Genomic DNA, 144,179 nt, shown 5'->3' with positions numbered 1-144,179 from the left:
ATCTTTTCCACATTATCACCATCATCTGAGACTAGATAGATAAGTCACTACTTTCAGTTGAACTTCACTACAAAGCCATTGTAAAAGACCAGCCCTGAAGTATTGTTTTCACCATACAGGAATGCCATAATCTGTAAATCCTCCAGCAGAGTAAGAATGCAACTCAAAATTTCCTACTTATTCTTATCATGGTAGTCAGTGTTCAAGCCAAATAATTAAGAGATTTAAAATGCCTTACCTTCTGTACTGACCACTGGTATTAATATATTTTCCCTGTAAGTGAAAAGAATACTAACAATTAAATTAGTTTACTTTCTCTCATCTATCTGTTCAAAATGTAAACTGTCAACACTGGACGTTGCCCAATGCAAAGGACCCAGGGAAAAATATACCAGTAGTCTTGGTATATATCCTTGCTTTATTCAGAATGCTCCTATTTATCCCCCACCCAGTTTTTGTAAAGATGTATGGAGAACATTGACATACAGGAACTGCAAGCGATTAACAAGGTAATGCAAGACTGAAGCAATAAGTAAGTTTCATATTGTCAAAAGTTCTGACCTGACAAAACCCCAAAACTTCCATTACTTTTGCCAACCAAATTCACATGGAATCTAAAGCCAGTCTCTCATTCCTATCTTGTCAGCCCAGTCTTTTGTCCTATATTGGTTTAGTATGATCACTACTGAAGTAAATGGTTACAGACTACACTCTCTAAAATTATTCCAGTATGTCTACTATTTTATAATGTGTACATGCTCTAGAAGGCAACATTTCATTGCCCATCAAAGGGGCAATATCATTACATTTTCTTTTTTCTTTTTCAAAACCCTGTCTCTGCAATAAATATCTGAAGTCTTCTAGAGAGGGCATTTGATGGGAGCATAACTAAAAGCTAATGAAAGATCCACAGAAACCTTTGATTGCAGTTAACTTCTTGGGTCTAATGAAGTTTCTTTTTTCTTCATGAAGACAGCTTCTAAACTTCCAGCCTAAATAGATTCATGGTAAATTTAAAATAATTTGATCATATGCCAACACTGTCCCGTAAGTTTAATACTTCTTTTTTTTCTCTAGCTTTTATTCTTTTGATATATTTATAAATAACAAAAATATTCTTTCACAAGTAGCCTTTTGCTCTTGCAGTATCTGCTGGTAATACTGACCCTTATTCTCCACTCTTTCTAGTCATTTACATATTCATGCATCTTGGCTGTCTTGATCATCAAAGGTGACAACTTAGTGCTTAAGACAATACATCACCAGTGTCTTTAATACTATCTACCTCTACAGAAAACATCAATGATTTCTCCTATTAGGTTTTTTCCCCAAAAAAAATATCATCCTGTTGACTTGATGACTGATTAACATATAACAGAAGTTGCATTATATGACTCCAGCTGCATCATCTGGTATTTGCAGAGCTAAATTCCACATGACTGTCAGATACAAATGTCCTGAGAAGGGGTGTAGAGAGGAGGCCTCTGGCTGGCCAATCCCACCTTCCCAACTGGGACGCATAACATTTCTGGACAGTTCATCTCTCAATGGGGATGCTTTCTGATGATAACTGTATTATTAAGTAAGCATGATTTCCAAAACCTTTGGTGAAAAGTAAATCAAAATTCCTAATTCCAAAATTCAATTTGGACCAAAACCACAGTCAGAGAATGCTGCAAACTGTGCTCACACAACCTGACCATTACAACAACTTTCATACTCTGGACAATTAACGATGCTTTTTCCTGTTTAACAGAAATCCCTCTATATAGGAGTAGCCCCAAGTATTCTGCAACATGATATAGTGCTTTTAAATGCATTTCAAAAGCTTGCAAATTTAGCTGTTTTTCCCCCCATATTTTTTTTAAGCAAAATAATTAACTGTGAATTGGAAACTGACAAGTTATAAACTTTGACAAGATTTCCCCCCAGTTTATATTGCTGGAAAATGCAGGAGACATTATTGTTAAGCTAAGTTCTACCACCCAAGATCAAAGAACATAAGCAGTTCACTTATCCAGTTGGAAGTACTGGGTTCAAAAGATAAGAAAAAGTTGGTCATCTCCTACAGTTCCTATGATTCCCCAAATTTCAGGCCTGTAGTCTTGATTTCTGATTTGCTCCCTTGCCTCAAGTAAGGCTATTGATCATAAATGTTGGTTCATGAACGACTTATAGCCATACCTTGAGGGAATTTGTCAATCAAAAAACCCCCAAAATTTGAAAATGTCACATAAAACCATTTCTCTATGTACTGTCTTATCCTGATAATCTTGATGGCCTACTAAGGGATCATTGCATAACTCAAATGTTTCCCTGTTGTGCCATTTCTCTAGATACAATCTATAAACATGCCTGTTTTTCTACACATACTGTATCTAATGAAGTCCCTGTAGTCTTCAGTACTGTCAACAGGAGACCCACACTTCACCTCACAGCCAGCCTTGAAATTCTCAGCTGAAACACAGAGAAATGTGTGGCTGAATCTTGTTACAAGGTCTGGAATCTAAATAAGATGATATATCAAAATATGTTACACTATGGTATCTACATGGAAAGGTTTTGTAGAGCCTTTCTGAGCCCTAAGATCTTTCACATGTTTTAAAAGGATATTGCAATAATCCAATTGGGAAACTCAGTGTTAAACTGTATTACTTTTGCCTGAGGACAGAAATTAGAAAACAAAAAAAAGAAAGAGGTGATTCATTCTGTGTCAAACCCTTTATTTAATTCTTAATTTCAAATTATTATCAGAGAAAATGCATAAAACACAAGACGGCATAGAATACTTTGCTACTTGATAGATGCCTCAGTCTTCAGTTAAGAGAAAGAATATGAAGAAAAATTAATAGAAATTATTTCAAGAGCAAAATTCCCAATGTGTCTGTCTTCCATATCTCTTATGCAGCTCAGCCGAGGTTGCTTTTATTGCAAAAAGAATTTTGGTGGACTCTGATATGTATTGGCTGTGTCTGCTGTCTTGGTTATTTTCCTACTGGTCCCTTAGGAAACTCATAATGGAAACACACACTGATATTGCTTTATCATCTGTTGCCTGTGCAGAAATCCTCATTAGCATTAGAATTTCCCTTTTTATTTCTAAGGTATTTCTGTGAGAAAAAAAAGAAAACAAAAAAAAAGCAAACCCACAAAACAATGTCTCTTACTTCATATTCTAAAACATGCCTCTCTGGAGCTACTTTTTTCTCTGTACTTAAACTATTAGTTCAGTATATGGAATCCTGTCAAAAAATGCAGCTTTACCAGCAGTAAACTGATACTGTTACAACACCTTTCACTCACCACAGAAAGAGGTTGCAAAGAATGTATGAACTTATATTTCTCAAAACCTCCTAGTTCTGATGATGCTCTGTCATATTCCCACTTTCTGTCAGGAATTTCCATTTCAGTAAAGAGTTTGACATTAATGCTATCTTGCAGTATTATTTCCTAGAGGGGGAAAATATAGCTCTATCATGTCCTACCTGTAGCTCCAAAAAGCAAATCAAAATCTCACTGACTCCTGCTTCCCTATAGTATTCCATTACTTATCACTTCACTTTGAATCTTTTGCTGCTCAGAGAACTTCTCAGCTTTACTTAGATTCAAATTCCAATCCAGGAATAAAGATCTCAGCCTTCCCTGCTGAACAACAAACAGCTCACCACAACCTACCAACAGTGCAAAGAAGTTTCTAAAACCACATTCCAAGCAACCGGTTAAAAGATCTTCCACCCTTAGTACCAGTGAAGCTAAAGATGAACAAAACTCCATGTTACTTTAGTAGTTATCTTGGCTGGAAGAGGAAATTAAAGCTTTATCACCTGAGAAAATGTTCTTAAAAGAGATTATTGTCCCTCACAGGTTTATAGTGCTGAGGTAATGAGGACATTTAGCAACAGTCATAGTGAAATTGCTCTAAAGGAAATATACAATTGTAAACATTTTCAGGACAGTTGGAAGTGCTAAAATGTGTTAAGCCTTGTAGTTTTCTTCTGTATCATGTACACTTCATTATTCTTAATCTAAATATAAATCTAGTAGTTCCAAAAGAACAGGACAGCCTCAGCCATCTCCAGTCAGGCACAACTACATCATGTAGGTAACTAACACAAATATTTTTTTTTTACAGAAAAGCATTTTTGAATGTATCTCATCTAGGATTCTTTAGGATATGTTTGATTTGGAGGACTGGCTATCTCACTTGGGAGTGACAATTATGATTCTTTACATTGTGCTGAGAACGGGATCTGGTTCAAAATATTAATTAAGGTAAGGTACATAGGGAATTAGGATGGCAACTGTTAAATCTTTGTAGATTTGCAGATTCCTTGTATAGGTAAGAGTATTTAGCCAGGGACCAATTCCTTAAAGGCAGGCAGAAAGACAGGGTGGGAAACAAGCTGATAAAACAGTTCAACAAGTAGAATAGCTGCATTATGTTAAAGTTATTGCGTTATAGACCTAGTTACAGAAATGAACGCTGAGAAAAATCTGAACCGAATCACATAAATTCCAGAAATCCTGGAAGTCCAGAGATTTTGAGATTTCTGCATAACTTGTGTTTGTTATTACTGTTCATTCACCAGATGCATTTCTTCCATGTCTACAGTGCATACTGCATTTATGTTAATGAGTTTAAAACTAGTTAGAGAAACTTAAAACAAGATAGTAAAATTTTGTGTTCCATTCTAAAAGTCCACTGAATAATGACAAAATATGGAGTGATGTTCCCCACATATTATTTGCTGGAAGTGTTTTGCTTTGAAATTCCAATTCCACCAGTAGCGATAAACAGCAGCGATAAATACTCTGCATATTACACTTGTATGCAATCTAGTAGTCACACAGTCATCTTCCACAGAAGCAATGGCACCAAACATATTTTTAATCAGTTACTAGGGGCATCTTTGCATACAATGATTCAAGAAATTTTGAGTGATTCTTCCTTAGTTGGATATTTCTTTTTGTATGTAAGATGAACTGTCTTTTCTACAAATTGTCCTACTTTCATACACACTATTTCTCATCAGACATGAAGCTTGAAAAATTCACATGGCAATAGAGAAGATAATACCAAGGAATTTTCATGCATTAAATTAGCAGCTTGGATATTAAAACTGTAGTTATAACCCAAAATATTGTTAATTTATCCATCCAGCAAAAGAAGATGGAAAATGTTCATAATTAGCTTTAATTTCCTATAGAAAGCACTTAAAGAAGAGACATGAGATATTTAGCAATCACAACAAAAAGGGCCTGATCCAGATACAATTTGGTGTGTACTTTTATTTCACAGGCATTCAGACTTCAGAGAGGATCTTTATTGCCTAAACAGCACTTCTTTTATTAATGACTTTTTCTGAAATCTTTACATAGGGATATGTTTAGTCAAATTATATTTTTTTCTACTTGAACTTACTTAGTATAGTTTGACTTCTTTTAGGCAACCATCATGTTCTACTGACTTGTTTCTCTGATTTACAGGAGGTAGGTTACATGCCATGGCTCCTGGCTTGGCCACAATTCCAGATTTCCTTTTATGTTAACTAGGTCACGAGTGGGAAGGAGATAATGCACTCCCGTTATTTTGGACACAAACATGCATCTGTGTCCAAAGACCCAGACTGGGTGTTCCTGGATTATATATTTTAGGCATAGTTGCAGGCAGCCATTAATCACTTTCTGAAACTAAACCTTTATTTCATTTCATGTACTAGAACAAACTAAGAAACTACAATCATAAGATTAATTTCAGTAAATAGGTCTTCCAACTATCACATAATATCTCAATGGAAAAGTTATTTATGTTTTCCTTGTAAAATATTTATTCAACTGTGTAAACATATAATGTTCATCTTGTCAAATGCAATGTTTTTTCTGTGGAAGAAAGAAAGAAAAAAATGCACCAAACCTTTTTAAAGCAATGCTTATATTTCTCTGTAACAACATATAGACACAAAAGAACAGTTGCTTTCAAATCTTGCAAATTACATGTAATTTCTATGAGAGTATGGCATTCAACACCTAGAATTGGAAAACAGAAGAATGTACTTTCATGATAGCAGAAGATTATATATTCTATGAGGCACAGTTTATCCTCCGACATTATACCTGCAAGATTGAACTGGTTGACTGCCTTCTTGTTTTAGAGGAATTCTGTTCATCTGCAGCAACTATTCTAAAATAACATTAAATTGTCTAATCATTGCAGCTCTATTTTCTGATTCATTCAAGCATATGCTCCCTAGAGTATCATATGTGGAAAGAATATAAGGATTTCCTTTCTTTTTAACTTCTATAGCTCTCCTTTGATGTGTTTCTGAGCTCTACACATACTGATTCTAGGGTTACCTAAAAACATACTGCATTCATTCCTTTGACAGCATTTTCACAGAAAAGTGAGATTCTGAAAGACTGAAGAAGTATATGAAGACACATTGCGAAGGAGATTTTGACACTCCAACATCATATTTGAAATTTTAATGGTTTTGCTGTCATGAAATTTTATTATAATCATCATAGTTTGTATATTGAGGGTTTTTTTTGATGCAAAAAGAATTGCTTGCTCTGTTTGCAGTAGTTATATGATTTCATAATTCCAATTGGCAGATTCAAAAATATATAAATATATATCAACATATATATAAATATACGTATGCCTGTTTATGCACAAATGTATGTGAGTAACAAAAAAAGATTGTAACATAAAACCTAGGTAATGCTTGTAGATCACATTCTGGCTGAATATTTCTAGTGAAAAATGAAAAAGCATTACTTGGAATGGAAATAGATCTCTTTATAATATGAACTATTTATTCATAGAAATGGCATAATAGCCATAACAGTAATACCAGCATGCTAAGAGCAAATTATATTTAGAAGCAAGGCTGACCTTATTTGTCACAGACTTATTTTTCATTTTCAATTTTGTTGATAATAGTTTTTCAGAAAATCAGATGAAAATTTGTTGAATTGATACTGTAGCTTGTCAAAAGCTAGGCAACTGAATAACTGTAAGACCATTATTATATCCTATTGAGTCTACCTTTGTCTCCAATACGCATACAAAAAAAGATGACAGGCAGAGCTCTGGACCGCATGTCCCTCTGCATAAATGGCTGGTTTCCTCAAGACTACAGCTCTAAACCCCATTCTGAAAAGAGGCATTACAAATTATCCTTCTCCCTTGTCCTTTCCTTTGGAAGGGGAACAGAACATCTATGAACTAGCTTTTATCCACAGCCACACTTGTGAATCACGTGTATTTCATTAAGTTTTTGAGATGGAGCAATCTGTCGAGGGAAAGAAATTATTAGAATTAAATTTGTAAGGCTAATTGTCTGTTTAAGATAGGACTTGGGAGAAAACTGTTTTGTTTTGGTTTGGTTTGGCTTGTTTTTTTTGTTTTGCTTTGTTTTGTTTTGTTTTGTTTTGTTTTGTTTTGGTTTGTTTTGTTTTGTTTTGTTTTGTTTTGTTTTGTTTTGTTTTGTTTTGTTTTGTTTTGTTTTGTTTTGTTTTGTTTTGTTTTGTTTTGTTTTGTTTTGTTTTGTTTTGTTTTGTTTTGTTTTGTTTTGTTTTGTTTTGTTTTGTTTTGTTTTGTTTTGTTTTGTTTTGTTTTGTTTAAATGGGGATATTAGGCCAATTTGCATGATAGAAAGTTGATGAACGGAGACCATGCATAGGTCACATGACTATGAAAGGAAATGCTTGGAAAATAAGTGGGAATGTCAGGTGTTCAGAGAAAACTCCTCTTTTATATTTATATATATTTATATAAAAGTTTAGAAAATAAAGCTGTAAAGATTCCAGATAAAGTTTAAGCACCCTGAACATATAACATGAGGAAACACAGCACAAGCTATGCCACCCTTCATTTTGTGTCTCAGCAGGATCTTTTGTTTGATCTTGTTCGGCCAGTCTCATGAAATCTTTAAGAAATTTTCTTAATGACTTATGTCAACTCTCAGTTGATTTGCACTTCTAAACAAAAGTAAACAACTACCTCCTCCTCAAACAGAACTAAACTACTACCTAATCCTCAACCATTTCCCACATTTTTCAGTATCTAAAAACATATTGTACGTTGCCATATAGGTTACTTTTCCATGTTTTCAGCATGACTTTGCCTATATACAGCTATGTTATGGACTCTTAACAAAGTATTGAACTTTGGGAGATCATAAACAGTCTGAAAAAGATCAGCTAGATTTGAGAATGAATCCAATATTTATTTAAAATTTGGAGATTTTCCTGAACTCATCTGCCCTTTATACATGTCAGGTGATTGTCTTAAACATTAATATCTCTATGGAGTTACTTCTCTTTATATAAATGACAAAATATTCTTGGTTGAGAAAGGGAAACTAAGAAACTGTTCTGAAACTAGAATTCACTCTTGTGAAGGACCACAGTAAGGTTGAAATCTCTTCTTCAGTTAATATCTATATATGTGGAAAATGACATGCAACAGGAGATGTAGAGACAGACCTTTTCTGGTTGTATAGCTGTCTCATGTTTTGGGTATTAATTTGAGAGAAGAGGCAGTGAGGTTCAAAATATATTCATTAATGGAGGATGGACAGGTCTCACTTAGGAAAGGAAAAGTATTTTAATGAAAAAGAATCTAGAATGTATGTTGTTGTGAATTATTTTTTATTGATTTGAACTTTTCAATAAACTGTTCCCTCAGAAGGATCCTCTCCTGTTCCACTTACTGCCCAAAAGTTTAGTTCTGAATTCATGAGAGTTTACCAACTCCTTGGAACAAAAAGCATTTTTGCTTTTTTTTGCTTTCTCTAACTTCAGTGTTGATGTCCCATGTATATACTGACACCATACTAATAATACCACAAAAAGCTACAAAAATACCAAAAGCAGTCTGTAATAATCTGAAAAAAGAGAAGTCCAGAAAAGAACTATGTTAAATAGGGTAGACTTCTACTGAAAAAAATTTACAATGAAATTTGCTGTGGAAGGCACTTTTTCTCATTAGCAAGTAAAAGACCAAGGCATTTGTTAAGATGAAAGATAATCTTTATTACTTAATAAAAAACAAATGTAATAGTTGCCATAACAAAAGGGACACTCCAAGAATAAAAATACCACATATTTCATATTTCTGATTTTAGCACAAACATAACTTCTTTATACTACAAATCACTGCACATTTTCCCTGGTTCTTAATGGATATAGAGAATAGTAATGGCTTGGAATAAAATAACTTTTATATTCAGTGCTTAAGAATAAAAAGGATAATGTTCATTAATTCTACTCAATACTCTTCCATAGCTAAATCTGCACTCACTCCTTATGATACTTTTATTTTCCTCCTTGAACATAGGACTATGCTCTCACTGGACCTGGTCAAACTCCCGTATTTTTAAGTTGGACTTTTCCTACTGAACGTAAAAAGTTCAAGTTTGCAACCGTACTGTGTTGTGCATAAATATACAATAAACGGCATATTTATGTACCTCATTTCACATCAGCTTTATAAATTCAGTTTAAGATACATGGCAATGCTAAGCTAAGAAAGACAAGAAGCAAAAATGTGTGGTAAGGGAGTACGGGGAACAAAATGTCTTTCTGTCCAAATGTTGCAAGGTGATAGCTATGAGTGGCAAACAGCTGACAGAGAAATGCCTCACAGTTCTTCCATTAAGAATATGCAAATGGTTAATACAAAAAAATGTTCCAGACCATTAAGCGTGCTAAAGTCAACAATAATTTTATTAAATCCTTCCAAAATCTGACAGGAAAGCTATGCAATGTCTGAAGGACAAATTGTACGTACTTACAGTGGGGTGGTAACATCACGAACAAACTATGTTAGAAATTAATTTCTCAGGTAACAATAAAAATGGAAATCCTACAGCCTTAAAGAGATAAAACCATGCAGGAAAATCATACTCACATATACAATGTGGTATTTTGGCTGTAGTTGAGTCTTACTACAACTAACTTTGAACTTTAATTATAATCTTTGCAACCAGGTCTTTGGACTTGGATTTTACACTGACTTTTTGAAGAATAGGAAAAAGCACCATGGTTTGCAAGGAAACTGAAAAACTATTTCATTAACCCATGACCTGTTAGCCATTATTACTATTTCATATCTTCACATTCTATTCTTATGATCACACTGCTCTGAAAACATGTTTTCTTCAAAATAAGCAGACATTGTCCAGAGATGAGCAGTAGATACAATATACAGACTCTCCTCTCTCTGTTGCTATTGCAAACGAGTGCCAGAAATAGTTTTGCATCCCCAATTGATACTGGTTTTTTTCAGTTGTTTTTGTTGTTGTTGTAGTATAAACTGCTGTCTAGTTGATTTCTTCTGTGTTAGAGATTTGTGGAATAAGATAATGGCCAACAGCTGATGACAAACTAGCCATCAAGAAGTAAAGTGACATCTGATCAATGTTCCATCTTTATAAAGGATTTCTTCCAGACAATGTTGGAGACCAAAGACCTACCATCTCTATGCATGCACCAAAACAGTCCTTGAGCTGTTATATGTATATTTTATATAGATGTTATGTCTAAGTTATAAAGATATGGATGCTGTATATACAGCAAATAAACAGGGACACACACACACACATATATATGGCAGAAACACCGGTAGCACATTACTGTAGCTGAGGCAGTCACTGTAAGCCATCTTTACAATTAATGGATGGAAATAGACATCTCAAGGGCAACTAATAGGAGCAATTTTGGATTAATATGTTAAGGTGAGGTGAAACTCTCTTGTAGTGTCTATTTCCCCCTATTGATTAGACAACATATCTATGGTGAACAGCTAAGACTCAGGTGTCTAATTTTCAAACACTTAATTTAGAGCAGATAAATGTAATCCTAAAGAGTATAATGGAATATGCTGAATTATTTGTCCTTTTGAGAAACAAACATGTCTAGCATGTACTATGGAAATTATATGTCTGAAGAGAAAACAATTAGAATTTGGAAACCTCAAGGTCTTTATTTAATTTTTCACTTGTCCTAAGCAATTTATTACTCTTACCATGACACACAGCCTTCTCCATGATTTTTAGAGATATGGAGATTTTTATGTGTTTCCATTTCCAGAAATTCATGAAATATTTACAATTTGCAAATACCACTTTTACGCATTGGTGTAATTACATTTCCTGTTTTGCTCTATATTCCTTTGCTAATAAATCTTATCACTGTGATTGGTTTCTGACCCTTACTGAGCATCAAGCTTAGATTGCCTGAGAGCTAACCAAAAAACTCCCAAGATTTCTTTCCAAGTGGAAAGAGTTACACTGATGCATGTCAATGTATCTATAGCTAGGATTACTTTTCTTCCCGTGTGCATTTCTGTGCAATTATTGGTGTTGAATTTCATCTGCAGTCTTTAACAGTCACCTAGATCATTCTTCAGCTGCTCAGAATCACCTTCAGAAACATTTTGGTACAATGCTTGTAAGTCCATCTGCATATTTTTCCTTTTCTTTATATAATGTGGGGAAGTAATTCACAAACAGAAAGAAAAAATGGCTATGGAATTGTTTGTTCAGGTTCATTATTATGTAAGCCATTATTTAATAGATCTTTCTATCAAAGTACCTGCCCCTTAGTTTTTTCTAATTGCTTTAATTACCCATCTGGCATAATGCAATTTTTACTGTTACCAGGATTCATTAACATATTAGACAATCTACCAATAAAAAGCTGTGTCATAAGATACACGGATGTTTAACATGAAGCTTTGCATTCACAGCTTAAACAATATATCAAGATTGTTTTAATAATGCTTATAGTGATAGCAATTAAATCCTTAGGAATTGCTAGCTTGTTAATTAGAAATATCAGACCTTTCTTGGGTATAAAGGTACTGTTTCTGTAGTTTTCACAACTTATTAAATAAATGTGGATTCAACTGTTACTGATCCTCTACATTTTTTCCTTAGTGATGAAATTCAATTCACATTACAAAATAAGAACGTTCTAGAAAATAATGGTAGATTTATTATCCATGAAAAGAAAGGTCAAAACTATTTGTAGAATGTGGTTATCTTACACAGGAAGCAAACAAAAGCTTCACTTTACATTTCTGAAGTTGAGGGCCACTGATTTGTTTACTGAGAAACATCCATTGAAATGCTTTTCTTGGGTACAGCCATAACGTGTAAAAAAACTGGTGACGTGCAATACTTCAGCTGATCTATTAGCTAGCGAAAGAATGCTGTGACTATACAGCCACATAATCAGGAAAAATGCCAGTAAGTTTGCCACAAATACTTTCAAATACAGTATGAAACTGTTGTGTCGTCAAGGAAGATATCTGCAGTCAAATATTAATTCCCAGTTACTTGGAAATGCAGCAGTTATTCAAATAAAATACAGGGCCAAATTCAGCTACAGCATAACTAGGCTTATTTACATAATTACAAAAAATAATAATTTCTCCTCATTGGAGTTTCTCAGAATGGGAATTCTGCTCTTAAAGGCAAAATGAAAGCGACATTTTAATTTCTGTTCTGAATTGCATGGAGCAGGAGGTTGAATGTGGCATCATCTCTCTGATGTTGAGCTGTCCCTTTCCTTTTTATTAATCTGTGTTTTCTCTCTCCTCCCAAAAATGATTCACACTTGTCCTGACAAGGCATTCAGAGCCTCCCAAACACCTTGAGTCAAGACATCTGTTGTGTGAATTGTATTCTTTGCTTTGTGAAGGCAATTAATACAAAGAACATTTCATCACCAAGTCTCACAACAACCCCTTCCAGTCCTTGTCAGTGCATTTTGGCCTTCTTGCTTCACCCACAGTGATATTTGTACATGTCATCTGACCATGTTCTCTTGCCTTTTAAGATGCAAGGACATAGAAATGTTTTCCAAATGTCGCTGTCAAATAACACCACCTGTGGAGAGTGCCTGATAACAGTACAAACCAGTCTGTCTTGCTATCTGAAAATATCACATAAGCCCAGCAAAAAAAGAGCTTTGGCAGCAAGTTGTTTAGTTCCAACATGGATTTACTTTTCTATAAGAATGAAAAAGATGCTTTTATAGCCATGTAGGGCCAATATTTGCCTCTGTTGGTTCGAGGTGGAGAACTGCATATAGGTGAGGAAATTAATTTAAATTATATTTCCTTGTGATTTAGGGTTGCCAAGGCAGCAACTCACAAAACGGTAGCAAGCAGAATCTGGATGCAAGCCATACTCTTAATAAATTACTTGACTGGGTGGCTAAGGCTGATCGTCATCATCTCATCTATGCAGATCAGAGATCTTTTATGCAAGGCAGTTTAAAAGCCTTTTAATACAGTATACACACACTTCACTTAAGCTGAGTTTATTGAGTTTTGTGCTAGTAACCTGCCATCAAAAGCAGCAGTACAGCACCATTTATTCTACTCACAAAGGAAACCCAAATTTCTCAGGTTCATCAGTACGTGATTATAGTCCTTTGGGCTACATTCTGAAAGAGAGGTCCTTATGGTACAAAGCCCTCATGCTAAATCTGTTCTCAGATCTTCATCTTTAGATGTTAATGCAAAACATAGAGCTGCTATTCAAGCTTTCCCCACTGTCATTTTTGCTAGTAAATGATGTCCTTGATTCAGTACCTTCGCAGCTTTATATGTCTGTCAAGGCACTAAATAATGACAGGCTAGTGCTCCTGCCACAAGTAGATAGACATACAGTGCAGGGATAGTCAAAAGAATTAAACGTGTTAAAGTTATATCTCATCCTTCCTTCCCTGACTTGTTTTCTTGATTTCTCAGCAAATATTCTCAGATTTGCTCATCCCCTTGAAAAATTAAAAAGAATATTTTTCAGAGTCACACTATAAAACCATGTCCATGGGATTCTAAAAACAGTGGGCTGATGATTTACTTTGCAATGACAAAAGGCTTGGTCACCACTTCTTCAGACCATTATTCTGTGAAGTACCTCTCATAGTCTCTTAAAAATCATAATGGAAGTAAAAGGTAAAAGCACTGCATGGAGAATGAGCTGCCAATGCAGTCCTTTACAGATCTACATTTCTACTGGAGCCAGTGCACCTGGCTGAGGGTGTAATCTTGGCACTAAATTTGTCTTATTGAAATAAATAGTATAAACATGTAATTGATAATCAACTATAATGTTTTAAAAACTGATTTAACATTCATTTCAATAAATACAGCACAAAACCAACAACATGGAGTGTTGTGAGGTAAACAACACAAAAAGATTTTTTCAAGGAGCAACAACGGTGTTCTGCATTTTTAAAAAACTATTACAACTGAATTATAATATAATTGCAATTATTTTGCTCTTCTTCAGGTATCACATCATTGTACAATACGTATTGTTGCTTTGTTTTGTAAACCTGCCACCTGTGAAGACTGTTGTAATTTCTGTTGCCATTAGTAAATTGTCTACAATCATCTTCAACCAAAGATACACAAACAATAATAGTAAGAACAAGAATGTAGTATAAGAATATTTTGGCAATCTACAAAATTATCACTTAGAATAAAATGATAATGTGAAAATCCATAAACTCAGTAAGCAATTAAACTACTGTATTTCCTTGTTTATACTTTGAATGCATCTGGATAGTTATTATTTTATTGTACTTTATGGCCACATTGCCTCCAGAACTTTCAAAGAAACAGGATGACATGTATTTTCATAATTTTAAAGTCAAATAGATTTGGAGTCCAGAGCTGGCCAAAGATGTATCAGTTCATTTTTAAAAATCAAGTCATTTTTCTGGTTTTTTGACATATATCTAGACTCATTTATTACTTTGATCTTCCATTTGAAACAAACACCTGAATAGTAAGTATCACAATATTACAGCCAACAGTCCTTCTAAAGTTCTATTGTGGAACTAGGGTGAAGGTGTCATTGCAGTCTTTGTTGTAGATATGAAAGCCCTACTCAGGACTCCTCTTCACCCATTTCTGTAGTTCTGGGTTTATAACATGTAGTTCCTTCTTTGCACCTCTGTGATCTGTTCTTCTGTTTTATTTATTTTTTTTTTCTGCACTGGTGTCCCTGCAGCATTCCCATTCTAATAAAATCCACAAAACCTGTACATGCAGCACAGGGTAAACTCATAGTTTACTTCAGCTGTGAAGGGGAAAAGCAAGTCTTTTGTGCTACCTTTGTTCAGTACTTGTTATTGAAACCAGCCTGATGTTATCTGCCCCTGTCTCCTTATCTAGTCATGTTTGAACATTATTTTTTTTCTGGATTAGGGGAAAATGAGCTCAGCAGTAAAAACTTATCTCAATTGGCTATGTCTACAGTGCTAAATAAAACAGGACTAGAGAACAAGATCAAACCCTGAACCCAACCACTTATACCACTTAATTATTAACATACTCTCTGGCATGGTTTTCACCTGTACCATCTGGTACTCTCCTAGAAAATGCTTGGGATTGCATGAGCCAGGAGCCACTCCCACACCCAGAGTTTTCTTCACCCTGCTACTCCACCCTGCTATCCCCTACTAACCTGCTACCCATCCCACCCACCTCCAGTACTATTTCAGAAAGTCTTGTATCTTAAATACACCCACAAGCCCTGTCTATGATACCCCAGAACCTGTAACAGATACCCTCAGTAACATGCCCTAAAAATGACATACTGGGATACAATGTTCTCTATATTGTTTCAAGCATATTAACTGAAAAATAAAGAAAATGAGAAGTTGTTATGTGTCCAAGGATACCATCCCAGGCACAGGTTCAAGGTCAAGAATATTGCACAGATGTGGCCATTCTGTACCAGTTGGCCTTAGAGCTGAAGAGTGTTCCCTGGCTGTTCACAAATACAGGTGTCACTACTTGTTGCTGGGGGTGGGGATTCAGGTCAGTGCTACTGGTGATGCAGAAAGTTACTGAACCTTGCAAGTTTTAGCTATTTGTAGGTCATGCATTCTCAGCATGGAAATCTGGAGGAGTCTGGAAGTCTGAAGAGGCAAGAGGAACGTTGACAGATATGTTTGACTGATCATTTTTTAATTTTTATTTTTTTTTTAATCTAAAGAGGCTTCCTAAGCATTTTGGATTCAGGTGCTAAGTCCTTTCCTTAGGCTAAATGCACAAACAGTCAAACAGGGCTCACCTTTTTTTAAAACACGCCTGATACTACCTACCATTGAATGTAGCCCACTTTAGAAATATATTGTAAAGAATTATTTATTTCCCTTCAACTCCAACAAACTTGAATCCACAGCTTTCACATCTCAAGCAAATGCCCTCACAACAAGTCCATAGCTTAGCTTGGGCTGACAGTGATACCCAAAGCATCCAGTTAGAAAATTTAGGTTTGGATCTCTCCATATCAGGTGAATAATTTCTGTTGTTGTTACTATTATTATTTTGTTTTAATCCCAAACTGAATTTCATGTGCATAAATTATCTAGGGAGCAGTGATTAAAACACAGGCATATTGCTTTCCACCTGATTGTTCCAACCTTTAAACAACATGCCAAGTACATGGACAAGAGTAATCACATCTCTCTTCCCAGCCATGGTTTCTGAAGGAAGCAGTTGTGGCTGGGCATAGATTGAATCTGTGTTGCCAGTTAATGAGACTGTCTGATGTGCAGAAGTCACAGAAGAGCAGGTGCTTTCTGAGATTTAGATATTTGATCTGTTTCAGGTATGGAAAGCAATGAACCCAAAATTCAGTCTAAGAGCATCATGGAAAATAATTTTGAAAAGTCTTAGCAACAGACATTGCTCCATCAAATTAATATAAAGGCTACTATCCCAAATAGAATAGCTGCAGCAAATCTGAAACTCAGTGCTGAAGGAGATCAGAATTATGTTCTTGGTTTGCAAAGTAAGATGAAGGGGAAAAAAAAGTGCTGTGAGGGAATCTTCCTGGCCTCTGAAGGCAGCAAAGCATCACCAGCTTTGAAGGGAATAGCTACTTGGTTTTGGCATAATTTTTACTGTGTGCTTCCAAACAAGTTTTGTGCTTGAGTCACCTCAAGAATATAATTAAATCAAAGGTTGACTACTGTTGTGAATAGCCTCAATCAAGAACCAGTATAAACTTGATAAATTAATGAAGGTGATTGTGTCAGTACACTTAATGGTCAGGTTGATCTAACTACATAGAGCAGTGAAGGAAAATATTTCACTCTCAAATTCACATCCCGAGTTCTTTGAATGAATAAGTTTTATCCTTTCATGAGTCAATAAGTAGCTAATGGGCCAATTAATTAGGGAAGCAACTTGCAGCTTGAAAAAAAGAAAAAGAAGACATCTTCAAAAAGGTAAGTCAGAGCTTAATGTAAAAAGAGCTTTGTCAAAATAAGATAAAGATAAATATGTCAATAAGGAGCGAATGAACCGAAACCTTGGATATGGTTGATATTGTATCCCATTTGAGTATAAAGAGATCATGACACTTATCAGAGAGGAGAAGTTCCAAAATGCATCTGTCTGAAGCAAGGGAGTGTGGAAAGAAAACATTGAGGAACTCTGGGAAGAAAAGTTCATGTTAATATAGATGCCTAAGCCTCAAAGTTATTGTAACAACATAGCCAGCAATAGCAGAAGACTTAACCTGATTGCCAAAGATATGCTTTAAAATACTGTTTCTGAGATGTATAAAAAACAAACATCTGATGGTGCTATATATGCACACTTCCTCTCAACAAAAGTTTAGCTTCACAGTCAGAAATTTTCCTGACTTTCCTAGAAACCTTAAAACTGCATAACCAAGAGTTCCTTTACTTAAAAAAAAAAAAATAATACATTATTGTTGTTTCAAAAACAATTTTTTATAACATTATAGGTTAAAATGACCTCTTGTTTCCCTTTACCCATTTTGATTTAATCAAGGCTCTTACTTTATCTACAAAGTTTTAAACCATCAGGTTATGCAAAACCACCTATTCTTAATTTTCTGAGTGCATGCCTGTAAGTGTAGGTGGCACATGGAGAGGAAGAGTTTTGTATTAAGTAGGTGCTAATGTAGCAGGAAATAGCATCTGTTGTAATTCTGAAACACACTGAGAGACATGACAAAGAAAACAAAGTCTGTCAAAAATAAAGTCAGGGAAGTCACTAGACCCCATGAGCAGAGGACTAGAGGGAGTGACTGCCATACTGCTAAATTGCCCTTGTTCTACAGTCATGTTCCAAATTTGCAATACATCAGCATCTTAACATTTTTTCCTGAATCTGCATTTATGCATTTCAATTTTTTAAGTCAAACAGTTTAATTCTGTAACTCCAACGTTTGGTGTACTTGAGAAACTAGAAATAGTTCTTCTCCCGTTTCCTGTAACTGCAGTAGTTTAGTGACATGATGCAAAATGAAACCTATCCCATACCAAACACCCTTATTGTGCTAAGGGTTCCCAATGGTATCCCTTAATTTTGTTCCATCACAACCCATTGAAGGACTGCAGCTATGGCTTTTGTCAGATGAGCAGAGATGAGTAGAGATAATGATGATGTTGATGATGATTTGACAAAGTATAAATTCCTCAAAAAATGCATTTTCAGTCACTTGAAAATGATGTGAGTGCAAGCCAAATGTGCTCATTACCAGAATTTTGAAAATTTCATTACACACAAATGTAGAACTATCATTATGCCTGCTTAATCTAGTGCTCCTGACATTCATGCAAAATTTGGCAGTCCCTGCTTAAATTCCCAGCTTTTTCCTAGATCCTAGGTTAGCATCCTAATTTCAGAGTACAAAGCAGAAATGGGAGGTCAGATTTACCTTTTACTGCAGGGGTCCTCCAACTATGGCCCACGGGCTGGATACGGCCCCCCCAGGGTCCTCAATCTGGCCCCCGGTAAATACTCCTCCTCCGCCGAGGGTTGGGGGGGAACCAAGCAGCCGCAGATGACTGCCTGCCACTGCATCCGCGCACCGGACCCCTGTTTTACTGTGTTGTTTTATATTAGTGTTTTAAATCCTGTGGCTCTTGAAAGGTTTTCTGAACCCAATACTATCAAGCTCTTGCTCTATCTGACTCAATGGTGATGATTTACACAAAACGGAGTACCTCCAACACAGGGATATCCTACCCACAAATTTCCTAGGCATTGCATGCTTCACATACCACCTGTTATGGTGCTTGTCTGAACTCAAATCTGTTCTCTTTCTGATTGAGGGTAGGAATCTGAAACAGTTTATTTCATAGGTTAAATTAATACCTTCTTCCAAGGCTGTAGATATTCTAAGAGTAATGCACAAAAGAGAGAAGATAAGACTTCTGTTATTTCTAGAATTTTTTTTTTCCTTACAAAACCATTCACAGCTTAGCGGTTAGGATTAGAGGAGTTTATTTCCTTAAGATTTAATTCCCCTAAGGTGAACTGAAAACTAAACCTAAACTGCGCAATGCAGGTGGACAGTCTAACACTCCAATAGAAAAAAATGTGTGGTTTTCTCCAGTAGCTTTGCCTGAATCTGGTCCATCTTCACCTTTGCTTTTTCTTACCTGTGTTCCAAAAAACTGGTTTGCATAAGGCCACAGAATACTTTGATATCAGACTAATTGATTTTTTTTTCATTGGTCTGGGATCTAAAGTAAAAAAAAATGCACAAACAAAACAAAAACCAAAACGCTGGCTTCTCAGAATAAAAACTATTTCTATTGCTTAATTTAGAAGCTAAATTAAAAAATCAATTCTTTGCACAGCCTTAAAACATAATCAGTTTCTCATTGACATAAATGTGCTGAAGTACACAAGTAAATTGAAAAGTATATTCCTTTTTTTATTGCTGAGATCTGTCACAAGTAATTTTAGAATCAATTATTGATCTTTCATTATCAAGATTTAGAAAAGCACTCGTTTGCTAATCTGGGCACTTCTGACTTCATTCACAATAAAAACATTACCATAACACCACCGAAGTGAAACACCCAGACAGACAGCAATAAATTACCCCTAATACTATCCCACTATAGAGAGAACTTTTCCCCATCAGAATTTTTGGTAGGGTTCTTTTTTGAGGGGGGATGCCTGCTTGTGGTTTATTAATTTTTTTTCTTATTTTTTAAGCCAGTTTCTCTTCACCTCTTTCATTTAGGGTATTGACAGGAATGTACAACAAAGAAGTAAAGAAACACAGTTCTTTAAGATGCAAAATTAATTGTATAGTCATATATGCATAACAAAACATGAATGTTGGTTTATAAACAACGAATCAGTCTCATTGTTCTTGCTCAAAACAATTATCTATAATTTTTCTATCTTTCCTTTAAAAATTCTCACTGAGGAAATTGAATTCATCATATGTAAATCCAATTTGGCCTCCTTTGAAAATCATGCTTTATTTTGTTTGATAATTCTAAATAATCAGTATCACTACAAGAAGACTGGTAGTTTTTTTTTTAATGAATATTACTTCTTTTACTTATTTTTATAACTATGGTTAGCTAAATATTTGATGAAGGCTGTAAGAAGCAGAGAATATAGTTTTCATATGTGGGAGAAAAAAACCTCATGAAATACCAATATTTCCTATCAAAGCAGAACATAGTTGAGCATGAAATATTTCCACCTGTGCCAAGTCTGAATACACTTGGCAAAGAGATGTTGCGTGCAGGAGAAAACTGTCTTCTCCACGAGTATCACAGATTGGCTGCCGGCTATGTGCAGGTCTTTGGTAGCTGCGTTGCTGGCCTGGGTTCATTAGCTGTAGCTTTGGACTTGTAAATGCATAAAATGCTCCTGCTCCTGCAGATCTTTATGGGGGTTCAAGCCATCTGTAAGTAGACTCTTTGTACCTTACACAAAATACAACTGCAGCAAAATTGTGTCTTTTTTTGGCTTCCGTTGTTACTGCATCTACACTACAGAGTCTATTCAAAGCATGCTTTTCAAGTAACAGCCCATATGGAGTACATAAAAGTAGTAACCTGCAGTTAAAGCATAGTGAACTGACCAACAAAGTTTTAAATCTTTATGTTTAGGGGCATATGTTGATGGGAAAGCTGAATCAGGATGAAATTTCTCTTACTGTGTCAAAAGTAAAATCGGGAAAGCCAACACAATCCATGTCTTCACCATCTTTGTCATTGTTCAGTGTTGGGGACTACAGGAGAAAGTCCATTGCTCTGAAAATTCATAAGTTCTCATGTATAACTTAATGGCTCTTTGTTTTTATTTTCTTCAGCTTAACTAACAATGTGGTTATCTAGTGCAGAACTATCAGCCACAATTGGAAGGCTGTGATAAGTCATTGTAATATATATAGGACACAGAGTGAATATAATGAACTATTGAGCAGTCAAAAATCAGCTAAAGGCAGTATGATAAATCTGTTTTGAGTCCACTGATCGTTTTTTTTCCCTGAAAAAGGGTGGCAATATGCAAACAAGGGAAAAGTTAGGATGGAAGTCATTTCACTTAACTTTAGGGTTTTTAAACTGCAAGTGTTTATACCTGTACTAATACCCTGGGTTGTCTTTGTAGTCAATAGAGACAAATGGGCAGTTCTAGAACACAATTCCACTGACTCATTTTAGACTTTTTTTGATTAAATTGTGTCCTTCAGATGCCTAGTTCTAACCACTGAGAATAAGGGTAGCCTAGATGCTTAGCTCTAATGTAGCTGCTACATTCCAAAAGTCCCATTTGGTCATATGAATCTCACACGAAATAACTGAAATTCAAAATGCTCCCCCCCCCCCCCCCGCCAACTGAACTCTTCAATGTGCAGTGTCTGGGACCTTGCTGGCCTTTCCTATGACCTTCCTGCACACACAGAACACTACAAGCCCTTTGAAAGGGACTGCTGTATTTCACTGTATCTGTCATCACAACAGATACCTGTTTGAAAGATAAAGGATAGGCACAGTGGCTTGCGATCATAGATGACAGGTCATTGTACCCATTCTTCTGCCCTCAGACAAGATCAGACACAGTTTTTATCAAATGTAAAAAAATGTTTTTACATTAAAGTTGTTAAATGGTTTTATGAATTATTACTGAGCAAAAAATAACCATACCAGGAAACCTGACTCTGTGATGTTCAGCTACCTCAGATCTGTGAATAGGTAGGCTCTTGAGAATAAAAATCCTGACAGAGCTGTATTCAAAGGCTTTGGCCATTCTAACTGCAGTAACTGTAAAATGTTCCTACATTCCATTTTATGGCCATGCTGCTTTTATAAAAAAACCTATATCCATTGTTCCAGCAATTTGTATGGGACAGAAATATCTGTAGATCTACCTGGTTAATGTGCAAGCTAATGGGAGCTACAGGGTAATAGTCTGCCCTTAATTCACTGACTTCTTTCAAAGATCCAGCTCTCTGTGCAACCTATTAATCTACTAATGAGTCAAACCATTTCTGAAGTATACAGGCACCACTTCCAGACTTGCATTTGTTTGCATCTCCCTGGTTTTCATCAATGTCAAAGTGCTGTCCACAGCATCAAGCTAGTCTATTTTAAGAAGTACTTTCAGAAAGGGTGTCCTTATCAGGAAAGATTTTTGGATTTAATAGGGGGGAAAAAATACACACAATGTACAGCACACATGATTTAAAATTTGATGAAAAAAATTCTATTGACATAAAAAAGTATGTAAGGGCTTTTCATGTTGGATACCAGAGGTCTATAGCATATTTTCATAATGGAAAATTGAAAAGATTTGGAGGACTGGTTTTGATATCATCTGTATCCATGGCCAATCCCACCTACCTGAGTATGTCTTACACAGAATAATGGGGAGAGTTAGTTGCAGACAGCTGTGGGTCCTCTGCAGAGATCTTTTTGTACTGTATTTCTTCTCCTCCTTTCTGTTTAATTGTCTGGTTTTCAATTGCTAGGCCTTTGGGTCAGGGTCTGCAACTATTTTGTGAAGCAATAATATGCTTTATAAATAGGATAGGAAAAGTAACCTTTTTAGCCAGTGGAGATGCGCACAGCTCATAGATTATATCTGAAAAATGTACCTTCAGAGAGAAACAGGCCTTTTGTAAATAGGTTCAAAGAACAATTGAAGTACACCAGACAGAGTATACCATCATGACAAGGGAGCTAGTTGGGATACTAAAAGCAATATACCTGAGCTCACAAATCCTAGTTCCCAGCCAAAGAATGATAACTAGGATTATTTTTGCATAAACTGAAACATGCCTGTGAAGGCATGGCCTTTCTTTAATAACTCTGTATATTATGTATTTGAGGGCACAGATTGTTATGTACCTATTGTATAATTTTTTTAGAACTAAATATGTCTCAAAAGATACTATTTTTTAAATACTTTCGTTATGAGAATTTCTGTTTGAAAAGTTGCACAAGCAGCTTCAAGGACTTTGTTTCCAACTAGCTGTTGCAATTCTTGTCACAGTATATAAGGTTCTTATATAGCTTGTTTGTTCTGTATTAGAGCAGCTTATATCTGAGATTTAAGTCCTCCTCCTTTTGGCTTCATCTTCATCTGTTCAGGAATGCTGGCTGGCTGCCACTGCCCTGCAGCTGTCTAGGCTCTGTCTCTGTAGCTGTCCTGGGTTAGTAGCCACCCTGTGTAACCTTAGTCCAACCATACCTTGAATTGTGTCCTTTGCTATTGCTTTCTGTTTTTACTTGATGGTTGGATTCAAACCTTCTCTCTGGTATATCAGCTGCTGAACTTCAGATTAACCCAATGCTCTAAACCAATACCGGCTGTTGGTGCTATGAGAAGTAAAAATCTTTAGGCTAAGGCAGAAATTACTTCCCTTTCATGATATATACAATCACTGCAAAGAAAACGAAAAACTATGTTTACAGGAAAATATTTTATTCACATGGAACAGGTGAGAAAGACACTCAGACACCAAATTCAGAATAACCTTCTGCATCAACAAATACAGGCTACCAACTCAAATAATCCTGTTAATATCTTAAAAGTATTGAACAAGCCTGAGAGATTCAAGAACTGACATCATCACATTGATACACATTTTTCAGCATAAAGGAACATAAAAATTACCCAAGATTGCTTTTACTTGGCCAAATAAGCATTACCAGTTTAGAGTATAGAGGTGTATGATGTGCAGTCACAGCCAATGACAAGAGAAGATTTGACAATTTCACAGAATTCTAATTTATCTTTGGAAGAAACTCAAAGTTCTTCACACTATTTTTGTCAGAAATTTAATGATTACAGTAGAATATTTTTCCCGTTTCTGGGAGTTGCGTCATATAGAGAACTGTAAGAGACAGAAAATTACAGTACATTTTACAAGATGCCATAATTTTGCTCTGAGTTCAGATGGAGCCTAGAGAACAACTCATCTCATTCTGAAACATACGCAAAACAGCTCGTCAGCTGCCGAGGCACTGAGCAGGCTCCCCAGCTTGCATTAACTGTTGTCTAGAACAGGAGTTTGTAAGTATAGCTTACACTTGAGCATTTCCATATAGATGTCTAAGGCATCTTAATCTCCACTGAAGTCTCACCCTAGACTACAATAAACTGCTGTAGAATTGAAGCCATTTGATAAGAAGTGGATATTTCAATAAAGGATATCATACCTGTGTATCCAAAGACATTACTGGCAATAAGACAATGATTGACAATAAAATGGAAACGTGGGAAATAAATTTTTATTACTGAATTTGTGGAATAAGTAAATCAGAACAGTGTGATCCCAGGGCACTAGCAGAAGCTCCAGCAGTCCTAATTGTTACAGAATAAGAGAGTCACCAAAAAAGCATGTGCAAACACATAGCTGCCATGCCACATATCTGCTGGGGAAAACAGGGTTTGGGTTAACAGTCTGAAGCCTTCCCCATAAATAGAGTTGACTTCTGCTTCCTCATACTTTCCTGAGGAACCACACACGTGTCATCTGGTTTCTTCTTCAAAAGTCTCCCAGTCTCAATTTGTGTGTTGGAAGAAGGGCGTGTTGGGTATATAGCCCCCAAAACTTAAACATATGGCTACATATGAAATCTTTTATAATACCTTTAGCTTGACAATCTACATCTTTGACCTAATCAGTAAAGAAAGTAAATACATGACATTTTGAGGATTTTTACAGCTCTGAAGCATGCAAAGCACTAGTAATCCAAACATACTTCTATTTCTTAGGTTTTACCCACTTTGGGAAAACATGACTACCCCAGAGGAGAGTTGCAAAGTAAATCATGATTTTAATAAGAAGACATAAAGCAAGAAGTAAAAGCTTTTCATGTATGACTCTGATCATATAGTCCAGTGCTTTCAACACAATGCATAACAAATGAAAGTACTGAAGATGAATTGTACATTCAATACACTCACAGCATTCAAAATGTTCATGACATTCTGTAAACCAACTCAGGAGTTGGGTTTTCATGTCACCTGAGTGCAGAATGTGATCCCATCAGAGTGTGCTCATTGACGCTTAATGTTTCTGCAAACCAATCTACTCTTAAAGGCCTTATTTAAATTATTATACCTGCAGGATGATTCGGATGTAGTTCCTTAGGCATCCCATCTCACATATAATCAGTGGGTTAAGTGTGTCCATGAGTGAATTCGGAAGCTTTAAGGAGGAAGCCTTCTCCTTTCCACTGACGGCACAGCAAATATCTTTGGGAACACTCAGCTATGAAGTTTGAACAGTTATTTAGCTTATGTTTCTATGTAGAACAAACACCTTCATCCCCTGAGATTCAGAGCACTAAATTAATTTTTGAGCACAACCAGATAATGAAGGATGCCTCCTTCCATGCACAGTTAGGGAACTTGACCAGAAACACATGCAAAGACCTCTCTCTATTTAGACCTCCTATAGCAGTACCTGAATCACAGTTACGTAGCCTCAGGCTGAGCTGAACTATTTATTCACCACTTTTCCTGTTGAATCTGGATCACAGCATAGCAAAAGACTGAAATATTCAAAGGCTTCATCAGAGGGAGAAAAAAGTATAAAAGATCTGTTTCTATCCTGATTACAAGGATGCTTCCCTGCGATTGATGGTTTCTTACTTCTGGCTCCATATATTATCTTAAGTATTATTTGCACTGTTTAGGACAACATGTTCTCAGCATCTTGTTAGTTGATAATTACTAATATACGGGACATATATTAAGGCATATGTATTAAGGCATACTCTAAAATTTTATCTAATAAGCAATTTTTTGGCCATTTCTCCTTCATCTTCTTTTGAGAACAAATAAAAATACCTAAGTCAGAAAAGGAAATTCTCCTGCTGCCTAAGAAGTTTGTAATCTAATTAAGTTAGGCATAATTTATAACACAACGGTAGTAATTTACTTGTTCTAACAAGCTGTATAACATTTAAACTGAGAAATTGGCCCAGAGTCTATCACTTGAATTATACTGGCACAATGGAAAGATGAATCAGGCCTCAAAATAGCAAATGGCCATTTTAAACTTTTCATGTACGTAAGCTGTCATGTATGTAAACTTTGATCTTTTCTAATTTTAGCAGTCATAGAATGAGATATGAAAGGAAAAACACCCTCAACAATCACTTAGAATCAGAATCTACAGAGACACACGAGTAATTCATGCCCAGTGGCATAGTAAAACAAATATTAAACCAATACATAACAAATAAAACACGTACAACAGTTACTTTTTAAGAATTACAGAGACTGTTCAAAGGACTCACATTATTTATGCAACCAGTAACATGGACACATCGAAATTTTGTTAATGAGTTTTGTGAATTTTGTATTTTTCTTTCCTGGTTAGGACTTTATTTGACAGTGATAACTAATATTCTGAAAGTATTTGACACGTGTCTTGCTTTATGCTCTTTCAGTGTAACTCTTTTGGTACAGACAGGTATTTTTTAAAGCATTAAAGCATCTTTCAAAGCAAATTGAGCAGCAGAAGTATTTATTCCTTTTTTTTTCTTGTTTGTTTGTGTTTTTTTTGTTTTCAGCTCCACAAGAATTCTCATTACACTGACATCAGCTACTTCCTGTGGTCCACCTGAATGGTTTAACAAAATAAAGACAGATGTCAGTGGAGTAATTTGAGCACTCCTCTGGTGGAAAGATGGCCCTGATAGACTTTTCTGTGCCCATTCCCACAGAAATACTTCCTGATGCTATCTCCTTACCACCAATATAGTCCTACAAGATCTCGGAACCCAGCTGAAGTTATCACATGGTATGAGTTTCCTTGCATGTTCATGCAAGGTTTCACACTTTCCATAGCCAGGAATTCGAGAATTATAAGAGTGACTTGAAAATAAGGGTGTTTTGTAGGACTGTTTTAGTATATAGATACTAAAACCACTGCATTCTTTTCCTCATAGACATGGGCCTTTCCCTCTCTGTGCTCATGGCACGGAAAGCAGAATGGTTCAATTATTTTAAGTAGAAATTACACAAAAAAAGAAAACACGAGGACTATGCTCAGTATGGCAGGAATACTACATGATGGTTGTGCTGGCATTATAGACATGGCAGCATGGAGGATACGAAGTGGGTGTAACTAGTTTTCCATTCTGGTAACTGTGATTTCATGAAGGGTCATGGTGCTCCTGTCTTTCAGCAGCATGATCCTTCTTCATTCTACTGCAATAGTGATTTCTATAACTGAATATGTCAAACTGCATTTCCAACAACACCTTGAATACTACTTCAGAGCTGATAGGCATGAACTGCTACTGTATTTTCAGCAGTATTAGACACAGCACTGCTCTGGAAGTTGAGTTCATCAGTGACCTACCTGAGTTGTTACCTCCCCTCTAGAAGAGAGGTTTATTATCTCTCCCAGGTTTCCAGATTGCTTTTCTATTATCTATTTATCTTCTACACTTCTACTGACTACCTGCTTCAGCTGATAACTGCCAGCTGCCTCAGATTCTCTGTGATGCCTGATAGAGATCTTTTGCAGTCAAGTCTATTGCTGTAGTTACAATGTGCCGTGTTCTGTGTCCCCGGGAGCTGTAAAAGAAAAGAATTTTATTGGGCCTGGAATAGACATGGTTGATGCTTATAGAGAAAACTGATATCAATAGAAAGACATGCTTTGGCTATGTTTTATCATTAGAATTCTACAGTCTAATATTTATATGAATTTTATCACAAAAATTGAAGTAGACCTATCTCTTTCACTAACAGAACTAGGATTAAAGTTTTATGCTACCAACAGAGCTATTGGTGTGTATGAATGAGGGTGGAGACACAGGCTGAGAATGATTAGTTGTTGATATAAAGCCTACATTAGTTATTTATAAAAATTATATATCAATATAATTTTGATGATAATACTCTGTGTATTTGCTGGAGATGAGGAGCATGCACACCACACCAGCCTGCATATGGACATGAGAGAAGTTTTATTAGCATATTTATGGAATAGAAATCAATACAGGAAAAAAAACCCAAACCCACACCATAATCAGAATGTAGTCTTACGTAGGCCAGAATGACACACAATCACAAACACACACCCTTTAGGTCCAGACTCTACAACTAGAAGACATAGGCAGCAAAGCAGCAGAGAAATCGAAGCTTAGAAGAGGACCTGTAAAATTCTGGGTTCAAATGAAACTGCATGACAAGTGACTTTAAGCAGAATGCAGACACCAAGCTGTATCTGAACTTGTGCAGACTGTAGGCCAGAATCACACACCGTTATAACTGCAGCTAGCCTATGTTCAGGCTCCGCCTCGGGCTAGAAAACTCAAAGTGTGATGAAGCACACAGTAACAGTAAGTCAATTAAGATGCATACACCTTTTCTAAAGAGGGTGTTCTGAAAAAGAGGTATGGAAAGAAACTGCATGATGCCCATATGTATAGACAGAAAAAATATATAAGTCTTCATAACGGTTAACATATGTTAATATAATATGCTATTTCTATATACATATGTTAATGTATGCAGTAGTAATATAAATACAGATTTATTATATATAAACACAATACATCCATTTGTACTGCACGTAGCAGTTATACATGGGTGTGCATCATGTACTATGTAGTACAGAAAATACTGTGATATACCTTATCACACATATCACCATGTAAAAGTTGTCTATAATACATATTGTACACAGTTATAAATTTAAAAATATATATTTATATAAAATTATATCTATAGAGCTATATATAAATATAAATCTATATTTATTCTAGTTAAGGCACATCAGTGGAGGAAATAGAACCATGCAGTGAAAAACAGTTACCATTTCTATCTTCATGTATTTATTTTTCAGCTCCCTTTGAAAGTCACTTTCCTAACATTCTATAAACCAGTATGTAAACTGTAATATTACAGTGTAAAAGACAATGTACCCATGCTCTGCATTTTACAGTAACTGAGGTCCTACACAGGCTATGATTTTCCTCTGGGCATACAAATGTACTTGAATATGGAAGAGAGTTTAACACCGGCTGTAATGCCAAGTATACAACTTTGATTTCAGCTCTAGCAGCTTCTCTATGAAAGATCTTACGTCAGATTTCATCTTAATTTACACATTTTTTATCCTGTAATTGTAGGCCTGCCTGGAAGTGACAGTGTGTTTGACCATGGGTGTCTGTACCCAAGCTGCCTTTGCTTGCATGCCCAATAGTCACTGCTCGTTTGCTCTTCCCTCCGCTCGGCTTAGTTGGTCCCCCTTGAGTGCTTGTTGGTCTTCCAAAGCCTGTAGTACAACCTGCTGCTGGGCCATACACTGTGACCATGCAGGACACAGGCTCCTTTCACGTACTTGCACAAGAGATGACTGACACCACCATCTAAATTAACGCAGCTGTGACTTCCACGAGCTGCCCTGGCAGTCACCATGGACGTTTGCTCCTAAAAATGTCCCTGCACTCAGGTACATAACTATTACTTGGCTTATGTGATGTCACGAAAACAACTCCAAACTCTTCAGTCTGTTTCAGGAATAAAGATGTTTCCTGTCTCTACCAGTCAACTACTTGCTGCTCCTTGCGACTGCAGTGACCTGGCTGCTTTACTAACATATGACACAGTATTCTCTCTTGAATCTGACGAACTTGCAGTGGAAGCAGATGATACATAAATTATAACAGTAATATCCTAAAGAAAGAAGGAATGATAAAATGTTACATTACTGACATTTCTGGGTGTGTCTCCTGGTTTAATGATTATAGTTTGAAACAGAATAATGCCTAACACTTCTCATATAAAAGCAAACAGATTCACAAACGGAGCCAAAGCTACGAACTTGTGCTTCAAGATGGCAGCCCTCTATGGATGGATTTTTTGATGTGTAATAGGTATTGCCACTCATACTGCAGCTTTTTTGAGGGATGTCATGCTCCTTTCCAGATTATTTTTTTAAAAAGTTTGTTCATTGTGGCTGATGCTAGCTAAGGGATTAAAATGTTATTAATGGAAAATAAACAGAAAACCCTATCAAGGTCTTCCTTCCTTCACTAGCAGCTCAGAAAACTGGAGTATCGTCAACTACAACCCAAGTTCTCCGTCCTCCTGTTCACACACAAGCAGGTTCAGCTCCTAAACATGTCTGTAAAGAACCTCAATGCTCTGGCTAAGTGAAACACATGCAATAAAGTGTTGTGTTTTTTTTTTTAAATAAGATCACATGATAACCACATTTACTTTTGTACATATTTTGCAACATAATGCCAACAACTGTAATTAATCCGGCCTCCCCACACTACTTTAAATGTTGCACATAATGTGCAACCTTTACCCATGAGAATAGGCATTCTGGCAAAGGCTTTAATCATGCAATTATAGGATTACGTTATATCTCTTTCCTTACAGGATTTTAGCCTTAAGGACAGAATTTCTGGAGAATTAAGTGGCCACTTTCATAAAGATGTTCATGACAGACACAAAACAGTTCCTGTAACTTTTATTTATTTTTTTTTAATGGAGAGAAAAAAGGGGCAAAGGAATTGGTGACCAAGTTTTTAATCAACAGCTGATTGCCAACTGGCCAAATTTGTGTTCCTGCTTCAGAAGACGAAGGCGCCGCGTCTAGCATAAACAGGTCTCTGTTAACTCCCCCCGCCCCCCCCCAACAGCAGCAACGTTTTGATGTGACTTTCCATAACTTTTTCCGCAGAACAGCGAGTGCAAACAGCGCTGTGATGCGCAATACTTGGCATCCCCAGAGCCGAAGAGGAGGAGAACGGGGTGGGGCCGGGGCCGGGGGGCGGCCGCGTCCTGGGCCGCCGGCAGCGAGGCGGAGGGCGCGGCACGCACCGGCCGGGGGCTCCGCGCCCCTCACTGCCCGGGGAGCGCGCACAGCCCCGGCCGCGCCTACGGGCGAGGGGGCTCCGCGCTCGGCGGCGGCCCCGGGCAGGCGGGCGGGCGGGCGGGGAGGGCTCACGGCTCGCCCCGGCGGGCGCGGGGGTCCGGTGCTGCCCGCCGCGGTGCGTCCCCCCTGCCGCGCTGGCTCCGTCTCCCCGGGCCGGGCGCCGCGCCCCCGCCGGCCCCGCGGAGCCGGGTTGGGCAGCCCGGGAGGCGGCTCCTCCGCAGCTCCCGCCCCCCCGCGCCGGTGCTGAAGCGCCTCGGCCGCTCCCCGGCAGCACCCCCGGGACAGCGGTGCCCCGTCGGCCCCGCAGCAGCACCCGGGCCTCCCTCCCTGCCGCTGCTCCGCTGCCGAGGACACCTCATGGGAAATAAATAAATTAATTACCCCACTCACCCCCGCGGCAGGGAGAGGAGCCGGCGGCGGCCGCGGGATTAGATCCAGCCCGAGCTAGAGACCAGGTAACGTAACCTACCCGCCAGGAGGGAGGAGGAGGAGGAGGAGAAGCAGCGAGGCCGCTGAGGTCGCCCCAGCCGGGGAGGGCTCCGGGGGACGGAGAAGGGGCTGCCGCAGCCGGGCCGTGCCGGCGTGGCCCCCGGCCGGCGGCGTGAGGGCGGCTGCCACCGCGCCGTGCGCGCTGCACTGTCAGTCACACACGCACCCACGCACACACGAGCCGCCGCCCACGCAGGGACGGACGGACGGACGGACGGACGCCGCGTGGGGCGCAGCCGCCGCCCCGCCGTGGGCGCTGCCCCCCGGTACCAAAGCAGCCACCGCAGGGAGACGCCGCCCGCCCCGTCGCGCCCCGCCGGCCCTTCAGCCCGCGGCGCCCCGGGCCCTGACAGCGGGGCAGGGAGGCGGGCGGCGGGGCCGGGCCGAGGCCGCAGCTCCGGGGGGCGCGGCGCCATCCCGCCCCCTCGCCGCTGCGCGCATCCCCGCGGGACGGCGAGCCGGGCGCCGAGGCCGCCTCTGCCGCATCCCGGGCGCGGCGGCACCGCCCGCCCCGAGCGGAGCGGCGGTTCGGGGCGCCCCCGCCCCGGGGGCAGCTCCGCTGGGAAATGTGGGCGGGGAGCCGCGGCGGCGGCAGCACGGCCAAAGCCGCGCTGCAGCGCTGCCGTCACCGGGAGCGGGCCTGCGAGGAGGCTGGTGTCACGGCTCTGTGGTCGAGGTGACCTTGGGAAAGGTGGGTCCCGATGGACCCCCTGCTGCGCCGTGCCAGCTGCAGCACTAGTCACCCTGCTCTGGGCTGCGCCGAGCCGGTAGCGCGGGCATTATCTCCAGGCTTTAGTCAGTGGTTGTGTGCTGAGCTCCCAGTGTAGCTGATGCCAGAGCCAGGAAAACGCTCCTCCATCGTTCTCTTTACTCGACCTCTGCCATCACACAGTGGACTCAAGGCCCATGAGGGAAACGTTCCCAAGAGTCTCCCTGGCAAGGGGCAGTCATCCCAAGAGAAAAGGAGTTCTCTGTGCCCTCAGAGACCTCTGTGTCCTGGGTTCCTGGTTGTCAAACTGGCCCGTGCAAGACACTGCAGCAACCTTAGATGAGACTGAGAACTTGCCCTGTTCACATTTCAGAGGCCAGGGTGTCCCCTGGTACTCCTAGGAGGGCATGGTACCTCTCAGGCCTGCAGCGATGCAGAACAGACACACATTTCCCACTGCTTTTCCAGTCAGGTGGATACTTAAAACAAAACACAACAGAATGATGTTTAGAGATGTAATAGCATTTTTCAGAAGCTGTTTTGGGAAAAAGAAAGAAACTGAAGGAAGCCAATGCCTCACGGAGGCGTCCATCCTTGTTTCATTGGTCTCTATAATAGTCACTCCTGTTTCCATAGTGACATCCATCTCTGGCTCTCAAGTTACTTTATCAAATAGTAATGAAAGAGGTGCTTGCAGCTTCCGCTGCAGGAATGGGGCCATAAACCTAACAGCACACCAATCGAGCCAACAAAATACTGCCTCAGCTCTGTCTAGATGAATCATGATACAGAAGTTAGTCTTCAAGACAGAGGGATGTAGACTGATATTTAAAGGAAGGAGGAAACTGACAAGTGGTTCAATAAAGTGGTAAATGCTTTTATGTACAAGTATTAAATCTGGGAATAATGTGTGATTCCCTTCTTATTTTTAAAGACAGTACTCTCCTCTCTCCTTCCATTATTGTCTGCTAACTTTGAATATCATACTTGAGAATGAGTGCTGAATATCTACCGCTTCCACATGGTAGAATAAATTTGGAGGAGAAATTATACTCCAGATGTTTCTATTATTTGTGCAATTTATTACAGAACTGTAACTCTGTGTATCTGTAAGGGCCCAGCTAGCTTAGTTTGCAACATAGTGTTTATGATGTATGTGGCTTCAGAGCAAAACAGCTAATCATTCTGAATAAGCAAAGGATGGATGGAGGTTACGGATTTTCTTTTATGGCAGCTGTGAGTAAATCTGGTTAATGAAGTTAGCTTCATTTTATTTATATGGTGGAGGTGTGGAATAGCCCAAATATCAACTGTGGTCTTCATGGAAGGTCTTCATGGGTGGCAGAAAGCTGAATTCACACGTTTTATGGGTAGGAAAACTCGTTGGGTTATGTAGTGGTAGGACTGAAGTGAACAGGTATTTTACATGTAGAGGGGGAGACTTTGAAATATTATAAAGTGATACATCAAAGAAACAGTGTAGTTAAACATTGTGGCTCGACAGCTGCAGTAAAGAGAATCAAAATTCTGTTTCAGCAATTTTCACTGTAAATGAATGCATCATTAATAGTATATTAAACCAAATATCCATCCAGGTCTTTAACCTTAATTCTGTCTGTCATTCTCTGGAGTACATATTGCATGTTGTATTTAAGCTCTCTCAGCTCTTGCTATGGCAAAATCCTCATTCTAGAATCTGAGTTTTATGGAGGCAGGACATGCTTTGGGCAGCTTTAAAGGAGGAGCTGTTATTTATGGACAGGCAGGTTATGGGAGAGAAGAGAGCACTTCTCCTTGAATCTCAAGCTGATGTTTTTTAAAACATTTTTCTTTCATTACTTTTCTTTCTTGGATTTGGTTCACTATGTCATACTTCTCTTATTTCTTTATATATACATATATATATATATATATATATATATATATATGTATATTTCTGGCACCCATTGTTTTTCTTTTCATTTATGCTAGAAAATAGTCCTCTTTGGTATCCTTTGTTTCTTAAATAAATTACCTTGTCATTTTTTTATGATGAGCAGGTGGTTTTGCTTTCAGTAACTCTGGTTATTATCGGAGCCCTTCCAGCTCTAGAAAAGAGACCAGCTCACCTGATGGTTTTTTCCTATTGCAACATCACAAGATGCTTTTAAAGAGTTGCATTTTTCCTGAGGAGATGTTTGCTTTAGCAAAGATGGTGTCTGAACATAATTCTAAATTAACTGTACCCTTACACCATTTGCTGGAGTTAAAGCTGTCCGTTTTCTTATATGAGCATCAAAAAAAGAAAAGTGTTCTTGTGCTATGCTAATAATCTGTGCTGTTAAATGAATTTTCTGTTTCAAGGTCGGTGTGATTATGAAAATGTAATTGTCTTTTGATTTTTATTTTAAAAAGTTAGGTCATAGCCATTAATCATTGATATGGAATAGTACTCTTTTCTGCATCTGTTCATGTAATATATATGGCCTAATGTTTGCACAATACCAAGGAGGAGGTTAGATAGGAAAAGGACCTCACTGACCAACTGATTTATGTGTCAAAGGAAAGTGAGATGCAGGCTGCATCCAACATACGCATCTCAGTCCAGATCTGCATTTCTTGACTTGCATGTATTTGTGAGACGTTGTGCCAACTTTCAAAATGTTATTGTGAATCTTGGAACATTTGAAGAAAAGTTTGCATTTTTCAAACAAAAGTAATTGGGCTGTGGGAGTAAGGGGGTAATATTCCATGACTTGAGGAGTAGAGGATGTTGGGCAGGCTGACTTGGGAGCTCTATTTGGCTTTACAATCTGTCACATCTTTCTGATATTTCTTACAGCTGTTGGTCTTACAGCCAAGCAATCAAAATAATATTAAGCTTTTATTGAAGAGCAAATGTCTAGCTAACCAGGTCATGGTGGATGACAAACTGGAAAGGGTCTTAGTTTGGTTTTTTCCCCCTGTAAATCTCAATATTATTAATCCTTAATATTTGTATGTATGTGTGTGTAGATTCATCATCATCAGCTCGTTCTTTTGTTGATTATATTTGTAATTTTAGTTTATGCAGTATCTTTAAGTAGTTCCTTTGTTTGTTATCTTCAAGGTCAAACCTCCAGTTACATGCTAGTATTTTTTTCATTTTTGGGACATGGTGCATTCCTGTCTCATGACACTTGCAGCAATATGTAATCAGAGGTGTGCATTAAAAACATCTGCAGATTAAAAAAATAGCATTTCCAAAAGGATAGTAACATAATAGGGCAATTAAAAAAGTTCCCACAAATGAAGGAGGAAAATTAATGGGAAAGAATGGGGCCTTAGCATGATACACTCTTTCCCTTTGTGGTTGTAAGACTTAAGATGTTAAGAAATGGAATTACTGTTAATTCACAAATCAGGAAGCCCTAGTGAACAAACTTAAGCCATTGGTTTTTTTAGTTTAGTTGTTGATGCATTTTCTTTCAACTTGGTGAAAGTGATTGCTGAATGTGAAGAATTGAATGTGTTGCAGTTCCACCCAAAAAGCAAGCAGTGCTCTGAATAATAGTGTAATTCATAGAGAAGTGGCTAATAACTTTAGACTGTAGGAAACTTACACTTTTAAGTCAGCTATTGACAAACTGCAGAAAGCCCAAACATTGTGGAAGTTGATATATTTCAGAGTTCATGAATTTGATATTCTTTTCACATGTTTACTATGAATGGCAGCATCTGATTTCAATGGTCAAAGCATAAAACTGCATGGACTGGAGTTGCCCAGACTTGCAGGATTGTTTAAACAGTGTTTGCTTTCTTCCAGCCTGAGTATTTGTATCCCCCAAAGAACACTTCCCAGTTGTTTTGACAGCAAGCTTGGTAGTTACTTCACTTTATCTCTCTTTGGGGTTTTCCAGTGGAGTACTCTGCGGTAGGTGATGATCAAGGTGCTGTGGGAATGCTCAGAAAGCACATTGCATGGAAGACAGCTCAGAACACCTCCTGTATTTCATGGCTTTTCTTATCTTTATATATTTTTTAAAATTTCTGGTCTTTTAGAATAAGTCATCTTCCCACACCTGCTAGCAGACTCCCACTGCAGTTTCAGGCATGACCATTGTGTAGTGCCCTCCCATTGTACAGCCTCAGTGATTGCAGACTGTTGGCAGCACTTGCAAGTTTGGCACTTAGGGCTAGCACATGTGACAAAGCATTATAATGGTGTTCAAAATGTGTTTGGCATCAAAGAACTTTAGGTGTTTGCTGTCACTACAGTGGTGGTAATGATAGTGCACTGATGTATGTTGCATGTATTCTGTGCAATAGAAATTAGTAAAATCAGTCACAAAACAGCACTACATTATCCCAACAGATGGAAATGACTTTTTTTTTTTTCCATAGAAATAGATTAATTAAGGTATTAGCATTCATGCTTGCCACTCATCACTTAGACACACTTGCATTCTATGGTACAAGCAAAAAGGAGACAAAAAAAGATGAAACCTCAATTAGCCTCTTTTATTAGTTTCAGATTCATAGTGTCAACTTCAGACATGTACTTCTCAGTGCTTGCTTTCTGCATCAAAGAAATAGAGACAAATACATATTTTACAGTACTAAAAACATGTGAAGAAAGAAACCAAAAAGAACTTACCATTTCTGTGCTGACAAAAATGGCAAAAGCATACACACAAAATGTTTATTCGATATTTTTAAACAAAATCAGTTCCTACTGTAATGCATTTGATTAGTATTGCAGATAAAGAAACACACTTTTAGCACACACTTTTGAAATTACCTGTATTAAGACTGGGTTTTTTAAGAATACAAATGAAGTGCTTTGTGGCATTTTTTTCAAATCTCTGGGATAATGATATAAATACTTGGCAGTGAAAGTTAGAATTTTTGAAGTGACACAGGAGTTCAAACTACCAACTATAACAACTTGTCTTCTGAGAGACATAGCTGCTTTTCTCTGCTGACCTTATTGAGAGATGGAAATTGGAAGCCTTAAATTGTAGGATGTCTCAACAGTTTGCCATGCTATTGAATTAAAATGCCGTAGGAGTTGCGATTCCCAAAATGAGTTCCTATAGTTTGTGTTCTTAATATGGCCCTCAGGGCAGGTTCAAAAAAGAAAAAGAACAAGTTAATGGTGCAAATAAGCTCCGCATGGGAATGTAGATGTCTGATTTCTTAACAATTGGAATTTTATGTGTTAAATTCCTTGACAATTTAACCTTTGCTGAGTACACTCTCCACCAAACAAGTCTTTTCTAGAAGTTAACTGCTTTTGCATGTTATGCCAGGGATGGATTTGGGTCTGCAACTGGGTACTGGACCCTGTGTTCTCAGCAATGTTGTTAGAAATGGGAATTGGTGAGTTATAAGCTGCAAACTGGAACTGAAGACTGGATTCAGGGGCAGAGAAAATGTGCCTAGGACAGAGTCTCTAGCTCAGTGAGCAAGGGGTTGCATCTGGGAGCTGGTGAAGAGAACAGACCAGGCTGTGGAGGGGAATTAGTGCTGGAAGCTGAAGGTGGCCAAACCTTTTTTAAGATGTACAGCTTTATAAGAATTTGTACATAGTGTAAATCTAAAGGCTTCCTTTCCTTCCTGAGGAATTTATAAGGTCTCTGCTCATTGTATCACACAGGGGTCCTAACTCCCTGTCTTCCATTAGGCACCCTCTTTCCCTTCTTCTCACCAACTCTACAAAAGGTGAATCAGGGGTCTCAGTAGCCCATGATTAGAAGCCACAACACCAGATTTTAGCAAGCAATGACAAAAGTGTGTGTATTTTGAGACCTCTGGGTTGTATATTGAAGGAAAATAGGTAGAAAAGAATATGTTGTAATAGCCTGTATTTACAAAGCATGAAGTATGCACTGTATTTGTGAAGAATAAGAAAAAAGGAGATCCTGTTTTCTTGTTCATGTGCAGATATAATTATGTTGGTTAGAGGCATAACATAGTTTTTGTTCTCCTATTTTTCTGATGTAGTTATCCAGAAAGAGATGTCTTGATGTAGTTATGCTGGATATGAGGGTTATTTATTTCAATTTACCTTGTTTCCTGATTCACACGTAATGATGTATTATAACACTAGAGCATTATGACTGCTGTGCATGGCCTGTTACAGTTTTAGCTATATTAGAATAGTGAAAGAGGTTTATAAGCAGAGCTAATGAATGTAAGGGCCAAACTCAAATGCAGTAGAGAAACCCAGGAAGGGCATTTAAAACTGAGACCTAAAAGCACTGTGGTGTTTTCTCTCAGTCAAAGAATATGTCATTGTTGCTTGATTGGCATTTCCTGCTTCTGTGACTCCAGGTCCAAACTTGAGCTCCCCTCCTCTTGTACAGTTCCACTGGCTTAAAAAGGGTTACTCATGGTTCACACCCAGTAATGGCTGAGAAGACTCTTGACTGCTTCTGAAGACTCAGTCTGTCTTCCGGATCACTTGCTTTGGCTTGCCTGATGAGTTTAAATGGAAATTATTTCTCCTAATGATTACCAAAATGATTTTTTTCTGTTTCCAAACAAATACGTTCATGTGTCCATCTTCTCTGTCGCTCTTTTTCCATCTTTCCTTCTGTGGGAGCATTTTCCTTCTCCCCATTTATCAGAATAAAAACCTCAAGGTAAAGTATCAAGTTGTTATTCTGCTCTGTTCATCCTACTGGCATACTGGGTTTTCCATACTAAACCTGGAAACTGTCAGAGACATGCTTGCTTGTGGGACAGCTTTTATATAGCACAGATGATGCTTCTCCATGGTAACCAGTATTTATGTTTTATCATGCTATTTTTGTCTTTAGAGTTACAAATGTTTACATTCTTTGCCCTTCTGTTTTTTAATTCTGCCTTTCAGGTGTTATAATTAGGGTAAACTAAAAATGTAGCCTGAGAAAAATGACAAATGGAGAAGGTGAAAACAGAGTAGAAGAGAAAGAGACGTTAACGTGAGGAAATATTATTTTGAGGATTTTCACAGAGGCAAATATCTTCAAGCTAGAAGAAGTGGAATAATGTGTCATACTTTCAGTCAGAGTGGGTTTTAATTCTCTTCAGATTTTTAGGGTTTTTTTATTTATTTTTGAGAAAGCTGTAAGAGAGAATATTGATCTCTGCTTTTATGATTTCTGTGTGATAATTGATGGCCATAGCAAGGTTTTGTTGTTGATGAATAGCTGTGTAGTCTGATCACCAAATGGGTGTCCATTCTTGGCAGTGTTGTCATGTATACCAGTAGATGCATAAAACAAGATGTTAATAAAGAAACGAACATGAAATATATGAGAAAAAATTAACAAACAATTGAGAAGTGCAGTTCTCAAACATTAATATTGCAACCTTAAAAATAAAATGCAATTGCTGAACTTTATGGTCTTTGTTTAGCCTGGTGGTTGAGAATGTCTTAAATTACAGGAGTATTTTTCAAATAATGTAAGATGCATTCAAAGCCATTACACTTAATACTGTAAAATTAAATAAAGGCTAGAAACATCATGTTGAGTAGTGATGGCCTGTCACCTCAGTGGGAGACAATATGGACTCTGCTGTATGGATTTGTTTGGGTGCTTAAGCAATGGGCGGGCAGAAAGGGGATGGTTCCTGACTTAAAGCTTGTGCAGCACCATGAAGCCACACAGCAGCATGCAGTCTGGTAACGCATCCCACTGCGCCTGTTTGTTAGGCTGATCAGCATGTGCGCAGGTGACTCTCTTTAAGTGTGAAAAAGGAGCTCTGACATGTGAAGTGTGAATATGACACTTGTATGTGGCTGTGTCCAGCAGCACCCAAATGCATATGGGAGTGTTGATCCTGTCGACAGTTCCTAGCTCAGAATTATTTTTGTGATTAAGAAAGTAATAGTGGCTTCCGCTGTTTTAGGCAATCTGGAAAATACAGTCATATTGTGATCATAATGTAACAGGATACAAAAGCCTGTCCTTTCCATGATTACAATAGGTTCTTCTGAATGTGATAGCATAGAAAGGTGTAAATAAAACAAGATGTTCTTCCTTCACTAGCTAACCAGCTTGCACTTCTGGATATACTTTAGCATTGCTGAAATATTGTATACCTAAAATGGTGACTGAAATTATATTGTTCTGAATGCAAATGTATTTTACCTATGAAGCCATGGTATTTTTTTTGTTCTTGTAGCTATTTCCTGAAAAATTAGCAAAGCTACTGTAGTGACCATGCCAAGCTTACTTTTAAATTATTATACTTAAATTGCTAGTCTAATAGAATAGCATTCTTACAGAATACTGAATGATATGTTTATTGAGGATTCAGAATATGTTTTTAATAAGGTAGTCACAAATTTTTACTTTTCTTTTTTTTTTTTCCTTTCCTCCCATTAACCGGTTTTATCCCAGGTATATAAATAACAACAGTTTTTGTATGCAGCACAATAGTCTTGTGAAACCTAAATTAGCCACCTAAATTAGGATCTTTAATTTCAGTGTTACTGGAACCTGGGTAAGTAGGTTGTTACCTCTTAACAACCGAAGCTTAAATCCTACTTTTAAATCAGGCCTCTCTTCTGACTAACACTCATACAGGATGACATCAGAAGTTATAACCGCATGCTGAACGGCCTATTTTATAAGTATTTTGAACAACAGTTGTTTGATAAGCAGAGAATATTGCATTCTGGTGTAGTCTCAAGGAAGCATCTACTTGTTTCTTGTTATGGCAACTAATTATACATAAGTGAGTAGATAGTTTTCTAATAGAAATAATCGTGTGTATGTATACGAATACAAAAAAAAAATAGGAAGAAATATGCAATATGCCGTATAGTAGGAGATTAGGTAGGGGAATGAAGAAAGCACTGGAAGAAGTGCAGGTATATTCGTTTGATGTTTCTGGAAGTTCAAGTGTTGCAGTGTGGTTTTTACAGCTTATATTGATCTGTCATGAGTACCATCTATACATGTAGATGTATTTTTCATATGAAACTTTTGACTCCTTTGGAACACTTCTGTGACCACGTGCATAGGAGTAGTAGATCCTGATGGATAAAAAAAAGAAGAGCGTTTCCTACAAGGAGACCAGTGTGAAAGAAAGCACGTGATTGATGGAGGGGAGCCTGCAAGCTGGGAGTACAGGATTGTGAGGAGATGTGGAACCTGCACCCAGTAAGAAAACAGAGGGATCGAGTGCTTGGAGAAGACATTTCACTGACATTGCTTTGACTTATCATGTGAACTGGCAGAACTGAATGGATGATTCTTTGGTCAGCGTGTAATAGTAAATTTAGCCTCGTAAAGAAAGAAGGACTCCTGTAATCAAGGAAGTTTTCACTCATCCAACCAAAGCAGAGCAGGGTCTGTCTTCCAGTGCCAAGTGGCTAAGGTTTTTTGCTTTATAGCTATTCTTGCTGCTCCGAAGGCGAGTTTGAACTGTTTGGTCAATCCCCGCTGGGTACATTAACTTTTGTGTTTGTTTCTGTTACCCCATTGAGAGGGAATGGTTTGTATTTGTGTTCCTAAAAGATTGGACCTGAATTATTTAACCAAACCCCACTGAGCATGGAACTTTTTGTATTTGGTTGAACTTGTGCTCCCAGGGTCATTTTCATCTGGTTCTCTGACCTTGCCAGAGGGAATCCCTGTTTATTTCTTCATTTGGTAGGACTGTTTATCTGGGCCCTGCTGAGGATAGAAAAGGGCTGTCTACTTTCTGCTGCAAATGGGAACCATGAGGCACTATCACTTGTCCTAAGGAGAGAAGAGCTTATTTAAGACTCTTTTCTTTTTCCTTCAGAGAATTGGTAATTTCTTGTCTTGGGAGGGTGTTGCAGTGATTCTTTAAGCCGGAGTAGAAAGGGTGGTGACAGCAGTGAGAAGACACAAGGTCTTGAAGGTAGAGGAAAAAGGAAAGGTATGTGATATGAGCTGTCAGGCTGCTGGGCTTTGATTCTCAGGCAGTTCAGCCATGCACCAGCTTGTTTTCTGCCCTGCTTTTGAGGAAAGCCATAGTAGCATGAGCTACCTAAAAAGACCTCTGTGCCTCAATGTGGAGGGAATACAGAGCACTGGCTTTAATTTCAGTCTGAAATGCAGCAGCATAAGTATTAGAGCAGGTTGAACAGTTCTGTTGTGGACCATGGGCTGACTTTTGAGAGGCGGTTTGTGTTACTGCTTGGGGTTACTATCTTTAAAAAATACATGCACAAAATAGCTGCTATAGAGCTAAAGTGAACCTGTACATTGATCTGAATCTTTTACCTGTGGGAGCTAAAGGTGGTGTATTTGTCTCAAATAGATGTACTCTCGGTGGCTTGAAAGAAGCTGATTAGTCCAGAGAGCAAAAATAAGTGAGCTGTAAGGGAAAGGTGCTGCTGTTGCGGTATTCAGGCCAGCTGGGAGTTGCATAAAATTTAGCTGTCTCCTGAGGAGCCTCAGTTGGCAGGATTTATGTGGATTTCTGCCCATAAAAATAAACCTGCTTTACCCTGGTAGAAGCTACAGCCAAGAGTTGATCCCTCAGGGGTGAAAGCTTCTGCCAGCACAGCTGCCCCTCTAGGCAAAGTAGAAAGACATTATACTACACCCTTTAATCACTATGGGTTATATCTCCTTCTTGTCTTTAAACAAAATTACTTCATCAGTTGCTGATATTTTTATTCCTGTGCTTATATGTTAAAGTAATATATACCCAAGTACAACTGTATGTTCCCAGTATAATGTGCACCTACATTTATTGCTTTCTTGCTTTAAATGCCTCCCTTAATTACGTTCCAAATCTAGTTGAAGAGCTGAGTGTACCTCCAACAAATATAACACATATTTAGCAATTTATCTATTTGTATGCAAATCATAGATTTTCAAACTGGAGACCATCTTGTATGCTCTTAACAGACTTGAAAATATTTTTTGCTTAACATAATAAATATGCAACTATAAAAGTTTGCTAAGTGAAAGCTAAGAGTTACAGGCCTTCACAAGATGTATGCCATTTTAAAAACTAAAATGCCAGTAAAGGTCCTAGTACCAGTCCATTCAAGCTCATTTTCCTTTTCACTTACATTTTGTAATGTCCTTATGGCATCCTCTCCCCTCTGAAGAGCATCCTTTATTTTCTAATACTCGGGAAGTCTCATGTACACGCTCAGTTCCAGTGAATTAGGCTCACATACATAATCTGATCAGACTAGAAAAAGGTATTTTTCTACTCTAAAAAACACACACTTGCCTGCAAATAATTTATGAAAGACAAAGGAAGGAATTTGGTATAAGAATCTGAAGTGATCTGAGTAAAACAGGAAAATTGCAAACATATTTTAGTGACTTCAGCATGTTTTCTCTTCATTAGTTACTGCAGTGTTTTAAAGAAGCAAGAATGTTAGTGGCCAAGTTTATACTTTTTTTTAAGGCATTAGGTGTTACTCAAATAAGTCACAGCTTAAATCTGCCCTGATACACTAGACTTAAAATTTATTTTGCAGGTATTGCATTTAGTTTGAGTACGATTATCCATATATTCATACAGATACATTTAAATACAAGACAGTGAGGATGACTGAAGGGAAATCGGGGAACGAGGCGAGACAGGAACTATCAGTCTTGTGGTGAACAAGCCTTAAGTAAGTTTTTCGTTACCTTGGACTTTGTGTGCTGGTTTGTTTTTGTGTTACTAAATTTGTTGGAGCAAAGGGGGTGAGTGAGCCTTTGAGGCTGGGGGATTAGAGGGGGGCAGCAAGGATTCCCATGGAGCAGGCTGAAGCCGCAGTCGCCGTTGGGGAGGGCTGGCAGGCTAAGGCAGGCTGAGGGATGGGGTGGGGGAGCATGGGTCTGTGCCACAGTGCCACTGCAATGAAGTACAGGTGTTGAGAAGGGAACTACTGATATTCCTCTTTAGTCTGTGTGTTTGCAACTTGTGTACAGGCAGCCTTTAACCCACCGATGTGTCTGGCTTGTTCTGAAAGGTGGTTTACAAGAGGGGAGAGGTATTGCCATTTTGGAGGCAGATGAGATCTCTGTCTTTTGCATTGCCCAGGTAAGCAGGACTGTTGTCCATTTGTGGTTCCTTACGGTCTGCATTCACTCCTTACTATCCCTTGATGCTAACCACTGAAAAAGAGTGCTTGCGGGAGAATCAGGCAAGAATCAGCCCAAAGGGCTGTGTGTTGGGCAATGTAACGTGCAACATGCCTTACAGATTTGCATTTTCTTCATACCTAACGCACTCAAACTTGTGCACTGTCACACCCTATGGCAGATCTTATTACTCAAGCTCTTGTGTATCTGCAGTTATCTAAGCCAACAAAACTTCAGGCCTGAATAATAATACTTTTTGAATAATTCACAGAGAATCATTTTAAATTATTATGGCCTTTTTCTTCTGCAAACAAATTTACTATATTCTTGAGTGTATTCAGAAAGACTTGGCAGTATCTCTGGCAAACAGTTACTGTTTTTCTGGTCATTTGTGAGCAGTCCCTGACGCATATTCGGTATCTGCGTCATCAGAGACAGTCCTTGTTATTCTGTTGCCTTGAGTAAAATATATTCTGCTGCCTCTACTCCAACATTTGCAAGAAATCATATTTAATACCAAGCATTTTTTGTAGAATTTTAGAATGCCACATATTTGGTTATTATGAAATATAGTCTCACAAAATTCTGGAGAAATATGAGACAAAGTATTTTATGTATTACAAAAATTAATGTCTTACTAGCAATTGAATCAGCACAGTCACAAATTGGCTCTAAAAATGCTGCCTCTCCAATTTTGCATCTCTCGGCCACTGCCCAGCCTTTACGTAAGGCAAGCTGTCCTCAATGTTGTTCTGTAAGTCACGGAACATTGTTTCAAGTTTTAATTGGATGGTTTATGCAGTGACTTAGTTGAGTAAATTGTGAATTCAAATTGCAGGTTTTAAATTTGTCACTGTCTTTTGTCTAGCAAGACAAGACTTGACTTGAAGATTTACTCTCAGAAAGTATTAGTTGCCTATGGTATGTACATAAAGCATGAGATAGTTTATCTGCACCTTCCATAAATTTTCTTTTCTGCAGCCACGATAGCCACAAAAATGTTCATAATGCAACATTCCCGAGTTGCATATTTTACAAACACAGCAACAAAATATGGGTACTGCAGCATATACTTTTCAAAGACTCATTACTCAGCCAAACTGAACATATTTTTCTCAGCAATACAGAAAAGATTACAAAATTTCGGATTTCAGCATTATACTGTTATGCTGTAGATCTATTTCAAAGAAGACAGAACATTTTTAGAATCTAGAATGTATATATTTCACTTTCTTAATTTGTAAGAGTTAAATAAACGAACTGGAAAACCCTCCTCCTACCTACCCCAAAACATGTATGATTTGAAAGTGTTAGACTGGAAAAAGGAACTGGGTTGTTTTCAGTCCCCTGCAATACAAAGAACCTATATTATGAACATAAAGGGCTGGGTTAATCCAAATTCAGAGCTCAGTAGCATAGGTAGCTATAATTAAGCAACTTATCTAGACTCATTTTATATAATATATACATACGGGCACTTGTAGGCCAAGTACCATTTCATTATGGCTTAGATGTCTAAAACAGGTCATTGAGATAACGTCCCTGAAGTCATTTCTGCCTGTTGAATATAAGTGGAACCTAGGTATCCAGATCACATGTAGATGTTAGCGCTGTCGATGTCTGAATATGTCTGTGATGAATCCCACCCTTACATCAGAAAAAGTCACTAATTGCTTGTAAACCAAAGAATATTTTACAGAGCTTTATTACAAACTTAAGTCTTTCCTAAAATGTGAAAAGCTACAACTATATACTAGTAGGAGAAACAGGAGAAATGGAGATTGTCACCCAATATCTAAGGTCTTGCAGGAGATTAGACTGGAAAAAAAAATACCACACCAACAGAAAACAGTTTGTGACCAAACCTTTGTTCTTAGAACAAACTGCTATATAGCTTTAAGTACTATGCCACTGCTAATGTAAAGCATCCATTCAAGAAAATCAACATCCTTGGATTGTGACTGAAGAAAAAATTTTGTTGTACTATTGATGATATCACTTGGCTGTGTGGAAAAGTGATTATTTTTTCAAGTGTCTATTAATAAACAGACATTGGACTGAAACAGATATTAGTGAGTAGCCAACCTGAGCTGTAGTTCAGGTCGGCATCCAGACTAAATGGTTATGGTGAACTAACTTCAATTTTAACAGTTAAAGCTCCTGGAAGAAAACTTCAGCCTCGTTCTGGTGTCTTTCTCTCTTCCAGGAAGGAATAGTGAAATTTAATAAATATATGCCTATGTGTGAGTAGGCAGCAAGGTGAAGTAAAGCAACTACATCTAGACACCTGTCTCAGAGGATCTTTCAAGTAGCTGGATATACATTTAAAAACCCACTACCATTATTGTCCACAAAATACACTGCCAGATTAGTATTGTATGGTGAGTGGAGTAATGGCCCTGCTAGTATCTCTACGTTTTTATAGACAATGGTCCGAGATGGTATTAACTTTTATTTTTGTCAGGGTCAAGCTGACGGTGAACTGCAGGCCAGCTGCCTGCCACTGGCGTGACCTGTGCCAATTAGCTCTGTCACTCAGGAGCACACTTTAGCTTTAGCTCTGACCTTCTATCTTATGCTCGGTTCCCTGAATTCAGAAGATCAGCCTCAGTGTAGGCACAGCTTTAAGCCCTTCTGTTTGCTCTCTGAAGTGGATGTACAAAAGGCAGCTGCAGTCTGCCAGTGTGATGCCAAGGTGGGGCTGTGCTTGCTCATATTGACCTTGCCATCAGCATCCTCAGACGACAGCTGCAAGCTCGTCTTCTAGGGATATTGCAGTGGTGCCTGCTGTTAATCCCTCCTTCTGTGGCTGCTTTTCACGGATGCAGAAAACTTGAGGCCAGAGATGATCTTCTCTTCCCCTGCCTGGGGCGGGATGGGGATCCTGTGGAAGGAAGGATCTGCCACCAAAGGGCACGATGGGGGGGAGCAGCTTTGCTGACACAAGCAAGAAGCTGTACCTGGGACTAAACACAAGTTGTCAAAATCTAACAGAGGGTGTCCAGCACGAACAATGCCTTGCTTCCTATTTCTCTCCAATAATAGGAAATGTGGTATTGTTGTCACCACAGGGTCTCCATCAGAGTTCAGCAACCCATGTTTACTTCCCTTTTTGTCCTCTTATGTGCTTGTGTCAGCAAACACATTGCCTTCCTGCTGTTGTCCTCAGTGCTGCGGCAAGCACCCCTTGCAAATAGTCCTCCCCACAGTCTGACATTAGATGCCTACCCATCACTGCTACGTATTATCTCCAATATATTTCATTCTTTCCAAAGGAACCGTTTCAGATACAAATTAAAGTTGTAGACAGTATAGAGATCAATTAAATGATAATATTTTTTCATGATTAGGCTGGTCTTTTTCTTTAGGCAACTCTCACATTGGGTGTGCTTTCAGTAGTTCTAGAACTTGTCTTTTTGTGAGAGATTGCCACAGGTCTTAGAAATGCAGATCATCATTAGCATCATTGTTTTCGGATAAATTAAGAAATTCATTGAGAGAATTCTTTCCTTGTGAATATTCAAAGTGGTGGGCAGCGAAAGTAGCAGCAGTTTGCTCATAAAATCTGTCCCAGAGACTGCCTAAAATTCCCAAACAAAGCACTTCTAAGAGCTTTGAGGCTTTCATATCAGTTGCACAGTGAATATCTAGGGCAAGAAAGTTTCATTTTTTTAAACCTGAATTGTCAGAATGTTTTTTCTGTTTCGTTTGGCCATGTCGTTGAATCTTTTGGAGCATTTGTTGGGTCAAGGCAAGTATGGTGTGTGAGTAAGGTGACAAATAACAATTGTAAGGACACATACACCTTTTTGTTTACTTCTCCAATAACATAGTTAAGGTCATTTTTGCAATTAAAAAGGAAGGGCTTTTGATGGAACTTGTAAAATAATTTTGCTTAGAATTCCTGAGTGAAGTTATGATCTGAAGTACAACTTTTCTTTTATGTATGCATTTATTTTATCATCAGTATTGCAGGTGATTCAGGTTTTTTTCCCATACAAAAATGGCGATTTTTTTGTAAAATTTAAGAAATAATGAAAAATAATTTTTGGAGTTCTGAAGCAAGCTCTGCATTATCTCCAGCAAAATATGGCTTTTAAAATAATGTAGTGGCTAACATTGCTTATTAGTATAAATAATTTTTTAATTGCTCTGTAAAGCCTAATGCAGTACTTTACTGTGCCTGTTAATGGAGCAGTCTAAAAAAGTCTAAGTTAATTGCATATTTGCTGTTAATAGCTGGACAATTTTGTTCAAATGAGAAAAAAATTAGACTTCTGCAATTGTTAGCTGCACTGAGTGCCTCCAATTTTACTTGTAAGCTTCTGCTGATGATCTTTAGAGCATTTTTATTACATTTTTAATTTGCTGGAAGAAACCCACCTATTAATGCTGATCTTAACTTATATATGTTTTAAAAGGCAGGTTCACAGTCAACATCTCAGTATGTGCTGAACTCCTGTAGGCGTAAACTACATTCAGGTGTCAGCAGATACTAGCGCTCGTTTTAAACGGTATAGCATCTAAATGCACATTTGGACATGAACAGAGGATGATAAGGAAAAAATCCTGCACATCAGAGAAAGAAACTGTGAAAGAGACCCTAAACAGATGATGTAGTATTCACGAACCAAGGATGCCCTTCTTTGGGATCGTGTTCTGAATGTTGAGCTTCACCATAACCTCCTGTACCTCAGTAATTTGAGATGCTGGCTGGTTTGACAATTGGTCACACAAAATAAACTATCCAAACATCATGTGTGAAAATCAGCCAATCAGGTCTCCAAAGAGTCTTTAAATGTTCAAACTGAACAAAGGCTCTGTATCTATGAAGTTCAGATCATTGTCTTGGACAGCAGCTCTCTGCCAGGTAATGTGCTGTTTTTCTATTTCCTTTTGGCTTGACTTAGTAACGATAGGTAGTTTCTGATTACTGTGGTAATCCATGTAAAACTAATTGATTACTTAAATGCAAGACAAGTCAATGCACCAGAGCATGTTGCACAATATTTGCTATTGGCTTTTGAATGATTATCTAGGATATATTGACAAAAGAGTGTGAAGCACTTTAAAGAAGAAATATATTTAGACCAACTACTCCTAAAAATTTGTAACAAGGATTAATGACTGAATGATGGCAGTCCTCAGTTGTCAGACTCTATAGATTTGATTGACATTTTTTGTTCATATATTTTGCTGACATTTGTGAGAAAATAAAGAGTTCAAATATGAAACTTCTAAAGACAAACTTTAAAGAAAAGGAAGCATCAGTTTAGTTCAGGTCAGATTTCAGGACTGATGGATGTGAAATGTGGAGCAAAGGATGTGCTGGAAGTGGTTCTGTGGCTGTGTGACTTGGACTGAATTAGAGGAATGTAGGACAGTGACAAAGAGTGCAAGCAAAGTGTATGGCAGAAACACAGCTTTGAAGATGCTCAAGAAACTCACAGCTAATGCGGCAAAAGGTGAATAAGGCCAGTAGAAGATTTGAAGCCAGGCTGGACATAGCTGAGGCAACAGGCAAGGTAGATGTGCTGTGGAAGCATGTGTGGGAATGAAGACTAGAGCCTGGGCTGGCAAGGAGAATTAATCCCACGTGTTCTGAAGTAACACATAATTTGTAAATGCAGTATCAATTTTACTTACAAGACAAATCTTCACGATAAACATCTTATTTTCATAAGGATGTGGGAGGGCAGCAATAACATAATCCCCCTGAATGAAACTGAATGATGGAATGAAGGATATTAAGCCTTGCTGAGCTCTTAATAGTCAGTTCTTCTGCAGTGCCAGAGATTTTTATAATAAAGAATGATGGATTCCTTTAAAGCAAGCAATACGGGTGTATATTTCACTGACACAAGTAGCTCTGTTTCAGGCTTTTGTGACCTCAGAACTCAGTGTCCTATGTCTGGTTTTAGCCATAGGTACATAAAAAATACTAGATTCCTTTGACTGAAGCAAGTGCAAAAGTAATTTCCAAGTCTGTTTTTCATATGTAACAACCCTCTAAAACCTCCAACCAACCTAAACAGTTTTGCCAATAGTTAATACACTAGCAGTTTTACAATGGCTGTTGATTGGAGAAAACTTTACTGAGTTTATTTCATGGAGAAGACCTGCTGATTTTGGTGCTGTTTTTGTTATCCCTGTTATCAAAGTTTAAATCCTCAACGTCTAATTCTTTGCTTACTGAGCTCAAAACTGAGTGCAAAGCTGTCTTTGATTTCATTAGAGCAGGCTGATGGCTTAGCGGCCAGAATTTTGGCTGTCATCTTCACAACTCTTCTGACGTCAGAAGCACTTACTACATAGTAAGCCTGTGGGCTTATTGTAGACTTCATGAGGCAAAATGCAAAATAAAAAATTACAAAACTGGTCAATGGTGACAGTTCTCTTGCTTATTCCCGATGCGTATTTTTATACCTTGCTTTATATTTTTTCATTTATATTTTGCTCATTATATGATTCTCTGTAAGTCTACATGAAATGTTATTCATAAATAATTTATGGAAAAAATAAAATATTGGAGAAAATATTGGGGACATAAAAGGAAAAGTAGTTTTTCCCCCCACCAATGACTGGGACTTCAGTGTATATTTTCATAGTCCCGTCCTTGTGTAGAACTGATGAAACTCTCCAACAGTAGAAACACTTGTGTGATAGCAAAAAACAGAAGGAGATAACAGAAAGGTATTCCTGTAGAGTAACAGCAGAGAGGTCCCCGAATCCTTATATAAAGGAATCATGTTTGAACAAGTGATTTTCATGATGCTTAGTGAAGTTTCAGTATGAGGACAATTCCTTCTGCTTTAACTTACCTCCTAAAATCTGCTTTTTCAGATTGTCACACAAAATTGATGTAGCAGTACAACTTCCTTTCCCCTTAAACAGTTACATGATGGAAAGAAACTGAGGGGGAAAAAAATCCCTAAGTCTCTTCTGCCCAAAGTCACAGAGAAAGGAAGTGCCGTGCTTGGCTCACATAACAGGAGAAAGCAGGAGAGTGAAAGATGTGTGCGCAGTGTAGTTACGGACATTATGAAACAATCGCTGCATGATGTTTAAACATTACTTTAAATATTCCTATATGTTTCCACTGAGATATTCCATTAGTATGTGATGATAATAAATTGATTGTCCTTCACTGAGAGCTCTTGCCATGGCTGCATACTTTTCTGATTTTTTTTTTTTTTTTTTGCTGTGGATTGCACATGGAAACGGGGCAGGGGGGAATTACTTGAAGCGCATAACCAGAATAGAAGCAATAAAACTATACTGTTACTTAGAAATGGACAAACTTTTCAACAGAGTTTCATTTCATTTTGTCAATATTATTTTATTCAAGTTAGAAGTGCAGCTTTAAATATTGTCTTGTGGGGAATGCGAAAGAATGCCTTTAAAACCGTCCCTGGGCAGTGCATATGTGTTGACAAAAGTGAAGGGTTTAAATTCCTTTTTTTTTCCACTTCTGTAGACATAGCTTGTCTACAGCAACTAATTTGAGAAAGAGCATTTTCAGCTAAAGAGAGTGACTGAAACAAGAAAAGTGCTTCTTTACTGGTAAAGCACTCAACATCTACAGCATCTGAGTTCAGCTGGCAATGTTTCTGCCAGATATAACTCCCACACGCTCAGGTGGGTAGGTCTTCAGGGCAGGGAGAAGTGCCATCTGGTGATTCAAAACAATACAAAACTGGTGGAATCAGCTTCATGTAGATGACAAATAGAACTGGTCATCAACCTCAAATAAAAGTGCTATATGTGATGTTTGCTCCTGAAGATCCGGAAAGCTGACAAAACACTCAACTATCTCCATTGTCGGATTTCCATTTAAAATTCTGTTCTTTCATTATACTGCAGCAAATTAATATATGTTCAGCAGCAGTAAATCATAATTCATGTATTTCTGCAATCACAAAAATGTCGGTGTATATGACATGTGCTGGTACAAAATCTGTATACCATATATATGCCAATTATATAAATTATGAAAATTATAAATATATACTTATATTTGTCCTTTTACATTAGATGTTGAACTCTAATATAGGGATTGCGATTTACATGGGTATTATATAGCATGTGTAAAACAGTAACAGTAATGCGTGATGTATGGAGAAATGAGAGAAATAATAATATGTTAGAATAATAATTCAAAGTATTTTAATACTAAGTTAAAGAAATTGATAGTTGATAAGCTGATGATGCACCTTTAACTGTAGGACTCAAATTTAAGAACACAAAGACCACAAAAGTGGAAAAGGGTAGGCTGTGGCTTTGCAGAGAAAGAGAAGACATAAAAATGGCAGTATTTCATTCAGCAAGTTCAACTTTTTCTGAGTAGCATTGTGTCTGGTTTATATTCTGGTTTGTGGCGAAGGTGAATTAATAGCTGAGAGAGTAAAGCAAACTCAATTTTAGCTCACTGCCTTTGTTTAAAGGCTCACATCTGTAAACATTTAGTCTGAATATTAAATTTATTTGTATGAGTACTCTGAATATCCTGTTGTTTTTTATGGAGTGCATTATGCAAAGTTGTGGGGTTTTTTTCATCAAGACTCCCTTTAAGAAGCTCATCAAGTGAAATATAATGCTGCAGGGTCTAGTAAGAATATGCACAAGTACTAAAATGCTGTGTGTAAGCATTCACAAGAATTGCTCCTTCAGTTCAAATACTGAAATACTTTTTGATAATAAGGAAGAAGCTGTAAAACACACGTTGCTGTTCTTAGATTTTCTTTGAAGTCAGTAGGCATTTAAAAAGAGTCAGATTGTATATGTATTTCTGTAAAGTGATCCTTCAGGTTTTTTTAAAAAGGAAATATATAGTACAAAAATAGCTTTTAACGAATATTAGATCATATCCATTTTTAATTCATAATTTGTGTGTTTAAAAAGGATTTACTACAGAGTTGTGTTTACACATCACTGTTAATATATAACTTTTTTACTTGAAAGCCATTTTAAAAGAGAAGAAAGGCATAAAGAAAAAAAATGTCCCGCTGAACACTTAATGGCTTTGTATGGGATTGTACAGGTGCCAGTTGCATAAAATTTCTAATAATCTGCCAAGTATGACCTCAAGGTGTCTTGTCATACCCTGTGAAGTTATAACACTTTTTTTATGCAGTGCCACAGACAATAATGCAAAGCAGCAGTGTTTCTCAGCCAAATCCTATTTTGTAATCCCCTTTAAATTGCTTGTTACATTTTGTATATTCAAGTATTGGTTCAGCTTTTCCATTAGTTTATATTAGTGCCTTGTAATTTAAACCCTAGTGTGAAACTAGCACTACAAATGAATACTGTCCTCTGATACTCTGTGTATGGCATGGTATAGATAACTTTATCCATAATAGACAGTATCTCTATTTTAAGGAGGTAAGACGAGATAATTCTTTATGTCGGCACACAACAACTAGGTCAGGGTGTGTTTGCATAGTGGAATAAGCTCCCTACAACTGTGTCCAGTCACCTTGATAATAATAAATGGCATAAATGTGTAATTTATTAATATCTTCTCACTCAGAAGGTCAAAATGAACTGGTATCTTAATTTCTGTTTCCACAAGTTTTCAAATGAGTTTTACTTTTTTTTGTTTTCTAGTAATTTGAAATATCAGAAGAACAGAATTAAACTCTAGGTGTCTGTACAAAGTTAAGACAATGAATAAAAGATAAATTCAGTTCATTGTAAATTTCAATAACAACAGTCTAATCTTAATGCAGCTTAGCTATTTTAGAAGTCAATTGATGGTCAAAGCCATCTTACTGTAAAGCAAAGTAAGTGAAAGCCATCATCCTTGTGGTGACTGGGACGGATGATGACCTTTTTGTATTTATCATATGATTAGGAAAGCAAAGAATTTTCTCCTTCAAGGGCAAGAAATCTTAAGCTGTCAAAAGGTATTTCAAGTTCTGTTCACAAAAACGGAGAAGGTTACAGCATGCTTTCACCTTATCTTAAGCAAAAAGAATTTATAGAACTGACTAATTAATTTCCAGCACAGACAACTGATCTGAACTATAAATGACTGGACTGTTTAAGGAGTAGATAGACAATTTAAGAAGTTATTTTAATTCTTGGACTTGACTGTGGCTTAAAGCCAGGCCTCCTTTGGAAGGCTGGTGTTGCATTAGAGTTAGAATTCCTTCTGGACAGCATGTGCTGCAACAGGAGCTCTACCAACCTGTGAGGTGGAACAGCATATCCCCATCTGTTGCTGGCCAGCTGTCCTATACATCCCCCTCCTTTTCATGAGATCAGCCTGACAGCAGTAGTTATGCTTTCGAGCCATCATGCAGCTGAGCTGCAAACATGAATCAAAAAGGGAAGGTGCGCTTCTTCGCAGTCATTTGCCTGTCTAGAATTCAGTCCCTGGCTGTGTTGGGCTTTCTAGCTCTGATCCAGGAAAAATACTTAGCATGTATTTGTGCACTGAATCACTGAAGAGTCTTTTCCTAGAGACAAGCATACAGCTAGGCTAGATAATGAGATTGTTTATTGAAGTTCGTTATATGAAATATTGTTGGAAGATGTGAGTGCTTTCCTGGTAACTACTGGTTTACAATGCTTTACAACGGTTTACAATGGAATTTTATATTTCATTAAGTTTACCATTGCTTTGTGTCAAGAGAGCTCTCATCACTGTCTCTAGGGACTAACTCCCACATTTTGGAATAATAATTACTCTCCCTTTTTCAAAATGGTTAATTTTGCAATATCATCAGGAAATACTCTGACAGTAACTGCAAAATGTGGCAGTCTGCACAGTGTATTCTGAAACCTAGACCTGTGTGAGAAGGATAAAACACCAAGAAAATGCCTCTCTAATGCTTGTTCTGAGAGAAAGGGATGGTGACGTGGCTGTCAGGATTATCTGAAGAGTAGGATGTCTAAGGGAAGGGTAGTTTTTGCTTGTTTGGTTTTTTCCCCTATGTTTCATGCAAGGTTCAAAGTTTATTTAGGGAAATAGAATGGAATACAATTCACTTTTTGTGAGTTTGCCTTAAAAACATGCATCATTAAAGAACCTACCTGATTGTTTCTTTGAGCAGCTCCTCATCCTTGTGAGAAGTAGCAAGAAGTTGTTACCTGCTATCCTCTTCTCTACAACACTGAGTTTTTACAGTGTCACAGACACAGAGCAGCAAGAATATGTGATTGCTGTTATTACAGCATCTTTAGATTTACTGGGAAGAGCCTTCATATGTTTTCCACTTTATTCTATCCACAGTGGCTATCTGTGGTGGCTGTATGAAGTGTTAATTTGTTTTTCCATTTTCCGTCATTGCTATCAGATTTATTTGAGCTGAAGTGCTTGCCCTGGTTGACACTAAACCTCTGGTATTTACGAAAGAAGAGTACGATAGAAATGGATATTACGAAAAAGGGATACTCATTAGATGACACAGTATGAATGTTTTGGGCTTGTGTGTTTGTTTTGCAGCCTGCACTTCTTTGGCAACGCAGCCATGGAGATGTGCTGGTGCAGCCTGGGTACCCAGGTTGCTGGTGGAAGGGAAGCCCCTGGCAGGCTGTACACAGCAGCCAGTGCTCCCAGAAGAATTTAGGAGATAACCTGAACACATGCTTATGCCATGGGTTAGCCCTTGCCTGAAAACATCTGAATTAGGGGCCAGGAGAAGAAAAACTTAATCTGCAGTAAATGGCAAGTTCAGCCTGAGGTCATTCTAACTTCAGCTGACAGCCTGTTGGTGGTGTGCAGCTCAAGCGATCTGCACTGGTGGTGTGGTAGCTCTAGAGGAGGTAGAAAAGCAAAACTAGAATAGTTGATCTATGGGAAAGAAAGTCTTTTTGAGCCCTGTAGATTTTGTCCCTTTACACAAAGGGAGTGATGGCAGACATGAAGTAAGGTGAGACCTTGAAACAAAGCAAAAGGACTGAGGAGGTGTCTGGGATGAAGAAAACATGATGTACAAGACCATACAACACGAAGAAGGCTCCATAAGAGGCAGCCAAAACCCCCCTCCTTTTGGTGTTTTCTGGATTAAGGCAATTGAGATGATGTTACAAGAAGGAGAATCAGCTCTTTTTGAGCATGATTGAGTTCAGTTATTCAAATGCAGAAATCTTTTAAGCTGTGAGAGAGAAAGCCATCCCCTTCTTCCCAGATAGTTTTATAACACCTGTCATCTTAAAGAGTAGAAGTCAACCTTTGAAAGGATCTGTTTGAATGAGGGCAAAATTGCATCTTCTGCAAATCAGAAGACTAAGCATAGTGTGAGGAGGAAGCAATTTTTCGATTTATGCACCTTCATCCCCACTAAACAGACACTTAAAATAAAGATGACGAGTAGTGAAATAAAGAAAAATGGAAATGGGAGAAGAAATCCCACCTAATGAGAAATCAGGAATCTTTAAAGAATCTGACATGACAGTCACTTTAAGTAACTAGTCATAAGTAGACTATCACTGTACTAAAAATACTGGTATAATGAACCAACCATCTAAGTGCTTTTGGGTGTCTATTTCTGTATCATAACTGCCTTGAATTCATTCATTCTGTATTTTTTTCTAAGACTTTTTAGAGAGTATCAATTGAGTTTAGTATCACTGCAGTACATAAAATTACTGATATATCCTCAATTTTCAATTCTACATGAGTTATTTTTAACTTGGAAATAAAAAAAACAGGTGAACAGGAATGTAACTCTGTAGAGTAGGAATTTTTGCTTTATTAATGAACTCTCTTCACATATTATTAGGAAACTAATTTGTATCAATCAGCATGAAATACACTGTTGGAACAAACATTAACATTTTTTGCCTAGTAGTTCATCTCTGACTTATGAGGAAAACTTTCTATAATATATGAAAATATTGAGGAGTTAATGGCAGTCTACAAAAAAGCCTTGAGATGCATTGCATCCTTCACATAAGACACATTATTTTCTGTCCATCAGAAAGTACTTTATTTGTTCAAAATGATCCCATGATATTAATTTCTGACTTGACAAGAATGACATAGATCAACAGTATGTACTAACATCTGGCTGTACAGTGCAGCTGAATTACTCGTGTGATGGCAGTAAGGGAAGAAAATGGCATAGAAATATACATAATTTTAGGCTCAAGGGCCAAGTATTCTTGTGCAACGCTGGTTAAACAGACTGACAAAGCAGAGACACTTCGAGATGTTAATATGGGAAAATGCAATTAGTTCTAAAATAAAGTTACTGTAATTTGAGCAGTAGATATAAACTGAGGAAAATAGTGCTGGCCCTGTGTGTAATCATATCATACCATAAAGCTGATGATCTGTTGGATATTGTAGAGTTGAAATAGAGATTTGAAGAGAAATTACAGAAGCAAATCCTTCACAAATAGAAGTATTATATATACCACAATGAAATTTATCAATGATAGAAATGCAGCTTCATTAGTTATTGCACTTGGCCTATCAGCTGAGTCACCAAATTGCTCCTAAGGACTCGGGTGACAATTGGTGTCTGTTCTTGAGGAGCATTTAATTTCTAAGAGAAAAGCGTCCGAAGAGCAAGTTAACCTTAAGTTCATAGAAAAGCGGGTATTCATTAATTTCCTTATGTCACTAGGGAAATCTAGTTCTTTAGCTAAATATAAATTCCTCACCTCTCCTTATCTTTCCTTGCCTACTAATCATAATAGTGAAGAAGTTGAAACTGTCTTTCCTTGCCTGCCAATACTCAATGAAGAGCAATTAATTTTCTTCTCTCTCAGGTATCACTTTATCCCCCTTTTTTTCTCTCCTTGGCTCTTTCTTGCACCTTTTTTTCCCCTTTCTTCCTGTTCTTTCTCTTCCTTCATCAAAATACACACATTCACATTTTCCTTATGCAATCTAGGTACTATTAAAGCTGTTTTTCGAGATGCCACACAGCTTCTATTACCTGGTAATAGAAGCCATTGTCATTAAGAAGATGGATGTATTGGCTTTTTATTTGCGACATGAAATGTCCACATAAAGTACAGACTGTCCTGATGCCTGTATGATGCCTGCTGGCCACATGATGGGGCATCAGACAAAACAGCATTGCTTGTCAATCTGGGAGTAATTTTAAACTGGTAAGCTAGATCTTGGCCTTCGAGGTGTCTCAATCCAGTATCTCAAAGTGGCAGGTAAGAGAGAGGCATACTTTCACATGAAGGTTTACTTCCACTATTTCCTCATTTCTTATGAGGACAGTATCTGAACTTGCTTTCAGAGCATTGCTTATTTATTTATTCATGGTGAGTACTACAATTTCAGGAATATTTTGCCTCTGTAATGAACTGAAGAGAGGATTTTTCTTAGCGTGTAGCATGAGTCAGAAGCGCCTAGTGACAGACATTTACCCACTTCTTGATCTTTCCTTTTGTTGCACAGGATGAAGAGTACAAACGTGATTCTGCCTACTCAGAACTGAAAAGTTTTATCCAACATTAGAAGTGCTAGATTTCCAGAAAATCCTCGTATATTCAGACAATATTTCTGGCAGGAGATGTCAGAGAAAAATCTGACAGCATTAGAAGTTATAAAAATTACTTTGCGTTACGTTAATACTGCCCCGAAGTTACCTGTTTTTATGTAAGCACTTTTTCTCATTTTTTTAATGCTCGATTTTATCTTTTAAACTTCTATTCTTTTTTTTATTCATTTTTATTTTCATCTTGATTTCTATTTTTTCCATTACATTCATACATTTATATATTAATAACTGGAAATGCCTTATCTATTTAAACAGGTATTGGGATAAAATGCAATTTTGCTTCATGGAAGTCTCAAAGACACATCCACCTTTTTCTGATTTTGATCGTCCTAACATCTTTATGAACAGAGAACCCACTTTATTTCTTTCCTATGCCCTGTGAGGATGAAATCCATTAAAGATAATGGATTGATGCTATCATGATATAATAATCAAATATCGATGCATTCTTCTAGCCTAAAGTCTGCTGTAAAAATTCTCATTCCAGTGTCTAATATGTGCATACCTGTAATACTAATAACAATTATTTTAGCACAGAATTAGTGTAATGCACAGACTAACAAACAGTCATGGAAATACTTAGAAGAAAAACAGTAGGCCCAGCTTCAGGGAAGCAGTTATTTACTGTGACTTTCCTTTCAACATTTGTCACGTGTGATTTTCACAAGGTTTCTTTTATTACCCTATGCAGTTGCCATAATAACAGCATGTCTGTTGTTGGAAACCTCAGGCTGTATTTGTCACAAGCATGCCTTGCAAGTAGGAAAATTGCACTTAAGCCTTGACATAATATGGCATGACTTGGTTCATTTATCTGGATTCAGCCAGCTGAGGGTGGTTCAGCATGCTACTCTGTTAGTATAAAATTTACTTCCTTGTCATTTTTGATGGATCATTAATTTTCCCTGTCAGGTAGTAGCAAAGGGTTTTGTAGTTTAAGTCCTGCAACAAGTTTGGTAGAATGTAGGGTTATTTCTGAGGTGTGCTATGTGGAATAGAACTAAAATATGGCTGGGTTTGTTTTGGTTTGGGTTTATTCCTTTTGACATAATTTCCAATGTTTGTTGCTGTGCTTTAGTTGCCTTGTTGCTCACATTTTATAAAATACTAGATATCATATGTGACATGCTTAAATTGGTTTTGCTACCTAGAAATCAGTGTCTTGGATATGAAATACTGTGATCCTGTTCTTCATTTGCATTATCAAGGGGAAGTTTTATATAATTCCTCAGAAAGGAAATTTTAGTTTTGAAATTGGAAAATGAATTGGACAGCATTTCTGCTTGATGAATTCTGAATGAATAGATAATTTGTAAATAAAATTATTTTGCCTTTCATAAAAAACCCCAGATATAAATGCAAAAATAATTCTTTCTAAATGCTATTTATTTTGTATATGACAAAGTGATGAAGAAAGGATGAATGATGGGAAATGGGATTGCCAAAAGTAAATTAAAACACAGCTGATAATATGAAATGTATAAATATTATCCAGACTATTAAAATAGGCAGAGGAAGGGTTAATCTGTGTATTTCATTGCAATGGGGTTATGCCTTAGTTCAGTACATCTAGAAGATATTTGTACCGTGATGTACAGGTCATTGTTTCTCATCTGGAAATCTTTTCAAGTCAGAATTTTAGTACTTTTTGCAATTATCCAGAAATCTCAGATATGTCTGTTGTTGGATGCACCGTGGTCTCCTATAGCTTGGTATCTGAGTCTTATTGCTTCTTTTTCATGTAAAACCGATGTTCATATTCTGCCCAGAAAAATACCAGGCCTAGGCAGAATTAATCTAAAATCTGGATATTGGACACATACATGGTCAAAGGTCTTTAAGCCTAAAGCTGCTGTAATGTTTGGAATCGGGTAATGGTGGGAGCTCTACAAATGTGGATATTTGCTTTGAAAATATATTGAATTTTGTTAGTTGCTGCTTGACAAAATTGGTCAGTGCCATGCATACACAGAACTGGGTTCCTGTTGCCTTACACCTGTGTTACTTTGCACAGTGTGTTTTCTAGTTTCTGAAAATTACTCTTTTTTTTATCTTGACATGAGTTAATTACTCAGAAATTGAAACTCATGGAATAACTGGTCAATTTTAAGAATAATCCTTTCTGATTCATCATTTAAAGCTTAACTTTTGAGAGCTATTTTGTTTTCTGGAGCAGCTTTTTATTTATATGCATGCACAGGTGAGATAGATATGCTTCAAATAGAGCATGAGTCTGGAGAAGTACTTCTTAGGGTTTTAAAATCATATTGATTTCCTTTGTTTACCTAATTTAATCTGTATCTTTTTCTTCTGCTACTTTGTCATCAAAATTAACATCTCATATGGCTTTTGTCTCAGAGACATGTTGGGGATAAAACAAACCCAAAGCTCCAGTTTCAATAGATTTAAGTGTTGGACACTGCTATTAAAGGAATCTGTGAAAAGGTTTAAATAATTTGGGATCTGATTGTTCTAAGATAAAAACCAGTTTTGCTGCTGTGTTTCTTCATTGCAGCTGATCTTTGCTGTGCCAACACTACTCTGTTGGCCAGCAGTATTTTGGAAAAGGGGATCAAGCCCATGCATCTGTATTTTTTGCAGGAAATAATGAATCTGGTCATTGCAAAGAACAGTTGGATGTATGCTGGATGCCAGGAAACAAACTAAAGATTAAGAAAACAGTTACATTTTCTCCTAAAACTGGTGTTTATTCAGACCACTTGTTTAAGAAGGTATAAACTTAAATTTCCATGAAATTCTGTGTTGATAAATTCTATCAAATAAAACCCAGCAGTTGTGCCCCGTTCTACATTGCTTCCTAAATCTGTTGAATGATTTCATAGTTGAAAGTTGTTTGGTGCGGCAGTTCTTCTCCAGAAATTCTGTGGCATTCTGCACTGGTCAGCTGAGGCAAGAACAGCTCTTGGAAAAAGTGCTGCAGGGTGACAGCAAGCCACAAGCCACAAATAGCTTTTTTAAATGCCTGTTACTGTGCTATACTGTACAAAAGAAGATACCTTAATTATTTGTGGGAAAGCACAGAATTTTTGTCTGGCTTGACTAAGAAAAGAACAGAAATGAAGTGGCAGCTGAAAGACCACCGAGAGAAGCAAATGCAACTGAGAAGGGAGAGCCGAGTGCTTCTTTTCTAGGAGGTGCATGTGGTTATGCTCATTGCTGAGCCTGCCCACATTTCATTGCGTAATCCTTCCCACCTCCTTGCATGAATTAACTCAAAATATAGTAAGGCAGGGTCAATGAGGGTGAAGCCAAGCCTCTAGTCATGAGGCTAAAAGGTGACCTTGTTCTGCTGTGATGCCAAATACTCTGAAAACTCAGCAGAGTCCTGCGATATCCTGGAGTGTAAGCATAGATATTAAAGTGTTGGACAAATAAAAGACAGTTTAAATAAGATAAATGTGATGATATGGAAAGCAGAATGGATGAAAAATACAATTGAGGCTTAAAAAAATATTTTGGATGACATGTTAATACCCCAGAATGCTTTCCTGTTTTGTTTATGGTGACTCTTTCTTTTTTATGAGTAAATTCTACTTTGGCACAGAAAATATGCTAATCAGCTCCTCTTTCTGTGTCTTTTAACAAGCACTTGCTCATGCTTCAAAATACAAACAGGCAATAGCTTGGCTAGTGCTGAATGTGGGGACTTTGCATATATGATTTCAGCTAAGTAACATATGTCACCCAAGTCAGCATTGATTTTAACTTTTCCAGTAAATCCTTACATTTTGGGATGAATGCTGGGTCCTTAACGGATTGTTTCTTTCATTTGTAAACAGTAAAAGGAAGAGGTTGTTGCTACATCATAATTTCAAATTTTCAAAATCATGATGTGTTTTTGCTGTAGAACTTGGACGCTGTATTTCCACTTGGCCCCCTGAAGATGAGATATGTTGAATTCAGACTAACCAAAAAGATACATTTGCCTAAGAGAGAGAAATAATGGGGGATGAAATGTAGAGACTGTTGCTGTCATATAATCAAAAATAAAACTGCTACTAGGCTTCATTCACTCTCAATTAAAAATGTGATTGGCATTGAAATTGCCAAGTTCATACTGAAGACAAAGGGGAAATTTTTTGCAATGTCTGAAACACTGGCTTTAATGTTTTGTGGTTTCTTATATCGATAAAAATTCTCCTCATCTGAAGTGGTGACTTTAATGCTTTTTGTCTCTTTTTCAGCTAAAAAAAGATGGTATTTTTCAGCCTGCAAAATATATGCAGCTATAAATCTTGAATGAGTGTACTAAATTAAATAAGAAACATACATTTAAAAATCTGGGGGTGTGTGTTGGTTTTTGTTTTTCTTTTTGAAAAAGAAAGTGAGAAAAATGTTTCTGAAATAGCCTTTTCCCCATTGTCTTCAGATTATGTGCATAAATAAACCTTTGATGGTTTTCCGTGAATATAGGAAAATAAATAAATAAATAATATTTTAGAAACGTTTTGCAATTTGGGATTCCCCACTATCACTCTCATTTGGGAAAGTTTTGTGCAGAGCCTAATTTTTTTGTCTGTCTGCTGTGATTGTTCCAGAGAAACTTCATGGTATCACAGCACTCAGAACACAGAGATTCTACTGCCTACCTGCAAGTAGCCTGCATGTTGTTTTTTAATCTTTGTACACCACTCTGGGGGCATGCCACAGTGAAGAGCACTTTACAAATGCGGATATTTTAAATAGGTTTTGAGATTGGCTTGTGCAAAAGGCAGTTTTAAAGAGCAAAAATAATACAGTGTTAAAGACCTTACCATTGAGAAGCATACATATGCTCTCAGACTGAAGACTGAAAAAAGAAGCAGCTGATAGACAACATATTCTGCAAGAGTCCCACTCATCACTGAATTCCCTTATTGGACAAAATAAAGCCAACAAAACTATCATATATATGCACTTAAATGGCTGGAGAAAATGGTCTTGATAGCTGTTTGCATCAGAGATGTATTTGGACAGTTGTCGTTATCCCTCAATTCAATACAATAAAGTTTGGTACAGAAAGGAGTATAAGCTTCATATGTAAGCTTGATATATAAGCTTCATACATACATGATAAGAAATACAAGCTTATATATAAATTTCAGAAATCAAAACCTCAAACAGCTGCTGTTACGATAGTGAAGCCCCTTAAATTTCTTTTCCTAGTTGGAGTGCTAACAGTCTGTTTCTTAGCACGGTCAGAAATGCCCCAGCCCTGATTGTGCTGGAAGTTTGCTACCATTGGGGTCTATTGGGTAAATAACATGAGATTATTTGATAGCTCTGAATTGTTTTACGTTTTTAGAGCTTACCTGGTCAATAGAGTGTCACACTGTTGGTTGTGTTAGGTGACACTGGCACTGCCTTTTCAGGCACTTGTCAATGATCAGAACATTACAAAATGTTCAGGTTTCTTTTTTATCCAAGAAGATTCTAGCCAGCATCTTTGCCATTTCAGGAGGGTACTTCAGTTGTGAGACTGTTCAAGAGGACATTGTCATTTCATCTTGATAAAATTGTTCTGTTCTGGGCATGATAATCTTATATTCTTTGGCTGCTGAAAATGCAAGTACTACCAAAATTTAGCCTGAGGTGGATATGTAGACTTCAGGTTTTCCTGCAGTGACTGTCTTTCCACTACAGGCATGTTAGAAACCTGTAACCAGCAACCAGTTAGCAAAGCTCTTGAGCTAAATGTTTTGTTTGAAATAAAAATGGATGTATGCATGTTCTTAGACTCTTTGTTGAACTGGCACATGAAAGGCTTCCCTAAAATTGCAAGGAAAGTTTGATGCAGAGTGAGAGAATGGGTCCAGATCACCTGAAGCCCAAATCATTGCCTTGAGTGGAAGACTATGCTTCCATGTCATGCACGGAGTTAAAAATAGTCAGGTGTATACTTAGTATTATTGGTATGCTCATATGATAAATATAGATAATGAAAAAACCATCATTAGGATGAAAGACTAAATATAGTAGAATCTACTAAAAACAAGAAATTGCAAAAAAGGAGGAATTAAATGTGTCAATCAACTTGACCCATACCAATCAACTCATACTGCACTGGAAGTATGCCCCAGGGTGAAAGAGCTAATAATGGACACCTTGAAAGACTTAATACATCTCTCCGCTTCATGTTTCCTGTCTTGGGTACAGCAACCTGTTTGTAAAACATCATACTTCAGAAGGGCTGTTTATTTTTCACATTACTCAGCATTGACATCCAGAAGAAACAACAATCTACAACCAATTATTATATTTAAATGTATCCGTATGTTTTATTCTTCTGTGAAGTGTAATATCCTGGAATGCACATTATAATACTATTTTGGATAGTGCTTTGTTGATGAAATGTATTTTTCTTTGTAATTGATAAGGATAAAGACATCATCTCAAATTATATAGTAGCTAGTTTATGTCAGTCCCATGGTGCAAATATGCCCTAGAGCCATCTTTCCTTTGCTTAAATAAACAGTTTATTTCAAGTGATTTATTGGCAATTAACAATGGGTTTGCAGTTACTTGGCAGCAAAAGGTAGAGTAATGTTACATTATTTTACAACAGAGCAGGTATGTATAATACATTAGAGCAAATAAGCCAGTACTTTGCTCTGTTAACAGACAAATAATTTTCTTAAAGTAAGGTGTAGCTATGCATAACTTCATCATAAAGACTTGTATATAGTGTATGTGAAATACGTAACTAAGTTATTTTTTCCTTATATAATTATGGAGGAGGCACAAGTACAACTTTATCTGGCTCATGTCAATCTCATTGCTATCCCTTAGTCATTTTCATGATTTTGAATGATTTTTTTACTTTATATAATGATTCACAAAGGCTGTTGTCTTATTTCAGTTTCTTAGGTTTTTAGAGATAGATACTGTTTGTAAAGAATTTTCTTTCAGACCATGTTAGCTTTTAAATAACTATGCTTTTGCTAATTTAAAAAAATTGAATTTTAGAGTTGTATGAAATTATTTGTCTAATGAACCTTGGAGGTGTTCCTCATGCAGAAGCCAAAAATACAGTGAATTTCAGTGAGTGATATAAGAGCTTTGAAGAGGGTGAACGTGGGTGATTCAAGGCTCAGGTAATGGTCAGAATAACCTTTTACAACACTTAATTAAAAGCAACCCATGGCAATGAAACGTGCAGATAGATATATTTTTCAATAGGTTGGCTTTTATTTCTTGATCTTTAAAGAAATAAAGATAAACAGAACCATTTACAAAAGCACAATTTATATTAGATGACCCAGCCACTGGTCTGAAATATATGTGCTATGCATTAAGTGATGAGTAATAACTCAGTCTTATCCTTGAGTCTACCAAAGTGTTGCTTTAATATGTTTTACATGTGATTTTATCCTACATGCCTCAAAGGATTTGAGTGCTTTTTTTTCTATATTGTAGAAGGCATGCAGCTTTATTTGACAAGACTGCTGGTTTGTTTATGTTTTCTTTTCTTACAGTGCTTCTGGTCACAATTTTGACCAAATTCTCTTACTAAGAACTATATTGTCTCTGTGTTTGGCTGCTCTAATAGTGCAAATTCAGTATAACCAAACAAGTATACGAGTGCAGAGCTTCAATCTGTTTATTTTATACCTGAGAACAATTCAAGAATTACAGTACCTGTTCTATTTAAAAGAGGTTTACTCTTTTTTTTTTTTTTTTTCCTTTGTGGGACTGATTTTTTCTGGCAGTTTTCCAGCTCAGAATTAATTGTAAAATCCAAATGAAGTTTGAGGGAGGTTTTTTTGGGTTTTTTTTGTTGTTTTTTATTTGATTTTATACTTCAGGGAGCACTCATGCTTAATTTTGCAGAAGATAGATACATAGTAGTTAGACTTCATAATCTTAAAAGTTTTTTTCCAATCTAAATGATTCTATGATAAAAATCCACTTCTTAGAAACCACTACTAGTTCAAATGTGGGGTGTGAGTGTCAAAAGTACATAAAAGTTTGCTATCACTCAAAATAATTTGCATTCTATTGTATTGCTTTTCCTCTGTTATACTGAATTGACAGATTGTAATGTATGGAATCCCCACCATGTCTCTTCCAGAAATATGACCGAAGTAGTGTACATTAGAAAATATTTTATTAATTTACATACAGAATTTGTACATCATCTTTGCATTACTATGTTGTTTTTGTTTAAATAATTGTAAAAAAATCGTGTGAACGAACATGTGAAAAACTCCTACAACAGCCTTACTTAGGGATGGTGCTGGAAAAAGTTTGTATTTTTCTTTGATTGATGGAAAATTAACACTACTTTGTGTTAATTTACCATTTTAAGTATGCACGGCTATCATAGGTAATAATAATAGCTATTTTGTAATGCATATACACTGCAAATGTATGCGTGACTTTATAGAATGCAGCTCACCCTACAAGGCAGGTTCAGGTCTGATGCATAACAGAGAGAAGCTAGAGCCAATTGAAAAATTCGTAAGTAGCCAGAACTAGACGACATCTCATGCGCTCCTCCTCAAAGTCCTATTTTTGTTTTGCAAAGAGGATGAGTCATAGCTTTACTAATTTTGAAGATGAAAACAGCACTATTTGCTTCATCCTTTTGCACTCTGATATTTGCTCAGGAATCCTGAACAGAGGTATATTCTGTTACTGTCCTTTTTTCACTCCCTAAAAATTCAATTTTTATCAGTGCTGCATCTTTTAACAGTCAGCTTATTTCTGCAGGGGCCAATCACACATTTCCCCATAAAAGGCAAAAGAAAAATTCAGTGCATTAAAATTTTATTTCATAGGTACTACTACCTACATACATTGTACCATTTTCTGAGGTGCACAGGCACAGAAACTCAATTTAGGTATACTTTTCCATCCTGTGCTGCTTTTATCATGTAAATGGTGTGGTAAGTGTATGCGGCATTTTACAGACATAGTTTTTGAATCTGTAAGTTATACTAGGGAGAAGAGAAAGAAACAACCCATGCTCTTTCCTGACATGAAAGCCATACAGATTTATTTGGATTTAGGGCAGAGTTTGTTTCACCTAACCTTTGTCTTTCAGTGTAACCATTTTGTTGACTGAAGAGGTGAATCTCACCCTACATAACTTACAGGGGGGAAAAAACCCAACAAACAAAACCTGAATTACATGTTTAATATACAAAATGCAAAATATCATGAAAAGGGAATAATAATATTAAGATTGAACAGAACAGAGATTTTGTGCTTGAATCAGATTAAAAGAAGTACAACCTCCCCTCGGGAACACCTAGCAGTACATCCAGAAATATTTTGAGAGATCCGTGTAATATTGAGAAGTGTGTTTGGAGAAAAATCTGTAAAGAAAAAAAAAATGCTTACTTAAATCTAGTCATCCCAGAGGGTGGTGGTTGTTTCATCTGCAGCTGTTGACTGAGAAAGGATCTAGCTAAATGACAACTAGAAATACGGATTTGTAGCTCAAATCCATCTAAGCTCCTTTGAAGTCAGTTGGGCTGTATGTGAAAGTAAAAGTCTATGTATAGGAAGTGTATGCAAAGTCTATGCGTACCTATGGATAGGCAGAATAACAGTTTAAGACTTCAGCAGAAATGAGTAAGAGATGTCTTTAATGGTCTTTAAAAAACATAAATTCCAGGGTTGGGTAGTTTGTACACAAAGGAAAGTAGTATTGTCTTGAAGACTGAGAGAGTAATCTTCAGCGGACTATAATGCTTTTAGGCTCTGAATCCTAGAATTGTGTCACTTTCTCAAGGAAAAAACCTCGAGATTTAAAAAACTCCACTGCCACTTCCTTGTCTTGTTATCAAGACAAAATTAATAGATTGTGGACTGTGCTGCTCACATTTTTACACATTATCAACAATTTTACATGGAGAAAGTTCGGCTAACTCTTTGTTTTATGTGTAGGTTGGCCTTCAGCAGACATCATGTAACAACCAAATGTGTCTATGTATCTGCTTTTCACAAGAAAAAGCACAAGTCAGTTTTTTGCCTCTGAACTGATTAAACTTTTGTCCTGAAAGGGTCAACAGAGTCTTTCCTTAGACTGATGCACTCATTGTCCTACATTTGATATGGCTTGTTCTTGATTTATTAAGATTCCAGGTAAATATGATTTAACTAGTCTCTTTGGTGAATATTTTTACTCTGCCCTTTTGCTAATTGGAAGCATGGAAATACCACAGAGATCTTTATATTTCTTGTCTTACTTGCTATGTATTTTGTGCTGTTGAAAATGTACTGTTTCCATTGCAGCTATTACAGTGAAATTTTGAGGATTTGAATTATTTTGATCTAGATTCTCAATAATGAGAATAATGAGTGTTATGTTATCTCAGTTCACAAGAGAACAACCTGAAGTGTAAAGATTTCGTGTGATGATACAGAAATGTAAAAGCTAATGCTCATGAGACTGTTTAATTTTGTGTGGTTTTGGCAAAGAAGGGTCACATCCTTTGGTACATGGGATGCGTTTTACATATATCAACAAAAATGCATCTTGTGGATTTTTTAGGTTGCTTTTGAGTAATCACCATATTCTCTGTCAAAAATGAGTAATTTACCAGCTAAAACAGATCTATTGCGATAGCAAGTTCATATCGTGTGATTAGCTGGCTACTGCACTCCAGGAATTCAGTTTTCTGCTTTTTGGGTCTGCAACCCCAACAGTGGCCTGTTCGGATCACCCATTTGTAGTAAGAAAATTACTTCCTCTTGTCTTAGTGTCTGAAAGGAGCACTTTCATGACGGGCTAAAATAGCTGGTAAGTTCTGGTCAAAAGGCTCATGTTCCGGAAGGCTTATGTTTCCCACTGTAAGCTGTGGAAATGGATGCTATATAAGACAAATACAGTGCTGGGATTAAATAGAAAATCTATAATGGGAGCTTCAAATATGGAAAATAGGAAACAAATATGGGAAAAACTGGATTTCTAGATTCTTCAGAAATTCCTGATGTCAGGATGAGGGGGGAAGTGGTTCCAGAATTATGTACCACTTCTCTTGCATCCTTCAGCGGCTGGTCTTCAACTCTTGGAGTGTATTGACAAGCACTAAACAGCTTTTCAGTGCCACCATGCCAGAGCAGAACCACAGGCTTCACGCATGTATTCTAGATTTTCTATGGGGATTTAGTAAATGGCAGAATAGAAAAGTTGCAAATGAATCACCTAGGAAGAATATGATTTTTATTAACCTCTTGATGAATTCTAACACTTGTTGCAAATTAATCAAAGATTGTTTTAGCTCTAGCATTGTAGAACTATACTTTGGGAGGTAACAGCAGTGTGTTGTACTCTTTGGGTGTTGTGTACTGTGTTAGGAACAGACAAGAGAGGTTTTTTGATCTCCCCATGTCGAATTTCTCACAATGGGTGGAGGGGTACACATCAGAATTTGATTAAACCATCGTGGTCTTTAAAGTTGTTTTGTATATAGATATCAGCAGGTCACCTCATTAACACTTGGACAAAGTACATAGTAAGTTTGTAATTAAACATCCTCTTCCTTCCCATGGAAATCAAATACAATCATAGCTTCTTCCTTCCCTGTATTTGTTTATGCTAAAACATTGTCATTGCCTTAAATTATATTAGTTTTGGTACCTACTTCAAATGAATTTTTTATCATCATGTTCCAGACTGGACAAATAATCATCATACATGTACTTATTTTATGTAGCACAATGCCATGGTACCCAACTAGAGCTAAGCTGCCTCAATAGGATACTGAGCAAACAGCTATTCTGCTCCTACTAGCCGTGTTAACCATCAAGAGACGGCATGAGTATCTGTGTAGTATTACATTGTCCCATGTAAAAGTATACCTCCCTCATTTCCTTACCAGTGTGCTCAAAGTTATGGGCTGTCAAATAAGAGTAGAACTTTTACCATCATTTACCAGCACAAATACCAGCGTAAGAAAGACTGAAAGGTGAATGCGCTGGACATAGCTGTTTAATGCTAGGTGGTTAGAGATGTTACCTTTCCCTGCACAGTATTCAAGGTGCTATTAAAATCTGATTTCTCTACTTAAGAAATGGGAAGTGCATCTTCAAGGACGGCCCCTGCATGGGGCATGGGGCAGATATGCTCACACAAGCACCAAGCTGGCATATCTGCATGATTATCTATCTGCCTGGAATTGGAGACAGCTGGAGCTAATAGCATAGCTTACTGTCATGTTTTGCTTTTTCAGACCCATGGGTATCACTGGTCATGAGATTAATAAAATAAAAATTAATGCCTCCAGCTTGAGAAGACTGTCAGGTAGACAATGTGAGAAAAATGTTGGTATTTTTAGAATTCTTCCACTTTGTTTTCTAAAGCCAATGATTCAGTTCTAAAAAACATTTTTTTAAAATGTATAAAAAGTTTTCATCTCTGTTAAATTCTGTTAAGGTGGATGAAGTTATTTTCCTTCCTTCCTTCCTTTTTCCTTTCTTTCTTTTTTCTTTCTTTCTTTCTTTTGTTTGTTTGTTCTTTCATTCTCTCGTTCTTTCTCTCTTCTGACCTTATATATTTTAGTAGTTCTGGAAGGACTTCTTGACTGATTTATCTTTTGGCTATATTGTGCTTGGAATCCATGACTCATATTTTAACTTTCACTGGCAGAAAGAGCTCACACATCAAGCCTTTACGGGGCACAGCTGTATCAATTGGAATTTACAGTTTGAATTATCTGTATGTTTTTAATTTTATTTTATACAAATAGATGGCTTGCTTTCTGTACTCTCACACAACTTTAAAAATCTACATTAATCACATAGCTTCTTACTTATGATGTAAATCTTGAGAAGTTTTTTAGACTGAATACCTATAATTGAGGAAACTATTCTGGCTTTTCCAAGATACATTGGTTCCCGAGTAATTTCTTTTAAAAGCTCTCTTCCTCATTATAAGTTTTAGTGATTCTGCCTATTTCCTTTTTGCCTTATTTATGTAATTTTCTATATAGTACATAAGTTAACTGGAGCTTTGCTAATAGATAACCTATAATTAATTCAGTTTCCCAGTTCACACTTCTAAAAGTGTCTGTGTCATCAGAAGTCTTCCTAACTTTTTCCATTTTGTTAATAATATAGAAAATATTTCTTAAACTAGTAACAATTTCCAAACAGGCAAGAATAAATGAAATGTGAAGCCTGTATAGCTTTTGCAGTCTGGATTTATTTTCCAGCCTTGGCCTGCTATGTGTTTCCTGTCATATGCTTTTAGGAACAGAATCCAGATCGGTTTACTTTCTATTACATAATCAAAGTAGTTGTCACTGAGACTTAAGCATTAGTAACTATTTCCACCCGTGGGAGTCATGTGCTGCATGAGAATAGAAGAAAAATATTTTCCCAGTATGTGTGAGATGATGCTTCCAGGCCAAGATTTAGGCGAGGTATAGGACATATACAGAAAGTACACTGGGCCTTTCACACTACTACAATAATATTGAAGTAGAGAGGAGAGCCAGGGGTTGGATTCTGATCTCCAGAGCACAGAGTAACTTCTGATAAAGTTTACCGAAATCAACGTCAGCAGAATTTGTATTCGAATCTGTTGCATCTTCATAATGTCAAGTATTAAGCTAATAGATGGATGTGAATATTATCTTAAGCAGTAAATGAATTAAATATTACCTGTTCCAAATTGTATGTTTATGTAAAAAGATACAGATTTTGTTTTTGAAAAACTTAAGAAATAGCACAGCCTAAGAATAGACTAGCTTTTCCCATCATGGATTTTTTTTTTTCTTTTTCTGCAGCTAAGTATTGAGGGAATGATATTACAATGAATATCTGTTATTATTGATAATGGAAAATCTGCTACTTCGGAAAGATTATGCTATTTATTTTTCAAGCAATGTGCAGCAGCTGTGGAGACAACTCCATTAATACTGACTTGAAACCTTAGTTCTTCCACACATAAAGTATTACAAAGAAGTTATAAATCCACATCTTCCAAACATCAGAACTCTTAAAAATATGTATCAAACATACAGCTCCAGATCTTTAAGACTTCTGTTATTCTGAGTATTCTTTTTTATAACATTCACTCAATGTGGATTTTAAAGATAAGTGTTGTGATGTACTGAAAAGGCTTACATTACCAAAAATGGTTCAAAATTGGTCTATACGAAGTTAAAATAATAATCTTATACAACAGATTGTAAAGCTGGTAACTACCATAGTTAAATATGAGGGAGTGGCACTAAAATTTAAAGGATGGTACGATTGGTTAGAAATTAATTAATAAGTGGATCAATATTCTTGCAGTGTGGGGAACCACCACTTCAAGTTATAAAGGACAGGTTTAGCTGAGCTTATTAAAAGTAATTCTTTAATGGCAGAACAAAGTTTTGGGTTGGGATTTTTTGAAAGGTTGATTAGTTTGACGGTTTATTTTTTTCCAGGCATTCAGATTTTTTTATGAATCTCAATCAACTAATTGTTAAAACTGATTATATCTTCAGAGTGGTTGGCTAGCATTTTCAATTTAGCCATCAACATTTCATTTCAGTGCACTTCAGTGTGGGTGGAGTGCCACACTCTTTAGGCTAGATATTGTATTGACTGCTTTTTTTTAAGTAATTAAAACAGAATTGCAGTCGCTTTGGTTGGAATTCATTTCACTTAACTTTAGTCATCTAGGCATTTAGTCATCCAGAGTAAGCCAGTCATTTAGGTCTCCCTTAAAATCAATGAAAAAGGTAGTAACAGAAGGCATGATGAATGGAAGTCCAAGCCATGACTGTGATTATGAATACAGGTTATGGTTTCCCAAGAGAATGTGGCAGCACAACACATGACATTAAAAAAAACAAACAAAAAAAAACCAACCCACACCCCCCCAACTCCAATGAGTTATAAACACTGCATTACTAATAGTTTTGACAAGTTACTACTCACTACTGACTCAGCAGTCCTCTGATTACAATGATGTAACCATTCCAAGATAGTTTAAATGTGATTTTTTTTCAGATGGGTGTTCCAGTTCTGTGAAAACCTGACTTTAGTGATAGTAATTTTAGTAATAGCTTTTGGCCTCAACCTCTATTTAAACCATGGTGAAATAGGGCCTTAGTGTGAATGGGATTTTAATTACAGTGTCACAGCATAATTTTAAAGTTTTTGCTTTTTATAGGGCAATATTTTACAGGGTTCACTTCTGTCTCTAATCCTGTTTTGAGTCCTCAAACAGGAAAAGGAATTACGTGACATATGCCCTTATTCCAGTCTTCTTGGTAAAAGTGAATTAGACCTTTAATTATTCCCACAGCCACCAGGAACTTACATCTGGAGTCATCCTGGTTTAACTCAGCAAGGTGTCTTTGCTTTTACATCCAGTTGTCTGCTCAGCTGATGCTGTTAGTAAGAATCGGCCTGTTACAATGCCAGACCCTAGGAAGAAAAGTTACTGGGATTGTTCATTTATTTTATGTGTGCCTTTCCCTCCCTTGTGCTTTCCTCCATGGAGCCCGCCTCTGCCAGCCTCCTAGGCATTTGGAGGAATGATATTAATATGCTTGCTTTGGATGTGTGAGGGGCTATTACTTTCTCACACTGCCTTCAAGCACATACTTGTCTTGTTACAGCTTCAGTGGGAGGACAAGTATACTACGATATTGATTCTTAACTGTAAATTATGGATGGGTTGAATAGCTCCATATTTGTTTCATAGATGTGAATATTTGGAATTAGTTCCTTCACCCTCTCTTCTTCTCTTCAAGAAAAAAAAAAGGTTGTTTTTTTCCTATAAGATACAGCTTTATACTGAAAATACCTGTAATGGTATATTTTAATATTGTTTGATACTGAACTATTAACGACTGAAGTGAAGTAGGTTTTAAAATAAAGAAAGGCTGGTGAATTATTTTTTTTTAATAGTTGCCTAGACTTCTAGCAAAAATAGTAAATCCTAACGTAAGCCCCATAAATACCACTTAATTGACTATAAATATAATTTATATTATTGTTGCATAGACCTCTGAGAAACATTCACAGACATGGCCCTTTGATTCAAGACTGTTAGAGAAACTTCACAAAACCCAGCAGCTTTCTAAAATGCCAGGTAGCCTGGGCACATTTTAGCAGTTTTGGTCTCACACAGGGTGTTTTTGTCAGCAGGTTAGACCCTAGTGGAAAAAAAGCAATAAAGTCAGATTCCGAGTGTATCTTTCATCTACCTGGATTTCATTTATTGCATACCCCTCAGTCTCTGGATATAGATATGCAGACAAAATGGAGAGTGTTTTCCTCTTCCAGGACAATTAGCCATTTCTTTAAGGTTGGGTACCACAGCTCATTAGGAGCTATGTTGCCTCTGGAACTGAGTAGAGCTAAAAGCAGACAACAGGCTCTCTTGATCCCTTCAGTCAGAGTCTTTCCTCATCCTCCCTTTTGCCATAAAAAAAATCCCAAGTTAGAACAAAACCTTCTCACAGAACTAACAATATTTTTTTTTTCTTCAAATACTGAATATTGCTCACAAGATAATGACAATAGCTTGTAGGAGTTGGTGAGGCAATGCCATTTGATGATACACAGTATTCTGCCATGCTGCTTGGAATTCATTAAAAATCTGTTGATAAAAATAGAAAATTGATTTTTTTGCAGCTTTTAAGCAAGGATCGTTTACAAGAGTATAATTCCTATATAACTCATTGTTTTCTAATGCTACCACAACGTTGTTGATTTCAAATATAGCAAAGTTAGAGCAGCTGACTATTCCAACCTGTAAAGCAAACATTGTATCCGACCCATACTCCTAGCTCAAGCATTAAGCTATACAATTAATCAGCATTTGCTACTTAATGAGCTTCTAAAACACACATGTCCTTAAAATTCTCAGTCATAACTCACAGCTTACTTGGACGTAAGTCCACATCCCAGCTCTGCTGCTGAATTGGGACACAACTTAGGTTGCTTAGCCTGTTACTATATTTGTTTCCCATGTCTGAAAGTGGATGACACTTCTTAGACACCCCACAGGGATAAGACTGAATTTGCTCAAGTTTGCAAAGCTTTTTGTGGTTCTTGGCTTACTATGCGGAACTGGAATGTGGCACACACATGCCAAATAGTCCTACAGCAACTGGGGACAGATTTTTCACATACCAGCTCTTTTACTCTGGGACAAATGGCTGCTGAGTCAAGTGGTGATGGGGCACATTGAGGACAAGGCTGATAAAATGTAAGCAGGAAAGCAAATAGTTACTTTAATGTTGCAGAAAAACAAAACTAAAACTCCCAGTAAAATCACTCTCTGTAAACAAGAGAACAACATAACCCCTTCTCAGAAGACTTTGACAAGCTGTTGTATTGATAGCTGATTCTGGCAGCTGCAACTGTAGAATATTAATGAAGCATTGGTACAAGAGCAGTCTGAACAGGTTGATTATGACTGACTGAAGTCTACAGTGCATGATATCAAGATACATTATTTGTCTGTAGCATTTGCTCTTAGTTTGACCTTGTTGCTTGCTTGCTTGCTGCATTTTTCTTTTTCTTTGTTCCCCTTTTTTTCTTCCTTTCCCTTCCTTCCTCCCTCCCTTTCTCTCTTTCGTTCACTAGTTCTCATTTGCCTAATTAAATTCAAATGTGCTGAGACCTAGATAAGAAAAAACGTTACATATCAGATGTTTTGAAAGTGTCCTCTTGCTCCGTTTCTCTCCTATTATTTGTTAGTAGGCACATGCAGCACTTACTACAGTAAGCTATGTTCTTGTTCACTGCTTACATAAATGGGATGTATACAGGGGAACTAGAAGGAGCTTAGGAGAAAATCCCTGTGCACAGTCTGACTGAAGGTATAGAGAGGCTGCGAAACCTCTCTGTATCTTATTGAGAGAAAGGAGATTGATGGCTTCACCCAGGATGCGCTTCAGTCACTGTTCCCCTGGTGCTTCCTTGGGCAGAGGGCAGGCAGTATTCCTCACCCACTGCTTGCCTATAGAAGCATAGGTATGAGCGGTGCTGGCTTGCCAGCTTTAAACACATGATGAAATCTGTGTGACTGACTGAAAACACTGGTGGTGACCTTAATTTACTCAAGTGATGCTTTTTAATTTTTTTTTTTTGACTGGTACCATGTCCTTTAGATGAGCATCACACACACCTGCTTTTTATGCTTTCTGCCATATTTCTTTTTATTCTTCACAGTCCATAATAAGCTCTGAGAGCTCTGAAGTGGCATTTTGCTTGTCACTGCCATTCCTCCCTCTTCTGCCTCTTCTTCTCTTGTCAACAATTATATCCACTCATCTAAAATGCTGTTTTATTTTGGTTGCTAATGGATTTTGCACTAGTCTGTATACTGCCTATGCGACCCAAATCTGAACTAGTTAGGCTTAGAGTAGAGCTAGGTCTATTAAAATGTGCTAGACTGCTTTAGAAGGAGTTCCGTTTCAGTGATATTAAGTGCAGATTTTACAGGAGAAAGTTGATTTAGCTCAAGAGCAGGTAGGGGATGTTTGAGATACTAGATTTAATATTCCTGAAAAAAATGAATACTTTATTCCTCTTGGTGCAAATGTATTTTTATTTTTTTTCCTTTTCACCTTTTGTTTATCTGGCACTAAAATTGGCTCTCATGATCATAAAGGAACATCAGGGAAGCTATTATTAACTCTACTCTGTGGGATAAACAGGAGGTGTGAGATACAGTGATCCAGGCTCTTTGTGACGGTGTCGTGTCTAGTGTAGGTTAGCAGACAGGGCCAGGCAATGGGCTTTGCACAATGTGCCTCTAGGCTGAGGCACAGGAGCAGCCGATGCCCCTTTGGCCATCTCCTGAATGCCCCCTTAGTTTACTTGAAGATTTTGAAGGGAGGAAAGCACTAAACTGTCAGAGCCTGTTCTGCTGCCCTAAAAGGGCGGATATAATGGGATCTTTCCAAAGCACCGATGCCTTAGGAATTCAGCAATATTCAGCATTCATCTGATTTAAGGTGGTGACATTGATTTTCAAAGTGGTTGTATGTTATTTTTAGGTTAAGGAGTGCTTCCTCAATAAATTGATAATCCCTTTCCATTTCTGTGGAGAGCAATGCCTTGATGTCCTGTGGCATTACTAAAATTTATAATAGAGATAGAAATGATGTCATATGAATATGAAATATGTAAACAAATATGCTGAAACCTTTGAAGTGTAAGAAAACAATAGTTAACAGGGGGGGCGTTAGTAAATAACCAAAACTTTTCTCAGTTGAGTAGAACAAGAGCTTTCTGGGACAGATAGCAAATTCTCTTGTTTACTGTCATTAAATTCACAGAAATAGGGTTCTGCTTTTCTTGCCAGTTTGGGGCTTTTTTGCTGTTGAAAGCAATTGATAATCACTATGTGTGTTACAAGTTGCAGTGAGCTTTCTGAAATACTTTTCCTTGTAATGAATCCTGATTCAGTAAAACCAAACTGGTATTATCTGCTTTGCCAAAGTTAAGTCTTAGGCAACCAGAATTGTCTCTACCTGTCCAACTTTTAGCGGCAGACTAGGGTTTTCCTCACTCGTGTATTTAAGTGGATTAATACTAAGACGAGACTAGGATAAGTAGAAACAAAGTACATGACAGAGGTTCTTTCTGGACATGCATATATAAAGAGATGGATATGCTCTGTGTACCGAGCAATAGGTATGTATTGCTGCCAGCAGCAAATCTGTATGATATGATGCAGAAGTCAAACTACCTGGGTTTTTGCAACCTTGCATAGAAGCCAGATATTATAGTGGCTGATTTATCTTCCCCCTGGAGGTCTGCCAATATCAGGGTGATGTCTACAATCAGCTTCACTGAAGTGGAGAATCAAAAGTATGGTGGGTTTCTATTACAGGACTAGCCTAGCGATAGATAATCTTGAAAGGAACACTTTGCTAGTTTTGTGGCATGTATTGCACACAGTGCTGCATGGTGTTTACCCTGAAAGTACTCCAGGCACTATCCTGAGAGATTAATATAAGGTGACACAGTTTGGGTTTTAGTTTTTGTTAAGATAATCATACCACTCCCACTGCTAATGCAGTTTGCTTTAAGAAATTGGAGTATGCCGTATGTGGCATGGAAGAAATCACATAGGAACTTGCTGGTAATCATAAGTGTAACAGCAACCTGCACACCATTATCATCCACAGCTTTTGATACTGGTATGGCAGGAGACCTATCAAGAGTAATAGTTGCCTAAATGCCCAAGAAAGAAACAGGGAGGAAAGAGGACTTTTCAGTTCATGCTGTCTGTGTAGGCGGGAAGAAAGCACAGTGGACTCCAAATCTGCGTTTGACAATAAAGGGACTTGATAGTGCAAAAGTCTCAGAATTACAAAGTAGATTCTAGCTACTACATGTTTTCTAAATAGGTTATGCGAAGTGTAGAAAGCTTAAGGTGTTAGACATCAGGATGATAATAACTATATGAAATTTATTTCAGGCCTTAGGAGTTTTATATGTATTTACCTATGCTTTCTTCCACTGCCTGAGTGTGTTGATTGCATCTCTTGGAACTGCTATAAGATACCACTCTGTTGGCATCTGTTATGGTAAATTCTAAATTAGAGAGTAGCTGTGGAAAGTTCGTGAGGTTATTAGTGGAAGACTTCCTGATGTCTTCTGACATGTGGAAGCAGAGCAAAAATAGTACCATCAAGCTCCACCTTGTTCCTGCAGGTAATATCAATATCAACTAATGTGAAGATGAAAATTTTAAAACTAGGAGTGCAATATGGAGTTTTAATATTTTCTATTTTTTATAATGGATACACAGGGAATTTAAAATCTATTTAGAACACACTTTTTTGATGTTCTCATGAGATAAGCAAGTTTTATGAACAATGGTCAAAAGTTGAATACTGACAGCATATGATAAAAAAACTGTGTAATGCATTTATTCCTTGCTGTTGTTGCTGATGATTTTCCTGAAGTACAGATAAATCCTGCTAACACAATGGCATTATCACATTAGTGGTAATTTACTGTACGTTTTTTTCATTGGTTCATGTAAGTTCAACTTCCAGGCTTTTGTGTTGTTTTTTTTTTCCATTTGATTCCTGTGCTAAACCCACACTGTAGATAGTAGAGTTATGTAAATTAGCCCACACAAAAACGTCACTTTCCAGTAAGTGACTAATTGCAAACACAACTTTAGTGACTGCAAATTGTAACAGTTGCCACATACTGAACAGGATATTGCAAATATTCTTGTGACAAGTTTTATTGCAGAACAGATTTTGCTTCTAAACACAGGTACTTGCGTTCTGCGGTCCCATGAAAGCAGGAAATTGGTCTTTGCTTTGCGGATTCTTTAGAATCCCTGCAGATCATGACTGAATACTGTAATTTGATAAAGAAAAAAGGAAAACTGTTCGAAACTCTGTTTCTTCTCTTCTTTTTCAGCCTGGTTCGAGACGAGACAGAGACCAAAAATGCCACCAGCATCAGCAGCGCCACAGTACCCACCTCCAGATGGAGGCTGGGGATGGGTTGTGGTCTTTGGGGCTTTTATTTCCATTGGGTTTTCCTATGCATTCCCCAAAGCCATCACAGTATTCTTCAAAGAAATACAAGAAATCTTCCACACATCATATAGTGAGATAGCTTGGATATCATCAATAATGTTGGCTGTCATGTATGCAGGAGGTAAGACATTTGTGAAATTCGGAAATATCATAGTTTGGGGGGTTTTATGGTCTTAAAGCATTTCAGGTTAATGACTACCTGATTTTATCATTATTACCTGAAGAATTTACCAAAATACATGCTTCATTTTGTATTATACTTTATCAGAGATTACTGGTATCCACTTCATCGTTAATGCACCATTTACTTTCTCTTTCAAAATATTTTGTATTCTTTCCTTTTTCTTTTCCCCTTAGGGCCTTTTATTTGTTTCTCTACCTAATTCTGTTTTGCAAATTTGCCCTAAATTCAGTTTCTGACAGTCACGTTTTCCAACAAAGCAATGACTAAGTAACTTTTCCCGGGACTGGGGTATGTTTGCTCAGTTTCCACTGTCTCGGTGAGATCTCTCAGGTAGGTCAGATGATGGATAAACACAGAAAATTATTACAGCAGTGAAGGTTCATTAGTCAGGCATAGGTAAGCCTCTGTAGACAGGGGGTTTATATCTCGTCCCTGTTTGCTCTAAATTAAAATCCTACTTTCCATTTAGGCCAAAAGCCATGTGTCATACATGCCATCTGTATGACAGCTAAAATACAATCTTATTCTTAGGACTGAAATGAATGGTGAACATAAATTCTCTGATATCTTTTTTCTTGTGAGCGTGTAAATAAAGAACAAGACAGATGAAAAAGGATTTTGAAGTATAAACCCATCCTTAAGTACTAAGTGTCAAACCTGCTTTGGCAGGTTTTGTGTCTATCAGCCTCCAAGACTAACTGTTAAATTCTGCTTAATTCCTTCATTCTTTCAGATTATTTTTTTTTTTTTTAAGTATTGGTGGGAGCTAGCTACTACTTTGGCAAAACACTTTTTTCAGGCAGTCCAGAGGTCCAAAAAAGAGGTTATATCAGGCAATAGATCTGGTGTTGCCCTGTCTTTGGATCTTACGAGGTAATCAATTAGAGCATCTCAGACTGTTTGCAATGATGGAGCAATTAAATTCTCCATATATATTGAATATTTATATGTATGTATGTATATGTACCTAAGTATAGAAATATATACATAGGAACTGAAAACATTGTGCCAGTAGCACATTGAGAATTCAGTATCTTTAAGCACTGAAGAGCATCACTCCAGTATTTTTCAGAAGTGTTATCTGTGTGATAGTAAAGTATGGTATTATCAGGTCCAGTAAACAACCTATTGAAGGAAGCATGGAGTCTTAGTTTTAGCATGGTATTTTTTTATCTCTGATTTCAGCCTACCTAAGTTTCAACACCTGAATGACCCTAACTCCTTTCACAGTCAGGGAAGAGAGGTAGATGCCTACAGAGAGGAATTCAGGCTACCTGAGTTGCTCTAAATACCTGTGTTTCCTCTCTGACTATAAAAATGAACCTGCAGCCAGCATAGCATTAGCTTAAGCACCTCAGGTAAATATTTTTCAGTTAATGGGATGGAAAAATAGATCCTTTCTTCAAATGCTGACAGAGACAGGACCTTATAAAGTCATCTTGACAAGTGGTGTCAACATCAACAAAAGCTTGCTTTTCAGACACTTTGATCCCATTTTTATTCATATATTAGTAGAGAATCATAAATTATTCATAGATTAGTATAGAATTACAAAGGATTTTATAGGACCAGCAACAAAACCCAAGTGATTCACCAAAATTCACCAGGTGAAGAAGTAACTTGAACTAAAGGAAAAAAGAACAGGTATATCCCGTCACTCAGGTTCCCTCTAATGTAATCACTTCTTTAGGATACATCAGCATTTGCACTGTGGAGTGTACCTGTGTAACCGTGGAGGCCGGTGAACAAGCACTGGACCCATGCAGAAGAAGGGAAAGGCACAGGAGTTTGTTTCTGCTTTCCCTATGCTGTGGCTTTTGACCTGGACTCTTTTTCACCACATTTTGTAATCGGAACTAAATTTTTTAAGGGTAGATTTGCATTATAGCACAGGTGCTGTTCTTTTGTTTTAACCTTTGAATTACATTTAATTTATGCCATTTCTGTCACCTCAGAGCTCACTCATGTTTTATTAACAGTACAGGTGCAAATCATGGGACATTTAGCTGTGGTCATTTTTACCTGTGAGGTTTAATATTCCAACTTTTCATGTAAAATACAAAACATTCAGTATTTCTGCCTTTTCTCTGATACTTCTTTTACTGTTTTGAGTACTAGCATACTAACTTCACCTGGACATCGACATTAAACATTATAAAATGGTTTACTATTCATTCTGCTAACACCTACCTCAGTCACTATGAAGTTTATCAGCACAGGAACAGTAGACCAGGTTGTTTGGATATCTTGTTACAGACTTGTGGTTTTAAAATGCTAAGAATGACAAGCCTGTCTGATATAAACACTCTTTGAAGCCATAGCTTCTCTAGAACCACTTCCTAAAAAATAGGCCATTTAGACAATCACTGGCAGAATATGAAATAGCAATCAGGAAAAACATTTCTGAAGGAAATCAGTCCATTGTTTTTGCTGTCTGAAGGTTTGATTCCTTAGCATTTGATGTGCTGTAATGTGAAATACACATTCAGACCATGAGTACAAGGTGTATTGTTTACTATGAATTGTCATACGTACGTCTGTGATGAACGCTCTGTTCATCATACCACTAATTAAGGTAACCTGAAAACATCTAAGATCTGTCATCCTCATTAGTGTTTAGCATTCAACCTATTAATCATCACAGTGGGGTCAGTGAGTAAGTTTAGTCTGTGCAGACACTTTTTGCTTTGGACGCCGCAGCCTCTTGCAGTAATTAGCTGGCATCTGTGTTTCAGTAACAAGGTATTAACTTACCTTTCAGTGGCTGAGAAAAAAAAAAAAGAAACTAATAAAAGGCATCCAGTAAGAAGCTAAAAGAATGTTAATTATGTTTATCAATTACTTCATACTTAGAATAAATGGCATTAAATTATAGCAGACCATCTGGCAATCCATATGGTCTCCTGCAGTCCTAGTTAATTCCAGCAAATAGGTCAAGCACAGCATTCACCCTGTTAGGAAAGCACTGAACAGAGGTGACAAATCTGATAAATCAAATCAATATGAAACACTTTTCCCCTCTCAATCTGTTGTAATATGCACTTTCATAGTGGTTTTTTGTGGTTTTGTTTATTTTCTTATGCTTTCTCTCCCCCCCCCCCCACCCCCCCACCCCCATCTCCTGGATGTTCATTAGAGTTTACTAAAAAGCCATCCCAAAAAGCCAGATGCTGTGGTGTGACCCAGGTTACCAGTATTGCACAGGCTCTACTGTTCAGCCCATGCCTAAAGAAGGCATTCTCTGGAGAGGAGCAATAGTTCAGTCTCCATGGCAACTCCTTTTTCTACCTCTCTAGAGCAGAGACTGTCAATGGTATTAAATTAAGGGTGATGGTTTTGTGATGGACTCCCACACTCAGGGGACTGTGACTTGAGACCACCAAACTTTTGTTACTGTAGGACAGAAGCTCGGACAAAATGGAATTAGTTGAGTTATCCTGACAGGACAATCTGTGTTTCTAGATGTGTATGAACACATATGCATATGCATATAAAATGTGCTTACATGTATGTATTCTTTTATACATAAACTATATCTGTATTCATATTCTTATAGAGCCATATTTATGCTCTAACATACACAAGCATTAAGGAATTCAAGAAAAAGATCAAATAGATTTGACCTCAAGTTCTCTCAGTTCATTCTTCTCTTTTTCAGAACTTCAGCTCTCGCTTTGCTGAGTGTTAGCAGCCAAAGGTGATTAGAGAGCTTCTTATCAGAGCTCGATCTGTTTCCAGTAAAAATGTTTTCATTACTTTCAGTGTAGGTTTGATAGAAGCCTTAGTGGCAGCTATGAAAGCCATGTGACAGGTCTGGTGATTTCAGACACAACTGACCTTGAGTTTTAGATTTCCTCAGGGAAAAAACAGTTGGTTTACTCCCTTGTCTTTAACTCATTTTTCCAAGGACAATTTCAGTTTGGATGTTTTGGGGTTTTTTTGTTTTGTTTGTTTATTTGTTTTTCCAAAACAATTTTTTGGGTGTAACATTGGTTTATAGAGATTAGCTTGAGAGCTGACAAATCCTTCAAGCCATACCCAGCTGCGAAATGTATGCTAGTCTTACTGAAATTCAAAAAAGAAGAGTTAATTTAAATTCTAGATAATATTTCTAAGTAAATAATTTTTAAAGCACCTTTGGACCCTTTTTGAACAAAGATGCTATATAAGTGTAAGCAGTGGCCGTTACTTTTTTTTGAAACACACTTATAATTTAAAAATGTGGAATTTAATAGCTTCCTCTCTTTTATTCTGTATTTCTTAAGTTACTCAAGTTTGAGGTTAAGTGTTTCCAAACAGTAGGGAAAAATCCCTGAAAGGATTTTTCATGTGACAACACAAAAGTAACCTATAGACAAGTTCTCATTTTGACTTTGTCAAATATTAATTTGGAAAATAATGTATCATATGGTATGTTCAAAATATTTGTGATTTTATCTCAGTGGGTGTTTTGGTGATATTGCTGTGAAGATGAAATGGCGTGCACAGTGGAGATGACAGTTGCGAAATCCATGTAACACAAACAACAGATGGTTATGGATTTTTACTTTTGGACAGGACCTGGGCTCCTACACTTTTTTTTCCTCCCTGGTAACATTTTCTTATTTTGTTTTTACAAATATACTGGCACAAGGAATTCAGTGGCCATGGATAAGGAGATTAAGAAGCTTTCTTAAATTGACCTGTGTCCTTTGTTGTCAAGGGCAAGCATTTTTCTCCATCAAAATATGCAAAGTGTTGAATTTTAATCACTTCATTTAGAGTGTCTTTGAAAGCAGAACTTACCAGCTTTCTGAATGCCTTATGGGCATGAGGAAATGCTTCACATTTAGCCTAAAATATATGTAAAACATCTATGTCAAGTTAATTTGAGACTTGGAGATAAAGGAAAAGAAGTCATAATGAGGTGACACAAGAACAGAGCATTTTGAATCTTACTAGCAAATGGAGATCAGTACAAAAAAAAGGTATCAAGAGTAACAAAAGTATTATACATTTACGTAGTTCAGTTTTAAAGAAAGAAGTCCTAAATGCTAAGAAAGCCTGATAAGGCCTCTGAAGTGTAATACTGCCACTTCTTATGTTTGGAAGGCTTTTAGTTCTAGTAAAGTTGTACCTTTTAGGGTGGTGTTCTGCAGTAGCAATGGCTATTTAGAACAGAGGCCTTCCCTAATTTTCAGAAAACACTCTTTAAAATGGTCATGGGAAGAAAGATGACAAATCCCAGATCTGTTGTGGGTGGTTTTATACATTTTTTTCAAACTGGTTTGTTGTCCTATCTACAGGAGCAAGTTGACTTTTTAACTCTGCAAGTTGTTATGCCTGGCTGAGTGGCTAAGATCTAATCGTTAAATATTCAGTGACTTTTGGGGATCCAATTTTTTCAAGTTTTCATGAAACATAGTTTTTACTGGGGTCTATTAAGCCACGCTCAGGAAGCCATTCTCAAAGTTAAAGACATGCTGCCACCAAAAGAAATAAGGCTTTTTTGTCTTTTGTTGTACGCTTATGTTAATTTTGAATAACTGTCCGAAAGACATTATGCATCAAAGAATTTCCAGTGTGCTTCTACCAAGCTCTTTGAGTATCCAAACTGTAGGTTATTAGTAATAATTTGATGCATATCATAGAAATATTTGTGGTCACTTAAATCTAATTAACTCAAGCCCTTTACTAAAATAGTTCTCATTTACATACAAGTAGGCAATGTGGATTACATAATGAATGTTAGTTAAGCACTCTCCCTATTTAAGGCTTTGTGTTTGTCTTGATCTTCATTTGTCTTTATAGACAGGGATTTCTATAAGTAAAGTAATCAATATTGACAGCTCTTTTATCTGCAAAGAAGATTCTTTTTTCTTTCCTGCTTAGTTTCAAGTCATGGGTCAAAGTCAAACAATAATAAATAACATGCATCATAAAATACATTTTCTAACCACTAAAACTTTGGGTTTGTTTAAGAAAGATATCAAGGGACAAACTCAGGCCTTTGATATGTTCATTGAGCTTGTAAAGCTTTGACGAAAGAATGCTTATTTTGTGTGTACTAATAATGTTGGAATAGTTCCCATATAGTTTTTCATATCACTGGATCATACAATGGTTGTATTTGTGATGTGTGTCGGGTAATTCAAAGGTAATAAAACAATGGTCTAACACAACTGGGAATCATGAGATATTTAAGCAGATACCAGAGAAGTACTGTGGGGAAGGAAAAGTCTGTGTATACCATTGTAGTCACACCAGCACTTCAAATGAAATAATAAACCCAGCACTTTACAAAGAACTTATTATAGAATTTTACTGGTCCATTGTTTTGGAATGTCTAAGAACTATTCCCTTGTTTATTTTGAAGGGTATATTCAAGGGAAACAGAGTTGTACTGATATGTTTAGAAAATGTTCTAATCCAGTATCAAATCTCAACAGCTGAGACTTTTACTGATTCATAAAGATATGTAGATCTGTACTCATTAACAGAGGTAAGTGGACCAGGGACTTAGTGACAGATTTATGCTGATGCCAGGGGAGCTGCAGAAATCAAAGAATGAGGTGGTTTTAAATTATCTTTTATGATTACTTTAAACACCCTTTTAATTGATTAACTAGATTTGAAGATTTTTGCAGATACCACATATGACACAGGTACATAAACATATATACCGTATGAAGAGTTTTTGATCAGTCAGAGCCTTTTTAATCTTAACAGTGATATTCTATTAAGTTTGCATATGTCAAAAAGCACAAACAACTGCAGCTTTAGAAGGTAATATACTTTTCATTGGTGCATACAAACAAAAGAGAAGCTTACTTTTCTTTTCCAAAATTTTGGCAGGATTTTTTTAATTGTCAAGAAATAGTTAAGCATTTTCACTGCAGTTTTACCTGACTTTTGTTCAGGTGAATATGTACTAGACAGTCAAATGAAAGAATGGGATTAAAATAGGAGACTGTGATTGTGACATAAGACGTTGATATCCTCATCTAGTTCAAACACATCTTGCAACCCTTAGCCACTGATGACTGGAACATGTCCCTTTTGGTTTTCTATGTGTACTGCTTTGAAACACTTATCACTAAGTGCTTTGACTTTTAGTAAATTTTGAAGGAAGCAGTGCTACCCTTACAGCCTTTTAACAATAGTAACTGGAGATTATATGGACAAGACTCACGTGTTTAATCTTCGTCAGCATAGGCACCTACATCTGATGCAGTTGCCTAGACATCTTCTGTTGTCTGTCAGTAAAAACAGGAATTTCTGATTCATCCTTTCCTAACACACCAAATGAATCTTGTTTTAAAGTTCAGTGTCTTTTTTGAGTGCTGAAGTAATATAGAGGAAGAGTTCAGATGTCCATTTTGCACAGATCTGTGAGCGCCGCCCCCCCCCCCCCCCCCACAATTTTTGCCCTATACTAATACATTAAGTATTAGTATAGCCCTAGAGACCTTAAAATCTAACATTCCTGTTAAGAGATATGCACCCATGATTAGTGGTTTGAACTTGTTCTGGTTAAGGTTTGGTTTTCTTCTTTAATCTTCCTCTCATTATGTTGTATGGGTTGTAGTTCTCTCACATTTCAGTGACGCTAACTCAGTTGTACTAGTTGTGATACTATTAAAAGTAACTGGCAATTTTGAAATTACTTATTAGCTTGTAAATCTTCTCTAATCTTGTATTGACTTTCCTCATACCAGTAATTCCCTCTCTTCCATCACCAGCTAAGAAAAAAACACAACTGGGAGAATAGCTGGTTTGTCTAATAATTGACCGTTTACATTCTTTTGTAGCTGATTATAAGCTGAAAAAAAACAATGGATCTGTTACAATTACTTCTGTTCTGTGAATGATTTGAAAGTTGAATCCACTTCAGCATCTTTGTAACAAGGTCCCCAAACACTTCCTTATCAGTATCAGCTGGTGGTACCGATTTTGACACGGTACAAACCTTATTCATGCTGCTCTCCTATGGAGGGCTCCTTTGCTTTTCCAGGAACAGAACTTACTTGTCTGATTTTTTTTCTTCTATTACAAGAATGAGCTGCTCTGTCCCACCCATGCTGCTTCCAGATTTGCATATGTGTCCTAGCTTTTACCTTCTTATTGCTTTCTACATTGTAGAATGTAAGTTAAAGCTAGAACTTCCCAAGGAGTCTGCAATGGCTTTCAGGTTAGGACTGGCACAAGAGAAGGTGAGGGTGTCCTGTGTGACCTTCCCTAGAAAGGGGGTGGGTGGATGTGTGTACTCTTGTGTCCTTGGAAGTCAAATTTCACTCAGAATAGCATCAAGAGCAGCTCTGTTCTGAGTTGTTTGAATTATTGGCATATACCCAAATGGCAGAATTAATCCCTCCTTATTGTGATGTTTCTAAACTTTGAGTGTGTGTAATTACGTAGCTGAATCTGTTACTATTTGCATAAGCACAACAGTTGTAATTTCCAAAGCATCAAGTAATTAAACAAGGTGCAGGAGGTTTTACTACTGGATGTTCTACTTAAAGACTGTCTTTGCAGGAACTGTTCAATCCATAAGAAACCAAGACTGTAACTGTTACCATGAACATTTTGTTAAGGAACATAAGGTTTTAAAGCTGGTGAGAAGTAGCGTGATGTTACTTATGGTGAAATAAGATTTTTTTAGATAGTTAGTTAGTTAGTTGGTTTACCTGGACATCTATCCAGCAAAATGCAATAATGGTGATGATGATGAAGATGATGATGATGATGATAATAAAGTAAAATAGCTACATTATTGCTAAAGAGCTTTAGGTCATGTACTGCATATGGTGAATCTGCAGGTCTTCTTCGAATTTATAGCCAAATGTTCTAAAGTCACAGTTTGGCTAGTGACACTGGAAAAAATAAAAGATGACAGTAGGAAAACTTACAACAGATCCATTGACACACATAGTGATGAATGACAGTTTTCAATGATGATGTTATGCTCTTACCAGAGACATGTAAAATAACTGCGTGGCACTCCATTCCAAGTATGGGCATCATGGTGCTAATCTGCAATATGTGCTTAATTTTAAATGTCTTAGTGGTCTCATAAAGTTCAAAGTTAAAATAATTTTTTCACCTGGTTAAAGTCAGCATATAAACATGTTTATATATTTATGCAAATATGTTTACCCATAGGTGTTTGTAACATCAAGCTCTCTTGACAGTGTACCTTCAATGACTTAAGTGCTCCCAGAGGCACTCATTAAAATCTCATTTTTATTTATATCAACCTTAAAAAGACATTATTCATAAATGATTCATGTTTCTTCCCCAAAATAAAATACAAATAAAATATAGATTAGCTTTGAGGATTTACAGTATTCGAGCAAAACTGGTGGTGTTCACTTTATTAAAGCAATCATTTGATTAAACTTTTGACTTATTTATCAGTAAGCTTATTTCTGCTTCATAAATAAAAAGTAAAAATCTAGGGACACAGGACAATTTGACCTTAAGTATGATTCTCCTAACTTCAATTTCAGTTTATTGGATTCTGTAGAGTTCCAGTGCTGCAAAGTACATTGAGGGGTGAAGAATCAGGCACCATGAGTGTAAGGATTGTTCTGATTATTCATTGAAGCAACGAACTTATGTAACATAACACTTGTAGAATCATAGAATCAGAATGGTTTGGGTTGGAGGGGACCTTAAAGATCATCTAGTTCCAGCCCCCCTGCCATGGGCAGGGACACCTTCCACTAGACCAGGTTGCTCAATGCCCTATCCAGCCTGGCCTTGAACACTTCCAAGGTTGGGGCATCCACAGCTTCTCTGGGCAACCTGTTCCAGTGTCTCACCACCCTCACAGTAAAGAATTTCTTCCAAACAGCTAGTCTAGAGATACTCTCTTTCAGCTTAAAGACATTACCCCTTGTCCTATCACTACATGCCCTTGTAAGAAGTCCCTCTCCAGCTTTCCTGTAGGCCCCCTTCAGGTACTGGAAGGCTGCTATCAGGTCTCCCTGGAGATTTTGCTTCTCCAGGCTGAACTTTGAGGTAGTGACCTGAAATTGTATGATTGTCACATGAGAAGAGAATGTTGTCAACGTTAGAGATAATTGTAGGGGCCAGATGGCCTGAATAATCATTTTTTCTTAACACATTTTTATTGTCACAGAAAGTTACAGAAAATCTAAAAAAAAAAAAAAAGTTTGACAAAGCACTCCACAAACCCCTCTCTCCTGTGGGCTGCACTTGCAGAAGGACTACACATTGCAGAATGTCACGGGGCAATTCATGTCAGGGTGAAGTCCAATGTGTGTTACGTGACTACATATACAATAATGAGCAACATAGTCCTGCAATTTGGCTTATATTAAAATAAAAAAATAGAGAGCTGCAATGTTTTTAAGACGATTTGGTAATGAAATGCGATGTAGTACCGAATGACCTGAAACAAGATGTTTGTGAATATTTTGAAAAGCTAAGAGGAAAAGTTAGATCATGGGAATGCCAGATATTTGTATTAGTAATTTGTTTATTCGTACAACAGAAGACGTTTGAGATATTTCAGAGTGACTTATTTGAAGACTTTTAGTTCAAATGAAAATTCTGAGGCTTGAAATTTTTATTTCAGCTTGGGAATAAAATGGATGTTTAAGCCAAAAGAATGTTTCATGCAATGCTAGTTCTAATTTTATGTATCATTCCTTAAAAATCAAATAGCATGTCACAAAGATAGTACACGTGGGAGTGATTGTCTTGTCTTTCACACAACACCATAATTTGTACCTGTGCAAAGAGTGGGCAAGGTTATATAAACCATTGCCGTTGTGATTTAGAAGCTTTTCATATTTACTTACTCAAATGTAAACAATAACCTGAGTGCAAAGCACTTGACCCTCTGCTCAGGGAAACAGAGCTGAAGTGGCAGATGGGATTAAGACAAGAACAGATTTGTATCATAGAATTTCCTCTGGATCATTTCTCCCGATGTTATAAAAATTTGCGTGACAAGGTGTTCAGATATACATATTGCCCAGATCAGTCAACTTTCTAACCAATTGCTTGTCAGTAAAATGTATTAAAAGTTACTAAAGAAACATAGTTCCTCCTGTGGGAAGAAAATAATTCTTTCATTAGTAAACCTAAGTTATATTCTTTTCACAAGCATAAATGTTAAATCCTTGCAGAAGCAGGTATATTTCAATGGATTATTTCAATATGTTCAGGTTCAAGAATACCAACATAACTCCTTAGATGAAAGCTCGCTCCAGGAATGCATGATGTTCGGGCAGTGTCTGTAATACAAAACATGAGAAGCCTATATTTCAATGGGCACTAATTTATTTTGAATTTATGATGCATTACAATCATTAGAAGTAAGCTGTTTGGCATTACTCAGTGAAGAATAAGGTTTATGCCAGTGGTGGGTTGTTTTATTTCTTTACAGTAGGTAAGAAAATATGCCTGGTTCAAAAGCCATACAAATATTATCTTCAAGTACAATAAGATGGCACTAGGTCACCAAGCCACTTCATGTTGCTTTTTGCAGCAGAACTGAGATATCCCATGATTATATAAGCAGAGCACTAGGCTTCCCCAGCCCCTCCACCCCGCCATTTTCAGAAGAACTTGTCTATGGAGATACATCCTCTGCTGCTGCAAGGGAAGGGACCGTGCAGAGAACGTTATACATGCTGTTTCCTCTCTAGTCCAGGCAAAACAGAAACGCCATAAATACCTTTGCCCAGATTCCTTGTAATATATTCCTTTTCCACTGCTTAAGTCCCAGGCTTCCTCTGCTAATTTTTTATGATTCTTTCACTCCTTACTTGGTCATATTAACATATGAAATATTGTTTTCATAAAGGAAGGCATACTTCTCCCCTCATTAAAGGAAGTCATCATGTTTTTATTGGTAAAAGTCCATGGAAAGTGTATTTGTCAGCCCAGCCCACAAAAGAAATGGCATGTGACTATACATAGGAAATGTCTAAATATTTGAATGACCCATCAGGTAAAGCTTTTCCCATTGTAGATGCAAATCTAGAAGTGTCAACTTGATGACAAATTCAACTCCGATGACAAAAAGTATATGAGGTGGGTATGGGAATATGCAAAAATAAACTGACATCTGCTCAGGTAATGTACAGACTAAAAAAAAAATGCATCTGGCTGCTCTTTCAGTTCTGTTGAAGAGAGTGTCAGGCATGCACATTTTGCTGTAAAAGGCTAGAGAGAAACAAGGGAGAAAGAATAAGGAGAGAAGAGATTAGAACTCATTCTTCAATTATTGATTAATCAGTAAATATTTTATTGAAGATTATTATTTCTAAAAAGCAGTTAAATGTAGGTTGCCTGAAGTTTAAGTAACCTGGAAGATGCTGTGATCTGAACCTGTGGGACACTTTTAGAGTTCTGGACCGTTTCACTAAGTTGTCTACAAAGGTTCCGCGTCCTCTGGGGTCTAATAAAGGCTACTGCGGTGGGCACAGCTGAAATAAAGAAATGCTTTGAAAGATAAATAAATCTTGTTAATATTGTTGATCAAGAGGCTAATCATTTGATAACTTCTGGCTTTTCGACATTCTACTTTTGATTTTTTCTTCATGCTTATAGCCATTATACAGTTTGTATTGCATTTAGTCTTTTTGACTGGGAAGAGGAAATGTTTAGTGTTACATTTACATATCATTCTATAATTAAACAGATTTTCTCAGTATACATACATGTTATTTTTTCACTTGTCTGAAAACAGGAAAAGAAAACACAAATGAATTCCCCCAAAGTTTCTCACTTTTAATTGACAACTGAATAATCATGTCCGTTATGTGTCCGTCATGTTGTGTGTTCCCCCACCCCCTACCCCCACCCCCCAGTTTCTCAGTCTCCCCTTTTTCAAAATACTGGGAAAAATGCAAATTATGTACCAGGTATGATCCCATTAATATTCTACATTGTCTGCACTTACTCTGAATACCTTAGGTGCCAAAACCTAATGAGAACACTCAGTTCCCATTTTATATATCTTTGAAACACAAATTCCCTTCCCTCTCTTATTTCCTTTTCCCTTTTCCTTCCCCTCCCTCTTCCCTTTCCCTCCTTATGTCTCTCTTCTCATCCCTCTAGTATGTTTTTAACTAAATATTATGAAAATACATTTACCTTATGCAGTTCTTCAGACATGATCTAATTTATGGGCTGTAAAGGAATTTGGGAAATTCCCACTCTTAAGCTTCTAATTATTACCATTGAAAGTCACATATGCATTTTATTGGATATTATTAAAATACAATTATAATGGAAATAATGATAAAATAATGTTTTAGAAAGTTGTGGGGTTTTTTTATAAAGTACATTTTAAGCTTAATGATACATATGTGTTAAGTAGCAAATGCATTTGGAAATAATTTTACAATCTTATTGACAATGACCTAAATATGATGACTTCTCAGGACACTTCCAAGTTATAAATACATCCAGATTTATACTTCTCATTACATATATTCTGAATATGTAGATGAGATTTAATGATCCACTCATGATCCATAATTCACAGTTAGTGGTTCATGGAAACATCATAGGCAGCAGATTGAGTATTTGCAGTTTGAAGTTTAATTATACAGTGCAAAATGGAGACCAGAATGTAATATATTAAAGGAGCAACTAGGAAGAAGCATGTCTTGTGCTTTCTCTGAAATTACGTATTATTGCCTGTAATAATATATAAGAAATCATTTCCAAGTTGGGTGAGGTAATAGTACTCTGGAAGAAAACAAATAAACTGTAGGATGATCTGCAGGGTAAAAATGGGATGTTGTATGAGCAATTAGTAGAAGACAGAGAAATCCAAATGACAGTATTAACTGAAGTTGGCTGGATTTTTCACAATGAATTCATTATCTGAAAAATGTAATGATTTGAGTTGCAGAGAATATAACCTAAGTTCATAAAAACTAGTAAATAGCCTGTGCAAGGTCTTTCCAAAGTGTTTGCTATGGTTTTTTGCTCTCTGTGATGTCTGCTAAGCTTCCAAATAACAAAGTATTGTTCTGCTTCCATGACAATTTAGATTCATGCCAACCTATGAAGTCCTGAGGAGTAAATTGCAGTTAAATACTAAGCATTAAAAATTCATTGTCTTTTCTTCTGCAGGAAACTTTCATTTATTCTTCCAAGTATCTTGTATTTGCCACTGAATTTTCTAACGTTCCTGTTGATACACTACATGACAGTTACTGCTTAAGTTACAAGCTGGTTGCATCAGTTTTCTGAGAAGAAAAGAACATTTTTCTGAGAAGACTGTTTGCAATGCACATATCATGTGCTGGTGCTGATGCTATTTCCAGCTGTCCCCATTACAGAGGCATGCAGGCCACTTTGTGAGAAGTATGTGCCTGGTGTTAGAATGCCTCTATTTATATGCATCACTTTTACATAGGTGCTTTGATTTCATATCGTGATTAGCTTGTTCTCACCTTTCTTCTTTCATTTTTCTTGCCTTTTTCCAAATAGAAAGACTAATTTTTGCAAATATCTATGCATGAGCTTCACTTTACTGAGAGATACTGAAGGTAAATATAAGGAGAGTTTTAAAAATGTTGAAATATTTTGCTGCATCTGACTTCATTTCACAATAAATGTGTCAGTGTTAAATGGGGGCAATTAATTTTGAGGCAACTTTATTTGTAGTGGGTGAATATGAATGTTTCTGAAAACTGGCAAGTGGTCAGCAACTCATAGAATTACACTCATTTCCCATTAAATATTATGAAGTTTCATATTGCTAATTTCAAAAGAAATGTCATAAATCATCATAAAGTCTTCTGCTTTGTGATCAAGCATTTTAGCCTTTCATGAAAAAAATGCTGTAGTGGAGCATGCAAAAGATAATTAATATAAAGCTTCAATATATATCCATGTAAATAATAATCAGCATGGCTTCTCCTTGATTAAAAACTGGGCAATTTTCCAACTTTGAAAAGTGCATAGATATAGAGTAATTTGCTAGCTTGAAGATGTTTTCTAAATTACATGGTCCCTAACTCCATATACATTTGCACCCTGACAAACAAGTAAAAAACCTGTAAGCCAAACAACAGCTTTAATTAAAATAGGCAATGCCCTTGGTTCATGTCTCTGATGAATCACTGGGGGGAAAAAAACCCCAAACCCACAAACAACAAAATACCAAAACAGATCAAGGATCTTTAATTTCTACACAAAAGCAATATATTTAGTGCAAGCACCAGTGCCACTGATCACTTACTGTGTTTCTTCTGAACTTTTCAGGAAAAAGGCAGCCATAGTTGCACCAGGCATACATGTTCCTGACCTGAGCACATCAGTCCAAAATTATCAGATGCAGCTTTTTTGGAGGGGGAACCATGAACAAGCAATCAGTGTGCTGAGACACTCTACCATCAGCCAGAGCCCTATGAATTACCCCACAGGACTGCCGTATTTTTTAAAAGTCCTAAGGAATATCTGAAGGTCCAGTTAATCCAAATAACAGATAAAAAACCAAAAGATAGATACTTAATAGAATTCAAGGATCCTTCAGGACACAAGTGAGAATGTGTAAATTCAGGATAATGGTGCTGAGGAAATGTAGTTAGAGGAGAGGAAGTGGTGAGCAAAGTGTGATGGATGGTTGAACACCTGACTGCTTACCCCCCAGCATGCTGGGCTTTCAGCTGCTGAGCTACCTTAATGCATAGGTTGGTGACGCTGACTCAGTGTTAGCCATTTCTTGTCGGTGATATTTATTGCAAGAGTATTTTTTTCTCTTTGCTTTCTGTCAAGGTTACTGTATTATCTAGATTTATGGAATCAGTGCAGCCAGTTGTAGATATTATATGAAATGGAAAAATAAATACTGCCAAATGCATAGAGGAACTACAAATAAAGCTTTCCAATGATTGTTGAACTATGTTAACTTCATTGCTGTTACAGAAATGCATAGGATATGTCAGAAACACAGGTTACCATTCCCAGAAATGTGGTATAGAATCTACAACACAAAATAACACAAAAAATCTACAACAAAAAATAACACCCAAACAGTTGCATGACATTTTAGTATTTTCAAATTCATTGATACCTTTTTGTATTTTTTTCTCTCTGTCATCTCTAAATTCTATCCAAGAGTAAAAGTATTTAGCGAAAGGTTTTTGAACTAGAGATAAGACTGTCACAAAAATACTCAGTTATTTTTAGCTCTGCTTGAGAAAAGCAGCATATTTTTGAAGTGTTTTCCAACTTAATTAACAGGTTTTAAAGGTGATTAATTTTGAGTTGCTTTTCCTCTGTAAGCCAGAGATGACATTCCAATAGTAGTAGTAAGTACTTGCTTAAAGCATTTATGGTTGAAGGAGTTGTTTTAAAGTGAAAGATAAGGCTCTGCTTTAGAAAAAATAGGGGATTCTTTGCCAAACAAAGCAAGTCAGCTCCTGCAAGTAGATCTTATATTTTGGGGGGAAAGAAAAAGAAGAAAAAAACAGCAAAAGAAAAAACCACCTCTGACTGATATTAGCAAGTAGGTTATCCTGATGATAGTTCTTGCAGCTCCTCGGGTTTTTCCAGCTTTGTAGGAAACAGAAATAAAAAATAAAGCTGGACTAGAAAGATAGCTGCATTGACTCTGCAGAGCAGATGGCTGCAAATGTTATTGTGTTTCAGTCACTTGACTTGACAGTATGCAATCTCCAATATTGCATTAGTGCAACTTGAAATATTATTGCGTTTATTTTCAACTTCTTTCAGCCATTCACTTTATTTAAATAAATGTCATATTGTTCAAACTGAGTCATTTCAGGTTGCTTTGGATCAATGACACTATGAACACTGTATGGCATTGTCAATATATGTTTAAGGAATTATCTTTATATTAGGAAGGTTCATCTCTAGTTCCATACTAAAAATAATGCAGGTAGCAAAGTAAAAAGCATAAATACATTGGCTGTATGTGAAACAAGTTACAGATGTGAATGATCTTTGATTACATCACTGTATTATAGCAGTGAGAAATCACACCAGAATGAATAAATTAAATACTGAAACCTAGATTACATACTTTGCAAAGACACTTTCATTCCTCCAGTGAATACAAATACAGAATAGACCCAAAGATAACTTTATTTTGGACATAAAAGACAATTACGGCAGCTTGATACTGCTACAGACCAATCCCTAGTATTGTAACCATTCTAACTAGTTATTATACATTTAAGTTGCTGAACATTTTTTCATCCCTCACAGAAAGTGGTGTCTATTTATGGGAGAACTCTAAAGTAATTTTTTTTTCTTTTGTTCAGTTTGGTAAGAAAAAAACTGATGGAAAAGAGAAAAGGCAGCAAGAATTCTGGTGTCCTAGATTCTTTTCCTCTTTTAAATTAATGGAGTGTACCTAATACATTAGATCTTATAAATGTTATTCTACTTGAGAGATGAGCAAGATGTGCATTTTATGCCAAATAAATCTTCCTTTATTCTATTTCATGGCCTTAAAACTAATCTGCCTGTACTATTACCTCAAGGTATTATGAAGTGGAAATACTGTTATCTGGTTTGCATCCTTTAAGCTTTTAAAAGATACCAGATATGAAGACTCAGATCATTTTTTGAAGTTTATGTTTTCTTTAGGGCTGAAAAAAGCAAATAAATGGACAGATATGTGTATATGAGTGTGTGTGTATCTCTGAGAATGTAACTATAAGAGAAAGAATATTAAATTTAGAGTGTATAGTTTGAGTCCTCTATTCATTTCCACAAAAATAACAAGCAGTATATTTCTTTAAAAAGAAACTTTAGTGTTCAAGTTATGTTTAAACCATATTAGCAAAATAAACATCTTTTAAGGGGAAAAAAGGTGATTATTTCTTCAAACATCTGCCTTTTGAATCTACTTATTGTTCACTAATGTAGTCTTTTTTATTGCTTTTCATTTACAACAGTATGCCTTAGCAGAAGATGAGGATTTAAATGGTGATAGAAAAGATAAACTTGAAAGTGAGAGGAAAATATGGTTTATTGCTACTTTTCTTATTACAAGAAGTAATCTATCTCATGTGTATACAATACGTTTCTTCTAAGAAATCCTGGTATTCACTGAACACCAGAAAAAGCACCTTTGTCCTCACATTTTACACAATACAGATGTGCAAGTGAATGTTCTGCTGAGCGGTCAAAACAGAACGTAGACATCACATTATTATAGATTTTGTATAAAACATCATAAACAGCTCCCAGATGCATGAGCCAGTGTCTGCTTACATAGCTGAAATGACTTTTGCCATCTTTCCTTTGACATATGACAAACAATGTGAAAAGCTGCTATTTTTTGTGTTCTTCTAAGTCATTTGTGGCCTGCTGCACAGGCCTTCCTGAAACCGTTCTTCGGTGGCATCAGTTACAGTTGCTGCCTTATTCCTTCTCACATTCTGGTCATTTGCTTCAAACAGACAGATATAAAACAAAAATACAGCCAGGAGACTGTTAGCATATTACGATAATGGTCTTAAATTTGGTTTAGGGAGTGTATAGTCTTATGTGGCTGATGGTTTGTAGGTGCTAAGGGAGAGATCAGATTAAATATTCTTGTGGGCTTCCTGACTTAACATCTGTTATGTAGTTACTTCAGGCTTCGTGAAAGTAGACTCAGAGATCCAGCAGTCCTTTAGTGCATTAATGTGCATTAATGTATAATGTGATTTTGGTAGTGTTACAGTGCTAAAACGGCATAATCTTCCTTCTACTAAAAAGAAAAAAACTGCAAGAAATATAGATACGTGCTGTCATGTGAGCATTGCTTAAATAATTGTGGAAGCTGTTAGATGTGAAATGAAATTTGTGTATGGCTATAAAATGTGTGATGATAGACAAACAGCTGGGATTTATGTAGATTCATATACTTCAAGGTATGAATATGCATTATTTCATGAGACTCCAAAACCAGGTGTATACGCAGATGTCACAAGAAAATGTTTAAATTACTCATTAGATTGGAAAGGTTCCTGGGTAACTTAGGGAGTAAGCTTAAACTAACTTTATGGCTTATAGAACAATTAGTATTTCCCACATGCACAAATTTTAAATCAAAGTATTGGAATGTACTAAAAGAAAACCCAAAATTAAATGGAGATATGATGGAAAATGCACATCATTAATTTGAGAAAAACGTCTCAAAGAGACTATTAGGTTTAAAGGAATTTTAAGTTTATAATCCATTCCAGCTTTAGGTCATTTGAAAGTACAGAGCTTAGACCCATCAGACAGTTTTGTCTTTCCTCTGGTGTCTTCATCCACTGCCTACCTAAATTAATACATCCATATTTGACCTCAACTAACAGGTCTTGTAGGTGGGGCTAACATTACCTGCTTTGATCTGAAAAGCTGTAATTTACAGTCCTGGCCTAAGCACCACAGTTAAGATCTGCGAAGATGCTGTTTTCTTATTCCTGATAAGGAACTCTCTGCAAAATTATTTCCCTCAAAGGAGAGGGAAACTTGCCATTTCTGGACAACCTCTAAAAAAGGCAACCAACCAAACACTGAAAACAAACATCTCCCCCAAATCCCTAAACAAACAAGTATCTGGCTCATTTTTCTGTCCTACAGAAGGAAGGAAGGATTGACGGAAAAGTATTAAAGAATATTAATATTATAGTCAGTACTCTTTAGGGGTGAATGTTACAGCAGAGCTCATCTTTGTCCTTGACTGTCGTTGCAAAACATTGTCAGTGCTGTGCAATGCTGTCTTTTTGATCCATAATTTTATTTACAATGCTAACAATATAGCGATATTGCACAACAATATTTTTTAATGCCATTCCTCAATTTCCAGCACTTGATAGCCTGCTATGTGTGGATTTACCTCATCTTTTTCATTTAGTTTCACACCTATCCTTCTGGCCTTTCAAGCTGTCTTTGTTTAATGAGAAAAGAAACAGATTGCTAACAGGTCTATCCACATCATAACTGAAGCATTTATGTAAGGGTAAAACTCAAGTTGCCTGTAGTGAATAAATCTGTAAATAATATGGTCAAATATTTCCCTGCTACGATGCCTCTTTGCTACATTTTTTCTAAGGATCAGCAAAGGAACATTTTAAGCATGACTACAGCAAGGCAACAGTTATTACAGCGGTAACTTGCAGGTAGGTCAGAATGATAAGAAATACTAAACAAATTTTTCATTTACAGTTTTGTAAATACATCCCTCTCATCATGGGAAGAAGAACTTGCAATAATTTTAGGAATCTGTATTTTTTTATCTTTGATGTAAAATACTGTTTTGTGTTTAGCCTTTACAACTTCTTTTTTTTTCCAGAAAATTGACTTGGTTTTATTTATTTTCAAAAATAAAAATATTACTTGATATTAGGATGAAACTTTTTGCTTGAGTTAAGCAAAAAGTTCCAGTAAAAAGGTGGGGTTTTTTTTAACTAGAGAAAATATTTGTATTGTTCCTGTATTTCAAAAGGGCTTTCTTTTTAAGTGAAACATGAGCCAAATACTGATTGTCCAAACATAGCTCTATAAATAGCAAAATCATGATTTAAGTTATTCTTCAGCATAGTTATGAGAGCACAAGTTTATTAAGACAGGAGAAGTAAGCATGATATATTTGCAAAGTGCTTGGAGTGCAATTTGTTCGTTCTTCATGTCTCACTGCTTTCTCCGTATGGTCTCAAAGGAGAAAGCCCACCTTGTCACAGTTCTGCTCAGTGGTCCCCCCAGATGGAAGTTAAGAAGTGTTAGTTATCTCATAATATAGGCTGTCAGTGAAATGTTTTAGTGCTTCATATGTGATTTAAAGTCTGTTACTAAATCTCTGGGCTGTTGTATATTTGGTGGGCCATTCCATGCTATGGGTGTTTAAGTGTGTTGGGTTTAATACATGGTTATGCTTAAGCTGCAGTTCAGTGAGCAGCAGAGCCTGATGTCCTATGCTTATGTCCGTAAGATGAGACCTAATGCCTTCAGCCTGAGCATCCTTTACCTTCTCGGTAAAATAGCCACCCTGTTTATCTTCTATGCCCCCACCTACCTGGAATGGTACAGCTGCCTGGGCAAGAAGATAGATTGCTTTTAGTGGTGACAAGCTGGGTGTACTGGCCATGTTTGTGCTGCCTGGACAGGGAGCCTGAAGGAGCTTCCCTAGACTCCTTGGGACCCAAGCTGTTTAATCAGTGCACAAACCATAAGATCTAAACATCACTCAAATCTTTGCTTTTCAGTCAAGTTAACTTCAAACTGACCTCTGGATTCATGAGCCATTAGAAACAGACAGGTAGGCAGAGGGCAACACTATTGCAGGAGCTTATTTCTGTCAGCTAAAAACTGATCATTTGGCATATGCTTAAGACTTTTGATATGTAAGTAGCAAATAACATTTACATTACATCCATAATAATACTTTAATACATTTAAGGTGATTCAAAAAGTGGGGTCTAAGCTAACACTGTACCTATGAAAACACACTTTTAAATTTGATTGAATTTGGCTTTTTCACATTATGGGATTTCTTGGATTTATTCCTTTAGATATTTATAAAAATTAAAGACTTTAAACTGTTACCAGTACAGTGAATGATTTGCAGTGGAATCAGATACAGAGCTTGGCGTTCCACTTTATGCCAGGTGCCTGCTTTACCTTGAGTTTGAATTTTTTTGCTTCTTATTATAATTGTTTACTGGGTTTTGTTTTTTGGTTTTGGGGGGGGGGGTAATTGGATAAGTTTAGTTATTGCAAAAGCAAGACTATTTGTAATGGTCTGGGCCAAATATAGTGCATTCAGATGGTATGCAGGTTTACCTAAAGAGCTTTGACAACCTCTTAATCTTGATATGTAGCATCACCGTCTATTCTAGTCATGGTCATTTAAAAAAACATATAATGCATGTCACGCTAAATTGCACACTAGCTGTTTGTTTAGTATGGCTGTAATTACACCATAAACTGAATTGCAGTTGAAACTGAAAAATGGACCTGTAGCAATATTTTCAAAGTTTATAGGTCTTTATGCTAAACCACATCTTAGGTTTTCCCAGACAACCTATAGTCATCTTACTGCCCATTAACGCTCCTTTCTGGATGAGGTAAGGAAAAACGAGCCTCAGGGGCCAGAGATTTACATTCTGATTTGATGATACTTTAAAGCCTATGTGTAGTTTTAAGTAGGGGTCCAGTACATGCTACAGTATTAAGGTCAGTTATTAGTTTGCTTGCCTGGAGATTTCCCCTGCTCTGTGAAGTGTTTTGTTATCTGCCTCATACTTGAAATTCTTCAGTCTTTGCACTTTCAAAACTTCCATTGACCGATCTCAGTATTGATTGCTTGTGAACTGTAACAATCGCTCTTGCTTGTCTGATGTCTTTAATCTTTGTATCCAGTTCCATGTCATGGAGGCAATATATCTACATCCAGGCTCGTGTATCTGCAGACTCACAGGGGATGTTTGTGAGACAAATTGCTGTGGAAACAGCTAAACGTTTTCCAAGATGGAGGAGGAACGCATTCCAACATATCATAAATACGAAACATGTATGATGGAGTTACCTGTTAATGTATTTTCTTTTTTCCCAACAGGTCCCATAAGCAGCATTTTGGTGAACAAATATGGTAGCCGGCCTGTGATGATAGCAGGTGGTATCTTGTGTTCATTTGGAATGATTGCTTCCTCTTTCTGCAATAGCGTCCTGGAACTTTATCTATGTATTGGTGTCGTTGGAGGTAAGAGTCCTGGTCAAAAGGTATTAATATATTATATTATATTATATTATATTATATTATATTATATTATATTATTTCTAATACTGTTCTACCATTGAGCCTTACTGGTCAAGAACCCACTGTGCAAGGCACTGTACAAATACAAGCCAAGAAGGTAGCAAGATCAGTTCATTTCAGCTATCTGAACTATCAAATCGTTTAAATTAGCTGGTATGATGTTAAATTATTTCATAGGGTATTTCAGGAACAACCGATAATTTCATTCAATAAATGCTGTATGTATGTATTGTTCCACACAGCACTGTAATTATGGTATAAAAATTGATTGGCTCATGACAGCACCTATTACAGTCATTTTGTAGATGTAGAATGTAGAAATTCACATTCCTTCTTTCAGCTTTCAATCGTTGCACGTCAAACAGAGTGGCAGAGGCTAGCAGAAATCTAGTGAAAACATGAAAGCTAGTGCCAGCTTTCTGTAGGTTCGTACATACATTTACTTTCAGTTCAATAGGTTTCTGTTTGAAATCCCCAGGGCCAATCCCCAAATAAAATTATTCATAATCATCCATCAGAGGCCTGGATATTGCCTCAGGCAATGAACTAATGTGATCATTAAGCCAGTAAATTAAATAGCCTTCTTCTATCAAAAGTTGTGGGTTTGGTTTTTTTTTTAAACTACATCCTCAGAATAAGGAAGGCAAGTGAGGTGAAATATTGGCAGGTAGTAAATGAATAAGGTAATACTTGTTCTTATATTCAAGCTTATCTTTCTTTATGTTGGGACTAAAGGACTCTGTCTTCGTTCAGTGATTATTTCTTAATGCTCTTATTTTTCACATCCTAAACCTGGGGTCTACCGAAAGAGTAAAGTCACAGTCCAGGAATGAGCCTATCTTGTCCCCTGTGCCATCCAGCAGATGTGTAGCTATGCAGACTTTATTGCCTAGATGTCTTAATACAGAGAGAAGGCCTAGAGGTTCAGCTTATACACTCGGCTGATGTGGATTGGTGCTCTGCTCCCATGCATGTCCTCTACAACTCTTCCACCTTTAGCAGTGACTTCCATACTTGTGGAAGTGTAGCTGAATGTGTCGCAAAACAGTTAGCCATTTTAAGCTCCACATTTGTACACAAGTTTGATCTTAAATAGAGCTGGAAGTAAGAAACGAGGACATCTATGCATTTAAATACACCCTGCATTCATTGTAGCTGAAGTGACATTATGTTACTTTTGTGAAATGAGCCAAGAGAGAATTGCATTATAACTTAGTAAATTTAAAAGTGGTGAGTCAAGGCAGTGACACCATCATTCCTCTGTGATTCCCCTGTCACTATCACTGCTGAAATACAGTAAGGAGTTTTGGCTTTTATTGCAGTGCTATAGGGGAAATGGCAGAATGCCACCACGACACAATCTTGGCATGAACACGCGTAGGCAGCAATGAAACTGTCTTTCATTCTCTGATGCTGGTTGGTTTCTGTCTTTATTGGGAATCACTGGAATAGACACTGGTCATTTAAAAATAACTTGAAAGAGGTGTGATGTGTTTTTCAGTGCATGACCTGCAATAATACTGTCTTTTATGTGTTTTTTAGGTCTGGGTTTAGCATTCAATTTACAGCCTGCCTTGACCATGATTGGCAAGTACTTCTATAAGAAGCGTCCCATTGCTAACGGACTGGCCATGGCTGGAAGTCCAGTGTTTCTGAGCACATTGGCACCTCTCAACCAATTCCTCTTTAATGTGTTTGGCTGGAAAGGAAGCTTTCTCATTCTGGGAGGACTTCTTTTGAACTGTTGTGTGGCTGGGTCACTTATGAGACCTGTTGGACCGAAAACAGTCCCGCCTATAAAAAAAGATGTTGAAAAAGGCACAGGAGATTCTCCCTTGCACAAAAACAACAAGAAGTCTTTTTGGCAAACCATGAATAAATACCTAGATCTTTCCCTCTTCAAACACAGAGGGTTTCTGATTTATTTGTCTGGGAATGTCATTATGTTTATCGGTTTCTTTGCTCCAATAGTATTCTTGGCTCCTTATGCCAAGCACAAGGGAATTGATGAATATTCTGCTGCATTTTTGCTGTCTATCTTAGCTTTTGTAGACATGTTTGCTAGGCCTTCAATGGGACTCGTAGCAAACTCCAAGTTTATCCGGCCAAAGATTCAGTACTTTTTCAGTTTCGCTGTCTTGTATAATGGCGTCTGTCATATTTTGTGCCCTCTGGCAACAAATTACACTGGCTTGGTGATATATGCTGTATTTTTTGGGTTTGCGTTTGGAATGGTTAGCAGCGTTCTTTTTGAGACATTGATGGACCTCGTTGGGGCTGCCAGATTTTCCAGTGCAGTTGGACTTGTCACCATCGTGGAATGTTGCCCTGTGCTCATAGGTCCTCCTCTAGGAGGTAAGAACCTCTTTTATACTGTTTTTTTTCAGGCATTACAGCATAATCTTGCAATTTAGCGTTGCATTAATATAAACATTGTTCTTAATGTTATTTAATGTTTTCACTGTGACTAGGGACATACTGTAGCAGTAGTGTACCACATCTGTTATCTTTCGGCTTTACAGCTGCAGATCCACATGAAAATATAAAGGCATATATTGCATGCATGTGCAATAGATAGATTAAGAGTGTATCTCTACTGGCACATAAATCCAGGTGATAAATACATGTTTTCCTGATAGCACATAGTGCTAACTTTTCAACCTTGATTTACATGTATTCAGTTCCAATTTGCTCATTGCCAACACAGTTGTTACTCTCTTGAATTGATTGAATCCTCTAGTAGTTTTGTGGAGATCTCACAGATCTTCTAACTAGATTTCTCTAAACTAGTGGCAGCTAGAGGAGCACACACTTAAGTTTAAAATAGCAACTTTAGTTTGTATAAACAGAGAGGATTGGCATTTCTAGAAAAAAGAAGCCAGCAGGGAGGTACTAGAAAGGACAGGGACATGCTCAGCAGCCTAGGCAGAGTGCACGCATGGTGGGATGCCAGCATGGTGCTGTGGAGTGTTGTCCCCTGGCATAATTTCACACCACTGCCCTGCTCTCCGCCAGTCCTTTAGCCTGTTTCTATAGCAAACAGATAATGTGTAAGGCAATTCAAGAGTGTGAACTGGCTGAAAGATGATAATGTTACCAACTTTATTCTTTTGAGTGTAAGGGGAGCTTAAAGGGAGCCTATGTGTATACCTTAGACTATATTCATAACTTTTGGGCTTCTAGCACCAAAAATTTTGAAGAGTCTTATCTAAAGTGTTTTCTGTTTACTAGAATTTAGTCACTATTTAGTAATGTTAAAGTGTTTTCTGTTTACTAGAATTTAGTCACTATTTAGTAATGTTGTTAGTAAGTTTTGTAGTTTTAAGGTTTCTGATGATACAAGAAACTAAAGAAATAGATGGTCAAATATTATTGAAAAGTACTGGTTAAGAGAATGTGTATGTGTGTTGCAGTGTAAGCCCAACTTGTGAACATATACTATACCCACGGGATAAACAGTGCCACAGAAGTCAGCAAGATTATGTGTGTCTAAAAAACATTTATACATATCAAAGTATTTTGAGGATTATTGTCAGTATTTCTATAAACAGCATTGTTGCGTGAAATTTTGAATATGGCTAAACAATTCCACTCACTTAAGTACAATAATATTTGTTAAAGTAAATTTTTAATAGTCCTCAAGATAGTCAGTGTTTCTCTCATCTTTTAACATAAAAATTCCTTTTGGTAATGGTAGAACACAACAGATTCTCACGCAGCCTCTTGCTATGCCACCTAGTGGGCGGACTGAGCCGGTGACTGCTGGAGCCCAGCCTTTTCGGTCAGGTTCTAAAATCAATGTTAGTATTAACTCTAAAGATATTAAATTTAATATTTATGGGGCAATAGCACACGAAACTATTTATTTTTCAGTATATTAGCTTTTCAGGAGTTTTGAAAAGTATGTGTTTGTGCTATAACTCTATGAAAAATTGATTTATCTTATATTATGCTGAAGTAATTTTAATGCAGAATTTCATTTTTAATCATCAGTTTTATGAGTCTGCTCATTGAGAAAAAACAGTAAATTGTACTTTTTACACTAATAGGTGAATTATACGCTTGCAGTGCTATTTGAGTTTTTCCTAATACTAGGCTTGTGAAATAAAGACTAAAATAATTTGATGGCTTGTAAATGTGTATCAGCTGAATAGGCTGACATTATGGCTTCAACCCAGTAAAAGCATCTAAATGCATACAAAATTGAAGTGTGCAGGCTATCCTGTGGATTCCAATGCTAGTGTAGCAGTATTCAGAGCTAAATACTTGGATACGTGCAGATGTTGATTTGGGAGTTGGGAAAATCTGGGAAGAATGGCTCATAAAGTGGAAGAACAGTTATATTTTATTTTCCTTGTCATGACCCAACTAATCTCAGAGGTGTGGATGTAATTTTTAGGTACAGGTTTCATAGTTTAAAACTCAGCAGTTGAGTATGATAGCTTGAAGGGACAAACCTTTCTATCTCTTTCACCAGTCACAGGAAAGTAAAAATTGCAAAGTTGATGTACAATGACAGCAGCATAAAAAGACACATACCTCTTCATCCTATTGTCTGTATGCAGCCTCTGTGAGTGTCAGTCATTCCAAAACAATAGGAAACAAAATTAGGAGGAAAATAAAATAAAAAGGCAATGAAATAATGAAAATTAAACAACTAAAAAAATGTCTGTCATTATTCATTAAGCTTTACTTACATTGTTCTTCAATATTTTATCACTGTCAGTGATTCCAATGACAATTGCTACTTTGACAGGTTTTGTTAGAGTTCTGATATATATGTTAGACAATTTGAACATGTTGAAATGCTTTGCTGCTCCAACTCCAAAACCAAGCTATATATAGATATTTCTCCTAGGAAAGCATCTGGATTGTATTGGGCATCCTATTTTAAAGATGTTTTTTCTCTCTTCTTGTCTTTGTATTTCAGGTTGGTTGGTAGATGTTACTGGTGAATATCAGTACATGTATTTCGTCTGCGGAGTGATTGTGATTGTGGCCAGTATCTGGTTATTCATTGGCAATACCATTAACTACAGGCTTTTGGCAAAAGAAAAGAAGTTAGAAGATGAGAAGCAGAAAGCACAGAAGAATGCTGACTCAAAGGAAGCCGAACCATTAACAAACAATGAGAACGAAGATGCTGCCAGCAGAGCTGATAAAGCTCTTGAAGATCCTTCAGAAAGAGAAACCAATATTTAATCTGCAGTATAGCTCAGAAGGCAACATTTATGACTTCCATTAGAAATATGTCTTCAAGACACAGGCCAGGTTTTTTTTGGTAATAATGATCAGTCACAATATTGGATGGGAACAGATTTTTGCCCTGTGGCAAGACTCTTAGTTAAATTACTATCTACAGTTTATTTATTTCAGTGATACAAAATTGAGATTAAAGAGGTACTGACTCCATGCAAATGAGTCCATCAGACTATGACTGGACAATCAAGAGTCAGGTAAACCAGACAATAAAGCCTTCCAATAACAGTTTTGTTTAAAATATGTATCTAATGCAAAAGTATCTCCTAGACTTATTTAGGAAGATACTTTGCTTTCTTTAGAATATTGTTAAAGTCTGTTGAAATCATCTGCCCAAACTGTATTTACCACTAATATTAAAAAGAATATAAGCTCAAAGATTTTTTGAAAAGAGACAGAGTACCTGAGTGAAGCACACTGAAACTTTTTTCTCTTTTGTATGCCCACTAGATCAAAAAGATACATTATGCCTGTATAAACAATTATAATATGGATGTAAAAATTAAGGTTAGGAGACGAACAGTTGGTGGGCACCATCTCTAAAATACAATAAACAGCTGAATTACAATATATTCCAGAAGTTGTTTCCTCCTGTGATAGCTGACTACATTGTATTTCAACGTACATTTGAATCCAAAGTATGTTCAGACTTTGCTAATTCAAACAGAGCTAAAATCTGTCTGTATATAAAAGGATTTAAACCCAAGATTTACATTGCTAACAAGAGTGGCAATTAGGTGTTTTGCTTTTTTTTTTTTTCATTATGTAGTCCTGTATGGCTGAAGGGTCTGCACTGGACTGTGAAACTTTCTTCCTAAAGGGACTAGACTCAGAACCTGCTGATGTTAAAAGGATGCTTACCCTTGGCTTTTGTGGCCCAAATCAGTTTGGTTTATTGGCGCGTCATTAGTTGTTTGATGGTCTGCTGGGAGGATATTTAAGGTCTAACTTCAGGTATTTGCAGACAGGTAACTGTACCAGTTCTCAGCTCCCTTTCTCAAGTATTCAGTGAAAAGCTACTTCCTTTTTCTAATGCCAGTTTGAGCAAAAATGCTGCAAGGCACATTGACAGTGCCAGTCTGGAAGCTTTGTATTGACATATCATTTTTGTGCAGGATATTTGGTCTTGTGTCTACAGTTTCACACAGACACTCCTATCAATTAAAATGTACACAACTGTTCCTCTTCCTTTAGGCAAAAGGAAGCAGAAGTCTACAATTTGACTTTACAGAAATCATTTAGCATTGCACTTGAAAGCTAGAAATGCAAGCTTCTGAAGGTATTAAGTGAAAATATTTCTGTTCTGTTTGTAGGTGAGGAAATGTGTTATTTGTTTCAGAGAGATGCCTGCAAATGACTCAGAAATTGTGAAAATTAAGGGTCTGATTCATAAAACATTTATGCACTGTTTATGGAGGATACACATACACTCAATTCCAGGAAAAGAATGTAATTCTTTTTAGTTCTCTTTTAAATCGCAAAAAGTTGCAAGTATATTGGACAGACAGCTAGCTGTGTTAAACACACTTTGAAGCACCAATAATGAAGAAAAAATTAATAGTAAAATAAACAGACACAGGAGTGCTTTTAAGAAAGCCATTTCTTAATAGTAATGTTTGATATTACTATATCCACTCTTCTAAAAAAATTCTGGCAGAGCTTGCTTCTGTTTTGCTGGGTTATCATCTTACATACTATGAAGTTCCACAGTAATGCCGAACTTTTTCATTATCTCAGCACTGTTTTGGAGGAGAAGCATCATGAATCTACTCACAGCATGGTACAGAAATTAATACCTACTTTTTACCTAATTATATGCAAGAAAACCAAATGTCTTCTACAAGTCCTGTAGCATATAGGCATATCAGCAACAAAATATGTGCATTTCAGAGTCTGGGGAGGAAATATGGGTTACATGATCAGATCTGAGCAGTGAACTGTGTAAAGGAGAATGATTTAGTCCTACTAAAATCACAGTTCCTCGTTCAGCCCCCAGCTTCAGAGAAGTAATAAATACATTGCACCTCCTTCCAAATGTAGCCCTGCCAGCACCCCATGAGGTAAAAACATTGCTTGGTTTTTAGCTATACAGACAGAGTGAATTCAGTATCTATGAAGTACAGCCAGAAAGTGATGAGGAATTTCATAGACACCAAGTTTTCATAGAGTGTGGAATATCAGTTAGAAATACTGGATTGTAAACGATGAACTGAAATTTTATCCAAAGAGTAGTCCTCAGGAACATCACTCTTCTCCTGACAGCAAGTGGTAGAAAGGCAGAGATTATTTGAAAAGAGATGATTATAGAGGCTGAACCAAAATTACGGAGGCAAAATTCTCGGTGCTTATTATCTCTTTGCAAAAACCATCATGATTAAGAATACAGGGTAGAAGACAAGTGTCAACTTTTGACTTAAGTCTGGTAAAATTTGCTGTTGTGTAAATAAAGGACTTGGAAAAAAGATGATAAAAGGCTCTCAGGAAACATGCAGGCAACTTTGCTGTTGTATGCAGGATCACAGAATACAATGCAACATGGCATAGGAGATAAGGGAAGAACAAGGTTCCTTGAGCCTTAGACACACCTAACCACAAGTAACAAAAAATTGTATTACTATCTCAGAGGAAGTAAAAATTTATATAAACACAACCTTCTACAGAGACACCATACTTCCATCTCTGGTCAATTACGTTAAAAAATAATAGGAATGAAAGAGCTGCTTCAGCACCACTCACCAATATGCAATTTTTAATCCCATAAGGGAAAATGATACAGCAGGCAACTGGAGCAATATAAGGTAGTAACTGAATCAAGTGAAACATTTCCTTACACCTCTTTCATTACTTTTCCTCTTAATACTAGCAACAAAATCAAAACCGTCAGAATACTCTTGATATTACTGAATGTTAAAGAAGTTAAAATCCGGAGATGAATGAAGAAAATTGGAACCATATGCAAAAACTGCCTGAAATTAAAAAGCTGTATGTTCCAAATAACAGGTCCTAAAGAGGCAATTGCCTTCTATAGGTAGCTCTTATTTCTGAAAGTAATAATAATAGCAAATTACCTTGAATCAATTCTGTAATGAGCAGCAAAGTAGCAAAATGAGTATAACTTGCCTTCATACCCCTGAATATCACTCTGCACTGAGCTATAATTTGTACTGCAAGTCATTTCATCATTACATTTTTGCTTTCAGGATAAGACCTGGGTATATACTATCTCTCTAAATTCCCTTGGTTTCTTTTAATTACCTCACCCCAGTCTGGACCACTGTAGGGTCAGGACTAAGAGATGGCCCTGCCTTACAAGGATGAAATGTACTCTCAAACTTCAAGACATACCACATGCATCTTTTATGCACTATGGAGTCTGTAGTCTCTGTCAATCAGTGCAAGCAAATCCTTAATTGGTCTTAATCTCATTTATACTCATGTATACTTCATCCTTTTCATTTCTCTGCACAATATTGATCAGTCAATAAAAACAATGCCAAAACCTTAAAATTAGTAGGAAAGGAGATTACATTAATAATATTTTTCCTATTTAATATCCAGGTTAAATTTCATGTAGTTTCAGAGTACACATCCGGATACTTTTATTTTGACGTCGTACTCTTCTCTGGTAGCTGGAGAGGTTTTTTGTATTGCCCTTTCCAACTCCAGAGAAAGACTTCTCACCAGTAATTCCCAGTACTTTTTCAACAACATGTCGAAAGTTCACCCCTCCTGCCTCTCCTCATTGAACTGTGGTTGCAACCATTGCCAGTTCTGTATTTCCATGAAGTTCATAAAAGCATATTTTTATATGAATTCCTGTAGCATAACTAGTAAGACTACAATCCCTTTATTTCAGGAGTGTGATTTCTGAACTGTTTTGACAGAGTTAGAGAAGGTCTTATTTTATTTTCAAAGAATTTGTTTTGTTTTATTTGGTTGGGTTTTTTAAATTATGTTGTCCTTATGAGAGAAAGTTCAACTTTACTTACTGCTGAAGTGAATGGAAGCAATTTCACTGACATCATGATTCAAAATTCACATGAATTTTAATGGTCTTTTTGCATATCAGCATCTAGTGCGCTTAAAAAACATTTGGCAGTCTCTACATAATTGTTCCTCCCAGAGAACTCTCATTCCTCTTGAAGATCCCCCACCCGCCACCCCATTATTCATTTTGATGTAAGACACATAATTTGGACCTGGAATGCTGTGACTCTTAAATACTTACTTGTCATACTCTCCTGAAATTCCTAAGCAACATTTTTCTCTTGTTACTTTCAGGCCTGGATGGTTGTATTAGTAGGGAGGTAATGCTCAGGTATATAATAATCTACAGATACCACATACAGCCATAACTGGGGCAGCCATCAGGATTTCAGTAAACAAAGCCAGTGACCATTTCTATAGGTGAACATTCTGTAACTGATACTGACAATTTTGCCTATAAAAAAAATATAAATCGAGGCAAATTTTCTTAGTTTCTTTATAGATTACTATTTTTCTATTCACATGAGAGGAATATAAAGGGGATTTTAAAACACTTATTTTCAGAGGTGACATAGTAATTTTAACAAGGCACTCTGGATTTTTTTTGGGGGGGTGTGCTTTTCTGATATTGTGCATATATATGTATTGAAAGTGTTTGCATGAATTAGCCTTTTGATCATTATTTGCATAAGCTTTGCTATATAATTTCAACATAATTTCATAGAATCATGGAACAATTTGCATTGGAAAGGACCTTAAAGTTCATCTAGTTCCAACCCCCCTGCCATGGGCAGGGACACCTTCCACTGGGCCAAGTTGCTCCAAGTTCCATCCAGCCTGGCCTTGAACACTTCCAGGAATGGGATATCCACAGCTGCTCTGGGCAACCTGTTTCAGTGCCTCACCACCCTCATAGTAAAGAATTTTTTCCTAATATCTAAAGAAATCTACCCTCTTTCAGCTTAAAGCCATGCCCCCTTGTTCCACCACTACATGCCCTTGTAAAAAGTCCCTCTTCAGCTTTCTTGTAGGCCGCTTTTAGGTACTGGAAGGCTGCTGTTAGGTCTCCCCAGGGCCTTCTTTTCTTCAGGCTGAACAACACCAACTCTTAGTGTGTCTTCATAGGAGAGGTGCTCCAGCCTTCTCCAGCCCTCTGACAATCTTTGTGGCCATTGGACTTGCTCCAACAGGTCCATGTCCTTCATGTATTGGAGGCCCCAGAGCTGGACGCATTACTCCAGGTGGGGGTCTCACAAGAGCAGAGTAAAGGGGGAGAATCACCCTCCTTGACCTCCTGGACATGCTTCTTGTGATGCAGCTCAGGACACAGTTGGCTTCCTGGGCTCCAAGCGCACGTTGCTGGGCCATGTTAAACTTCTCGTACACCAACACCCCCAAGTCCTTCTCCTCAGGGCTGCTCTCAATCCATTCTTGGCTCAGCCTGTATTTGCGCTTGGGATTGCCCTGACCCACATGCTGGACCTTGCACTTGGCCTTGTTGAACTTCATGAGGTCCACACGGGCCCACTTCTCAAGCCTGTCAAAGTCCCTCTGAAAGGCACCCCTTCCCTCCAGCGTGTCTACAGCTTGGTGTAGTCAGCAAATTTGCTGAGGATGCGCACAATCCCAGTGTCCATGTCACTGATGAAGATGTTAAACAGCACCAGTCCCAGTACTGACCCCTGAGGAATGTCACTTGTCACTGGTCTCCACTTGGACATCAAGTCATTGATGGCAACCCTGTGAATGCAACCATCCAGCCAATTCCTTATCCACTGAGCAGTCCATCTGCCAAATCCATGTCTTTCCAGTTTAGAGACAAAGATGTCCTCCAGGACAGTGTCAAATGCTTTGCACAAGTCCAGACAGATGACATCAATTGCTCTTCTCTTATCCACCAACGCTGTAACCCCATTGTAGAAGGCCACCACATTTGTCAGGCATGATTCACCCTTAGTGAAGCCATGTTGCCTGTCACCAATCACCTCCATAGTTTCCACGTGCCTTACCATAGTTTCCAGGAGGATCAGCTCCACAACCTTGCTGGGCACAGGGGTGAGACTGACTGTCCTGGAGTTTCCCAGGTCTTCCTTATTTCCCTTTTTAAAAATTGAGATTATATTTCCCATTTTGCAGTGAGTGGCAACTTCACCAGACTGCCACGACTTCTCAAATAGGATAGATAGTGCCCTAGCCTCTTCTTTTGCCAGTTCCCTCAGGACCCATGGATGCATCTCCTCAGGTCTCTTGGACTTGTGTACCTTCAGGTTCCTTAGATGGTCTGGATTATAGTCTTCTACAGTGGGCAGTTACTCATTCTGCCAGTCCCTGCCTTTGCCTTCTGTGACATGGGTGGTGTATCTGGAGCACCTGCCAGTGGAGACTGATGCGAAAATGTCATTGAGTATCTCAGCCTTCTCCATGTCCCGGGTAACCAGGTCTCCCGTTTCCTTCCAGAGAGGGCCCACATTTTCCTTACTCTTCCTTTTATCACTGACATACCTGTAGAAACTTTTCTTGTTGTCCTTGACATCCCTGGCTAGATTTAATTATATCAAGGCTTTAGCTTTCCTAACCTGATTCATGATCCCTCGGACAATTCTCTGTAATCCTCCCAGGCTACTTGTCCTTGCCTCTACCTTCTGTGGGCTTCCTTTATGTTTGGGTTCGTCCAGGAGTTCCTTATTTACCCATGCAGGCCTTCTGGCATTTTTGCCTGACTTCCTCTTTGTTGGGATGCATTGCTCCTGAACCGGAGGAGGTGATCGTTGAATATTAACCAGCTTTCTTCGGCCCCTTTTACCTCCACAGCTTTATCCTATGGTACCCTACTAAATACATCCCTGAAGAGGCTAAATTCAGCTCTTCTAACTCTAGAGTAGTGATCTTGCTGTTGTTGAATTTGCATATTGTTGTTTTGCAGTTCACATTTTTCTTGTCATCTACCTCTCAATAGAATTTTGGAGACTTGACCCTGGAAGAATACAGTTAACAAAAAGCTTAATGATAAAGCCTGTACAGACTATTAGAAAGTCTTTCAAATATTTGAGGCCACTTACAGTTCTATTTTTAAGGCAGTGCATATTTATGACCAAATTATTTATATCAAATGACATAGCTTTATTAGGTCTAAACCCATACTTTTATAGTTTTTGCATCACTGATCTGGTATAAAAACTCACCATGACATTTAGATATCCAAAGTCTACTGCCCTTTCTGTGAGATGCTCATCCTCCTCTTTTTTTTTTTTCTTTTCTTTTTTTTTTTTTCCTTCTTTCCTTTTCTGAGTTAGTGGAATTAAATGGAAACATTACATAGTCAGAACATCCAAACAGTTAAAAAAACTATTACAGAACACTTTGCAGTTTGCATTCCTGACAAAATCTGTTTCTTTGGTTTATAAACAATAGAGAATTTTAGGTTGCTTTCCCTTTAGTGGGGTGGTTAGGGAGATGGTCCCAAAATGTTGGTTTGGGGCCAAGGAATAATGATTGTTCTTCATACGCTCTTTACAAAATGAGAGATGATTGTTTCTTCAAGTTACTCTTCTTCTTAGTCTACAAACCATTCTTGCCTTCTAGGACCTATTACAAAGTCCACTGAAGCCAGCAAAAATACCTATCAAAGTCAAAGAGCTTTGTCAGACATTGGAGGTGATGTGGCTTCAGTGGAGGCTTCAGCCTTATTTTCTCCATATCAAATCTCAGGAGTATCAGAACACAGCAAATGCAGGATTTGTTGCAACTGGCAAATCTAGCTATGTCTACATAATATTCCTAATGAATTAGTCCCTAACTTAACGCACAATAGGTGTTATTTTAATACTCTATATAAATAATAAAAAACCAAACATAAACTCTGAATGTAGATTATAAAATATAGAGGATATATTTAAATAAATATATGAACAAATCTGTTTAACCCCAAAGGAAATTATCTATTTCCTTTCAAGCCTTCCATCAGCAGTTTATAATCTTCATTTTTCTTATTTCCAGAGAAAATGGTTTATGACTTTTGGGAATGTATATATAGACACATATATAAGGGAATATGTATGCATATGTATGTATGTGTGTATTTATGTATTCCCCTATATATAAAACTCTAATTTATATATATTATATATATTTATGTATATATAAAATATATATAATGTTTTAGAGTAAGTTGCATACTGTGCCTGATAAATGAAACATATTTGTAAGTAAATAAAAGACTTTAGCAAATGACAGAAAAATGTAAAGTTTTTCTCTAAGAGTATATGTTATTATTTTTCAGTTTCTGCTGGTTTTATTTATAGTAGAGATCCATTGAGAAAACTGCAATATTATGTAACACTGATATTTCAACTATGGCACATTTCAAAGTGGCCTAAGATCACTGAGAATTTTCATTGTTAGACTGTGAAACCTACATTGTTGGCGAAGGGGTTGGTTGGGTATTTCTGCTGTGGAAGTATTAACTAGATGATCTCTGAACAGACCACAACACATAGGCTGAGTTTTCATCTCCTGTAGTATGTATGACAAGATCATAGGAAGTATTGATGGACATGATATTCTTGTAAAGGATATGGAAAATTATAATAGTCAAGGCTCTGTAAACAATATTCTCATTAAATTATTATGGGAAACTCTCCAGAACACTAGTTTTTAAAAACACTGACAATTTTTTATACCTTTTCCAGGTTTGTTTTTGGGGTTTTGGGTTTTGTTTGGGTTTTTTTTAGTTCAAGTAGGCAAGCCCATGAAAACTCGACGTTTGTCTCTGACTGTAAATTTTCTACATTAAGGTTATTGAGAGTTTTTTTTCAGAGTGGTACATAAAGCAGTTACATAAATACCCTTCCTGAAGTGTGACATAGGTGCATTTTCCACTTATAGCTTACTTGGAAAGTTCACCATGTTTGCAGTCTACCAACAGAACTTGGTATTGCTATGCAATAATTAAAAGTGCAGTAGCCATTGTTGTTGACTAACACATTTTTTTCTTTCTTTTTGTATTTTGCAATACTGTATGGTTTTTACTTGAATATACTGGCTAATTTGGGGGTGGGGGTGTGGGGGGGTGACAATCATTTAGTAGCTAGAGGTGCTATTTATGTTCCAAAAAGATCTGGGTGAATGGTAACATTCTCTTTCTAGATGCCAAATCCTTTTTTTTGACCTGACAAAATTCATTGTTCATAATGTATATTAACCCTGTAAAATGCTTATGCACTGCATTACATAGTATTTAAATGCATTTTTACTCATTATCTTCTATTCCATGCTTGTACTAGTGTCTAATATGTCAAGTTTGTCCATATATATTTATCAAAAATTGCAAGGAAAAATGTGTACAATAAACAATTTAAAAAAATAAAATTTCCATGTAAAGTTTCTGAAAGGATGTAAATTCTGATTTGTTAGACTCTTTTATAGTAAGTTATTTACACTTTTAAAGTGTGCAAATATTCATTGGTATATTAATTGATTTATTATTCAAATGGAACTAAGGTATCAAAATCACTTCTGCTTGCATACAGAAACAGAACTGGAAGATTTCCTATGTAGGAAAGATACTACCAGTAGGTGAACAAGCTGCCAGCCCCTTGCTATTCCTAATTCCACCATAATTATGATTTAACCTCATACGTTACTCACTTACTGTCTGGACACCCATGACTTTTCCCCATTACTCTGATTGGGATTTTTTTCCTATGTTCCATGTTCATGCAATATAATTCATTTATCTCTGAAGAAGATGAATTTATCATATGGCTTGGAATAGTAGACGTATATAACACTATTTCATCTCCTCTTTCTAAGTATTCCCAGATCCAATATATTTGTCAATTGACTTAAGGTTATGATTGCTTGCTGCAGTTAAATTGGTGTTTATTTATATAATGTGATTGGATATTTAAAATTAGAAGTATTAAGGAAGTATTAGAGATATGTATTAATATTAGAGATGCTAACATCCTTTGCATGCTATCTACATACTTTTACACAGAAGCACAATAAGCTACTGGGACATAAAGGTGTAAAAGATGAACTATTGAATAAGAAAGAAATAACTGTCTATGAAAACAAATGGTCATTATTTTTGTATTTCTAATAACAGTAAAATTTATTTTCAAAGAATGTTATCAATAATCTTCTTGATATGGAAGTGTTGATTCAATTACCAGAGTATATTTAAATTTTGTTCATATTCTAGCCTTGTAATATTTGTATATTTGAGTATTTGTAATATTCATAAATAATCCGTTTTCAGGGATTGACCAAGTAAAAAATAAAAATAAAGTTAAAAATACATAGTAACAAAATTGTCCCTTTGGCAAAATGAACCAGCTACAGTATTTAACCCTGCTCAAAGACATTGTTGATATCACTTGCATGCCTAAAGATATGTTGTCTCACTGAATCTGATTGCATGACTAATAATACATTGCTGAGTAATAGACACTGAATTCAGAAAAATCATGCCTATTCGTGAGGGTTTGCATTTTGATAATTTGAGTGGCAAGACAGATAGAGACCTCAAACTGTACTCTGTCTGTAAGGTCACTGTTACTATGTTTTCCCACAAATGGTATTTGATTCCAGTAATGAGCCCGTTTAACTCTACTCGTTATTCCAAATTAATAGGTTACATTTACCACTGCAGCTCAGCAGTAAGCACTTCTACAGTTTTATTCCTGTGATCAAGACTTAAAAGCATTGCCATTCAACAAAATTCCTAATCCATAATGTGCATATACTACAATACATATAATTATATCCCTAATAGTATGTATGTGAACATTTATTTCTCCTCATGCCTCCTCTTCATATGCTTTGATATACATGCATTTGCCATAACACATTATGCTTTGGTTCATCTGCTTAAATTGAGATAAGAAAATCCCTAGAGATCAGAGATACCAAGTTTATTTTTTAAATATAAAATCAGAATCATAAATCAAAAAAAATAAATGATATATATAGTGCATTAAATAGAGACACATAATTGGTAATTGAAATTCACTGGTTGAATAAGTAGTCCAATTTTCATTAAGGAACTTCTAATTTCCAGTGCCTGATAACACCAAACTGTAAGTATATCCCATGAGGAAACAAATAATTTGGTTAGAATATATCCACCTCTTCAAACAACTGTTTTTCTCATAGAAGCTTCCTACAGGATCCTATTGTATAATGAAATGATGTTTTCACATCAAAACTGAGATGTAAAGACATGATTCTGTTGTTTCTTTGACTACCATGAGAACACAGTCTTGTAGTCTTTTCTGTACAAAGGAAATCTTGACCTAATCCACAGTTCCACACTTTTTCTCACAAGATACAAAAATGATTTACCTGGAGAAAATCCAGAAACACTCAGGCAGTGTGTTACATTTTAAGGGCACTTAACCTACTTTTTGTCCATTAGCAAAGATGGATCTTAAAACATCTGGAACCGTACCTTCTTCAATTCAGTTTAGAATTTTAGAATTGCAAATGCTAGACAAAGGAAAGACCTGGGAAACTCCAGGACAGTCAGTCTCACCCCTGTGCCCAGCAAGGTTGTGGAGCTGATCCTCCTGGAAACTATGGTAAGGCACGTGGAAACTATGGAGGTGATTGGTGACAGGCAACATGGCTTCACTAAGGGTGAATCATGCCTGACAAATGTGGTGGCCTTCTACAATGGGGTTACAGCGTTGGTGGATAAGAGAAGAGCAATTGATGTCATCTGTCTGGACTTGTGCAAAGCATTTGACACTGTCCTGGAGGACATCTTTGTCTCTAAACTGGAAAGACATGGATTTGGCAGATGGACTGCTCAGTGGATAAGGAATTGGCTGGATGGTTGCATTCACAGGGTTGCCATCAATGACTTGATGTCCAAGTGGAGACCAGTGACAAGTGACATTCCTCAGGGGTCAGTACTGGGACTGGTGCTGTTTAACATCTTCATCAGTGACATGGACACTGGGATTGTGCGCATCCTCAGCAAATTTGCTGACTACACCAAGCTGTAGACACGCTGGAGGGAAGGGGTGCCTTTCAGAGGGACTTTGACAGGCTTGAGAAGTGGGCCCGTGTGGACCTCATGAAGTTCAACAAGGCCAAGTGCAAGGTCCAGCATGTGGGTCAGGGCAATCCCAAGCGCAAATACAGGCTGAGCCAAGAATGGATTGAGAGCAGCCCTGAGGAGAAGGACTTGGGGGTGTTGGTGTACGAGAAGTTTAACATGGCCCAGCAATGTGCGCTTGGAGCCCAGGAAGCCAACTGTGTCCTGAGCTGCATCACAAGAAGCATGTCCAGGAGGTCAAGGAGGGTGATTCTCCCCCTTTACTCTGCTCTTGTGAGACCCCCACCTGGAGTACTGCGTCCAGCTCTGGGGCCTCCAATATATGAAGGACATGGACCTGTTGGAGCAAGTCCAGAAAATGGCCACAAAAATGGTCATAGGGATGGAATATCCTTTCTGTGAGGAAAGGCTGAGAGACCTGGTGTTTTTCAGCAAATCAGTATTTCAAGTTAGTGTATCTGAAAGAAAAGCGAGTTGTGAAAACTAGTATTTATCTTAAATTATTTTCTTTTTAGCATTTTGTCATAATTTAGAGTAAATGGGCCTGGAAATTAATTAATTTTCTTCCCCTCTTCTGTTGTCTTCTTCTTACTTTTTCACTAATACTGACTATGCTGAAAAAGTATCCATCAAGTATTATATATTTTAGCTACTAGACATGGATATTCTTTTAAAAAAATTACACCTAAACAACAACAGTAGGTTAAAAAAAATTTGAAACAAAATATTTTTATTTTCCAACCAGTTGTAAGAGCTTATGTTATAAAAAGCATCTTTGAGAAATTTCTTGGAAATGGAGAAGTCTCCATAAAGAAAAAACTGAACCAAAATACATGACTGGAGGGGATAGTGTTTAGCATTTGTAGATACCATCCTAAAATCTTGCACATATTATTTAAATTAAATATAAAATTAGATGGTTATATCTGGAAATTGTCAATTTTCATTTGAGTGCTTTTAAGCACTAGCATCAATGCAAGGGTGGGTTTTTTTTGTTTTGTTTTGTTACAAAAGCTATTAATTTTGTTTCTTTTATATGTCTATTTTTTCCTGAATATATTTTTTTTTTCCTCTGGAAATTGTGTAACTGTAGTTAATCAAGCTATATATTTTCTGTACAATACTGTCGCAGGTTTATTATGACAGCAGAAGAATTTTGATGCCTTTTATCCCAATTATATACAGTTCCAATCAAGTATTATGGCTGTTCCCTTTCCTACTTCCCCTTCATATCATTTTTAATAAGCTGGAAATGTACACAATCTATTTGAAACCTTTAAAGTCTATGAAATTGGAATGGGAAATTTGCTAATGCCACTTTCCTTGTTTCCTAATTTAAGTCAGGCTGAAGTTCATCAGCACAATCTATTTTGTTTTTATTGTCCTCATCAGAGTTTGTGGGCACTTATAAAAAACACAAGCATTTAATAAAACTCTTTCTACGGTATTTGAATTCTAAGCACAAAAGCCACATGAATTATTTAGGAAAATGAATTGTTCAAACATCTTAAAACACATTTTCTGTTAAAGTAAGTTTGAACTGAATACTAATAGAAAAGTTTTGTCTTACATAATCTGGTTCAGATATCCATAACTTGTAAAGGTGTTTGTATTTTCCACAAAATAAATATTTTCAGAAACGGTCCTGTAGATCCCTAAAGCTGTAGCTAGGTACCAAAAGAAATGGCAAGATTTCTGAAATATCAGACATGTATCAGTTTTCACTGACAAAAGAGTTTATTTTGGAGGAACAGTGGTTCATTTTGCCAACCATCATAATATACTTTGATTAATAACTGCAATTCCACTTTGGCCTGAATGATAGATGAGTAGCAGTTAGACACTATAATTATTCAGTTCAATCACTGAACTGAATAATTGGGCAAAAATGTTTGAGGTTGAACTGAAGATTTTTTTCCCCTCACATAAAAATTTTTTCTTTGCCTGAATTACAAAACAAAGCTTTTCAATTCCATCTTGGACCTTCTGAATGGAAATAAAGGGAAAGTTTGATACCATTTATGAAACAACAGGATTTGGCAATGTTCACATTATTCATCAGACAGACATACAGACAGGTTCAATTCTTTCTTCTACCTGACATGAATGAGCACATGATTCCCTCTTCTAAAGCTGCTGGGGATTCAGGAGTGAGTTGCTGTTCTGCTGATAATTTTTACTGCCACAGAGACTGGCAATCTTCTGTTCCATTTCACATGGCAGCACTCTAGCACCTGGTCTATATGTCTTCCAACAGAAAATATTTTATGCAAAGTGAAGGAGCACTGACAAAAGGAATTGATAATACCTGCACACTGGAAAAATCCTATGCAATTGTTTTTGGGGAATATTATAGGAAATGCATTGGTTTGAAAAGATAGTGTCCACAGCTTTTGAAAGACTGAAATAAAGTGGATTGGCATTGATAATGTCCTCTTCCTTTTTACTCAGCGATATCCACTGCAAATAGAAGGGTTTGTTGCTGGGTATTAATAAAATCCACAGTCAGCTCTTTTGTGTTTACATGGACACTGGATTCGATGTATCAGAGCTACAGCCTGAGTCAATTGAAAATGACTGCCTCACAGGACTAGATATTTGTCTTCACATCCTCAAAACCCAGAGGTGCAGAATTTCAGCCTGGATACAAAATGTAACTGAAAATGGTAAATAATGATCCAAAGTAGCAATTATTTTCCAAAAGACTTAATCTTTCTAGCAATATTTTTCCCACAAGTGACTGTCACACAGTGGTCTTAATTTGCGTTCCACTCGGGTTTATTAAAGCAAGATTTTGACTTAAAATTAATCTAGTGAAAAGACATTAAAAACTCATTCATAAACTCTGCCGCAGCAGCAGCAGCAACCTGGAGATTCAGTGTAGCTGCCACAGGGTGGCAAGTGGGCTGTTAACAAAAGTATGTAGTCCCAGGGTTTCAAAAATGTGACATAATTGCCCTCAATAATTTGAGATTAACAGGAGTTTGCAGCTGGAGGACAGCTTTAAATTCTGCAGTTGGTGTAGGGCATCAACAACAAGCATGAAACACCCTGGGACCATTTACAGCTCCATTTTGTGTATCAGTTAATAACTTTTTCCCATCCCTGTGTCATCAGCCTCGGCAATGTGTTTTCTGTTTACCAAAGCAACAGTCATCGAAAGGCCTGCATGATAACCTTTCTGTCACCTTCCTCCGAGTGCAGACTAGACAGCTGACTGGAGAGCCTGGGGTGGAAATTGCTGGCCTCACACTTTTTGCACTTTCTCCAGATTACAGTTAAGCATCCACAATACACACCAACTAAGCAATGCCTTGCTTCAGTGCTGCAAGGTGGTCATTCAGGGACTCATCTCACTGACTTATGCCAAGAAGTATCTGTTTTGAACACAGAACACAGTCTTCCTCACTACCCAAAAACATGCCAAGGGATGAGCATGACACTTCTAAGCTGAACAGTTTCTGTGGTTCTTTTCCTGGTATTTGTAAGCTTCAGTGTGCATGAATATAGTCCACAGGGAAAAAGTAAAATTTTAATTTGTGAACTTCTCTTTCTGATGGATTTTCCAGAAACCTTAAGAACCTCACATGGAACCAATCAAAAAGCTTTGTGAATAGATTTTTCCACTTCAGGCTGTCTGTCCTTAGACGTGTTTCTCTGCCAAGAAATTTTCAGTCTCTTTATGGAAAAATACATTCTGGAATAAATTTTTTTGACCAACACATGTGACTGTGAAAATTCTAAGCAATCACATGCTGGAATTACCATTGGGTGGTGGAAGGAACACAAAAAAACCCTTGAAATGTAAGAAGGCTCAGGAATAACATGTTCAGGAGTCTCTTCAACTCCTGAAAATCTTTTCTCTTTTGGTATAGACTTTATGGGAAAGTTTGTATATTTAGAAAGCTGTCCTTCTAAACTATGGGCACAGGATAAATTAAAATAAATAAAATGTAAGATAATTGGAATTTGTTCCACATCTGTCCTGTGGATTATTTTGGGAAATTTCCAAGCAACTCTCTGGACTTGATTTGTCTCCATTTTCCTATGCTTTTAAGCATACAAGAAATCATATCTAGAGACCTTTGCAAAGAAAGGTGAAGCCTATGAATTCAAGGTGTAATATCAGTGATTATTAATATTTTTATGTTCTCAGAACACATACTATTTTACTTGTCACCTTTGTAGCAGCTGAAGTACCACTTCCCCTGTTACAGAATTGCAGGTAATAAGTTCTCAGCATGAGGTTGCTGCATCCCTGAAGAAAGAGTACCACACAGCTACTCACTTTCTAACACCTCTGGCCTAGAAAGAACTTTATAGTTCAGCAAAACTCAAAGCCACATATTAAATCTAATGCAACCATTTCTCTGCTCAGCTGCTTATTTCTGGTGGGGTTTACTTTCATGGGAAAGAATAGATATGGACATTTGTAACAGTGCTAAGGGAATAGTTACTAAAGAACATGTAATGGCCTATGAAGCTAAAAATATGAATCAAGCACCAGAGTTTCAGGAAAGTATCTGATCTGTCTGAAAAGTCATCTTGCTTAGTCAGCACATCTCTTTTTCTACTATGAAAACATGTATGTGTAAGTCCAGCTGGTTACCCTTCCATTGCATTAATTAGTTGACATTATACAGCTTTGTGGACGTACACAGATGTGGAGCAAAGAGAAGGTCCATGCAGCCTTCCACTTCCTTGAGCCTTCCTAGCTGCTGTTTTGAAACATACATCTCCTTTTTGTCACCAGTGGTTGGAGAGAAGGTCATATACTGCTAAGCTGGCCTAATAGATTTTTTTTCCCACTAATTTTTTTCTTCCACTTCACAAGCTAAGGCATGTTACCTCATAGTTCCCAATCTCAAGACAGGATGCAACAAAGGGGAAAGACTGCTTAAAAAAGTAACATGTAAGTAGCACCTACCCTATAAGCTAGTAAGTGGAGTCTAGGAGCTGGTCATTATCTGCGTAGCTCTTCTTTTTTCCTTTCACAGGGGCTTTCCAAATGTACTGTTGTGTCTCTCAAAATGCTCTTTAACTGAAAATATACATGATTGCTGCTGAGTAGCAAAAATCTTACTGCAATATGGTTCTGCTATTGCATGACAGGTTATGACGTGTAATGTTGTAGTCATTCAGTGAAATATTTATGTCACAGTAGCCACTTGCTTCCAGATGGAGGAGTAGATTACTTAGATCTCTACTAAGATATCATCCACAACATCTCTGTTCTATCTGCTATTCTTAAGCCTGGCTGATCCACATCACCAAGCAAATAGCTCTCTAAACCACATCATATTTTACTGTTTCCATCCACTTGAAAAAAACATCTTCCCATACAAAGGTAGAGCAACAGGAGGTGTGTTAGGAGTCCTCACAAGCAGCATATGGACTAATGAGAAACACTTTCAACTAGCTTCTGACTCTTCATTAGTAAGGCTACAAGGTGAGAGGAGATAATGGGAAGGTCTTTTAGTGCCACATACTGTGACTCCTTCAGTTTTCCAACCCATGTATGCCTGTATATTGTGTCATAAATGAGTTGCCTGTTGGGACACTACATTGAAAAAGACAGTGTCTTTTCAGGATCAGGAAATAACCTGTTCTCCAAAGCCTTAAGGATTTTAACAGCTCAAAGACAGGGAGAAGGGAGGAAGGAAACAATGAGTGCAATCCACAAAGGATGTGATCAGCTCTGTTTGTTTCTTAGTTATTGTCTCATTTATGAAGTTCAAAGTGCAGCAGTCCCTTTGCTTCAATTAATAATAGTGTTTCTGAAACTTTTTGCCAACAGATGAAAATTGCAATTAGCCTCCTGCCTTCAGTTGCATTACATGAGTGACTCACAAGTGCAATGCAGAGGTTCTGCTTGCTGTAATATAATTCTGAATGGGCTTTTTATCTAAAACATGATTTCCATTACAGTATAGAAGAGCTGAAACAAACTAACCTCTAAGAATCTAGTTTATGGCCTTCTACAATTAACCTTTTCTAACAGAGAAAGAATGAACACACCTATTCTGATGTGCATTCAAACCTAGCATTTGATTTACAACTGATTTTCTGAATACATATGAAAACATAGGGTCTTCATGGAACCCTGCAAATTTCATAGTTGCCCAACAGCTTTGTTGCTTGATTGCAACCTGTTTTTAATGAGTTGGTGATTCTTAGCTGGAGATATTAGCAACAGCTTTGAAAATACTAGCCATATGTTTCACTGGGCAAATCCTACCATTAAAATGTACCAGCTGGATAGGCAGGTAACAGTTATTGAAACTGCCTGTGACTGTAGTGAATTAGAATCTTAAATTAATCCCTGGGAACTTATCTAAATATATATATATATATTTATGTTATAAACATAAACACAAAAATACTCATACATCCATAAAAGTTGTTTTATCACATTTGTATACACATTTTATTTAATGTTCAATAGCCTGTAAATGTCCCTAAAACCAAAAGAAAGAAAATAATTTGCTTCAGAAAGTAGATACTTCTCAGAGTTATTTACTTGGTCCCTTTCACATTTAACAAAAATAGGGTTACAAAAAAGGTCAGACAAGTTTTCACTCAGCACTAAAAAAAATTTCTCATCTCAATCCAATTATTTAGAATCCCTGTACTGAATGCAGCTTTTTTGTCTCTTCACCTTCATTTTCCCTAGCATGTGTGTGTGAAGGTCTGTAGAAATCTGCTGTACTGAATATACATTTTCTGAGGAGCTCTCAAGGTAACTTTCAGCTGAATTTCCATTTCATTAATTTCAATTTTAAAATATTAATTATTAAAAAAATGTTTCATATTTCAACTTTTAAAGCTTTCATGCTCATAGGGAACAATCCTCATATAATTCAGGCAGTTTCTCTATATTCATGATTAACTGTCTATTTTATATTTCATCTCCTTCAGCTGTTCTGTTAGGAAGATTATTAAAAAAAAAAAAAAGTATATATTAAAATGCCAGAAACTTAGTCTACTTGCACTGATCAGTAAATGAGATCTATCCTCATAATCCGAGTCATCAAGAGAATCTTCTTAGAAGATTAAAGGAATGGCTCTGAAATGTTCTGGTAATCGAAGCTGTGTAATGTCAAAAAGCCTACTTGCTGCTTTGTTCGTGCAATCCATACTTTAACAAAAGAAATTAAAGGCATCCTTGGCCTTCTCAAACTTCAAGACAGCATCTTAGAATTGAGGAGAATAAAAATTTATTCTTTATTTACGCCTTTAAAGTGTGATGCAAGTCTTCCTGTAAGAAATCCAGTTGGGGCTCTACATCTTTTAAAACAATTTCAAAAAGGCACACTCAAGTACAACAAATTGTACCCACCACAGAAAAAACCCCCACCATATTTAAAGCTCATCAAAGGCCAGGTCAATGTGCTGGAGCAACTTTTTATGCAACAATCTGAGAATTTACAATTTTATGGCCTGAATTTTCAATTTTTCTGACCCTTCGGCATGTCTCTGTTAACTTGATCTTCTGGTGTGCTGCACATTGCATTGCAGTAAATACCTGTGCAAAAGTCAGCAATCCTCCAGTTCTGATTCTTTTATTTCCATGGCATGATGGAAAATGTCACCACCATGACTCATCTAGCAATATGCTCTTCAGTGGCACATGCTTTTCTGTGAAATTTCTTGACTTAGTTCTGCTAGGTATTTGTATTCAGCACTGTGTGGGAAAACTAAATTGTTGATAGAATGCAAGAAATAAGTTTAAAAAATAAGATCACCCTTCCAGAATTAAGTGAGATTTGACTGGTATATAAAAGAGCTATGTCACCTGGTGTCTGACCATTTGAGGAGCTCACCGTGTAAGTCATATATCATCTAGAGCATTCCAAGCTTGGTGTTAAAAGCTGTGAATTTGTCACAAATAATTTGGGGGAAAATGAGAGGATTTGATGTGTCACAATTCTTAATTGTGAAACTGATTGAATATATACAGGGAAGTGAAAGCATTTGTTAAGTAAAAATAGATCTATGTAAAACTGTATCCATAACACTTGATTAAATAATGTTTTTGAGAACCCAGATCCTCCTCGGTTGTAAATCAGCACTATTACTATAGTTTTGCAGAGCATAGTATAGCATATACATAGAAGCATAGTGTACTTCTTTTTTTTAGATTAATTTTTCCTACATCATAGTTACACTCAACTAAAAAGAAAAAGAGCAGAAGTTACACCACAGGTTTTATGAAGTTTGAAGTCATAGTAGAAAGCATTCCAAGAAAATAAATGGAGCTCTTAATCTCCATAAGCTCAAAAACTAAATGTAGCATTTTCACTAGAAATGCATGAGCTACATGATAGGTCTTATTTTGTATCCCTACTCACAATAAACCTAATCGTTATTTATGCATTTATTGTGCTATTGAACTACTTCTACACTATTTGAAAATAACTCTCTACAGTGTACTGCTTGTATTTGATACCTCAGCCATTTGACACATAAAGTCACTTTTCTCTTTCTTGTCATTAATTCTAGAAGAGGATTTCTCCTGTCCTTAGATCTCTAAGTAAGGTGAGATTAATAGCTTTTTAGAGATGCCTGTCTCTTCCTGCACCCTGTGACTGTGGAATACCTCTCCCTCTTCCTCCCTCTTTTTCTTCTTGTAAAATTTAATTTTTCTTCACAGTGTTCAGGTTTCATTGAAAAAATACAAAAAATTAATTTTGTCCATCAACAACAAAAAATATTTTAAAAAGCCTTATCAAAGTGAAAAATCCTGTAAAAACTATTTTTTAGCAAGCAGTAAAATCCAGTATTATCATAAACCCAGTTCACCCCGGGATACAGCTAGATTAGGCTGAGTTTCATAAATCTGTTTTTCGCAGAACCCTGATCCTGATGGTGTTTTGCAAGACCAATCTACCTGAACTGGTTTTGCTCTCATCAGGAATGGTCTAATGAATTTTGGAGTACAGTGGTCACCAGCACTGATGTGATAGTAGAAGTCAGGTTTAGGAGTCGTTTTCCCCTATAACATTAGTAGCAAGCAGAGGAAATGATACAATAACCTTCACATTGCTCCCAAATCTTTTGAAGATCATCATGTTTCAACTCTTAGTTTTTTCTAGGCCTTAACTAAATTTAATACTAATATTCAGCAGGCTGAGAGGAAGCTATGATGTGGTACGCCGACTTATTCCTGTTGAAATATTAAACTGAAGTTCTACTCTTTGTTTGCAGGTTTACTATTCCCCATAACTTTGCCAGGGAAAGGGATGACTCTAGGTTCCCTACCTTATTACAAATAATTCCAAAATTCAAGACAAGGCATAAATAGGACTACTGAAGAGTAATGACTACTGCATTTTCTTCTGTATGTTCACATTAATTAAAGTACATATCTTTATACATAACAGAATATTGAAAGTAAAAATACAAAAGTTAAACATTTTCTACAAAAAAACCCCCATATCATTCATTAATCACCAAGAGAAAAATATGTACATTTTCTGATGGTGTTGCTGATCTTGTCTTAAATAAACAATACATTGTTTACAGAAAATATCTGTTAATAAAACAAATTAAAGCAATTTCCATCAGGAACATTTAGACCTGGACTTTAAGCTTACGCTCCACTATGTTTTTGTTACCTTAATGTTTTTTAAACTCAGCCACAGAGAATAGAGCTGGACAGTCAGCACACATATTCCAGCTAGGTTGGGAACACTAATCAGGATCCTAACATTTTTAAAAGGTAAAGTAGCTGTAATTGAGCTAATACATTGATAATCTAGAGACAAAGCCATTAGCACAGCTGTCCAAGAGTCAACAAATGAGGGCTGCTGCAACACATGTGTTTTGAAACTGATCTGCCTAATTGGCTCACAGAGACTCACTTCAGAGATGTACTTTTTTGTGATAGAAGACACTTAATTACTAATTGTGAGATTGGGTCAGCCTTGGTAAGGAACAGAAAGAAAACCAAAACTGCTTGGCACCATATCTAGACTCTTGGTCACTAAAGAAATGACTGAAATCTGCATGACTATTTCAATCTTTTCCAGTTTGTAAATATTCTGCCTTCTTTCCCAGTCATGTTGCTATGCTTGCCTATTTCTTTTTTTTTTTTTCTTTCTTTAGTTTTGAACTTCATCTTTCCAACTCTGTAAGTGTGTGCTGTTCTTTAAAATCTCAGAGGTGAAAAGAAAATAATGGTAATTATTGTTCCCTCTTGATCATTGGTAGGAATAAAGTTCTCCTGCACAAAATATAAATCAATAATTAAAAAAAATACAGAAATCAACTCACATCTTCAAATGAGAATCAGACTTAAGATCTTTAATTTTCAAGTTGCAAGTTTTTTTTTTTTTCTAGTAACTAATTTTCTCCTCAGTTTATTCTTATGCATCTTCTACTACAGAGTTCTTTCCAGACCTTCTATCTCACTGAAATTATTTTCTCAGCAGTCAGTGATGTTTTATAGGGTGTGTAGATACTGGAGTTATTTTTTGTGTTTGTTTGTTCTTGTTTTCCTTGAGCTAGGAAAATAAAATTAATTTTGGTGGAAACAAAGTATCCTATCATTAAGCCAAATGGCCTATTTATCTACCTCAGAGGCACAGGCTGTTCTTTGTGGAAGAACCATTCTTGGGCAGTAGAGCACAGATACAGGATGAGCTAATGATGACAGCAGGAAGACTGAAGTGCTGGTTGATTTGTTAAACTTGTTCTCAATAACAGGTGCTTAAATTTGTCCATGATTTTTTTAGAAGAATAACATACCTAGGCCAGATTTAAACATCACTTTGAATGGCACATCATAAGAACCAAATAGCAGAATACACTTAAGCCATCTTTGCAGATTCAAAGGGAATAAAAAAGCTTTATTTTCACCTGTTCCTAATTTATTCTCACTTGTCACTCACACATGTAAATGACTGCAGAGTGGGAAGGACTGAAGGGTTTGAGAAGACCGAGCAAAGATAACTCCCTTCCATGTACTGTGCTTGAATCCCTGCATTAATAGTTGAACATCTCTTTCCATCACTGGCCTTTAAGTCACTCCTCGTAATTTATCCAATTCAAAACCAAAAATCAGTCATAAATTAATCCTTATATCTCTTAAGAGAATATGTACTTACAAAACCCAATTTACTCACCTTTTGTAATAATCAGAAAGTAGTAAATCTGGAGTTATTACAGAATAGCATGTTAACATACTATGTTGCTTATTTAAAAAGATGTAAGTCTTCCTAAATAACCCCTTTGGAGCTGAGCTTTGTTTTTGATTAGTATGAATAATAGAACATCATCTTGGATGTGGCTCTCAACAAACTCCTAAGGAACATACGCTACACAAAAACACTTTTAGTAGAAAATCCCTTTTATTAGCTAATTAATGAATAAGGGATCAACCAACTCAGACACAATGAGGTTATTCTTTAATTTTAGTGAACGATACTTATACAAAAATGGTTAATGCTTCATACTTCATGCTCACCTATTTGCTTAATTTTAAGTCTATAATTTTATTTTAAGTTATTTGTTCTTTTTACTTCTTTTGTGGAGTTTTCCACTGTTCCATTTTTTAAAAAAAATATTATTGACTTTAGTCAGCCTCTAAAACTTTTGCTATAATGGAATCTGAAAGTTTTTGCCTTTAATTGTTAGTAAGAACAGAATACACTTACAGGATAAACCATGGCCTACAGGTATATATGTAAGACAGAAGCAAAAAGTTTATTATTAACATTTCTATAAAATAAAAAAAAAATCAAATACTGAAAAAGAGGTCCTAGCTATAAAAGCTATAAAGAATATCTGTTCTTATCTGCCGTTTCAAGGAATGGGCAAATATAAATAGAGGAAAAAAGAATGTTAATAATTATAGGAGCATTCTTTTATGTCCCAAGGGGTTCTACTTAAACTCTTAAATGTAAGATCCTGATTTACTTTGGGAAATGCAGTCTCACCAGTTACATTTGATGGGGTTGTGATAATCACTTTCAAGACAGGACAAGAATATTACATTTGCAAACTGTATTTCTTCTTTTAACCAAAGAAAATAATGTATAAATGGTAAGGCACAGATACTTCTGTACTCTTCATCAACTTAATTTGTGGAGCAATAAAGAGGTCTCAAATATGTTAAAGAGAGTCCTAGATGAGACCTTTACAGATTCATATATACTTGGAATTGTCTCAATTTGGAAGACTGGTAGAAAAATGAAGTTTTCAGAACACCATTCTTAAGGTGTTTCTCCAGGCCCTGCCTGTGTTAACCACAGTCTGATCTCATGCAGTGCTGAAAGGCTTATCCTCACAGCCAAGAAGAAGCACAGAGGAGCCATGACAGGGAGGACCCCAATGCTCCAGTTGGAGACAGGAGCGCTTGTCCTGGCCCCAGGGCTGTCTCAGGGCAGTCCCAGTCCCATGGGCCAGGGGAAACCCAGCACCAGGAGTCAACAAGGAGGTTCCTTGGGTCACCCCATAGAACAAGGGCATTGCCCAGGAGTATGGGGCTTGCTGTGGGGTGCAGGGAAGAGCATGTTGGGACTGCACAGGACTTACTATTGGATGTTTAGGGGTGGTAATGAAAGTGGGGAAAGGGAAGGATCGCAGTGGTTGGGGGAGGAACAAGTGTGGGAAAACAGAGGGAGAAGGGGAGAAAAGGAGCCAGTCTTTTGCAAACGGGTGCTGGGATGGATGCCTGTCTGTCCATGCCCACAGCTGACCAGCACAGTCTGTCCCAGCTGCTCACTAAACTCAATGTCTAGTGATTTTCCTGGTGGCAGGGCTCTCTGGGATGTGCCTGTTTGGAGGGAGGACCTGAGTGCCAGTACTGGGGTGGACTGCTGACTGGGATCCCACGTGCCTGTGGTGCAAGCACCTGGAGAGACTCTTGTGTGTGCATGTTGTGTGAAGGTGCATATGTCAGTGTGTGTATGGTAGCTGGAAATCAGAGTGACCACCAGTCTAGGCTGCATATTGGAAAGACAAGAAGTCTGTGCCATGGCTACTGGACCAACCATGAGGTCCAAGGCAGCTCCTGGAGAAGGCATGGGGCCTAGAGTTTGACTAAAGACCCGTTTGCCTGTCTGTGTATGTGTGTGTGCACATGCACACATGTGCTGAGGCAGTGCAGGATGTAATCCCAGCTACTGGACAGGCTGAGCATCTAAGACCACTACTGGAGGATCCACAGGGGGTGTGTGCTTGTGCCTATACCAGCAGCTGTAGTAGGACTGGTAGCCCTGGGAGCTCACCTGTCCCCAGGTGCCAGCAGCTGTGCCTGTTATTGGGCAGATTAAGTGTCTGAACCCAGCTGCTGGAGGGGTCCATTTTGTATAACTTCAATGTATTCCACAGTGATGGGTCTTAATCCTGATCAGCTAGAGAAGGGAATACGATGAGGCCATTTGTGCTTTCTGTCTTCACATGAGTGCTGTGTGTCTGTCTGTGCTCATCTATGCCGTTGCCCATTTGCGTGTTTGAATGTTGTATACATGTATTTGTGTGCATGTGCCTATTAAGAGTACACACTTTGCAATCTGTTGGATCTGCAGGCACAGGGCTGTAGCAGCCTGTTCTCTATCAGGCAACTGGATTTGGCAGCTGCCTAACATTGCATGCTCCCAGTCTGCTCCGACACTGCTCTCAGTCTGACTGATGAGTGATTTGACTTGCACATTCTTGGCTTCAGGAAAATATATTTTAATCTGTGATGAAAATCAGGAGTCCCTTTTATGGGTATATTCTTACATATGTCTTCTGTTTCTGAGAATCTTTTATGACAATTTTTTTAGTTACTTCTTAGGAATGAATTCCATTAATAACAATAATAGCTGTGCATAAGTTTTCCCTGCGTAAAGCACATACCTCCCACCTTCTCATTAGATGCTCCACATAAACAAAATTTCAGTAAACTTCACAGAAGGAAAGTCAAGATCATATCCTCTTACGTAGAAGAAAGAGGCTATTGATAATGTAAAACTAAATTTAATAATAAAAAATGTAAAAGAGTCATAAGCAGGTTATTAATCCAGAAATAATGTTATGTAGACATATTAGGTACCTGTAGTTTTGTGATGTACGTGAATTCACCATCTCTCCACTCTTTATTCAGGAAAAATAGAGGGAAGTATAAATTGTCCTGATACAGTAGTGAGACTCTCAGAGGTGTTCCAGATTACAGATGCAGTTTGTCCTGAAATTAGTAAGAGCTGTTAAGCACTGGGGATAGTGTGATTCAGCCAACTTCTAAAGACTATGTTTCCTTGTGTTTCCACTTGGGGAGAATATTAGTAAAGTTCCATCATGTGAATAGAACTTCATTTAGTGCTATGGAGCATCTGCAGACTCTTCTGACTTGCTTTTGTAAAATTCAGTGTTATTATGAAAGATCCTTTATTAGATGTTAAATATTTATTTACGTGTCCTGCAGCCATATTACTGTGGACTGCGATCCTGTCAAATCTTACAAATGATCTATGGAAGGGAGGAAAGGCGGAGGCATTCAGCCTGGATTGGAGACCCTTGAGGAAAATACACGTGATGCAGGAAGTAGTAGTGGCAGTTATTAAATAACACTTTTCCTTCAAGTCAGAACAAGAAATAATCTCCACTTGGTGCTGGATTAAATGAAAAGGAAAAATCTTTTTCTTGAAATAGTAAGGTATAATAACTTGACCAGCCTGTCATTTAAGGTAGTACTAATTTTTTGTTCTGCATTGTTTGTCTTTTACATTTAAGCAGAGCTTATTACATATTAGAAGATAGTCCTGAAAGTATCTTCTTTGGCTAGATTGAGTTAAATTCTTAGATACGTTTAAGTTAAACAAGGAAGATATTATGCCTTTAAACTATTCCTCCTTTTCAAAGTTAATCGTCAGACTTGGGCTACTGAGCACTACTCAGTACTGTACTTCAAGCATAACAACTACTGCTTAGAAACTGGACCCTGAAATTCATTCAGAGGATTGTTAGTCAGAATGCAGCTGATTTGTTTTTCTGATGGCAGTGGTACAAGAAGCTTGCCCTTTTTTATATTGTTACCTAAAGGATCATTAAGGAGTGATGCTTTTCTTCAGTGTTCCAGGTGAAACTGGGATTCAAAGCTATATTTCCTAGGAAAGTTTCTTTAACTTCCAGCAGGACTATCTGGGGACTGAGAATGTTTCTTTCCTGTGTAATCCTGTGATGCTGAATTTTTGTCCTGTAGACAGAGGATGAGAAAAAAAAGAATATGATTATGTAGTTTTATGTTATGCATTCCCTACAAAGGGAGTTTTGGATTTTGGTCAGCAAGTTCTTTTGGTTTTTGTTTGTTTGTTTTGTTTCATTCAATAAAAGTTTAATGTAAATTGCAGAAGTGCTTAAGGGGTTTGTGTCTAGTAACACTGAAGACAGTCAGTAGCCTAACCATTACACTGCAGTTTTTCACAATATTTCTAGAGGAGGAGGCTATCCAGCCTACTAAAGATTTTGTAGGAAATGAGAGGCAGAAACATAGATTTAGAACTCTTGATTCCAAGTAGGGAAGTAAATACATGCTACTTTGAGGCTCTAATCTCTAGGATGTGTAGGGTAGGTAGTAGTGAAAGCCTGTGTCTTCCATTCACGAGTGCCTCATTCCTGTTAGTGTCATTAGGTATGTGGAAAACTTATCTATAGATCAACCCAAGTGACCTTTGGGTCATTCCTATAGTCTTTAGAATTCAGTGATGCTTATGCAAAAGTCAGGTCCTAACCTGTAGGTGCATGCACCATGGCCAGATATGCAGAAATCAGGGGAACTCTCAGATCGAAGAGCATAAAAAGCATCCACAAAAAGACCTTTATATGTAAGCAGCTACTGTATATAGTTTCATTTCAGTGATAATTTTGGACTTTGGTACGTTGTCTAACTAATCCTTTTGTTCTTCTTCTAGAAAGATTGATATTATTTACATGTCAAGTAGACACTCTGATATAACCGTATAACCACATGATAATCCTTCCTTTTTTTTTTTCTAGATAACAACCTGGGATCGGATGCATGAATTGCAATTCGCCTGCCTGAAAGTTACATTTTAAAGCTGAAAGCAAACAAAAATAAATCCTGGAATTTTCATCTTAGTAACTATTGTTTTCAATAATTCAGAAAATTGTGGTAAATATTCCTTTACTACTGTTTGTAGATTGAAGGTTCTTGTTAATCCCATATAACAGTTGTTTACTTTTTATTTCAAAATATTTACATAGAATTCATCCTGCACTTTTTCATCAAATTAATTTGACATCACAAATTGTAAAGTGTAGATATTCAAGATCAGTACTGAAAATTAAATCCGTCAGTATTTGTTGATTTGACAAGTTTCAGAAACAGTGTGGATACTCGAAATTATTATTAGGCCAAAGCATATAACTTCTTGTTGTGAGCTGATTTATTTTCATTGGACTGTAGAACCTAGCACATTTAATAAGAATATATTACAAGATCAGCTTTGTAGATTAGTGACAAGGAAAAAAACCACGTTCTAACGGGCAAAAAATAGCTCCTCACAAAGGCAACAGCAGCACCGTAGTGCTTAAGCTGCGATTAGTTATTAAGCCGATGTCTTCTCGAGTTTTTTCATTGCTGATAGAAATCTAATCTGATTTTTTTATCAAACTAATCCATAATTTGAATAAACCCTGGAAAAGACATCTAATTGTTTTTACTAACAACATAAATTTTTAAATACTAAATCTTCATCAACAGACTGAAATATTGTAAATTGTGTAGACTATACAGTTGGAGTGGGTGGAAATCAATATAGCATTAGCATAAATTCAGGAAAGGACTGATAACTACTGTACATGCTATGCTGATTAAAACAATTAATTAATTGCAAATTGCTATGCAATTGTTGTAGAAATCAAAGTAATAGAAAAAGAAAAAATCCCCCCTATATTTTTACATTCATATAGAGAAATGTAAGACCTCACCACTTACATCCCTCTCTGTCCTGTAGACCACACAGCCATGCGTAAATATTTGTAGGGTCAGCATGGCAGGGCTTTTGAAAGAAGTTTTATTTAATTGAAGACCAGGAAATATAAAAAAATGCTATGTGTACTTCTTGCATAAAGAGTCAAAATGTCATACTTAAGAAAAGTGGGTATTAGTCAAAAACATTACCTGTTGGTAAGCACCTTAAGGAAAAACAAAAATACTTGGAGCAAGCAAAAACTCTTAAAGAAAGTAAATACATCTCCTGTCAGGTAGACTGACAGACTTCCTTTTAAAATTGATTGTAAGTATGCAACATGTAAATCAACAACTAGGTAATGCAGCTAGCCATTTAGCCTCTAGCAATTTACTCTGCAGTCATCACTGATTTCCCACTTCTTCCTGAAAAAGCTTCCTCTTTCACACCTGCCAGCACCACATTCTTCCCTGGAAAATGAAATAATATTATGCTTTCAAATATCCCCATGCTCCTGACTGAATTTATGGGAGCACCTAAAATATTCTGCTGAAGCAACAGATTTTTTTGCATGTAAACTTGCTAAATATGTTTTGTGAATATATTCAAACTTTATTCAAGTACCTTAAGATACACAAAAAAGAGAATAAGAAAATATCTCAAATATTAGCAGATAATAGACTTCATTTCCTCTCCTCCAATAACACAAGGACATCACACTGACTATACATCTAAAGCCTATAGTTGAAACAAAAAAAAATGAGGGAAATGACTGCAATTTCTTTTGACAAAAAGTTGTTGTTCTGACTTTCTTTCCTTCCATTATAGCATCAGGCAGATAATGCAATACAAATTTTATATGCAAAAAGATCCAATCACTTTCCCAACTCAGTTGCTGTATCTGCCAGTGTAAATACAAGATACATTAAATGGCTGAAGTTTTTCCTCTGTTTCAACCGGTGAAAAGGGATCAGTTTCAATAGGTTGAGTGTTTTTTAATGATCTGGAATGCATTAACATCTTTCATATTGCTGACTTTCTTATGTTTCTCTGTAAAACTGAATGGTATTATAGATAATTTCACATGAGAAACATACAGAAACACAGGAACAGCTGCTGTATGCAGACCACATGTCCATATTTCCCAATATTCTTTATGACCATTGTCAAACATATTTTCTGCTAGCTTTTCCAGTATATGAGCCAGATTTATTGAACAATAATTTCTGAGAAGCCCCTGAACGCTTTTATAATTAACATCACTCTTTACTGACTGCCATTCTTTCATACTGAAGCCAATTTAATGAACTGAGTACACACACTTCTAACTACAAAGTGACTGTTGTTAGTTTGGCAGTTAATTCTTTTAGCTTTTTGTGGCAAAAAAATCTGGTTGTAGTGATTGCTACTGTCAATGCTATAGATTTCTTTTAAAATGATACATATTACCTACCATTTGACACAGATCGTCCACTCACCACATAAAAATATATTCCATGAAGGAAATTTTTTTAGTGTCTTCATAAAACTCCTGGTGCAAAATATATTATACGGCTTTCTGTTTTATCCTTCTTTTCCCTGAACAGTCTTTGTTTTCCTGAGTACTGTATCTTGATCGTCTATTGGCTCTTCAGTCTCTATTATGAGACTCTACTAATGGCTTTCAAGAAATTGTTACTTGCTTTTGATGTCATTACTAAATTGTTCATAAATAGTCTTTTAGATTCATGTATTATGTTTTTTTCATTTAACTTTTTATAATCTCTGTACTTTAATTGTTCTAAACAGAAATTCCAGCTTTGCAGGCAGTTATTTTAGTTTTAATATCCTCAATTACACTTCTTTTTACACATGCTGCCTTTATTTCTGGTTGTTAAAGATGCTTTAGATTATTTTGGAGGGTTTGCTGTCATTAAGCATTCTCAGTATTGTATGCAAACACTATACTTGTTTTGATGATCCTTTAAAACTCTTCCTCATTTTCCTGTGATTTGTTTCTTAGAAGTTAATCAATAATATAATGATATTTTTGTTTGCTTTTCACTTTTACACAGCTAACTGAATTTTGTAACTTGTAATCACTAAATGGTTATAAACCAGTTCTCAACCAGTTTCAGTGTATAGATTTGGGCTTTGTGATTAATTACTTCGAGCAACAGTCTAAAATTTTATTGCTGAACTAAATTTAATGTTATTTATCTGTATGAATAACTAGATCTTCCATTTATTCTTAGGAATTTTGTACTTTAAGCTTGACAGATCTGCAATTGTTTGGCTAATACTTAATATTACTTTTCCTATATTTGGAAATATATCCATGCTAGGTTTTAATAGGAACAAAATACAATTATAATGTGTTCATTATATTTGACTAAGGTCACTAAGCAGCAGCACTGCTTTTTCACTACTAGGCCTGTTTTGTTATTCCTGTGCATTTTGTGCAGTTGCAATGTGGTATTTTGCCAGTTGCATCACCGCTATTCAAATAGGTGGTGACAAAAATACCTTGCTTAAAGTCACTTCATTTGCTGAGCCTGTTCTTTGATAATTACAAGCTGCAAAGTTCAGTCTTAAAAAATTTCTTCTCAGTTTTTTTTTTTTGTTTGCTTTTCATTTTAGGAAAAAGAGCTTAAGGTCGTAGGGTGATATAATATAATTCCGACTGAAAGATCAGTAGTTCAAATCTCTTGCTCAAAGCAGGGTCGGTGTCCAGGCCTGAGGGCACCCATGGGCCTGACTGCCCCTGCCCAGCACCCAGAGCACCACCGCACACCCCCGGGGACATTGGCTCTGCCCCAATGATGCCACAGCATGGCTGGTCTCCAGCTCTACACAGCCCTGCCCTGCCAGGCCACAGGCCCAGCTGATCCAGGCCCACGCATGAACCCGTGTCCTGGCCCATTCCCAGCCCATCCCCAGGGAGGTGCCCAGGGCCCAGGGCTGGGTCTGCCCCAGTTTCCACCAGCTGCCCTGCTCCTGGGTGGGGTGGTGGGACAGGCCTTGGCTGTGGGGCCCATGCCCTGCTGCCCTCATAGGCTGCCCCCACCTATCCCAGCTCACAGGAGCTGCTGCCTTTGTGGCACCCTGACCACCAGCTCTGCAGTAAGGCCAAGTTGCTCAGGGTTTTATCCAGCCAGGTTGTGAAAACATCAAAGGCCAGAGACCTCATAGACTGCTTGGACCACTGGCTCTATTGCCTGCCTGTCCTCATGGTGAAAAATGTTTTCCTATATCCAGCACCAAGCTCTCCTTTTTCAACTTGTGCTCATTCTCCTGCCATGTAGCACTGTGAAGACCTCACCTCCATCTTCTTCAACATCTCCTTATAGGCTCTCGGGGGGTGCTTCTAGGTCCACTTAAAGCCTTCTCTTCTCCAGGCTGTACAGGCCTCGTCCCCTCAGCTGTAGGGTGACATATCCTACTGATCGGTCACTTCTCCACCACAATTCACTTTCCAGTACCCTATAAAATTTAAAAAGTTTAAGCATCATAAGGTGTATTCTGTTTTGGTTTATCTGAATCTTGTCCTTCTTAGGCAGCCTCAATCTACTTCAAGAGTTTCCCCATTATCTAATAAACCTTGATAAACAGTTGGAAATCACTTTATAAAAGGAAATACAGCAAGACAGCATTAATCACTATTTAAAATTTTGTCACATAGATTCAAACCTGAAATGTAAAATTCCCTGTCTTGGTAATTTTGATTTCATTCAGTAATATTACCATAGATGAGTCAAGGGTGTGTACCAAAACTGTGACCTATTAAATAAAAATTAAACTTATAACAATGATAAACTAAACATCCTATAAATATTAATAAGGCAAATACTGATGAAGCCACACAGACAATCAGCAGCTTCATATGGGTGTTTCTTTTTTCAGGCAGGCTCCAGAGTCCTCCCCTGGAAAAGAAAAGAAAACCAAACTCAGTTCCTCCAAAGGAATCGGAAGTAATTTGTTATTAGAATGATAGAGTAATCCACCTGGTGTTGATTTTATATTCTTTTCCATAAGCATCTTTGGCTTTCCAAGCATATTTATTAAGAGGTTCAGTGAGCACGAGAGGAACAGCTCCAATGGCTGGCATTTCTACCAACACAGGCTGTCCAGGAGAAAAAACTCGTTCTCCGGGAGTACTGAGAGTCTGAGACTTTGGGCTCAAAGTGGGGGGTTAGGACAAAAGGCATTCAGTCAGGGACATCCATTTATTCCCCAGCGATCATTAACTCGGGTAACTGCATCCCAAAGGTGTTCCATCCAATGTAGCTTTTTAAGAGTCCATTAGTTTGTTCTATTATCCCGTTAGCTTAGGGATAATATGGGGGGTGGGATACCCACTTGATTCCCTCTTCCCTCACCCGTTCCTGCACTTTGGCAGCAGTAAAATGACTGCCATTATCTGACTGAATGGAATCAGGTTTTGGGAGGAAACTAAACCAAATTTTCAGGGCTCACACTGTATTTTCCCCAGTCTTTCGTGGAAATGCTTCGGCTTGAACCAGGCTAGAAATCACTTCCACGCCTACTAATACATACTGCTTCCCTTCTGAAGGTCGAAAGGTCTGATGTAATCTATCTGTCAAGTTTCCCAGAGACACTTTTTATCTCTCAAATGAAGGGGGGAATCTTCCATAGGGTGTCCCTCTAGTCGGAGCCTGCATTGTTCACAAGCTGAAATACAGGTGTTGCAAGTTTTCCCGAGTGACAGGCCAACCTCTGGCATGTGCCCCCGTTTGTATAAATCATTAGACCCTGAATGATGACACTTAATGTGTAGACATTCCAAAAGCCTGTCCCAGTTTTCCCTGGTTTGATTTTCCTGCTGCAAAGGGGTGATTCTGGCCAGCTCATCTACCCTATTATTCCATCCACTTGCTTGAGTGCCCCTTTCCTGGTGAGATGGTACCCATGCTACTGCAAAATCCCCATGTTTGGCAATATCTAAGATTTATTGCCACTTCTCCTTTTGCCACACTGGCACTAGGTTTACTTCCCAGTTATTCTGTTCCCAAAAAGGGAGCTATTCTGTGAATCCTTTGAACACTGCAAACGAGTCAGTGTAAATATACACCAGAGTCTTAGCCCGTTCTTAGCTATTAAACACACTCCACACTGCCACTAACTCTCCCACTTGGGCACTTGTAAGAGTCGGTCTAAAGAGAACAACATTGTTTCAACGTTGCCAACAGAGACCTGGAGATGGAATGAGGTCCTCATGGACACCAAGACACAAAGACCCTGGGAAAGAGAACTGCATGGTATGAGGAGTACTATGCCGCTCCCTGCAACCTGGGACTGAAAGGAACAACTACACCCTGGGAAGGAGAACTGCACGGTACGAGGAGTACTATGCCATTCCCTGCCACCTGGGATTGAGTAAAGCCACATAACAGCTGTCCAGAAGATGGATCACAACTGTGGTCACAACAACAAACCAGAAAACAATACAAGAACGCGCCTCCTGGTCTGAAGCTACCAGCCTCTGGGGCAAGATAACCTGGCTTGAGAGGGCGGAGACTGGCGGAAGTCCATGGACCAGAGGACGAGCAAGGTGTGTTGCTTGGCATAAAAAGATGCCTTCTTAACAACCAAACTTTGGAGATCTTCCCCATCAAGGATCACAACGATCGGAAGGACCGGCGGGACGCTGCCTGGACCTGGGACCATAGGGATGCCTTGGACCCGTGGTGGTAGCTATAATCCTCTTTCCTTTTCTTTTTACTTTTTTATTCACTTTCTGTCTTTCTACCTATCGCACGCCGCTTTACGGGCAAGCAATAAAATTGTGCTGTTTAATTGAAGCATAACCCCTTGGCGTGGTCGCCTTGATTTTTGCGCTTCGAGATCATAGTTAACGAACCATCACGAGTCCACTGAGTGGACTGTGACAGCACTGCCCTCACCTTCGGTAATAATTTTCCTGTTACCATCTACGTTAATAGCTACAGCTCGGTATCTCTGTTGTTTACCCTCACTCTTAGCAGAGTAATCTGTAAACCACACATTCCGCAACTCCTCTGAAAAAGCAGGAGTGATTTTTACCACAGAAGGGGAAGGGGTATCCCTCTCCAGGGAATTTGTTACTTCCTCTTGGATATTTAACTGTTTAGGGGTGCCTTCAGTAACAGTAAAGACACTACAATAATGTTCAATCTTAGCATACCGTTCTTTCACAGTATCTCTTTGGGCCACCCCATCGGGGGGGCGGGGTGGGTGGGTGGGTGGGGGGTAGCTCCTGCTAACACAGGTTTAATTACCTTTAAAGTTCCCCTTAAAATTAGAGGCTGTTGGCGTCTGGCTTGCTCTGCTTCTCTGAGAGCAACACTCACTACAAACAATCCTTTTTCCCAACTAGAGTACCGTTTCTCAGCATCCATAAAGCTTCTGAAGTAAAATCTGATCGGATGGGTAGGACCTTCTGGTCCTTTTTGCCAAAAATGAATTGACAATCCTGAGTGTGCAAACCCCCACCCAATCTGGACAGGGTCAGTGGGGTGAATAGGACCCAAAGCCTGGTGAGTGTTTGCTTCAAATACCAAAAGCTGTAATGCTTCATCATGGGCTGGAGCCCGTTTCCAAGCTGCTCCTTTTCGCAGCAGGTTATATAAGGGCCGTGCAATTATTACAAAGTCTGGGATGTGTTTTCTCCAAAAGACCAATAAG

The 144,179-nt window shown here is 37.2% G+C and overlaps 1 protein-coding gene across 2 annotated transcripts; it reads left to right on the top strand.

Annotated features, from left to right (window-relative positions):
• The first annotated feature begins 30,165 nt into the window (after positions 1-30,165).
• On the top strand, positions 30,166-111,563 carry SLC16A7 (solute carrier family 16 member 7). Of its 2 annotated transcripts, none has more exons than XM_056340864.1 (5): positions 30,166-31,648; positions 80,243-80,485; positions 103,089-103,232; positions 104,832-105,644; positions 108,220-111,563. In XM_056340864.1, exons 2-5 carry the CDS (start codon positions 80,272-80,274, stop codon positions 108,489-108,491), a joined length of 1,443 nt encoding a protein of 480 aa, XP_056196839.1. In that variant the 5' UTR covers positions 30,166-31,648; positions 80,243-80,271; the 3' UTR covers positions 108,492-111,563. The 2 variants fall into 2 exon arrangements, with proteins under 2 accessions (XP_056196839.1, XP_056196838.1); XM_056340863.1 differs by lacking the exon at positions 30,166-31,648 and adding an exon at positions 79,940-80,092.
• Positions 111,564-144,179: the final 32,616 nt, after the last annotated feature.

The sequence above is a fragment of the Falco biarmicus genome, chromosome 5 (genome assembly GCF_023638135.1).
Source record: "Falco biarmicus isolate bFalBia1 chromosome 5, bFalBia1.pri, whole genome shotgun sequence".
Lineage (NCBI taxonomy): Eukaryota > Metazoa > Chordata > Aves > Falconiformes > Falconidae > Falco > Falco biarmicus.
Note: the sequence above shows the minus strand (reverse complement) of the source record. Positions and strands in the feature narration are given on the sequence as shown.

Excerpts from the sequence above, each read along its gene's own strand:
- SLC16A7 (XM_056340864.1), top strand. The coding sequence starts at position 80,272 with ATGCCACCAGCATCAGCAGCGCCACAGTACCCACCTCCAGATGGAGGC. Across the intron at positions 80,486-103,088 it reads GGCTGTCATGTATGCAGGAG|GTCCCATAAGCAGCATTTTG; the intron begins GTAAGACATTTG and ends TTTTCCCAACAG. Across the intron at positions 103,233-104,831 it reads ATGTATTGGTGTCGTTGGAG|GTCTGGGTTTAGCATTCAAT; the intron begins GTAAGAGTCCTG and ends TGTGTTTTTTAG.